Raw genomic sequence first — 144,179 nt, 5'->3', positions numbered from 1 at the left:
AATGATGCCTGTGAGTCACACATTTCAGCCGCAGAGAGTTAACATGCTCTGAGAGGTTCAACTTTCTTCTGAGTAGAAGCCAAATGCAAATGGAGGAAAATCTAAGCAAATGTTACAAGTAAACAGCAACAATTAGGATAGTAATGTTTTAAAAACTAACATTTATTAAGCCAGGCACTTTACTAAGCACTTCATTATGCATTATCCCAGTTAGTCCTTACAGCAGTCTTGTGAAATAAGTACAATTATTTTCCCTATTTTACAAAAACAGGAATCAGGTAAGGAGAAGACAGGCATCAGAAGTGTGTACCTATTGTTGTTTTGGAGGAGACAAGAAGACAAAATGGGAGGAAAAAAAGGAAAAGGAGCAGGGTAGCAGTGGATTGACCACCTTCGGTTTTACTCAATTCACTGGACCAGTATAGAGTTCAAATTGATCATAAAGAGAAAAGCAGTCAGTTTCTTTAAGATATCACAGAAAGTGGTTTGCTGTGCCTAGTAACCAGACTTCTTGTTAGTCCGTCTCAATCAACATTTACAAGAGTAGAATATTTCATCATCACTGCAATGTTTCTCTTAACCTAACCATGAATACATTGAACCCCCATGAATACAAGCCAATCCCCAGAGAAGTTGTGCATATCCCCCTGGGACCTATGGGGCTCTTAGAGGCTGGGAACATCCTATCCATTTCTCGATCCCCAATAGTTTACATGAGCCTGACACATAGCAAGTAACTACTAAATGATTATTGAGAGAACAAGTCCACAATTTCATTAGCTCCCACAAATAAAAAAGGTTGCATATTTAATAAGACTATAGACCCTACAGTTGGGGCAGAATGGCAAATAGATTTCAACTCAGAAGCCACCACCAAGAGAAAGGTAGTAGCTGCCTATCCTGCTGTGTTGAGTAGGATTCTGACTGCATAAGGCTTTAGTATAGAAAGGATCCTTTGACAAGTTCTTTTTTCTTATTCTTAATTAACTTAATTTTTTAGCTTTATTGAGGTATAATTGACAAATAAAATTGTAATATTTTACAATTTTAAAGCATACACTGTGGTGATTTGATATACATATATATTGTGAAAGGATTTCCCCCATCAAGTTAATTAACACATCCATCAAACTCACACTTTTTTTTTTTGGTGAGAAATATTTTTCTACTCCCTTAGCAAATTTCAATTATACAATACAGTGTCATAAACTATAGTTACCATGTTATATATTATTATTACCATGTTATTATATTCTGACTCTATTTATCTTATAACTGAAAGTTTGTACCCTTTTACCAACCTCTTCCTATTTCCCCCAGCCACCGGCACCCAACCCCTGGATACCACATTTTTACTCTGTTTCTGTGAGTTTGAATTTTTTTTTTTTAATGTTCCACATGAAAGTGATACTGTACAGGATTCGTCTTTCTCTCTTTAGCTTATTTCACTTAGCATAATGAACTCCAGGTTTATCCATGTGTTGCAAATATCAGGATTTCCTTCTTCTTAAAGGCTGAATAATATTTCATCAGGTATATATCATATATATGATCACATTTTCTTTATCCGCTCATCTATCATTAGATATTTAAATTGTTTCCATACCTTGACTGTTGTGAATAATGCTGCAAGGAACATGGGAGTACTGATATCTCTTTGAGTTAATGGTTTTGTTTGCTTTGGATATCTACCCAGAAGTGGGATTGCTGGATCATATGGTTTCTCATTTTTAACTTCTTGAGAAACCTCCATACTGTTTTCCATAGTGGCTGTACCAGTTTACATTCCCAAGAACAGCGTAGAATACTGTCCTTTTCTCCACATCCTCGCTAGCATTTGTTATCTCTTGTCTTTTTTATAATAGCCACCCTAACAGATGTAAAGTGATATATCATTGTGGTTTTGATTTGCATTACCCTGAGAATAAGTAGTGTTGAGCACCTTTTCATGCACCTGTTGGTCATTTGTATGTCTTCTTTAGAAAGATGTCTTTCCAGATCATTTTCCCAATTTTTAATTGGGTTATTTGTTTTGGTTTGGACTTTTGTTTGTTTTTGCCGAGGTATCTGAGTTTATTACATATTTTGGATATTAACCCCTTATTATATATATAGTTTTCAAATATTTTCTCCTACTCTATAGATTGCCTTTTCATTTTGGGTTCCTTTGCTGTGCAGAATCTTTTTAGTTTGATGCAGTTCCATTTACTTTTGTTTTTGTTGCCTTTGCTTCTGACCAAATCCTCAAAATTACTGTCAAGAACAATGTCAATGAACTTACCTGCTATGTTTTTTCCTAGGACTTTTACAGTTTCCAGTCTTAAATTCAAGTCTTTAATACATTTTGAGTTGATGTTTGTATATATGATAACATAGGGGTCCAGTTTTCCCAGCACCATTTATTGAAGAGACTATCCTTTCCCCCTTTGTATATTCTTGAATCCTTTGGCAAAAATTAATCGACCATATATGCATGAGTTTATTTCTGGACTCTCTACTCTGTTCCACTGACCTGTGTCTGTGTTTATGACAGTACTATACTGTTTTCATGACTATACCATTGTAATATAGTTTGAAATCAAGAAGTGTTATGCCTCAGGCTCCACACCAAGACTAAATCACCCCTGCATCCCTCAGCTGAGTCTTCTCCCCAGTTGTTGCTGCCCCAGATCCAGTGCCACACTGTGACACAGAGTGAAAGGGGTTGTAGTATTGACTCAGTTCAAGCTGGGGTGCATGCCAAAGCAGTTGTGGGAAACCCAGTAGCCGCTAGAGAAAACCTCTCTCCACCCTCTCCATGCTGCCTCAGGGGCAAGCCAGTGGGTGAATGCTCCTCACAAGCAGAGTCTAGGGTTCCCACAGTCCTCCTGTTAGTCCCAGAGGCCCTCTAACCAGCCAAACGGGCTTGCCTCCCCTGTGTGGGAGCCCAAGAGTGGGGTGCCCAGTCTGTGGCTCTCACCACTCACCTTCCAGGGTGGGTCTATACCCATATATTCTCCTTTTTTCTCTTAGTCCCCTCCCAGGGGCACAGGTCCTGACTCAACTGCTTTTCTTCCCTTCCTACCCAATTATGTATGGATCTTTCTCACAGCCTTGGTTATACAGAAGTCCTTCTGCTAGTTTCCAGTTAGTTTTCAGTGAGAATTTTCCACACGTAGATGTATTTTTGATGTGTGCATGGGGGGAGGTGAGCTCCATGTCCTCTTACTCCACCATCTTGATCAACCTCCTCTCCTTTTTCATTTCTAATTTTATTTATTTGTCTCCTCTCTTTTTTTATTATTTAGTCTAGCTTAAAGATTTGTCAATTTGTTTACTTTTCAAAAAACCAGCTCTTAGTTTTGTTGATCTTTTCTATTGTCTTTCTTGTCTCTATTTCATTTATTTCCACTCGAATTTTGTTATTTCCTTCATTTTATTAACTTTAGGCTTAGTCTGTTACTTTTATAGTTCCTTGAGATATAAAGTTAGATCATATCTGATAACTTTCTTTTTTCTTAATGTAGATGTTTATCACTCTAAATTTTCCTCTAAGAACTGCTTTTGCTGAATCCCATACGTTTGGGTAAAACAATTCATTTCTTAAATAGGCAAAATGCTTCAACAGACAGTTCACTAAAGATAACAAATAGTTAGCCAAAAAAGTACATGAAAAGATGCTCAACATCATTAATTATTAGGAAAAGCAAATTGAAATCACAATGTGATACCACAATATACCTCTTAGTATATATCTAAGATTTAAAGATTGACCATACCAAGTGTTGTGGAGAATATGGAGAAACTGAAACCCTCATACACTGAATGTAAAATGGTAGAACCACTTTTGAAAACATTTTACCAATTTTCTTAAAATGTTAAACATTATATTTGACACCTAAAGCACAAGCAAACAAAGGGAAAAAATAGATAAATGGGACTCCATCAAAATAAAAAAAAAACTTTTGTTCTTCAAAAGCATACTATCAAGAAAGTAAAAAGACAACCCCGGGTTTGGAGAAAATGTTTAAAAATCATATACCTGATAAGGGTCTAGTTTCTAGAGTATATAAAGAACTCTTCCAATTCAAAAATGAAAAGAGAAATAAACCAATTTTAAGATGAGTAATGAATATGAATGGATATTTCTCCAAAGAAAATACACAAATGGCCACCTGAAAATGTGCTCAACATCATTACTTATTAGGGAAATACAAATCAAAACCATAATAAGATACCATTTCACTCTCACTAGGATGACAAAGAGACAGATATAACATGTCTTGGTAAGGATACAGAGAAAGTGGAACACCACCACCCCTATACATTGCTGGTCAGGATGCAAAATGGCGTAGCTACTATAAAAAATAGTTTGGCAGTTCCTCAAAAAGTTAAACATAGAGTTATCATATGGCTCAGTAATTCTACTGCTGGTTATAGTCCCCTGACAATTAAAATATATATATTCACACAAAGACTCGTATAACAATGCTCATAGCAGCATTATTCATAATAGCTAAGAAGTGGAAATAACCCCAAGGCCCATCAACCAATGAACAGATAAACAAAATATGGTGTATCCTCACACTGAAATATAAGTCAGCCGTAAAAGGAATGAGATCTGGTACATGCTACAATATGGATGAACCTTTAAAACAGGTTCAGAAGCAGAAGGTCCAGAAACAGAAGACCATGTATTTTATAATTATATTTACATAAACTGCACAGAATAGGCAAAACCACAGAGACAGAAAGTAGACTAGTAGCTTCCAGGGGCTAGAGGGAGGGGAAATGGAAAGTGACTATTAATGGATACAAGGGTTTTTTGAGGGGAGTTGATTAAAACATTATAGAATTAGATAGTGGTGATGGTTTCACAACCTTGTGAATATGCTAAAAATGAGTGAATTATACACTTTTTAAAGATGAATTTTATGGTATATGAAATAAATCTCAACTAAAAATTACTCATATCCCTAACCTTATGGTCCAGCATGCCGCTCCTAAGTATTTACTCAAAAGAAATGTCCACACAGACACATGTACACAAATATTCAAAGCAGCTTTACTTCCAGTTGTGAAAAGCTGGAAACAATCCAAATGTCTATCAACAGGAGAATGCTCATCATACTGTGGTATATGCATACTGTGGAATGCTACTCAGCAATAAAAAGTTACAAACAACATGGATCAATCTCAAACTAAATATGCTGCATAGAAGAAACCAAACAAAAAAAGAGTACATAGTGGGTGATTCCACTTATACAAAATTCTAGGAAATGTCGACTAATGTATACTGACCAAAAGCAGATCAGGTGTTGCTTGTGAATGAGAGCAGGATTGCAAAGAACACAAAAAAATTTTTGAAGAGGATCAGTGTGTTCATTATCTTGATTATGGTGGGAGTTTCACAGGTACATTGATACATCAAATCATCAAATTGTGTAGTGTAATGCAAATGGTTTATTATATGCCTATTCTACCTCAAAAAGCTGTTTCTTAAAAATAAGAAAAATTTGCCAAGAAATGTTTCCTACACTATGCTCTTTCTATTTCCCTTTGGCTTTGGAGGACATCAGACAAAAGACATGACCCTGTTCTAATGTGGCTGGTGCCTGGTGACTCTCCAAGAAATATTGGTAGAAACACTAAAGGCACGGCACCTCAGTATCAAACTTTACCCCACAGAGCTATAAGAAGAGGCTAATGGCATAGAGCAATAGTACCGATGCTAAATGAAATTGTTCCGAGAGATGCTCTGTCTGGGTAATTTGCTTTGTCCCCTGCTTGACGTCATTGTGTCTCATCATCTTCTCGGTTCCTAATTTACTCCAAACCCAGAAAAACATATGAATCTCAATTAAGTATAAGTTCCTTCATGAGATATGAGGAAGGTCAAAATTTAAGAGTCATAAAATCAGGATTGCCTAACGTTATCACACTATATAGCTCCCTTGATTGCCACCTAATGTGTTAAAAGAAAATCAGGAGATCTACATCTCATACCAATTTGCAGTGCATTTCCAAAATGGCATATGCTGTGTCACTCTGACACCTAAAAGAGGGAGTGAGAGGAACGTGCCACAGAGAAGGACCTGCACAGAGTTAGGTTTGCTGAGTCAGGGGCCATTGAACAGCAAGTGTTCTGGGTCCCGTCTGTACACACCACAGGGATTTGGGGTTAGCTTGGAGGCATTTTACAGTAACGAAGTACCTGCTTCTTTAAAGCCTGTTCATTACTGTGCTTTTTTCCTATGCTATCCAGCATAATGAGCCTGAAAGTCAATGCTGGAACCTGGAGGAACACGGGAGCTGTACAGAAATGTTGAAATTAGGATTCTTCAGAAGGAGCTGAAAAAGGATGGTAGCCCTCTCCCCTCTCCCTTCTTCAAAGGAAAGCTCATGAAAAGGTTACTTTCCTTGTGATTAAGAGTCTACACAATTAAAAATTTTAAGTGGCTGATTGAGGGATAATGTAGCAGATTTTATTCAGCCTCAGATACCTCAAGGGAAATTCAGCTTTCCTTTATTACTTTTACTGCCCGCACACATTTTCCCTTAGAAATAAAAATTAAACCTTTGTACAATTGCTTCCAAATGCATTTTCTCTTTACTCTAATAATGGTTTTCAAGAAACATCTGTAGCAAATTAAAACGTTCCTTTTTTAAAAAATGCATAGAGTTATCAAGAAACTGATGAATATATAAATATAAGTGAGGATAAATAAATACCTGCTGCTAACCGTCCATCTTCTAAGTACCAAGGAGTGCGTACCCCTCTTTACTGTTTGTTTACCTTTTAGGTGAATACCATAGTCAAAAACATTCAAGAATATATAGAGGGGCTTCCCTGGTGGCGCAGTGGTTGAGAGTCCGCCTGCCGATGCAGGGAACACGGGTTCGTGCCCCCATCCGGGAAGATCCCACATGCCGCGGAGCGGCTGGGCCCGTGAGCCATGGCCGCTGAGCCTGCGCGTCCGGAGCCTGGGCTCCGCAACGGGAGAGGCCACAACAGTGAGAGGCCCGCGTACCGTAAAAAAAAAAAAAGAATATATAGAGGTATGGGAGTATGGAAATCTCAAAAATAATCTTATTCTTTCTCTTTTTCACACTCTTACAGTTCCTTACAGTGATACAGATCATCAGAAATTAAGATTATTTATTGATAACAATTTACAATAACCAGGACATGGAAGCAACTTAAATGTCCATCAACAGATGAATGGATAAAAAAGATGTGGTATATATACACAGTGGAATATTACTCAGCCATAAAACTGTACGAAATAATGCCATTTGCAGCAAGTGGATGGACCTAGAGATTATCATACTAAGTGAAGTAAGTCAGAAAGAGAAAGACAAATACCATATAATATCACTTATATGTGGAATCCAAAATATCACACAAATGAACTTGTCTATGAAACAGAAACAGACTCACAGACATAGAAAACAAACTTATGGTTACCAAAGGGGAAAGAAGGTGGGGGAGGGATAAATTAGGAGTTTGGGATTAGCAGATACAAACTACTATAAATAAAATAAACAACAAGGTCCTACTATATAGCACAGGGAACTATATTCAATATACTGTAATAAACCATAATGGAAGAGAAAATGAAAAAGTGTGTGTGTGTGTGTGTGTATATATATATATATATATATCTGAATCACTTTGCTGTACACCAGAAACTAACACAACATTGTAAATCAGCTAAAAATTTTTAAAGGTTATTCATTGATATTAACTTCATATTTTTTGATGAGCTTAATTTATTTTTGTAGGCTTTGAAATGTAAAATAGGTAGAAATGAGAAAAGGACTGAAGGTCTGTTGGGGAGTGGCCAGACTTGCAATAACAGTGGCTAACATTTGTTGAATGCCTCCCACTCCCCAGGCATTGATACCTTCTAATATTGCATTCCTCCACGCAGTTTGCTTTTGCATTCTCACCACTTAACAGATAACAAAATTGGGGTTCAGCAAGATCAAGCTACTTGTCCACAGCCCTACTATTATTAAGTGATAGAGTCATAAACCAAAGCCAGGTCTTCATGAAAGCAACACATGTTATTTTGTAAGTGAGAAAAATAAATAAATGATCAAATATTACATTGTACCACATTATCAATTTATATAGAAAATAAACTTGAATTGGACCTAGAGATTGTCATACTGAGTGAAGTCAGACAGAGAAAGACAAATATCATATGATATCACTTATATGTGGAATCTAAAAAATGGTACAAATGAACTTATTTACAAAACAGAAATAGACTCACAGATGTAGAAAACAAACTTATGGTTACCAATGGGGAAAAGAGGGGGAGGAATAAATTGGGAGATTGGGATTAACATACACACACTACTATATATAAAATAGATAACTAATAAGAACGTACTGTATAGCACAGGGAAGCCTACTCAATACTATGTAATGACCTATATGGAAATAGAATCTAAAAAAGAGTGGATATAGGTATATGTATAACTGATTCACTTTGCTGTGCACCATAAACTAACACAACATTGTAAATCAACTATATTCCAATAAAAATCAATTTTTAAAAAAGAAAGACAAAGAAAAGAAACTTGATTTATCTCAGTGAGACCAACTTTAAAGCACCGTATCTCTTTGAGGAATAGTTTTATGCCCCAACTGCACCTATAGTCTACCAATCTACTCAGGGATGGACTTTTTCTACATTGACAAATTGCTGATGAGGAGCCATTCTGTCCCTAGAAAACAAGATTGAGAATTGGATTTTATTTTTTAATTCTATCCAGTATTCCATTGTGGCTCTGAAAACAACTCTTGGAATATTCAGATTTTGAACAAAAGTATATTGTAGATATAAGAAGACTTCAGCAGGAAAAATGCTACCACATTGTAGTTAATGACATAAAAATCTCTTCTATAAAATTCTAGAACTCCAAGTCATTATCCTTTTGGTTGAACTTTCTTATCCACCTATTCACATTTAATTTTATATCCTTACTCCATAATATGTTCATTTATTATATATACCCACTGCACTTTTTCCCATTCGATGAAGAATATGGTTCTTTATTGTGACTTTTCTTCAAACTGTATTACTGAAGGACGTTTCAAGGTTAGTGACTTTAACTTTGAAAAAAACAACCTGCTCACTCCTAAAAAAAAATTATACATGCATGCACATACACTTATAAATTCCCCAGTTTCTGAACCCATGTCCTGATATTATTATGAAGTAGAAGAAAGTTACAGGACTAGAAATTTAAAAGCAAAACTTAATATTAGTATGCAGGAATAATACCACTAATACTATGTCAACTATCGTCCTGACACTCTTCCAGGTGCTTTACATATATTAATTCAGTTAATCTTCACAAAATCCAATAAGATAGTTCCTATTATCCTCCCTATTTTATTGACAAGGGAACAGAGATGAAATAATTCACACAAGACCGTATGTAGTAAATACAGAAACCATATCCAAACTTAATGCGTCTAGCTCCAGAGTACTAGGTGTTTTTGTTGTTTCTTTAATTTTCTTCCTTTCTCACCTACTAGTACAAACATAATCTAGAACTAGTGATGGCAGCCCATTTTTACAATAATGAACAACTTCAATGAAGTGGTCTGTGGTATTCCAAATTATCCACCTCTAGCTTAGATTTCAATTACCAGCAGTATCTACTAGAATGGAATATCGATTTCAGACTTCCTCTCAAAAGTGTGAAAGATATTAAAGACAAAAAGATTCAAAATCTATCTCCTTTATATCTTGGTCCACTCAGATTTCGTCTTATTCTTTGGAAATCTTACAGGCTTACTGAACCCAAATATAAAAGGTGAAACAGAAAAATTGTGCTGTGAATTATTTGAAAACATTATTTCTAAGAAAGTATTACTTTAGGGGAAAAAAGAGCTTGTTCATTTCAGTCCATGTGTGTTTCTGTCCAACTTAGAAAGGTAATGCACAGGTTGAGCATGTATTTGCTCTGGATAAGTAGATAAGTTGAATTCTTTCAGAGTAAGTATTGCCACAAACTGTCCCTGAAATCTTTCTGATGTTCTGAGCAAAAACCAAACTGATCCTCTCTGCTCCAGAAAAGAAACTTTTTATCAGACTTGAGAACATGCCTGGTAATGATGCCTTTAGCTATATATTTCCTGGGCCAATATGTTCCCCAGAGAGGCTATGGCTTTGAAGTATTCCATTTGTAATGTTTTTGTTGTCTATAATAATTTTGTTTCACTGAAGGTTTTCCAATATGAAAGGTTTATTTCCAATGAGGAATTAAATTTAAGTAAATTAAATAAATAAATTCCACCAGGGCTTCCCTGGTGGCACAGTGGTTAAGAATACGCCTGCCAATGTAGGGGACACGGGTTCAAGCCCTGGCCCGGGAAGATCCCACATGCCGCGGACCAACTAAGCCCATGCGCCACAACTACTGAGCCTGTGCTCTAGAGCCCACGAGCCACAACTACTGAAGCCCGCGCACCTAGAGCCCGTCCTCCGCAACAAGAGAAGCCACCGCAATGAGAAGCCCACGCACCACAACGAAGAGTAGCCCCCGCTCTCCGCAACTAGAGAAAACAAACAAACAAACAAACACCCGTGCACAGCAATGAAGACCCAACGCAGCCAAAAAAAAATAATTCCACCATTACTCCAATAAAAGTTCTGAGAACTCACTAGGTGCAAGGTATTACATTAGACACTATAAATAATAACAATATAACAATAAGTCAAACACAACTTCTGTTGAAGAATTCCAAAATTATATAATTCAAGATAAATGCAAAATTTATATTAAATATTCCAGCTGAAAGAAACTTTTAAAATTTAATTATCATAGGTAAAGAAATTAGTTTAACTAGAAAGGGAAAAAAAGACACTTGACGTGACAGTGTGCTAGACATGAGGGTAATCACTCTATTGGAGTTATTTCACTTTTTCTTAACAGCAAATCCATGAACTAAGTTTTGTTATTTTCATCACACAGTTAGAAAGTTATATGAGTTCCCCCTGGTAGATGGCTGATCACAGTATTAAAGTAGAAGAAAGGTCTCCTGGTCCTTACACCCTGCAACTTTTACCATCCCACTATATTTTGAAGAAATCTTTGGAACTGGTAAATGAGCTAATATATACCAGTGCTTTAGCATGATATCTGACAAGACTAAATCCTCCACAAATAAAAGCTGGTGATAGTGGCAACAGTAATAGCAGAAGCAGAAGTATATCAAGCCATCATCTGAACTCTCCATGGCCTAAAAGCCCCCACCAGGAAGAATGGATGAACCTCTCCACCTCATACCTCTACTTCCTTTTCCACACAGGTGCTAAAGGTCATAACTTCTCTGTGCTTATTATATATGGGATTGCTCGTGACACTGCAATTTGAACCCTCCGTAATTCCACTTAGCCACTGCTACTTGCCTCTTCTTCGTTCATCCCTTTCTTCATTATCATGTTATTGGCATAAAACAATTTTCATTCTTTCCTTCTTTCCACTTCATCTCCTCCCAATCTACCTGATAACTTTTGCCATTAATAACTGAGATATTCCTCCAGAGCTTATACAATGATAAATCGAGAGTTTCACAAGTACCTGGGGCTCAACAAAGGTAGAACTGTTCTGGGACTCGCCTCCAGCTAAATTACTTTAAAATTCAGCTCCTGAACACAGCTGGCTTGCCATCAGCAATCTGAATAAGTTTTAACACTGGGTCCACCTCAAGGTTATTCCTTCAGTATTATATGGAAATTACTATAGATGAAGGAAATATGATACAAAGAAGTAAAATAATTTAGTTTATTTTTATGAAGTTTCCCTGATATCTTGGTTGATGGAAAAAGAAAACAATTTTCATAACAGAGTCTAGCTGTTGTACATGTGAAATATTTCTTACAAATAACCCCTCTTCCCCAAGATGCTAAAGCACAGGATTGTGCACCTGTACAGTAACTATTGATTGAAAGGAAGGAACTCTTTCCTTCTTAGGCCTTCATATTCTCTCAAGGTTTGTAATCCAATCAGATAATATTACCTATTCAAAATGTAATCTGGACTTCTGATAACCATTAACTTTTTTTTTTTTTTTTGCGGTACATGGGCCTCTCACGTTGCAGAGCACAGGCTCCGAACGCGCAGGCTCAGCGGCCATGGCTCACGGGCCCAGCCACTCCGCGGCATGTGGGATCTTCCCGGACCAGGGCACGAACCCATGTCCCCTGCATCGGCAGGCGGACTCTCAACCACTGCGCCACCAGGGAAGCCCAACCATTAACTTTTACTAACTTTTACCTTTGAATATACAGGCAGGGGACTTAGATCTATGAAGTCAATATAAAAAGCAGTGTTCACACCATGGCAGTCCCTTGCAAACACTCATTTCATTGAAGGAAGCAATTTGTGTCAGATTCATATGGCTTAGATTTATTTACACAGATTGAGCCATTGAGTGTCATTTGCTGTTCAAGCCTTGTTCTGAGGATGACACATAATTCAGGAATGCTGAATCAGAAGAGCCATCCCAGGGGACTAATTCTCAAGAACCAGGATAACATGTATCTGCTTTGTCGATTTGCATTTAAGCAGAATTAGAGGTTACCTTACCATTTGCTCTAAGCACTAGTAATGAACATGCATTTCCCCCGTGAACATGATAATAAATTCAGAAAAGGTCCAGTTCTGACATCCAAAGGGCAGCAACATTATATCACTGACAGTATGCTATTAGCAGTCATTTTCACTTATTACTGTTCTTCAGGCTTACAGTGGGGTGACTTTTGTTTATTACATCATCATAGCATTTTCCAGTTTGAGTCAGAAAGCTGCATTTTTTGTATAAGCCTTCTAATAGTTCACACAAAGTATAACAATAACTTCGCATGGATTCCATGCATTAAAGGACTCAACATCACATTGGAGTATTGTCTTCCCAACCAATTACTGGACAATACAGCAACATTCTCAGAGCCTTAGAGAACAGAACTGAATCTGCATTCTTTTTCAAAGAGCTTCCTCTCAAGGGGTTACCCAAACATACCTCCTAGTCTCCTTTATCAATCCATTATCAATCACATGTCCCAACCTTACCCAGTGTACATCTGGGCAATTTTTTCAAATATTTCCTTGTCTCCACATTCCATTTCCACCTCCAAATCTCCAAGCTGTCCTCTTATGAAAAGAAGCAATAAAAATTTCCTAGGGCTCCCCTGGTGGCGCAGTGGTTGAGAGTCCGCCTGCTGATGCAGGGGACACGGGTTCGTGCCCCGGTCCAGGAAGATCCCACATGCCGCGGAGCGTCTGGGACCATGAGCCATGGCCGCTGAGCCTGCGCGTCCGGAGCCTGTGCTCCGCAACGGGAGAGGCCACAGCAGTGAGAGGCCTGCGTACGGCAAAAAAAAAAAAAATTTCCTAAGCCACTGGGATTTCCCTGGCAGTCCAGTGGTTAAGACTCTGTGCTCCCAATGCAGGGGGCACGGGTTCGATTCCTGGTCAGGTAACTAAGATCCCGCATGCTGGGTGGTGCGATCAGAACAAACAAACAAAATTTCCTAAACCACTGCAGATGCCTGAGTACCTTCTTATTCAAATACTGTATAAAGAGCATTTTAAGAATTAAGCTTAAATGTTACAAGTCAATTAATAGCCAAAGAGAAATAACTTTCTCATCTTGTTTACTCCAAAGAATAATGAGGAAGAGCAAAGAAGGAAGGGAGGAAAAGAGGGAGGGAGAGAAAGAAGAACAAAAGAGAGAGAAAGAGACTGTTTTGGTAGAAACTGGAGGTGAGCAAAGAGAAATGGCTTCAATCATTTGGGAAGAGGGAAGGCAATATTAATAAGGAAGAGCCACACATACCTCTGAGAGAGCTTTCACCTGGGATAGGCTGAATGCAAACACTTCAGTAGAGAAATTCTCCATCACAGAACAGATTATTTGTCAATTAAACTGGATGAAGATGGTTTAGCAGACATTTGTCACTTTTCAGAAGGCATGTTTATATTTGGGGAATTTCCCACATTATAAGTCTCAGTGGGTGACAGGACTGAATTCCAAACAGATGCTAAAAATTCCAGAAACTCACCGCTGGGGCTTCTCCGGTAGCTAGGGTATGGGCACATGTCCTGGGCCCCAGCCTTTCAAACAGAAGGCAGTGTGCAAAGAGGCAGGAGCTCTGGGGGACCTTCATGGGGGGAGGGGCTGAGGGGACAGTGGCAGTGGCACAAGCTGCAGGCCTAACTCAGAAGTGGCAGTGGCAGTTTTCCCCAGAAGAGCTGTTCTCTGACACCGTCTTAGGCACTTTGTTCTGGCTGCAGAGCCCCAAACTGGTTTTTAAGCCCTCCTATTGATTCTGTGACCTACCCAATATTTCATTTTATTAAGTTACTTTTCTGCCTAAATCAGTCAGAAAGATGAAGTATATAGTTCCATATATATATATATATATATATATATATATATATATATATATGAATGGGTTATCCAAATTGTAAATAACCTAAAAAAAGAACAAGTATTAACCCAAATTTGGGTTAAAAATAACCCAAATCCTTGGTTGTATAATGAATTACCTTAGAGAAACCAAGTTACCACATATGATACATATGAAATAATACATGAAATGTATATACATTTGAAATTCTCTACTCGACTGTCCCAGATTTCTGTCAAAATCCTGTAATCTTACAAGCAGATACAAGGGAGCAGTAATCTTATTCAATCCCACTATTTTGCGGATGAGGAAACCAGTATTTAGGAGGATGAAGGAACTCACCAAGGGGCAACCATTTAATAGAGCAGAGCGAGAACTAGAATGGTTTTCAGTTTTCAGTCCAATGCCTTTTCCGTCACATGATGCTGATAGTGCCTTGATTGTTTGGGGTGTTATTTTTGTCACAGATTGCTTTTGTTTTTTATTTTGTCTTGTTTTGTTCTAAGAAACATCATTCTAGGACTCTACTTCGTTATTTGAACTATCTGTATTTGGTGATGTGATAATTTATTAGTATTGAGAAAACAGACCACGATGAGGAATTCAGGAAAAGGTCAAGCATTCAAAGGCCTGAATGAAGGCCCACGTACCAAAAAAAAAAAAAGAAGAAGAAGTAATGAAGGCCTGAATGATGATATGGAGAGTGAGTTCATGCTATGACACTTCTTGGAGTAAATATACTTAATTAAAGCTGCATCCTTCTGAGAGGTGCTACTTAGCTGGTACTGCTGCTCTGGATCTCAGAATTTTAATGGAATCCAGATCACAGATAGAGATCTATAACAGTTAGGATATTTCTTCAACCTTGAACTTCGTGAAGAAAACAAAAGGGTTTGTTGAAAAAAATTGAACTCATGGTATAGAATGAGAGCTATCTACATATACAATTAACTTAAACACAACAGTGCATAGCAAAGTTTTTTGCATCATGTTCAAGTGTCAACTTCTGACTTTTTTCATGCTTTGCAACAGCATATATTTAGTCTGTCTTTTGGATCAGTTTGAAATCCTTTTCTTCTTGAACTGTCTCAGTGTTGCTGATGTTTGTCTGTACGTGAATGCATTTTTGTCCTATGCTATCTTGGCTTCATGTTGCCCTCATATATCAGAGTCATCATTTTTTGGTAAAATAAACAGTCCCTCTCTAAACCCACGAAGTGCTGAAATTCTTTGTAATATGCTGGTATTCCAACAGGATTCCTCAGGAGATTTGCTTCTGTCCAACACACTCTGAAAAAATCCTAACGCTAATACACAACCTGCCTTCACTAGGATAGCTTCACTAACCTGAGCATTCTGAGCTCTAACTACTCTATAACCTACATTTTTTTATTATTTGTTTTCCAGATGATATAAAAATGGAAAGTTGGGGCTTCCCTGGTGGCGCAGTGGTTAAGAATCCGCCTGCCAATGTAGGGGATACAGGTTCGATCCCTGGTCCGGGAAGATCCCACAAGCTGCAGAGCAACTAAGCCTGTGTGCCACAACTACTGAGCCTGTACTCTAGAGCCCGCAAGCCACAACTACTGATCCCACGTGCCACAACTACTGAAGCCCACGTGCCTAGAGCTCGTGCTCTGCAACAAGAGAAGCCACTGCAATGAGAAGCCCGCGCACCACAAGGAAGAGTAGCCCCAGCTCGCCACAACTAGAGAAAGCCAGCACGCAGCAACGAAGACCCAACACAGCCAAAAATTAAAAAAAAAAAAGACTAAACAAATTTTCAAAAAAAAAAAAAGTCTTTCATACTAATCATTCATTGATAACTAGCTACATTTTCTTGTTAAGATCCAAGTTGAAATCAAATTCACCACCGTTCAGAAATGTAGACTTCATGAAAGTGCTCCCCTCAGATATGGGGATACATGTATATGTATAGCTGATTCACTTTGTTATAAAGCAGAAACTAACACCCTATTGTAAAGCAATGATACTCCAATAAAGATGTTAAAAATATTTTTTTAACTTTAAAAAGAAGAAAGTGCTCCCCTCCCCACCATAGTGTGCATGGGTGCACACACACACACACACACACACACACACACACACTCCAAATAAAGTGGCTTGCAAAGCCAAAACAGGGAGCCTATGTATGGATTGCCACATACTTTATCCTCACTCTCTAGAAACTTTATCCTTTCCCTAAGTAGAAGGTGTTTAGCTGTATCTCTCTAAGAAATCCAATTTTAATGACTCCTCTCCCAAAACAAAGCTGAACTGACAGTTCACTTCACCTTAAAATTACTACAAATTATCTGTACTATAGAGGATCCACTGTATGGGTTATCCAAACTATAAATAATCTGAAACTGACACATCCTTGGTTTTATAATGCATTACCTTTCTGAAACCAAACTACAGCATTAATTATATTTGGCTTCAGCAAATATTAACATTTCTTGAGTGTAAGCTAGAATCATGCTGTACTCCAGAGAAAGCCAAACTTAAAGTTTAAACCACTAACAATAACCTACAAAGCAGTTAATCCCCGCAGGGGAGGTCAGCTCTAAGCCAGCATGTGTCCCTTCCATCTTGACCTAGATGATCTTAGCTGGCCGTGCTGGTGGCATCATCCTTGATATATAGAGATGCATAAACTGCTTTTAATGATATATTTGGGGCTCTCAAATTAGATAATCAGGTCTGGAAATGCTATGATTTTAACAGCTGCCACACTGACCCTCTTTGGGTAGTTCACTCTCCGTCTGCTTTAGACTAAAGTCTAAGGGTCCAAATGTTTAAAGTCAGGAAGATGGGAGTGGGGGAGACAAAATCATGTTCACAGCACGATCCCTGAAAACATCAAAACACTGTCTGTTCTTGCCTTTTGTGAAGTCGGCCCTTCAGCTATTTGCTCAGGTTTCCCTACCAACTTGATGATGAATGAGGTTTTCCAAGGGCTTTTACACACAGCACTGTTATTTCACTGGGGCTCGGTGAGTACTTTAAACAGATGAAGACAAAGAAAGCCAGCCATGTAATTCAGCGCCTGATTGCTCTTCCACACATCAGTGGTGAAAGGCACAACTCTGCCTTAAGCAGTGCAGAGTGGCTGACTGATTGGATCCAGTAAAGGCTGATAAATTTTGGAATGCTCTTTCAACACAAGAAAAATAGCATCGAGATGGAATACTGTACTGCAGTGTTTCGTACCTTACAAGAGAACCCTGGAAATCAGTGCTCACCACCACTGGCCAAAAAGAGGGAAAAAATAGAAGGTGTTTCCCAGACTATGCCAGGAATCACCAACATCTGGAGGGTGAGAGCTGACCCACATACAGTTTAACTTCAAATGATTTTTAAAGTGTTGATTGCAATTATGTGTGTAAACAATGGGTTACTAATTTAGAAACAAATTCATTTGAATAGTGAGCATTCCCAGAAACAAAATTTTAAAAGATACAGTGAGGAAAGAACAGGCGGAGTGTATTCTTTCCTTATATCACATTTCCTACAGCCTGGGGAAAGAAACATTTGTACACGCTTTATTCCAACAGCCTTCCCAGGACAGGATGAGAAAAGAGTAGCGTTAAGATCCACATGGGCTGTGCCTTTAGAGCCCAGGTAACCACTCTGCCTCTACAAATAAGAAAGTCCAATCCTATTGGAGGGAGTTGATAACAGCAAGGGATGAAGAACAGGATCAAACCCTAGGATACAATTTCACGCACAGGGAAGGAAGGAAGGACTAGGTTGCAACCTCACCTCTGTGACTCTGCTTAGTTGCAGACATGTTATCTCTCAGTGCTTCAAAAACTTCCCTTGAGGGTAATTTTTGCTTATATACTGCTTTGAAAGCGTTGGTATAAAAGGCTTTAACTAACAGGTCCACGAGTAGAAGCTTTCCCTTGGACTCCAGGCCCAGCACCTTCCACACAGCTAAATAACAACTGCTCACAGTGAAATTACACATAATCAATAGTCCGTCCACTGCTCCAAACACCCCAGGGGCCCATTCCTGAAGATTTTATTGTCCATCTATTCCAGGCAGGCGTATGGTGGAGCCTATCGACTCACGCACAGCTGTTTTTCTCCTGTTGGTTCATGATAATTTCCGAGAGTTTTACTAGGACAGATGTTTTAAGAGCGTGCTGAGTACACAACTTTCCTCAACTGACACTTTTTAATTTATATAAACAGCAGATTGCTATGCTGCTGCCCTTTTGAGACTGTGAGGGAAGGGGTGGAATCGCCAAATAATGTCAGTTTCCTTCAACATTATGAAGCAGAGGCACTTCTTTATTTATTTATTTATTTTTTTAATTTTTGGCAGTGTTGGGTTTTCGTTGCTGCACGCGGGCTTTCTCTAGTTGCGGCGAGCGGGGGCTACTCTTCGTTGTGATGCACAGGCTTCTCACTGCGGTGGCTTCTCTCATTGCGAAGCACGGGCTCTAGGTGCACAGGCTTCAGTAGTTGTGGTGCACGGGCTTAGTTGCTCCACAGCATGTGGGATCTTCCCGGACCAGGGCTCGAACCCATGTCCCCTGCATCGGCAGGCGGATTCTTAACCACTGCGCCACCTGGGAAGTCCCCAAGCAGAGACACTTCTGTCCAACACCCTCCCCACAAGCCCTGCTGGCAGAGACCCTCTCAGTGTCCTCCCTCCGCCACTTGATCTTTCTCTGATCCTTTCTCCCATCAGACTGAATTTGGTTTTTCCACGTCAAGACTTTTTCAGCTGGAGCAAAGTGAATACACCAGTGTCCTATATAGAAGGCAATTTTCTCTGCTGGGTTTGTACCTGGTCCAAACATTTGAATTAGATAGCAGCTTATTTCCTGAGAGTCAACATGTACTTCTGCTTGAACCCATGGCAGAGTCAACCCCATACTGGTGCTAGAAAAAATCTGTTACTATGGAAAACAATATTCTGCTACACATTCATCAAAAGAGACTGCCAACCTTGCCATTTCTGCATCAGCAGAATGCACATAGCCCTTAAATGGAAAAGTTTTCCCAGCTAAAGAACATGATTTCAGGTCTTTTAAGCAGGTAACACAGATGGATTTGTGCCTTTAATAGGATGTTAAGTGATTCTCCAAAGTATCTTAGTAGGTAAGTAAAGATATTTTTCTGACCCTCACTGCCTGTAAACTGCTTCTTTCAGGATTAGCACAATCATTCAAGTGCCTTTAGAATTACTCTAAAATTAGAATATTTAGGGGAGCTGACTGGGGGCAGGGGGAGAAGGATTATCCTTTTCAGTTCCTCTCTGCCCTTACAGACAGAACCTTCCTCTTCACAGTACCTGAATTCAGTACAACTTTGCTCTCTCCACAACTTCATCTTCAATTCAGATCATTAGGAACTGATTCAAATAGCCATTTTATTATCCATCTCCCTTTCACAAAGAACCAATCAGCTCAGAGTCAATTGTTCAATCAGCATTTACAGAGTTCCGGTTATAATTTATATGCTCTGCTATGTGCTGGGAACATGGGTGTTAGTCAAGCGTGGCCACTGGCCGGGAGGGAAGAAACGCAAAGAAACAGATTGCTCAAGGACAAGAGTCTTGTTCAGATGAGAGCACCAAGGACACTAGGGAAATATTCATTTTCTCTCCACACAAATGAAATAACTCACTTTGAGTTAGAATTTCTGTAGAAGGGAAGCTCTCTTTTCCCCCTTCCATTCAATACTTGCATCTGACTGGGAAAGAAGGACTAGGACTGGTGAAAATAAGTATTAATTACCAAAGCAGTGTAACAAGGTGTCAAATGGGACTTTTCCCACAACTGTGGCATGTCAGCTACATCAATCATCAAAACTGAGGACAACAGATGATGAGAAACGCCTCTTTCTAAGGAGAAATATTAGGGTGTTCTTGTTAGAATTCCAGCCTATCAGTGACCATCTCCCACCTCCCATCCACATGACATAAAAGAAGGCTAGGGGGGCTTCCCTGGTGGTGCAGTGGTTGAGAGTCCGCCTGCCGATGCAGGGGACATGGGTTCGTGCCCCTGTCCGGGAAGATCCCACATGCCGCGGAGCGGCTGGGCCCGTGAGCCATGGCCGCTGAGCCTGCGCGTCCGGAGCCCGTGCTCCACAACGGGAGAGGCTACAACAGTGAGAGGCCCGCGTACCGAAAAAAAAAAAAGAATCAATTAGAGATACTGGCAGTTTGGGTAGGAAGGGGAACGGCTTCTCACTAGCAGAGGGCTCCTTGATGAGTATATCAGAGGCCAGCCCTATGCCAGGGCTGAAGTGGAGTGCAAGAAAATTCTTGGGAGAAATTAACACAGATTCCTAGAATGGATGGGGTGGGGTGGGGGGATTCAGTAAGCAAAGATTAGGAGCAGCCTCATGCCTGTAGAAGCATAAAGATAGCAGGCCATCTAAGGCAAATGACAATGACAGGAACAATAATCACATGGCAAGAAAGGAGCACAACATTTGCTTAAACTCAGTGACAATATGTTTGAAGTTTCTATGCCAAGCGATACCTTGGAGAGGAGCAGGGCATGAAATGCCTCAAAGGGCCTCAGCTAAGGAAGCTGACTGTAGGAAAATGCTCCCAGCCGGGAGGATCTATGGATACACAGCTGGGGGTCAGGGATATATGAGGAAGGGTCACAATGTGCATTATCCCATTCGAGGGAAGAGTAGAGGGAGGGAGAGGGGAGAGGGAGCCACAGTTTAAACCCTAGTTATGACAGTGGTATCAATGGCCAGAGTGCAAGAGCACTGCTCATATCAGTCTATGTCCACTTTTCTCTAAATCCACCCTCCCCACATTACTCACCCTGGGGAGCCAGGAGCAGAGCCAATAGGGGAGGCTTGGAGAACAAGGAATACAAAGAAAGAGACCAAATCCCCTTCCCCTTCTGGGTTCTGTAGCGGTAGCTACAGCCTGAGCAGGAAAGGTAGTCAGAATCTTTAACTGGATGAAAATTTAAGATGTGACATTGAACTAGGTTAGTTTTTTAAAACGACTTTATAATTAGACTAATTTATAGCTTAAAAAGGCCAGAAACCTATAGACTCTTCCAAGATAGGGTCCAGAAAGAGTAAAACAAAAGAACTTGCTTCAAAACAGTATGATGAGACCAAAAGAGAGCCATTTCTGATTGAACCAGTTTAGCCCATTCAAAAAACCAATTACAGTGGTCTCCCTGTGTCCACTGCAGATTGGATCCAGAACCCCCCACCTCTGTCGCAAATACCAAAATCCACAGGTGCTCAAGTCCCTTATATAAAATGGCATAGTATTTACATGTAACCTATACACATCTGCCCATATATTTTAAATCATCTCTGGATTACTTATAATACCTAATACATTGTAAATGCTATATAAATATAGTTGCTGGGGTATAGCAAATTCAAGTTTTGCTTTTTGGAACTTGCTGGTTTCTTTTTTTTCCAAATAAAGAAAATCCACAGATTTTGATCTGTGTTGAATCCACAGATGCAGAACCCATAGATAAGGAGGGCCAACAATAAACTAGTTGAGTCAGCATCTGTGCAATAGAATGCTATACAGAGGAAGTGGAAAACAATTCAAAACCTTTGTAGGTATTTGTATTGGTCAGCTTGGCCTGCCATAACAAAATACCATAGACTGGATGGCTTAAATAACAGAAATTTATTTCTCACCGTTCTGGAGACTAGGAAGTCCAAGATCAAGGTGCCAGCCAATTCAGTTACTAGTGAAGACTCACTTCCTGACTTGCAAATGGCCACCTTCTTGCTGTGTGCTCACAAGGTGGAGAGGTATCTCTCCTTACATGGGCACTATTCCCATTGGATCAGGGACCCAAGCCTTATGACCTCAATGAACCTTAATTACATCTGTAAAGGCTCTATCTCCAAATACAGTGACACTGTGGGCTGGGTCCTCAACATAGGGATTCTGGGAGGAAACAATTCAGTCCCAAAAAAAAAGAATTTGGGAAGCTGTCTAATAAGGAAAACTAGAAGGCAATCTCTACCCACACACAAAATATCTTAAAGATAAGAAGTGGGGAGGAAAAAAGTATATAACTTTGTGCTTAAGGATTCTCTGAGGAAAAGAACCAAACTGTACTTAAATTATATGTAAGTATAAAAACATGTCGGGGGGAATTCATTAGAAAAGCAAATCACAATGAGGCAAACAGGGAAAAGAAAAAGTGAGCTTGAGCCTCTTGTGTTCATAAGAAACTATATAACTAATTGAATGCATGTGGAATCTATGATGGATTTATGGTGGGAAACTGATTTTAATATAAATGCAATGTTAAAAATCATGTCAAGTGGGATCTTAAACTTTAAAACTTTGAGTTTGAAAAATATAAAATAAAACTGACTGGAAGAAAGAGAAATTATAGAAAGTAAAAATCAAAATGTGCATTTTTTGCATTTATAAGAACCTGAGTTATAACCAAATATTTGAGAAAAATTTGTTGACTTGAATTTAAATATACTAGATAAATGTGTTGGTTATTTATTATAAACTGTGAAAGAGTCTGGGTTTCTTAAAAAAAAGAAAAATCACAGTAAGATATGATTTTAAAGTAATAAAGTTCAAGATGGTAGACTCTGCATATGTCTTTGCCTCTTCTCCTTTGAAACTCATTAAAATGGCAGTTAAAAAAAGACATGAGGAAGTATATTCATAAAAGTGCTGAGAACATATGGGACATCAATGGACCAGATATTTTTGCAGATTTCTGGATGACAGAGTAGGGAATAAGATGGTACTATGTTTACACGAAAGCAGAGGGAGCCATCACTCAAACTACAATCAGAAGGGAGGGCTGAAGCAGGAAGTTCGTGGAATTTTCCAGAAAGAGCAAGCAAAAAGAGCAGGAGGACCGATTGCCAAAATTTTTAAATGCAATAAAATGGATAGAAAATAAAGTTGAGACAGCTTTCAGAATGTAGAGCAGAAAGGAGAAAGAAGTTGAAAATATGAGCAAAAATATAAGAGGCATATAAAACCAATCCAGGTTGGCCAGCATCTGATTAATAGAAATCCTATAAAAGGAAAACAGAGGTATAAGGGAAAAGATTCCATTTTACCCTGATGAGTGGCCTGGGGGCATGTAATAGAATTCAGAAGAAAAGGAATCATAGCACACAACATGTCTCAGCAGTAAAAAATAACTTCATACTTATAGTAATATAAAAGATTGATTATTTTTAGCCGCAAAGGCAACAGACATAGGCAGAAAATGGAGAAAGTATGGTTGTAATTGCAGAGCAGAATGTAAATGTAAATCAATCTTGACAACAGAAAAGCAAAAAATTAAAATGAAGGAAGGTGGGAAAATACAAACATAAAGAAGAGGCAGAGGATAAGGGTACAGGCACTAATATTTCCATTTTAGATCAAAATCAAGTCAACTGACTAAGGGAAAGGAACCAGAAGAAGAATTATTGATATATTTTCTAAAGTTATGAAAAGAACTAAAAGTAAAACTAAAAATAATGACGTAACTATCAAAGTTTAGGAGAAGGAGGTGGGGGGCAGGGGGAGTGAGCCAAATCCTCATCTTTCACAATAGTTAGTAGAAATTGTCCAAGGTCATTAAATCAAGAAATAGTGGGTGACAAATTTTATCCAGGTAAATACCAGAAATACTTTTGTAATGATGAAAAGAGATGCTGGTGGAAATGAGCCTGGGAATGTGAGGGGTAGGGCAGGAGAGTTTCACTTCTCATCACGTGCTCTCTGTATTCCAGATTTCTTACCTTGGGCATGTATTACTTGGACACAAACAAATAAGAACAAATTCACCAAAAGGTAAGTATTAAGCAAATGCCAACTTCTCCATTTTCCAAATGCTGACTGAAGTCAAGGCTACAGCCAAGTGTGGAAAGCAGATTTTAATCTAGCAAGAAATGGACTGAAGAGTAAAACAGCCAATGTAAGTAACACATAAGAGACACACAGGAAATCAAACGAAAGATCTTGTATTTTTCTCTCTCACACACATACATACACTCCACAAAATTTGCACGTATGACTGTCCCTCTGCAGAAACTGACTCACAACACAAAGTAATGACTACTTCTTCACAGATTCAAATAATAAATCCTTGGATGAAAAGAGATTCATTCTAGAAATAAATTGTATGTTGAAAAAAACATAATGTGAAACAAATGGTAAACATCTTTTTATCGGCTTTCTCAAATTGAGTTATCAAAATAACCAAATCCCCAACAAGGATGCACCACTAGGACACGTGATTCAACCAAAGCTTGAGTTGGCAGACTTTTTCTTAAAGGGCCAGATAGTATATATTTTAGGCTTTGTGGATGATACTCAACTCTGCCATTGCAGCAAGAAAGCTAACAATGAAAATACATAAATGAATGGACATGCCTGTGTTCCAATAAAACTTATTTACAAAACAAGCTGTGGGCAGTATTTGGATCATGGGCTGTAGTTTGCCCACTCCTGAACTAAGGATCAAGGACATTAAGACATTTTCCAAGTATTAAAAAGAGAGCACATACTCCAGAACTTAATCACTTGTGCTAATACTATAATATCAAATATTATCCTATCAGTTGCTGCTATATGTAATTCCTGATGTTCAAGTGCCTTTTGACTAAGATCTGGTCAAATAAGAGCTAAAACATACCCATTCTATTTCTCTTTCCTGCCCATCTTACAGACAATAATGAAATGAAAATATTGACAAAATCAGCTGTCCCTGCTAAGGGTCCATTTTAGATAGCTAACGTATTTGATCTCCTATTTCTCCATCAAAATGAAATCTCCAGTGGCTTCAACTATATTTTCTTTTGTTGCATTTTGAAAATAATGTCAAGGAACAAACTCTCAACAGCCATTGACACTGACACCAAGCTCTCAGAGAAGGCTCATAAAGCATTTTGAGTACTTCAAATAAGCAACATCGTATAAATATAAAGATTAGCACTTGGCAAGGACATTGATGGCTTGCCGAAAAATGTCACCTTAATCACTATCAAATCATATTTATTAAGCAACTTGGTGCTCCTGGGGCCTAACTGAACATTCTTCTAAGATTTTTTTTTAATGAATTAGCAGAAAAGCAAGATTCAAGAATCAAATCAGCTTCCACATCAAAATCCTAATCATATTTGTGACGGCTGTGAGCAAAATAGGGTCCTAAATAAAACTGTAAATAGTATTGATGATATGGCCAAAAAGGATGAAAAATCACAGTGACAAGGAAAAGCATTTGACATATGATCAAAAAAAGAATAATAACAAAGGATATCTTCCAACCACACAAAGAAATCCTTAGGATTGACCTGGGCAGTTCTTATTGGATATGGCATGATTATAATTCCAACACCCAAGTGCAAAGGGGAAAAAAAACCCATACCTTACAAACCACAGTATATCCAAGATTGAAGGAGATTGACAATAATAACCCCTGGCATGTGTACCAAGAATTTAGTTGTAACAAAAATGAATGCTGTACAACAATAAAAGACAGTTCTGGGGAAAGGGTGTTTTGTTTTGCTTTGCTTTTTCAGCTTTATAGAGAAAAAGAAGCTCATGCACCTACCCACCAAACTCACAGCTGGGTATACACTAGCATGCAGAGCAGCATAGATAAGGAAGCTGCTTGAAATTCGCTAAGGAGATCTTTATAAGTGATCCATTCTCCCTCCAGTCATTCCAGATCCTTCCTAGGCAAAGAATATTTCTCACTTCTAACCAGAAAATATATATACGATCCATATACAAAGTTTATTTATTCAACTCCTGCCTCAATCTTCACAGATATGTTTTAATCAACATGCAAATGAAGCACACTTCCCTGCAAAATTATTGGTTCCTTATTTAATTTCAGCATTAAAATAATATTTGTCACCTAAAGACTATTCCTTAGCCCAAAAGCTTTCCGCATTTAAAAACTGTATAAGCACTATTTAGCTGAACACAAACACTCATTACAAGAAATAGGAAAGAGCATCATTATAAATGAAGGCTTCTTTTCCTAGGAAAAAAATGCAAAGTAGAAGTATGTCTAAAGGACCATCCCGTCCCCTTTCCTATCAATCCTGCCTTTTCCCAGTTTGTCCAGATACACATACTGCTAGGCCTGTCCTACAAAATGATCCATATTCCTGCTATTTCTTGTCCCCTATTTTGTGACCAAAACTGCCCATTATCTAAGTCTTAATTAAGGGACTGGCTAAAAATCTGCAAAACTATTTCAACCAAAAGTAACAATGACCACTAAAGGAGAGTGTGTTACAATATTGTAAATAAACTACACTCCAATATAAAATAAAAATTAAATTAAAAAATAAAAATAAAATGCCTTTATATAAAATCATAAAAGTACTGTAGCAAAATATTAAAATAGGGCTTCCCTGGTGGCACAGTGGTTGAGAGTCCGCCTGCCGATGCAGGGAACACGGGTTCGTGCCCTGGTCCGGGAAGATCCCACATGCCGTGGAGTGGCTGGGCCCGTGAGCCATGGCCACTGAGCCTGCGCGTCTGGAGCCTGTGCTCCACAACGGGAGAGGCCACAACAGTGAGAGGCCCGTGTACCGCAAAAAAAAAAAAAAAAAAAAAAAAAAAATTAAAATAATAAAGAAGTATGTAGAGTATAAAAAACCCTTCCCCACTATTCTCCAATAATCTCTCCATTCTGCCCCACAGCTGTGAAGAATTTGATATATATTCTTCCAAAAAAAGGGAGAGTATGTTACTTCTTCCCAAACAATAAATGCATTTTATCAGGAACCTTCAGTGCTGTGAGCTAGTGGGAATTCTGGGTCCTCTGACTGAGATGAAGACAGATAGTTCAGGTCAAAAGGGCTTTAAGCATCTGTGGAGTCACATCACCTCGTCAGCTTTCTATTCTACTGACACATACAGCAGCAATGTCCATTTGAGTGGGCTAATCAAGAATTAGCCCACTCAAATGGGCTAAGAATTCATGATGAAAGGTCAGAGAAGAGACTTCTCCTTGACAGAGAAAAATATGAAGCAGATAAACCCAATTTGTAGAGAGAACGGTTGAGATCACTGGTGAACTGTCATCTTTAAGCAAGCCGTCTCTTATAAAGTGTCAGTTCAAATCTCATTTTTAAATCTCCATAAGGCTATATGTTAATATGTTTGAGATATATAAGTAGAATAAATAGACTAGTAATGGAGAAATGATAGATAAACATCATATGGGCATATATTTATCACATTATATCATACAGAAGAGAACAGAACATTTCTCAAAATGTGATCCAAGAAGCACCCACATCTGAATCACTAGCTATATCTTTTAAAATACATATTCCTGTGCCCCATCATAGAATTTCTGATTCAGAATCTCTGGATGAGCCAAAGGATCTGTACTTTTAGTAGATTCTCTAAATGATTTTCATGATGGTATTTCCACAAAATCCCATGTTACACTGCTTCGAGGTCATTTTTTATTAATTGATGTCCAACTTCATGGCAACAAGAAAAATATCTTCAGAAATAAGAAAAGAGTTTTATAATCAACAATCTGAAAATAGTAATCATCTCCTCCTGAAACTACCAGGCTACTTTCCTTGGTGACAGCAACAGCACAAGAAAGCACATGGAAACATTCAAGTCCTCTTTAAATCCTAGACTTGAATCTAGTACACTGGCACCCCTCCTCCATTTTATTGGTTAAAAACAGCCACATGGCCAAACCCAAAGTCACACAAAACAACTGTATATAATTTATAAGGATGCATATCTGAAGATATCTATCAAACACATTCAAGTAAGTGCTGACAGGATAGGCAGGAATGGGGGTGGGGTTCTGAGATAAAGAGTAATTAAATGAGCCTTGCACAGCTCAATGAAAATAATGTTCTATAAATTGAGTAGTCTAAGTAACTCAGTATTTTGCAAATGAATTCTGCTCCCACACCCACTCCCCAAAGAAAGGAGTAAAGAAAAAGAAAAGAAATACCTTCAGACCATTGAAGTAACTTACCCAGGTGACTAACTTCTCTAGGTTATTTATCTGCTAATTATGACTGAGCTTGGGCTAGAAACTGTTCCTCTTCCAGCTATACCATATGGATTTTCATCTCTAAAATAATGCCCATTAGTCCTGAAACTAACACTAAAATGATTATAGTCTATTTTAAACCAAGTTAATTTTTATTTAATAAGATATTAATTGAATGCTTGAAATATTTCCAGTCTTTGAGTCTGATCTGATGTGCCTTCAGGAAACTTATAATGGGAACTTAGATAGGAAAAATAAGACAAATACACAAAATGGATAAAGAACACATCATTCATATTCAGTTTAATTCAACAACTATTCTTTTCTTTGCAGCCTGTGTACTAGGCTCTTTCCCAAAGGATATAAGTAAGGGGAAGGGTCACATGGTAAGGACCAAAAGAAAGACATAAATTGTAAAAGATTTCAAAGAAAGGAGAAATAACATTGAGGAAAACAGGAAAGCTTTCACAGAGGAAGTGGCACAGATGAGCCTTGAAAGGTAGATAAAATTTTAATTGGTTCAGATCTAGAAAAACAAAAAAAGAAGAAAATTCCAGGTGGTAAGAATGACATGAACAAAGATGCATAGTACAAGTAGAGGTTAGACATATACATTTTGAGTATCACAACAGAGAGGTTCGAAAACAAAAGAATATCTCATATGAGCTAGCCACTACTTTGGGTGCTAGAAATACAAGAATTAATATAACGTGGGTCCCTTCCTTGAAAAGCTTACAGTTTGGATATATGTGTTTTGAGTTCTTGATATGGATGAGCTCAGCAGGAAAAGGGTAGAAAGAGCAACCATAAGAGGTATGATGGCAGAACCACAGAGTGGTGCTACAGGTAGGATGAAGAAGAAGGGAAAGCCAGATGAAAAGGTTTAAGAAAGGACCTGAGGAAAAATATTGCAATTTTTATTTATATCAAACTCAAAGATCTAATACTCCTCATATATAAAGGATTTGTAGAGTTGAGAATAAAAGGATCAACAATTCAACAGAAAATGGGCAAAAGGTATGGACAGTTCACAAAAGAGGAAATGGGAATAGCCCTTAAATGAAAAGATGTTTAACCTGGCTCTTGATAAGAGAAGTGTAAGTTAAAACTACACTGCGATGCTATTTCTTACAAATCAGATTGACAATAACCCTTATGCTTGACAGTTTAGGAGTACTGTCCTAAAGTACAAGGCTCTAAGGAAATGAGCACTCTCATACATTGCTGCAGAGAAGGCAAAATGGTACAACCCCTATGGAGGGGAATTTAGCAGTATCTAGAATACTTTAAATTACATATGTGGCTTGCATTATATACTTATTGGACAGTGCTGCTCTAGATCTAATTACTAGTTTTCAAAAAATTGGAAGAGAGAGGACATATTAAAGACACTCAAGTTTTCAATCAGCCAGATCCAGTGTAAAGAAAATTCTAACAGACAAATGGTTCATATTCCAGAATAAGTGGCATAAACATGGGAATTAAATTCAGACTGATTCCTGAATGATGCTAAGGAATTATCATTAATGCTTAGGTGTGCTAATGCCATCAGGGTTATTTTTAAAGTCTTTATGTTTTAGAAGTACATACTGAATTATTTATATTTCAAATGATATGCAGTCTGAGATCTGCTTTAACCCCGTGAAAGATGAAGTATGGGGAAGTATATAAATTCAGAATAGCAAAGTATTAACCATTACTGAAACTGGCTGATAGGTAAACAGGGATTTATTATACTATTTTTTCCACTTCTTTACGTTTGAAATTTTTTTGTATTTAAAAAAAATGTTTGAAGGAATTACCTAAGATATAACAGTATCATCTGAAGAGTGCCACGTATTTGATGCCACGAGAAGGGAAAATAGAGCATCAGCCCCCAGTACTACAGAAAGCCCTAGGAAGAGAGCACTCAAAACCATGGGGCTTGTTAATTTCTAGGACAATTACAACCTGAGTAAAGGTGATAGACATAAAAGCCAGACTGCAATAGTCTGGAAGAAGTGGTGAAGAATGAAATGGCAAAAATATGTATAGACAATGCTTACAAGGTTTTTAGGCCACAAAGGAAAGAGAGAAATTTGATTTAGAATACAATTAACTAACACAATGATAAATAATCAAGTACCATAGTAAGTATCACTAAGTCAATCACATATTTCTGAAAGTCACTAAATCTTCAAAAGTATTATACCATGGAAAAGGCACTAGTTTGGGATCAGAAAATCTAAATTCAAATGTCAAACATTAACTGTGACACCATATACATTGGTGGGGTAAAAAGGTAGTTTTGAAGATTTAAAACTGTAAGAATGTGATTTTGGATCATCCTTTTCCCAAGGTACCTAAAAAGTAGAGAAGATCTGGGACCTAGGAGAGTAAAATGCACATTTTATCCAACCAGTGGGCCTGGGACAGAACAATCGTCTCTGCTTAGTAAAAGAGCAGAGAGTTGCAGGGATCCCTCAAACCAGAAACAAACATGTAATGAATGAGGCACAGACTGAAGTGTGAGTCTGCCTCTGGTTACTGCAAGGAAGTAATTTATTACAGTCGGACTACAGGGAAAGTTGGCATCGTCTTGGCCCACACATCCCCTACCATGAACTACCTCCAGATGTTAGCTAGAACTGCTGAGTGTCATCAAAAAGTTAAACAAGCCTGAAACATCTAGTGAGTAAGCTTGAGGCAAGTTTAAGGGAAAAGGTCAAGTGTGAGGACAGGAATTCCAGGGGCCCACAGCTCTGAACTGTAAGCTCTTCCATCTGACTCCAAATACCTAGAAAATAGAAAGTATGTTTTCAATTAATTTATCCAACAAATATTTACTGAGACCCTAATATGCATTAGGCTCCATGCTATGCGTTAGAGACGGAAGAGTGAATGTCATTCACCATAATAGCACTAACACTCAGAACAGTATAAATGCAGTTTTGAATGCAAGAGTTCTTTACAGGTAGGGAGGACCAACTAACGTTCAGGAGAAGAATCCTTACAAACCAACATGAAAATATCTTTCTGACCCAGAAGCAGATCTATTTACACACACCTTGGGAGAAAACAAGGAAGAAAGCAATTGTAGAAAGCAATTACAAAGAAAGCAATTGCAACTTGTAAAGTAATACACAGAAAATAATAATACAAAACTGAGAGAGTGGTGGGCACAGAGAAATACAAAGAAAACAAATGTACAAAAGAGAATTCACTTTATCAAAACTTTCCATTGTGAAAAAACAACCTACACTGGTCGTGGCAATACACCTTGGATAGGATTTAGAATATGGAATTAGTTAAAATACAGATCTACTTCAGGCTAGAAGCAGGAATGCCAAATCTCATCTGCAACTAGACAGAGTGAAGTATGGATCAAAAAATTACAAATGTACTCAGCTGTATGCTCTTGTAAATGCTAGGATGCTTTCTCTTGGCTTTTTGGAAAATAATTTTTTTAACTACTTTATTTTGGTTGAACTTGGCAGGTATAAATTGTTCTGACCTTGGTCAAAACGACAAAAGGAACATAGGATGAGGGTCCCTACCTCTTCTCTAAAATAAGGTCTTGGAATTGGATTAGCTCAGAATCTGGCAAGAGTGGCAAAGCTTGGGTAGACAGAAGATTTAAATCAAAGAGGAATAAAGTAGGACTCTGCTTCCAAAGTACACGATTTTGTTTGAAATTCACCCTATGATAATCCTGAGCAAGAAAATCCTTGCTCTACTACTCCTTGATCTCTTTATCCATTCTACAGAGCAACTCCACCACACAGCTACATAACTGTTTCACACTTCACCAAGTACTCCTGTAGATTTCACCTTATTTGATGATTGGTTTGGCAGGCAACACCCCTATTTGAAAGAAGAGGCAAGTGTGGACCTTTTGGGTTGCACAAGTTCAGCCCCTGTTAAGGCTCAGAGTAACCTCTGAATGTAAATATACAAATATATGTTTTCTCATCAAAAAGTAAAAAATCAGTAAGAAGTCTGGCATTTAAAGGAGAGACATCTAGGGAGCACCCAAGTAGAAAATAAAGTTGAAAGAAAATTTGAAAGGATTATAAATTGGGGGGTGGTAGAATGAACAGCCAGATCCACAAAGATAGTGTTCTGCCTCAATTAACCACATGCCCATGTGCTTCTTTCCTGGACTTTCTCTGAGAGTGTAATTTGTCCATCTTTTGTTTATTTCACTTCATAAGCTCCTGGTCACTTAATTAATGCTTTTAAATGAAACAAAATTTCCTTATCAATTCATTTCAAAAATGTATTCTGACTTGTTAATCTGTCTCTTCTTTAACTAGAAGATTTCTATAGCTTATAGTACAAGAAATGACAAGGGCAATTATCATTAAAAACTGAGCAGAACAAAGCTATGGTAATGAGGAGTGCTACAATTCATTCACCAAGACACCAGGTGATAAAAGGATAAAATGAACCTACCTCTCACTTTCTGATAACAAAGCAATTACAACTTGTAAAGTAATACAGAGAAAATAATAATTTAATAGAAAACTGAGAATGGTAGGCACAGAGAAATACAAAGGAAAACAACTCTGCACAAAAGATAATTCACTTTATCAAAACTTCCCATTACGAGTAGAAAACGACTTGCCAAAAATGTCAGGATACACAGCAATATTTTTCCCAGGAAAAAATAAATTTCTCTTATTAGTATTCAGAAAGTTGCTAGCAGAATGATATAATGAAAAAAGTTCACTCTGTCTTTGCAAATAGTAAAGCAATGAAGCAGAAGCAGAGGTAAAGCAAGGATAGTATAATACACACATATACAGGCACATACGACGTACACACATACACACATATATACACATGCATAGTCAAACACACAGACATATATATATACAGTTACATATGCAGACACACATACATACACATATACAAGCATGTATACACACACCCACTCAAACACACTGACATACATATACACACACACACATAAGCACACATACACCCACAAACATACTCAGGCTTAGAGAAGAAGTCTAAGGAAAAGAATCAGGGACCAGAAACCACAGGATTAAACATTCTTAACGAGCAACTGACATTTGAACAAAGCAAGAGATGGCAATCCTTGTGACCTTCAAAGATGCTGGGGAGTTCTCCAGCTGCCAGGATGGTATCAATAGTTCCAATGCAATGTCAGACCCACCCAGGCTGGCAGAAAGCACATCTGTGGACCAATGCCAGCTCAAGAATCACTGGTTGAAAAGTGTAATCACGGAACTTAAGCATAAAACTGACAGCCAAAGCAGTTAAGCTTTTGTTGGTAGCCCTGAAACTCACTCCTAGGGCCTTAAATCACTTCCATTGTTTCATCTTCAAATTGGGAATGGCACTGTTTACCTGTCAGGGATGCCATGAAGATCAGGTAATGATTACAAAGTGCTCCGGAGCTCAGTATACAAGATACAACACAAGCTAGAATCTGGCCTACATGGCTGACACAGGCTCTGTACTGTTCCTGTCACAAATCATGTCACTCTCCCAGGTGTTACTTATTGCAAAAGAAAAACCCTAGAAATTAGGCTTTACTTCCCATATTTAGGGAAAATAGTATCTTCCCACAATAGCCACAATAATGGTGCCAAAGTGGATACAAAAAAATATACATCCTTTGTAAATAAGGACCAAAAGCTGAATGCTGAAGTGTGTGTTCTTCTGTTTCTTGCACAGACTGCACCTCTCTCTCCCTCCCTCTCCCTCTCTCTCTCTCCACCCTCTCTCCACTCCCTCTCCCATGCTCCCTTTCTCACTCTGGCTTTTATATGCTCTCTCATGCCCATACTTACTCTTAACAATAGCTTCTCAACTTTAATATTACATAAAATAAATATCACATTTTTGCATACGATAGCACTTTCCAACCCTTTCCAAAGTCTCCACAATCTAGAAATGGCCAGTCACAGTGAGGAACTGTAAACCCACAGATTATGAGCATGTGATCATTAGTTCAGTCCTTCACCGGATGACTGAATCCTCTCTGTATCATGCTCAAATGCCTCCAGTGATGATGAATTCAGTATACTCACAGACTGTTCCATTTACAAAGTTCTAATTATTTGAAAGTTGTTTTGTATATTGCTTCCCAATAGTTTTCAGTTCTGCACTTTGGAATCACACAAATACTTATTCTCTTGCCTTCATTTCAGCTCTTTAAATATCTGATCACAGTTATCTGCCCCATCAAAACTCTACAAAGACTGGTTAAGAATACTTCAAAGTTTTGCTGTTACCAACACAGAGAAAACTTATCTGAGCTTTTCAAAGGATGGCCCAGCTTTGACAGTCTCAAGGACATTTCTAAAGGAATAGGATCTTATTTCAATATTAAGAGATTTATCAATGAGCACTTTTTTATCAGGGTATAGTCAGATCATTAAGGATAAGAGCAGTGGGCAGAAGTTTCCAGGTGAGTCACAGACAGGCAGAGACACATATGTACATGTCCAATAACAAGTGTGCAAGTTTGCTTAGCTTGAGCAGACAGCCTGCACTGCAGGGCACTGGGTAGAGTTGGGGTAAGTGTCAAAGAAAATGTAAACCTCAAGAATGTTTTGAAACTGGTGAAATGGGCAAAAAAGCTATAAATGACTACTGTATTTGGTTTTCACTTATTTTCTGATAAGGCTTTCAGATATCATAGAAGTCATTATTTTTCCAAGTATTTAAGAAGTGTTTATTAAGCACCTATTATTTTCTGGGCACTGGGAACTCAGTGGTGAAGAAGGTAGACAACGTCCTTGCTTTCATGGATCTTACATCTAGTGAAGGACACAGATAGTACACAAGTAAATAAATACATTTATAGTGCACTCTAGAAAAATAAAGCCATTTATCAGCTATATTATCGTAGATCATTTTAGCCTCTTTTACCTTCACTTTTCTTACCTCTAAAATGAGTACTATAACAGTCCCTAAAACATAATGTTATTTGAAGAATTAAGTTAGATAATATAAAATGCTAATATAGTACCTGGCACAAAGTAGTTGCTCAACTAATAACTAAAGTCATTATGTAACCTTTGTAGTAGACTTTTTTCCTGCCCCACAGGATTTGTCCCCAGAAATCTCGTGCGGAGGAAGAAGTTTGGGAAGTAGACTTTACTGACTCTCCAGTTCTGTCTAATCCACAGCTAGAAGAGTCTTGTGCCAGGTAATCCACACCGAGAGCGAGGCTGCTAACCACCCATGTCTCTAGAGAGGAGTGTAGTGAGTACTGACGTTTCCTCTTGACCTGCATCCACTCCTCATTCTGACCTTCCCTTGGGAAGCCATCCTTCCCCATACTCAGCCCACTTGTTACCAGTGAAGCAAGTCCAATCCAAAAGCCTAATCACCTATGTAATTATTTAGGGGTAAGCACAGTGACCAGGCATGATCCCATAGACAGAACCCTAGAATCTGCTGTGTGGCTATCAGGAAGTAGTACATTTTTCTCCACTGAATTTGAAATAGGGTGAATGTGAACTTGGACCCCTGAGGGGCCACTTGTTCGGACAACATAGGGGGAAGAAGAGCCAAAAGAGGGCAGGATACTGGATCCTGGTGACAGACTTGCCCTTCCTCAAGTCTCACTTGATGCCAATGGATATTTTTATTATATAAATCAATACATTACCTTTTTATTTAAGCCAGTTTGAATAGGAGCTTCCATCTGAGAAAGATCTTCTATCTGTTTAGTTACAGTCTTACCAAATTTTCCCTACAGCAAACACAGTCCAGACTTGAATGAAAGCTTAAAGGGTTCTTAAAGGAAAGACTTTCAGTGACTATTCCAAAGTCATACAAAGCTCCCTGGGGATGGCTCGGTTTGTAGGGAAAATGCGGCATTTGCCTGTGTCAGCAACTCTCCCCTCTGAATACCAACCAGGGCAGACCTCCGGGGCTCAGCTTTTCCATCCAACACAGATGCTCTCTGAATGGTTCAAAGGCACTTGTGTCATCCTCATTCACTACCCCTCCTCTTACTTCTTTTTTTTTTTTTTTTTTGCGGTACGCTGGCCCCTCAATGTTGTGGCCTCTCCCGTTGCGGAGCACAGCCTCCGGACGCGCAGGCTCAGCGGCCATGGCTCACGGGCCCAGCCGCTCCGTGGCATGTGGGATCTTCCCGGACCGGGGCACGAATCCATGTCCCCTGCATCGGCAGGCGGACTCTCAACCACTGTGCCACCAGGGAAGCCCCCTCCTCTTACTTCTTTACATCCCACAACTTTTCACCCGCCCCCTCCCAATGCTATCACCAGGAGTGTCCACTCCACTCCTCCTCTCAGGATCCACAACTGCTCTCTCTGGGTCAGTGTCCTTCTCTGCCTTCTTCTGTCTTGCAATTCTGCCACTTCAGGCTTTCAATGTCAGTGACTTTTGCTGCCTTGTTGAGTTAGCTAAACTCTACAGAAAGTAGGGAATATCTAGCTCAGTCTCCTTTGAGGGGAGAAGCTGCAGCTGCTTCTCCCAGAGGATCTAAAATCAAAAACATTTCAACACCACAAAAAAATTCTTTTAAAAACATAAGCCCACCTGTTTCCATTGGAAATTCCTATTACTCCTATAACATAAGTTGTACTGCATTCTTTGCAAAGTAATACTTTACGGTTTTATTATGACCTCCCCTGGACCCCTTCCCTAAGTTTCATCATCCAGCATTCTACAAGCCAAATTGCTTTTCTCTGATTCTTGTGGAGGAGCAGGCACATGTTTCAATTCATCTCTTCACATTAACATTATTAATTTCTTTTGTGGGGTGGGTAGAGTTCACAGACTTTTCTCTGGACAAAGGGAAGTACTCCTCAAATGGCCTACTGCTTTTCGTTCTGATAGCATGCTCACAAGGCAACCCTATCCCTCCTTCAGATTTCCTGGTTTCTGTAGGACCTAGTGATAGACGCATTCTGGTCCCGAGAAAGGAATATCCATCACTGTCAATGAAGAAGCTGACATTGTGATTTATACACCAGTCTCTTGTGAGTTTAGATAGTGTGAGTTGGTAGATGGAAAACTATCTGCTTCTGGATATCTTGTTGGATGAAGCTTCTGGATGGAAAAAGTTGGAATCAAAGCTTAGATTCAATGACCCCTCAACACACCACCTCCCTCTACTTCCCTTTTTACATAATCCGGCCAGCAGTTCTAAATACATCTGTACATTTCAGCCCTCTGTAATTACAGCAGGTAGGACTGGGCCCCTGACGTTGGGAGGAGGGAGGTACTATGGGAAGGTGAATGACTAAAGGCCAATATAAACACTCACAGATGCAAGAGGGAGGAGATACTGGGATATATGTATATGTATAGCTGATTCACTTTGTTATAAAGCAGAAACTAACACACCATTGTAAAGCAATTATACTCCAATAAAGATGTTAAAAAAAAAAATACTCACAGATGTCTTACACCTCTCTGTTGCCACCCGCAGGTGAGCTTTCCCTGGGAACACTTTGTCACAAGGAACCATAGACCTTGATCAGCCCTGACTATCGGGAAGAAGTGTATACCTGGCTTCCATTCCCCTCTTCCCAGAGCAACCATCTCAAAAAACCCCCACTTGTCTTTCTTCAGTTTTACTTAAGCTCCTCTCCTTGGTTTCCCTTTCATTCATGTTTCTATTTGGATTTAAAGAAAATTGCCCTGGTTTTTAGATATAAATACACTCTGATACAATCCAACAACATTTGAGATAAGATAGCTAAGAAACCAACACCCTGATTTCATCATGGGGAGAGTCACTCAAGCACACCCAGAGGGAGGTATGTGTTCACTGGGAGGAGAAGGTGGATGGACACAGGAGCCATCCAGCATTATGGGAAAAGTAAAAGTACAGAATGAGCAAAGATAAGAACTTAGAAATGCATGAAGGGTATATGGGCAGAAGGACACCAGCGTATCAGCAAGACTTCCAAACTGATCAAGGGGATTCTTTCTTGAATAAATGGAGATCATTTGGAATACCAAAATAAAATGAGGTCACAGGAACTATGAAAGCTGGATTGAAATGAATACTCTACGGTCATAGGCAATGGACACCAAATGTGAGTTCTCCAGAAAAGAATCAAAAATTGTTTAGAAACAGGAATCTGGCAACAATAAACAGGAAAGATTGCAAAGGAATTGGCCTAAATTAGAAAGCAGACTCAGAGAGATGTAGTAATCCAAATCCTGGCTTCCTAATGGCAGGAATAAATGGTGTGATTTTTTTTAATATTAAAAATAAATAACTGTACAATGTTCAACTATATATAAGAAAAAAATCAAAGATTATTCTGAATACTTACTTATATCTAGAACACTGGATGATGAGCAGAGGCTTATAGAAGTTTGCAGCATGATAAACTCAAATATAAATGCAACTTCTCACATTAATTCTTCACAGCATTCATGCTCAGGTCAGGTCAAGAATCAATTAAGATGTCTCAGAATCTCTAATCTAGTGTTTTACTATATTGTTCCCAGGAAGAATGTATTCTAAGATGGACATGGATGGAGAGGAAATTAAGGGGGTATTTTTCTTTCCATACATGTATAGAGCATTTCATTTGTTCTCTTTTAAGGGCAAACCTGCTTACAGACAGTGAAATCAATGTATTAGTGCAACTACAAATAAAGTAAATATAGTCTATATATTCTCTCTATAACCAAATGGGGAGAGGGGCAATTCTAGATCATATGTACTATTTAGACACTTTTCCTGTGTCATCTCTATAGCTATTTTGTTTGGACAGATATCAAAAAAAAAAACTGCTTGAAAAGTAACAGTTCAGTAAAAGGTACTTCTTCTTGTCAAATGTGTTAAAATAAACCCTATAGTTTTAGCAGATAAATAATCATTCCAAGAGACAGAGAATACTCGACATTTTTACAATAACAGGTTATTAATATAATTCACTGTGGCTGAAAGCATGTATTATACATTTATAATGCAGGCTGAATAAAGGTTAAGTATATTTTGTGTTTTATTCTGCATCAGACATAAATAAATATCTGTCATACCAAACCCTAGACTAGACATAAGATCTTAGAAATCTGTGATTCTCAGAGGAAGATAAGTAACTGGAAAAAGTTCCTCTTCTTTAGATAAATTCCATATCAAGTAGACCTAGAAACCTACACTAAAAGAAGAAGAAAACAGCACAATCAATCTCCAGGGTAACGTCTACAAAATGTCACCCTGGAATCCTCAACAGCACAATCCCACAACATCAGAACCGAATTGTGGTAGCACCATTACATCAACTCTCTGAGAATAAGTAATCAAGGAGATCATTTTTTTTTCCTGAGCAATGACTCAGGAAGAAAATGAAAAAAGAAAAGTGCATATCTTAAAAAATACAGACACCTGCGCCATTCTTCTGAAAATACCTCCCTAGAATTCTCAAGAAGTTGTGATGTCCAATTAAAATGAAACCAGAAAAAGAATGTATATATATATGTATATATATATATATATATATATATATATATATATAAAACTGAGTCACTTTGCTGTACAGCAGTAATTAGCACAACACTGTAATTCAACTATACTTCAATAAAAAAATTTTTTTAATGAAACCAGAGATTGTTTATATCAACGAGCTTTCAAGAAATAAGAACAATGACAGAGAGGGTGGACCTTCCTACTAAAATATATACAGACCAAAGAATTTGAAGAAATGCTGCTCTTGTTTTCAAAAGACCTTATTCGCTTATTGTCAAATCCTAAGTATATGTGAACATACGTGTTTCTCAGCATACCTGCACCCTCACCCCATCCACTAAAGGAGAGATTTACAAAACACATTTGTTTTCCAGAAAGATTCTGTACTTTATGAAAGGATGCAACATAGGTTTCCTTTAAAAAGCATACTCCCTGCTGTGTTTAAAATTAGTCAATTTACAAAAATGTGAATTAGCCACAATTCTCCAGAAGTACATTTGCTCCCTAAAACAAGGCACACCTACTGAAAACTGCAGGTCTGAATATTAATCCCCAGGAAACATATATTTCAAACTCTTCAGTAAAAGAAAACAGCCTTTAGAGTTAATAATCACTGGCTTATATTATTAACCTGGCATAAAGCAAGACACTTCTTGAAATCTTCAACTTTCCTTCTGCATGCGCTGGCTGCTCCCTGCCATTCACACCCCCAATCTGCCTTTTTAATCTACCCTAGGACACAAACAAGGAACGCCTCCCCTCCAATCTCTACTTTTTTTGGCTCCTGCAATAGGCCCTGCGTGTCCAGCCACGCCCCCACTTCCTGCCACGCCCCCATTCAGGGCTCGTCACACTGTTCTGCTGTCCCCTCCAGCCTTCTCTCCACAGCCCCACTTATTTTCTTTTCAGCTGTCAGCTCATTTCTTCACCAATGCCTTTGGCACCACAACCCAGACTAGATGAGTTCTCTCTTAGTCTCTCATAGCCTCGTGTACTTCTTCATAGCACTTGTCCAGAGTTTGTATTTAAATATCTGGGATTATTTGATAAATAACCTGTCTTCCCTATTCTAGGCTCATGAGGCAGAGACTATGTCTATTTTGCTGATTATTTTATCCCATTGCCTGGTGCCATGCAGAGCACACAGTGGGCTGAGAAAAGATTACTGAATGAATAAATGAGGCCTGCTCTCTCCTCAATTTTCTTCATTCTTTTTATCCTTTATCAGTAAAACTTTATTAAAACACAAACACATTATCAAGCACGCTTCTTTGAAGAGCTATTCCCTACTGTCTCTACCCATTCTTTTCTCAACTCTTTTCATTCTCCTTCTACACCTACAGCTCTACTGGAACAAACCTGCCAAGGCTTGCCAATAGCCTTCTCCTAATGGACAAATTCAGGGGCCACTTCAAGCTTCATCCCCTTCAACTTCCCTTCAATGGATGTTGATGACCTGCCCACCTTCCCTTGTTTTCTTCCAGCTCTCACTTTCTCAACTCTTGCTCTCTCCCTCTCCCTCCCATCTCCCTTTTTTGCCTTTCTTCAAGATGATCACCTTTCTTCCCATTCCAGCCTTTCCTTCTGACCTCTCTATCTCTGTTAATGATACTGTCATTCTCCTGTCCCCACATTTGATAGCTGTCACTCCTACATAACCATTTAATCAGTACCATAGGTTCTCTCCAGGGATGAGTTCTACTGCCAAAGTTTGCATTCAGGTTCTCCTTAAGACTAACTCCTGTGGCTTCCCTGGTGTCTCAGTGGTTAAGAATCTGCCTGCCAATGCAGGGGACACGGGTTCAAGCCCTGGTCCAGGAAGATCCCACATGCCACAGAGCAACTAAGCCCATGTGCCACAACTATTCAGCCTGCACTCTAGAGCCTGCGAGCCACAACTACTGAAGCCAGCGCGCCTAGAGCCTGTGCTCCACAACAAGAGAAGCCACCGCAATGAGAAGCCCATGCACCGCAACAAAGAGTAGCCCCTGCTCGCCACCACTAGAGAAAGCCCACGCACAGCAACAAAGACCAAACGCAGCCAAAAATTTTTTTAAATTAAAAAAAAAAAAGAAACTTAACTCTTGGACCACTGTGACTTGCCTCCTCACTCTAGTCCATTGTAGGCACCACTGCCTTCTTCAGACATAGCCCAACCACATCATTCCTCCTTCCCATTGCCTCAAAAACCAAATACAAAAGCCTCAGCTTTACCCTCAAGTCATCAAGCCATTGCCCTCTGGAAAAACTGAGTGATTCCTAAACACACGTGGTAGTCCCCTACCTCTGTGCCTTTGGTCACACATAAGCCCACACCTACATTCTCCCAATTCACTCCAGTCTAGTAAAGTTTTATTTTTGTTTCCGAGTACATTACAAATGCCTCCTCCAGGAAAGTTTTTCTGATTTCCTAAATGAATGGAATCTTTCACTCTCTGACCTCTCTTAAGCCTTTGTGTTTGCTTGGTATTGTAATTATTTGTGCTCCAGCAATAACCTTCCCCTAAACTTTAAGGTCTTTAAGAATAAGTATGTCGGGGCTTCCCTGGTGGTGCAGTGGTTAAGAATCTGCCAATGCAGGAAATGCAGGAAACATGGGTTCGATTCCTGGTCCGGGAAGATCCCACATGCCACAGAGCAACTAAGCCCGTGTGCCACAACTACTGAGCCTGCGCTCTAGAGCCCATGCTCTGCAACAGGAGAAGCTGCCACAGTGAGAAGGCCACGCACCACAACGAAGAGTAGCCCCCGCTCGCTGTAACTAGAGAAAGCCCGCGTGCAGCAAGGAAGACCCAACACAACCAAAATTAAATTAAATTAAAAATTAAAAAACAGTTTGTGTTACCCTCTCGAAAAATTTAAGCACACTGCCTTGAAATCTCAGATTATATAGGAAATCACACTAAAAGGACCATATTTTCCCTAGCAAAAGGATTCTCTAAGGGATTAGTTTTAAGTGTTTTTATTAGGGCTCTAAATTGTAAGCAAATTATTTTGGAAAAAGTTAAATTGACAATTGGCATAAATTGAATTTTTAGGGTATTTTTTCAGTGGCTTCTAAGAGCATATGATGTTTTTGAAGGCAAGGCAATAATTAATAGTGCAAACAGGTGAATGGGGTTCAGAACATGCAACTCCAAAATGTGCCATTTTTGTCGACTGATTATTTTGAGCTGAAGGCACTTAAGAAACAGCAGGTGCAGGAAGGGCTCTCCAACCTCCCCCTTTTTCCTTAAAAGCATGTCAGTAAATTTCCAGGGAGAAAGGTGCCCTCTCTGTACCAGAAGGAGGAGAACATTCTTCTAATCTGAAACTGAGAGTTGATACCAAAATGGTTCCATCCAAACAACCTACTAAAATAACACTTATCTTCCTTTGGTTTCCCCTATGTATTTCCAAGCCACCATCCCACAGTTTACTGCCCCATCATTTTGTCTTGTCATTTTTCCACAAATTTATCAATTCATTGCTTCAGAAAACAAATATAAAAGTTCTTGGTCCTACCTGCTTCTTCAGGTCTTCATACTTCTTAGGATGACTCTTGTATTTGTATATGATTTTTCCTGTTAGTCTGTCTTCTGTGAGTTTAATTTTCAGGCTCAGACACAGAGCCTAAGACGGTAGAAGGAAGATTTTCCCCCCGACACAGGCGAGGAGGATTTAAAGTTTTGAAGGCTTGGTATTGTATACATTGAATATACGTGCATTAAGTTAAAAAAAAAAACAAAAAAAAACAAGAACGTCTTTCCTAATTAATAAAGTATCAGCCAAAGCCCCCGTGCTCTCATAAGAGAAGCTTCTTTATCACAACAGAAAGGGGCAGACACTTGGGGAGAGTCACAGGAGCCTTGACTGTCTGTTACTGAAGAGCTACTACCCATGAGGGGCTAGGGTCTCTCAAGCTGGAAGCAGGGGAGCCCTCTACTGACCAGCCCCTCCTTCTCTCTCATTTTCCTCCTGCAGCACAAACAGGTGTCGTGAGTTGTGCTAAAACCTCCCACACCATCACTGAGGGTGATTAGTTAGAACTGGTGAGTTCAAGCAATAAAGAACACATGTGTTTGAATATCTAATATATAAAGTATTACTACTCAGGTCCAGGATACCCAGGAGCAAGCCCACAGGGTTTAATCAAGAGGAAGTATGCCTTGAGTGTTCTCTTTGCAAGGAAAGCTAAAACACTTGCATATAGAAAAAAATATAAGTTGAATCTCAAAATTTACAAACCACTTGAAAACATCAACAAATTTAAAATGAATAATACTATAAAAGTGGTAGAAGTTGGGCTTCCCTGGTGGCGCAGTGGTTGAGAGTCCACCTGCCGATGCAGGGGACGCAGGTTTGTGCCCCGGTCTGGGAGGATCCCACATGCCGCGGAGCAGCTAAGCCCGTGCGCCATGGCCGCTGAGCCTGCGTGTCCGGAGCCTGTGCTCCGCAACGGGAGAGACCACAACAGTGAGAGGCCCGCGTACTGCAAAAAAAAAAAAAAAAAAGTGGTAGAAGTTTATGAAGGATCCAAAAACTGAGATTGCTTTATGGCAAAAGTTAGCTGTAGGGATGTTTCAGCATTGTTTAAAAAAAATCTGGAAACAAACTAGATATCCAAAAGTAAGGGATTGACTGAATAAATCACAGGCTATCCATACACTGAAATGTGCTTCAGGCATTAAAGCTGATATTGAAGGTGTATTTCTTAACATAAAAAGTTGTATGAAAACAGGTAGAAGAGTTTAGTATAATCCATTTTGCATTTTATATGTGGTATACACACTTATTTATTAATATTCTGTAAGATAATATACCAAAAATGTAATAGCACTCACCAGGTGATATAAATTATACATTTTATCCTCCTTTTAGCTTACATAAATTTTCTATAAATTTAATCTTTCTACAGTGAACATGTATTTTTTTAATGTTATCTGTGTTAAAAGGAAAAAATGGGACCAGTACTCTTTAAATAAAGATGGAAAGTGAGAAAAGGGAAATAGATAAATGTAAAACAAAGACTAAAATTACAGCTACAAGACCTTCACTGGGGTAGAAAATGGAAAAGTATTTCAAAGGAAAGATTATCCTTATCATTATGTAAGTAATATTTTTAAACTCACATACATCAGAATTTTTAGTAAGGCATCTCAATAGGAAAGCAAAAAGCAAAGAGTTGAATAATGATGCAAGAGTAAAGGTTGAAAGCAAGGGGGTTACCTCTAGAAAGAAAAACAAAGAACAGTTCACAGTTAGCAAATTAGTACAGTTTCCAAGTAAACGTTTGCCAAAAAACTCTCTCTTTATTATGGGACTGATCTGTGAAGTCACAGAAAAGGCTGAGTATGCCTAACATAAACCAACAGACCTAGAACATTCCTTAAAACTTAAAACTTATTTTAAAGGAAAGAAAATTTTAATTTTAATTTCTGACTATTAGACTATTTCTTGTGTACCTGAAGCTGTCAGACTTAATAAACATCTGTGATACTGACTGTTGCCTTTAAATTAGGGACAGGGACATTGCTCTAAGCATTTTCCTGAGTCTGCTTGATCTCCAGAACAATCAAGATGCCACAGTTACTTTTGAAGGGCAGCTATATTGGAAAAATGACAACGGCCTGGAGTCCAGAATCTCATGTTACCTGCCTTGTTGAGATGACCTGGGTTGCCTGAACATGGACCTTCAGTTCTCTTTCTAGTTTCAGTTACCCTATTGTGAGGGACACTGTTGTTGCTTTAATTCAGGTGTTGTCTAATCTAGTGCCTTCGGTTCTTTTGATCATTTGATATACATTTCTTTCTCTTAGAAAAATGAAAGAACAGTCCCTTTTCACTGCTAAATGAGCATGAGCCACATAGTAATTTGCTCAGGCAGGAGATGCAGAATTGGGAACGACATTCTATTTTCCATTTTAGAATTGGTCATCTGAACATCACTAGCTCTCTGCCTCGCAAAACCAGTCAAGTACTTTAGATGCTCATTGAAGCCAATTGACTTTCTCTTCTCTGATATTCTCCAGGTGTGAAGCCTTTGTAGGGAAGACACCACTGTGTGCATCAGCCTCTCTCAGAGGTAATGCCTCTGAGGTTAGACAATGGGGGACATCAAAAACCCTTCCCTGTGGAGCCTTCAAGCCTTCTCTTTGTTCTCCTTGAGCCAGTGGTTCTCAAACTTCCACATGCATCATGATCACCTGAGAGGCTATAAATATCAGTCTGCCCAGGCCCCATCCAGGCCCACTGAAGCAGACTCTGAGCTGACCTGGTGAGAAATCCCCCATCCTTTGTCAATGGAGTAGGGCACCTTAAAGACCTGTGGTTTGGAGAGCCTCTCTAAGGTCAAGAAAGGCCCAGACCACTGCTAGTTTCTGAGGTTCTAAGTACACTAAAAAGAGGAAAACGTGAAAAAGAGATTTCAAAAATGATGAGATATTTATCAAGCTTATACTTGAAAATATGTATGTATGTATATATATTTGTATATATTGTCATAGGTATATATTTGGATATATACATACATGCATAATACATTTATATAATAGTGATATTTGTATAAAAATTTTAGGATGCATTTTTTTGTGTGTGGTACGCAGGCCTCTCACTGCTGTGGCCTCTCCTGCTGCAGAGCACAGGCTCCGGAAGAGCAGGCTCAGCGGCCGTGGCTCACGGGCCCAGCCGCTCCGCAGCACGCAGGATCTTGCTGGACCAGGGCACAAACCCATGTCCCCTGCAGCAGCAGGCGGACTCTCAACCACTGCGCCACCAGGGACACCCATAGGATGCATTTTTAAAAAATCCCTTCAAACTGCACTACAGGCAGTATGGCCTATTAATGGGCCAAACATTTAAAATTGCGTGATGAGTACATTCTTAGATTCTCTTAGTCACTGTGCCTGTAAGTATAACCTAATCTGGAGATAACATCAAAACTCTGAATTTGAGGTCCTATGAATGAGAGGGAGAACAGGGCTAAATGACCCACCTGCCATGCCACCCCCAAGGTAGGCCTGCACTTAGAGATGATGAACTTAAAGTACCTACCACAGTACCCAGAGCATAATAAATCCTGGCTGTAATTATAATTAGTTCCTACTCACTTCCCACAATGCTATGAGGCAAATATATAAATAGGTAATGGTCAAAACTGTTTTCATATATAGAAGTCCCAAGGTGACCTCTCCGACTACCAACTTCTAAAAACCTTTATTTTGCTGAATGTGAATTTGATTAAATCACTCACTCAATGTCTGTTTAGCTATGTTTATTCTTTGCTTTCACAAGTAGCACTCTGAGAGTGAAACTCTAGAGCAGGAATTCTTAACCTTGTATCATAAACCCCCTAGACAGTAAATGCCATAAAATTCAATTAAAAATGCTGTATGTCTGTGTGTGCACTTCCTTTCCTTTGGAAGGTATCAATAGCACCCATAAGAGTTTCAAATATTTAGATTCATGACCCAAAATTTTAAGATTTTCAGTATAATCTATTGTTATGGCTCACACCCATTTCAAGCTGTGTGGACCCACACAGTCCCAGATTCCACAAGTACATGATGACAAAGGACAAGACAGAAGAAGTGGGTCCACTTGACTGGACCTTCATGAGTTTTCTAGGGCTGCCAGGACAAAGTACCACAAACTGGGAGGCTTAAAACAACAAAAATATGTCTCTCACAGATCTGGAGGCCAGAAGTCTGAAATTAAGATGTCAGCAGGGCCATGCTTCCTTCTAAGCCTCTAGGGTATGACCCTTGTCTCTGCTAGCTTCTGCTTTTGCCTCAGGCACTCCGTGTCTACAGCAGCTTAACTCCAATCTCTGCCTCTGTCCTTCCTACGTGTCCATGTGCCCACATTTCCCTCTTCTTATAAGGACATCAGCCATGTTGGATTAAGGGTCCACACTACTCTAGTATGACCTCATTGTAACTAATTATACCTGCAACAACCCTACTTCCAAATAAGGTCATATTCTGAAGTACCAGGGGTTAAGACTTCAACACATCTTTTTTCTGGAGACAATTCAACCCATCACAGGCTCTACTCTTCCATTTATTTTGCTTATAGACAAGAAGGAAGGAAGGACAGTGAGCATGCATTGAGATTTTCTCTATCCCCCATGTGTGCTGGATACATTGATCCTCATATACCCCATTTATACCACTGAGGACACTGAGTCTCAAATAAATCAGGTAACATGTTTGCTGATGTGAACTTATAAAAGGTCAAGTTTGAATATGACTACTCTTGACACTACAGTGCCATTCACATGTAGTTTTTGGTAAAATTAATGCAATATTCAAGAACAAATTTCAGGGGAAAACATGCTCTCTGGGCAAGCAAAATTGTATTGCATGTTGGAAGGCATTTCAGAAATAGATAAAATAATACAGGGACATCAGTAAATTAAATTATACATTTAATTTGTCATCTGTGTTACAGATAACAACATTACGTAAAAAAGCTTACCTTTAAACTTGATTTTTAAATATATTTAAAGTCAAATTCTAGGTCCTACAACCAGTACATCTATTTGTAGTTTATTCAGAATCTATAACATAGCATTTTTTCAAGGTCTACGTTCTGTTTTTTGGTTATTATGGTGTTTTGCAGCAGAAAATTTGATAGAAAGAAACATAAAAGGTGATGCTATGCCATGATTCCCCCCAAATAATATATAAATATTTATAATATACTATATATAAACATATTTAGTATTATATTAATGTATAAACATTATATATTTATGTATTATAATAAATATATAGTGGACATAAAAATAAAAAGTGGTAAAGGAAGATTCTTTCATATGTAATTAATATAAGTAATTCATAACATTACAATAAAATGTTAAATTGCTAAGCTTCTGAACAACTCCACAGGCATCAGAACAATTCTTACATAGCTACTCTTGAAAAAAGTCATTTGATCTTTTACTATGGGACAGTATTTCAATGTGTTAATTATCTTGATCTTAGTAGTCATTCTACAACATATACCTATATCAAATCATCACATTGCACACTTTAAATACATACAATTATATTCGTCAATTATTTCTCAAGAAAGTTGGAGGGGAAAAAAGAAAGCATCTCAACCCATTGGAAGTCACCATGACCTGAGCTTCTCATTTTCCAGACAAGGCACAAATGCAGTGGAATCATCAATGGGGTCCATAAACAAGCAAAAGTTGAAGGATTCTAATAAAATATAATTTTACTTTATTACATTTTATGCATAATGTTATCTTAGTTCAAAATTTACACAGGCCAGACCTTCATAATTCATAACAGAAGCTATGGAGAACAGTAGAAAGGGCATTAATCTGAGTGGGGAATGTGGGTAGGAGGTGGGGCTAGAACAAGGAAGTAGAGCAAAGCAAAGGAACAAAGAGAAACACAGCATGGATCAGGAGACAGCAAGTATCCAGCTCTCACAACTAAAGCTCTCCTCAAACCTTGAAATCTCAGTTTCTGCCCTGGGCAAATCATGAAGGGAACAACCAGCGCCACAGGTTGCTCAATTACAACAGAAATAAGGTGTTAGTTCAAGCCTACTAGAACCCTTAAGAGGTACAACCCACCTAAACTATCCTCAGAATTCATTCTTAATTTGTAAAAAGTGTAAGAAAAGTATGTTGAATTAATGTTGATTACAGCAAGCATCTTCATTTTGAACAGGCCTAAAAGAACAGTAAGTTTTCCCTGCCATATGCAAATAAAATTTTTATGACTCTATTTTCATTTCATAGGACATTTATAGGAGAAGCTATGTGATGCCTTAGAAAATGCAGGAACCTGGACATTAGCAGCCCTGGGATCCAAGGTGGGGTCTACCATTGCCCAGATATATGAACTTCAGCAGTCATGTAGCCCTGAGCTTTGTCTTTCCGATTTGTATTTTTCTTCCAACGCTTATGTTTTATACTGTTCAGGATAATTTCACCATTTTAAAATAACTTTTTTTAAAATTAGTAGTATCTTTACTTTCAAAAGAGGTGGGGGTATAAGCAGGCATGGTCAAAAATTGTATATTTAAAAGAGCAGCTACCTGTCTTTAATCAAAACACTGAGCTGGCAGATTCAGTTACGATAGAAAATAAAACTTCTTGTGTCTTAACAAATTCCAACTTTCAAATCACTGTAAAATTATCATAAATGTAGGCTTAACGAGAAAACCAAGTATTAGCACAAAATAATCTTTATTTTAAAAGGGCTATTTAGTCACTCTGGCATCATAATCAAAGTACTGGACTGGCTTTACTACCCAAAATTATCAAATTCCAGAAATGTGCTACCTGCCATTCTTAAACATCTCCTTGCTGAAATAAAGAAAAAATAGCATGGGATTTAGAATCAATTGTATGACCAGTTTGCAATAAATATTGCTTTGAATTAAGTGTGAGGTAATTTGCCAGGACTTTTGCATCTCCAGAAACCCAGTAAGGGCTTAGTTGTCAAGATGAACTCAAGCATATAGTTCTTTTGTTAGTTATTATTGGCCCCATTCTACCAAAATTAAATTTCCACAGCTGCCAACCACAAAAGTTCAGTTGTCTCCAGAATGCTAGAGCTAAAGTCTGATTCAATAATGAACATTGTAGTTCACCTTCAGCTATAAACAATCACTCAGAGAGTGCAGCTCTTAACCCTGCAGATAAATGGATCAGAGCTCACCAAGGGAGGAGAACAGTATCAGAAAAACGCCTCACAATTTTTTTGTTATAACATCAGATTATCAAATACATTATCTCTAAAGTCAATGAAAGAAAAACAATAAATCTCTCCCCTGTCCCCATTACCTCAACCTCAGTTCAATTTTTAAGACTACAGGTTGAGTTTAAAATAGTCATATTTAATGTCAGAGAAATTATAATTATTAACACATGTGTAATGCTATTATGTGTTGGATACTTTACTTGTATTATTTTATTTAATCATCACAACATAGCTATAATGTAGGTAGTTAATACTAAATTCGTTTTATAGATGAAATAATTAAGACTTAGTAAGGTTAAGTAACTTCTCAAGGTCACACAACCAGGATTTGAACAGTCCAACTCAAGAGCCCACGGTTCAGAACATAGGTTCAGAACATGTATTATGAATATGGGAGGATTTCATTTCATTACTTTTGGTGAAAAAAAGATTTTTAAACAGCAAGATTATGTATTTTTAAATATGCATATGTGCATAAAATATATTATACCCACATTTATCCACAGAAAAATATCTGAAATGATACTTCAGAGGCATTAATAGTCTTTATTTTTGAGGGATGGGGTCATGAGGGAGAATTAATTCTTTGTTATCTATAGTTTCTACTTTTTCACAGGGATTTGCATTGTTTTTGACATACTGTTTTGATGGTAAAAAAGAACAAAGTTAGTTATAAAAATAACAAGCCACCATACACAAAAATAAACTCAAAATGGATTAAAGACCTAAATGTAAGGCCAGACACGATAAAACTCTTAGAGAAAAACATAGGCAGAACACTCTATGACATAAATCACAGCAAGATCCTTTTTGACCCACCTCCTAGAGAAATGGAAATAAAAACAAAAATAAACAAATGGGACCTAATGAAACTTCAAAGCTTTTGCACAGCAAAGGAAACCATAAACAAGACGAAAAGACAACCCTCAGAATGGGAGAAAATATTTGCAAATGAAGCAACTGACAAAGGATTAATCTCCAAAATTTACAAGCAGCTCATGCAGCTCAATATCAAAAAAACAAACAACCCAATTCAAAAATGGGCAGAAGACCTAAATAGACATTTCTCCAAAGAAGATATACAGATTGCCAACAAACACATGAAAGGATGCTCAACATCACTAATCATTAGAGAAATGCAAATCAAAACTACAATGAGGTATCACCTCACACAAGTCAGAATGGCCATCATCAAAAAATCTGCAAACAATAAATGCTGGAGAGGGTGTGGAGAAAAGGGAATCCTCCTGCACTGTTGGTGGGAATGTAAATTGATACAGCCACTATGGAGAACAGTATGGAGGTTCCTTAAAAAACTACAAATAGAACTACCATACGATCCAGCAATCCCACTACTGGGCATATACCCTGAGAAATCCATAATTCAAAAAGAGGCATGTACCACAATGTTCATTGCAGCTCTATTTACAATAGCCAGGACATGGAAGCAACCTAAGCGTCCATCGACAGATGAATGGATAAAGAAGATGTGGCACATATATACAATGGACTATTACTCAGCCATAAAAAGAAACAAAACTGAGTTATTTGTAGTGAGGTGGATGGACCCAGAGTCTGTCATACTGAGTGAAGTTAAGTCAGAAAGAGAAAAACAAATACCATATGCTAACACATATATATGGAATCTAAAAAAAAAAAAAAAGGTTCTGAAGAACCTAAGGTCAGGACAGGAATAAAGAAACAGACATACAGAATGGACTTGAGGACATGGGGAGGGGGAAGGGTAAGCTGGGACGAAGTGAGAGAGTGGCATGGACATATATAAACTACCCAATATAAAATAGATAGCTAGTGGGAAGCAGCCACATAGCACAGGGAGATCAGCTTGGTGTTTTGTGACCACCTAGAGGAGTGGGATAGGGAGGGTGGGAGGGAGATGCAAGATGGAGGGGATATGGGGATATATGTATATGTATAGCTGATTCACTTTGTTATACAGCAGAAACTAACACACCATTGTAAAGCAACTATACTCCAATATAGATGTTAAAAATATATAAATAAAAATAACAAGCCAGAGTACACAGTATCAGAGATGGAAATCATAGAATAGACATATTTTAATGATGAATTTAATTGAAAAGAGAAAAACTGAAGGCCTGGCTGAAAATTAAAAGACTGGGAAATAGGTATGGATTAATAAAGATCATACTAGAAAAGTCTTATAGTTAATGTGAAATTGTAAACATACGAACTGGGGAATCCAGCATTTTCTGAGGAGCATTTTATTAATCAATTTCTTTACAATTCACAAATGGAAGACAGGAAGTATTATTATCCTAGCCATGCAAAGACTAGAATCCATTCATCTTAACAAAAAATTAACATTCCTGAGCAACGCCAATCGTAGATCTGACCTCTCGCCTCCTTCTGGAAGGAAATTACATGTTCCAAATTCCTCTGTCTCTGGATAACTTAGCATTAAGTCAAACAGTTGTAGGTAGGCAAGGACTTAATATTCCTGATAGGAAACTCTTTGTGAATCCAAGAGTAAACCTCTATGGTTCCACAAACCTGTCAATTTCACACTATATTCCTGAAACCTCTACTCTTTTAACCACTTGATTTTATTACTGATTGAAATTTATACCAATTATGATCATAATAGCTACTTTACAGTTTAATTCATTTATAATTTGAATAACTCAGTCTGTATCATTGCCCACATACAATAACTTCCTAAAATAGAGTAAGGGAGTCGAAATCTGTGTTTAGTCCCACACTTGGTTTCACTAATCATTTTTTTCTGAGCACGCCACCTCTCAGAGGGGAACTGTGGGAGACTAATCTTTATTCCTTTGGCCTTTCCGACTGAGGTCAAGAGAGTGAGGATATAGTCAATGAGCACTAATTCACGAGTGAGGGTTAGAGGTAGAAATCATTCAATGTCTCCCACAAGGCAGAGAAATGTGGTACTAAAAAAAAATGAAGAGGTCAGTAATTTAGTCATTTGAAGGATCAGTGTGATCATATCAGCACTGTGGAAACTTTTGTCAAAAGGGTTTTTTAAAGAGTAAATTTATGATTCTCATACAAAACCAAACTGAATACATGTCAAGATTTTATTTAACTCATTAATTAATGAGAGGACAAGATATCAAAACTATTTCAAATGATTATTCAAAGGACTCATACATGTGCAATGCTGAAATGCATTTGCTTACAGATGCAAAAATGGTCAATATTCAAGGTCAATGAAATATAATTTTTGAAATCATCTTGGGGGGCATCAATTACATTGTCAACCACCTGACAAAATTTATTTGCATGTCACTGAACAGGGACCGTTCACTTTACTATGAACGTCAAACTTCTACATCACCCAGGAATCTTTGTGCCCATTTCTAAATATTTCACAGGCTTTTAATCAGCCAAGTTGGTCTGAGGGCATCTCCCCCATTGGGTTACAGGCAGTCACCAAGCGCTCTACCAACCAACCCACTTCTTCCCCTTAGCCAGTTCTTCTAAATCACTGGCACACGTGAATTCCCCTTAAAGTCATGGTTTTCAGGATCTGACTTGACCTAATATATTCCATGATACCCAGACATACTATGGTAGAGTTTAATGACTCACTACACTGCTTCATCATATAATAGAGAGATTGCATAGGATGTACATAATTAACTTTGTTGATAAAATACTAAGAATGTTCTGAAAGAAGTAGATAGCTGTCCTCTCAGCTTTAATTTCAAATGCTCAATAAAGGCTCACAGTATTTTTTAGTATGAAAATTGGTTGGAGTAATTGCATTTGAATCTGCCCACAAAACAGATAGTTCTACATATGCCTTTAAAATAGAACTAAGCTTTGTTACAAATTCAGTCTTTGGAATAAAAATCTACAACTGTTTTTTAAAAAATTTTGTTTTGGGACTTCCCTGGTGGCGCAGTGGTTAAGAATCCGCCTGTTAATGCAGGGGACACGGCTTCGAGCACTGGTCTGGGAAGATCCCACAGGCAATGGAGCTACTAAGCCTGTGCACCACAACTACTGAGCCTGTGCTCTAGAGCCCACGAGCCACAGCTACTGAGCCCGCGTGCCACAACTACTGAAGCCCCTGCACCTAGAGCCCGTGCTCCGCAACAAGAGAGGCCACCGCAGTGAGAGGCCTGCACACCGCAACGAAGAGTTGCCACTCACCACAACTAGAGAAAGCCCGTGCGCAGCAACGAAGACCCAACGCAGCCAAAAATAAATGAATTAATTTAAAAAAAATTTTTTGTCCTAAAACTAGTATAATCTGGGTGTCCCCTAGTCCACTCCTCTGGGTTTACATTTTTCTGTAATATCCAATTTAATATCCAAGCCCTGACCCCTAAACCATAGGAACTCCTGCACCCTTTCAAATATAATGGACAATTCCCCCATTCTTCACTCTCTAAATCACCACAAACGTAAGGCTGTAGGATTTAACAGATTCCTCCCAAGGCTTTGGGAATAAGGAGGAAATAACAACACAGCATAAAATAACAGCTTAGCATTCTTAAAGTTTATTGGGCTCTCTGCGTTCATGGGAATCTCTCCCTGGCTGCTTTACTCTGGAGATCTCATCCACTTGCTATGTTCCTGGCCCCTCCTTGCTACCTTCACTGATGGCCTTTTTCCCACCTCTCTTCTCTCATCTCCCAGGGATCCCCACGTACCTTAGTTCCAAGGATCCCCACATGGGCTGGGGACACATACCTCAAAAGAAGAACACTAAAATATGACAGAGCAGTTTCACCCTTTTCTATCAAGCCTCTTCTTGAAGCTGGGCAAAGTGGTGGTGGTCAGGGGACCTCAGTTTCATAACCTAAAAATGCCATTGTCATGTTTTTCTAAATAAGTCAGCCATCTAGCTTGGATTTCCATTCTTATCAGCAAAGGTACCAGCCAGAGCTTTGAAATTATAATTTACCTTAACGTGCTCCAGATCAAATTCTTAGTGCTCCAGCCACCACAGTAGCATACAAGAGAAGGAAGCAATAGCAAAATGTATGTGTTCCCCATTCCTGAGCAAACCACGAGCGATGTCACTTTTTTCTTATCCCCATAATAGCATATGTAGGGTACATAAATTAGACTCTAAATACTTTTAAAGTTTAGGGGCAAACTATAAGCAACTAATATGTAAATCAAACTTAACGATGTTATTAAATCACCAATTAGAGAAATATTTTCTTCCAAATATTTCTAGGAGCTAAAATTACGCACTGTAGAACTCCTGAGAGGCAGATAATAATAGTAGCTCATTTAAAAATGTATTATGTATACTATCAAAAAAGGAATTAAGATGGCTTAGATCAATGACACATCTTCATCAAACGACATGTCATCAAAATCATTAAAACAAGGAACAAAGGACAGAAACAAAACAGTGATGGAAAATGGGAAGAGGGAAATCACCCTTTTGTTTATTATTGTTACTACTGTAAAACTCTCTCAAGTACAGCAACACTTTTGATTCTGACAGCCTCCCCTGGGGGAGGTAGGAGCCATGGCAATATTGCCATTTACAGATAAAATAACTAAGGTATACAGAGGCTAGATGATTTGCCCCAGTCCAGAGAGTCTGAAGTGGCAAGTCCAGGTTTGGAAATTATATCATCTGACTCCAAGCCCAAAGTTCATTCCTTTCCACCATGCCACCTCGAGATTACAAAAAAATAATTTTTTGACCACTTTTATTGAAGTATTGTTAATTTACAATGCTGTGTTAGTTTCATGTGTACAGCAAAGTGATTTGGCTTCATATGTATGTATATATATTTATATATATATTCTTTTTCAGATTCTTTTTCATTATAGGTTATTACAAGATACTGAATATAGTTCCCTGCACTATATAGTAGGTCCTTGTTGTTTATCTGTTTTATACATAGCAGTGTGTATACGTTAAAAAAATTTTTAATTTGTAATATAAGTAGGACTAACAACATACTGTTAGAACTGTCTAGCAAACGCAATGTCTTTAACACTTTAAGACTCTTAGATTTCAAGTTGATTAGAAATCTGCAATAAAACTTCAGCATCCCAGAGAAATATTCCAGAACTACAAGACCCACAGCTGACAGAAGCAAATGTTCCCATAATGACTATCTGTGCTCTCTGCACAGTCCCTGACCCCTGAAACCTCTGAACACCTCACTGCACTTCTACCCTAAACACTTGGTCTTGAATTGTCTTTCTGTGCAGTTGTGGAATTTGAACCTACTTTATTCAAGGGACTATAAGTGTTACATCATCCCTTCCACTTAAATCACTGCAGCAGAAGAAATATCGAGGCCACTGATTAAGCCCTGCAACTATTACCTTGATAATCTGGCTCATAAACCCTTTTAACTGCGCTGATCTTCAACCCAGGAACCTCCTTATTTCCAGCTGGGCTATCATCCCAGGCCGTTTCCCTTTCTAAATTGCTGCTACATTTTCCTCACATGCCTGCCTATACAGGATCAACTCATACTAAATCTAGCTGGAGCTTCCCTGGTGGCGCAGTGGTTGAGAGTCCACCTGCCGATGCAGGGGACATGGGTTCGCGCCCCGGTCTGGGAAGATCCCACATGCCGCAGAGCGGCTGGGCCCGCGAGCCATAGTCGCTGAGCCTACGCGTCTGGAGCCTGTGCTCCGCAACAGTGAGAGGCCCGTGTACCACAAAAAAAAAAAAAAAAAAAAAATCAATCTAGCTGAAATATGGGAAACATCCCACAGATAATGAATTTTACTGACATCACACAATAACTGTCGATCATAGCAGCCCCCTTACCTTCATGCTGGCAACAGAAAATAAATTAACACATTTGCTAGTGTTCTTTTAGTTTGTGTTCTTTGGATAGTTTGTGTTATTTTTATCAGTTATTCTTGAGAGAGAGAGATATACATATATAAATGGGGGAGAGAGAGAGAGGGGAGCGAGAGGGAGTGGGAGGGAGAGGGAGAAGTGGGAGGAGGCACTTTCTCAGGTTTTCTCATGGTGAGATCCACCTGCGATAACATTCTTGAAAACACAATATTTGCTGAATCAATTGGAGCTTGCTGTTGGGAAAAGAATCTATTCTAAAAGAAGCTAGTACTTAATGCTTTGGAAATGCTTCTTAGAATTTCAAAAGGAAAAGAAATTTTCTGAAGAATCAACTCTGTACTAAAACTTTACTCTTTTCTAATGTCCCCAACTCAAAAAATTATAATAGAAAAGTAAATTCAACTTTCACTTAAAGTCAACATGAAAAACTAACTACATATTTTTCAAACTTCTTTTAAATCTTTCAAAAATTATTGAATTCCATCCTCTCAATAAAAGTTGCTTTCATTGTCTTACCGTAGTTCTCCAAACATCCAAGTCTCATAGATTTGAGACTAAGATTAGATGTACTAGGAGAGAACAATTTTATATCAATTTTAAGATGAAGCATATTGTGTGTCTTAATATACGGAAGCAAGACTAATTTATTTCATGAAATCAAATATCCTCAGAATTATTAATGTAGGCAGTGGCATATCTGAACACACAGTAAGGGGCCCTCACCTGGGGTGCCTCGGCTTTCACATGTGACTGCTTCCACAGTGAGAAAATATTCAATTAAATAAGTACCTAAAAGAGTGAGATTTACATGTGTCAATTCACCAAAAATGTGTTTTTTAAGTGAGATAAGTAGTTTGGGCTATTTAGCAAACAAGTTTGGGCTATTTCCTTTAGCAAACAAGAACGTGGTCAAAAAATTTCTTTAAAATTTATTGAGGGGTAGTGTGTGTGTGTGTGTGTGTGTGTGTGTGTGTGTGTATGTGTGTAATATAGAATAAGGAGAGACTAAGCAAAGGTAGAAACAGACAGGAAGAAATAGCAATTCTACCAGAAAAGATAGCCCAGTTTTACTGGGTAAGATTTACCCCAAATGAAAGGGATGAATTGTGGGAGTAGGTTGAGTGGTAGGTAGCATCCCACACTGTGCATGTGTATTCTGCAACATGGCAATGTATTCATTCCCCACAGACATGGATTCAAATAATCAACCCCCTCTACCTACAGACATGGATGCTTCTTTCCACCACCACACCAGGGATCCAGGGCTCACTTGGGGTCCAACAGCTTTTCTCGTTGCATGGCTGGGAAGCGTCTTCATTGAGTGTCTAATGTCAGGTCCCTAAATTACTTCTAGACGGGCTGTAAATGAGATGGGCCAGATCAAGTAGCGCAAAGTTCCTGCTCATGTGAAGACTGACCACCAATTAAAACAGGCCTTTTTAGACCCTGCTCAGCTCCTGGGTACTCAAGCAAGCCCATCCCTGTCTGTGGCCTCTGCCTCAGCCCACTAGGTACCATGTCGTTATCCCAGCCCTGGGCCCCAGGTGTTCAGCTTCCTTCTCCCTTCTCCTCCCGCATCGCCAGCTTCCCATCTGTACTCTCCTTATCCGGTCACGCCAACGTATTCTTCTCTCATTTCCTTTCATAATAGCATGAATGACTATTCAGGAAGAGCTTCAAACATCCATAAAATAAGATTGTAATCATGGGGACTTCCCTAGCGGTCCGGCAGTTAAGACTTTGCGCTTCCACTGCAGGGGTACTGGCTTGATCCCTGTTCGGGGAACTAAGATCCCACATGCAGATCATTCATTCATTTATTGGCACGGTGTGGCAAAAAAATAAATAAATAAATAAACGCAACCTCTATATTAAAAAAAAAGAGATTGCAATCATAGCAACCATGGATGGCGGGGGAGGGACACAGGGAGGTGAGGGGAGGTGATTTGCATGGGTCTGTGGTCAGAAAACATAATTGTGTGATTCTTTTCCTTTAAAGCCCCTCTCCAACTTACCAAAAGAATTGTTCAGAAAGAAAAAAATTACTACTGCCATCAAACTACATCCAATATTCACATTCTGCTGTAGAAACTAAGATTTCCCAAACATGCAGCCAATTCACAAGCAACAGGTGGATTCACATTTTGTGTGCACAGTGTCAGTACTTTTGCCCTTCATTACAGCGATACAATGACAGAAATTAGTGAGGTGGCAGGAAAATACAGAGAGAAAAATGAAACAAAAGAAAGAGAAAGTTGCCAACGTATTGAACTACAGATGGAGCATCCACACCAAAAGACTCCAAAGATTAAAAATCTACTGATTCGGGAAAGCAACAGAAGAGGACAGGGAGAGGAAACGAGCAGAGCTCTCTGTGTGAGTGGAAGGAAGCAGCTTTTCTCTTTGAAAAGCAGATGAAGGTTAAGCCCTTGGGGAACTCTGACTGATGATTCTCTTTCATGAACCAGCACATCCTAAACACATTTCCCTTGAGAAGTGGCATCACCATTTCATTTCATGTTCAAGGTCACTAGAATGCTCCAAAAATAAGCTTGAAGCAGGAGCAAGAGGAAGAGAGCCAAAAAAAGCAGCTTTGACAACAAAATGATGATGCAAACAGGTACCTTGTGCAGTGGCTCAAGGCTCTTATCCTGACAGGTCATTTAGCCCCTGTGGATGTGGCCTTTGTGTCTCTTTCTTCTCCTAATGACTCAGCCTATTTTCAGTGACTGCACATTCATGAGAAGAAAGATGACAGAGGACATACACAGTAATCAAAGCCATTAGTTTTGGAATATCACATAATACTGATCCTAATACAAAAGGACACAGTTTGAAGAAAAACTGAAAGTCTGGTGTTTCTTCAGGGTCACTGTCAGAGGCCCTGGACAAGCAGAGTCACACTCATCCTGAACTGCTTTGGGGAGTGCAGCAGAAATGGCCCCAGTACGTTAAATGCAATAGATCATCCAAGCCAAACTTGGGGATACCCTGGATGTTATTTACCTCTCAGTATTTAATCCAATACTACGTCCTGTTCTTTCTTTTCCTGAGGCCTCATTGATAACTATCTTTACCCCTTTACTCCATTTCTGTACAAGCCACAGTTCCCTGACATCCTCCCGCTGCTACAACAACTCCCCAGATGGTCTGTTGCCCTCTGGTCACTTCCAAACTTCAGTCCAGTCTGCATTCCATTGCCAGATCCATCTCCTTAAACCATCCATTATAAAACAACTTGTTCCACTGATTATTCTCCTGGCTGTTTAATTAAACTGCCCATTTCCTCCAGTTCTTTCCCACTAATAGAAAATATGCCTTTATTCTAATAACAACAACAATCATAATAACTGTCTATTCTCTTAAGCATATTGTCCTCTGCAGCTACCACTGTACTTACTTCCTTCCCTTCACCATCATATATTTGGAAAGCATGGTTGTCACTCAGCTTCTTTATGTCCTCGACTCCCTTTTACTCTTCAACCCATTGCATACTCACTTCTACTCCCTCACCCCTGCTCCACTGAGGCTCTGCCTACCAAAACCATCCACATCCTTCCACTTGTCAAAACCAGTAGCAGAGATCCTATCCTTCCTCTTTGGGATCTTAGTGCAACTTTTAACACTGATAACCAAGCTTTCTTGGGAACTCCCTCCTGTCAGCTTTTAAGATCATGCTCTTGACTCATCCTTTCCTTAAACCTCTATTTTCTGCTTTCTTTTCCAGCTTCTCTCCTCCTATCTCTAAAACATTAGTGTTTGCCAGGTTCCATCCTGGGTAATACTTTCATCTTTCTGTCCCCAGTGCTCGACCCAATACCACCCCTAGCACATAGCATTCCCTTAATAAATGCAAGTTATTGACTTACAGATTTTTCAGATTGATTGTGTCATTTATCTCTTCCAAAGCTACCACATCTTGCAGGGTAAAGTTCAACCTCCTCAGCCTACAATTAAAAGCTTTCCACTATCTGTTCCTCCCTTCCTGTCACACCTCCTCATTTCTCTAACACAAACCTTCCCCCCAGGAATCCCACCACACCCCCTCACTGTCCAATTCTGGACTCTGAGACTTTGCTCAAGTAGTTTCTTTGTCCTGATGTACCCTTGCCCCTTACCCTGTTATGCCTACACAAATCATGGCTATTCTCTATGATCAGGTTCCAATTCTATCTATTCTCAGAGGCATGCCTAAACACCCAAAAGAACAACATCTTGCCCTCCTCAAAAATTCCCTCGATGTCTTCTCTATAACTCACTTGAATGCATAGTTTCATGGTTACTCGTCTATTTGGGGAGGGAACAGGGAGGGACCGGGGAGGGGTAGAAGACTGTACGTGTATACAGTGAGGATGGTGTAGGGGGTGGGAAGGAATGTAAGTGTGTGCATGCATGTGGGCCTGGGTGAATTTCCCCAGAATGTAGACAGTGTACTCATTACCTGCTTATGGACAACCTCTATGGTCAGATATCTACTTGGGGCTCAATAAATACTTGATAGAAACTGATTTTAAACTGCCCATTTTATATGCTCCACCCTAAAGGATCCCATTGTTATGGACTGAAGGATTGTGCCTCCCCCTCCCAAATCCATATGTTGAATCCTAACCCCCAATGTTATGGTATTAGGGGGTGGGTCTTTGGGACATAACTAGGTCATCAAGGTGGAGCCACCATGAGTAGGATTAATGCCCTTATAAGAAGAGACACAAGAGGGACTGTAAATTGATACAGTCACCATGGAGAACAGTATGGAGGATCCTCAAAAGATTAAAAATAGAATTACCATATGATCCAGCAATTCCACTCCTGGGCATATACCCAGAGAAAACCATAATTCAAAAAGACACATGCACACCAATGTTCACTGCAGCACTATCTACAATAGCCAGGTCATAGAAGCAACCTAAATGCCCATCGACAGACGAATGGATAAAGAGGATGTGGTACATATATACAATGGAATATTACTCAGCCATAAAAAGGAACGAAATTGGGTCATTTGTAGAGACATGGGTGGATCTAGAGGCTGTCATACAGAGTGAAGTAAGTCAGAAAGAGAAAAACAAATATTGTATATTAACGCATATATGTGGAATCTAGAAAAATGGTACAGATGAACCAGTTTGCAAGGCAGAAATAGAGATACAGATGTAGAGAACAAACGTATGGACACCAAGGGGGAAAAGAGGGTGGCGGGGGAAAAGAGGGTGGTGGGATGAATTGGGAGATTGGGATTGACACATATACACTATTATGTATAAAATAGATAACTAATGAGAACCTGCTGTATAGCACAGGGAACTCTACTTCACCCCTCTATACACTAGAAACTAACACAACATTGTAAAACAACTATACCCCAATTTAAAAAAAAGGAGAGAGAGACACACAAGGGAACTGGCTTCCCTCTCTCCTCTCTTCACCAGACGAGGATACAAGAAGCAAGCAGTCTGCAACCCAGAAGAGGGCCCTCCCCAGAACCAGACCATGTGGGCACCCTAATCTCAGATTTCTGGTTTCCAGAGCTGTGAGAAATACATTTCTGTTGTTTATACCACCCAGTCTATAGCATTTTGCTATAGCATCCTGAACTGACTAAGATACCAGGAACCACAATCTATTCTCCAAAACAAAACCCTGGTGTGGTTTGTGTGGCATGAGCTTCCCAGAGGCAGGGGGAAAGGAAATCATCCAATGACCTCCCCCCAAAAAATAGCCCAGGGTCCATCAACAGATGAATGGATAAACAAAATGTGATAGATACATATAATGGAATGTTATTCAGCCATAAAAAAGAATTAAATTTTGATACATGCTAGAATATGGATGGACCTCAAAAACATTACACTTAGTAAGATGAGCCAGATAGAGAAGGACAAATATTATATGATTCTACTTATATGAGATACCTAGAATAGGCAAATTCATAGAGTCAGAAAGTAAAATACAAGTTACCAGGGGCTGGAGGGAGGAGAAAGGGGGAGTTATTGTTTAATGGGTACACATTTTTTGTTGAGGATGATGAAAAAGTTTGGGGTATCAGATGGTTACAAAACATTGTGAATGTATTTAATGCCATAGAATTATATACTTACAAATGGTTAAAATAACTATTTTGTATATTTTACGAGTTGGAAAAAAAAATAAGCCAGGCCCTCTGAGGAGCAGACTGTGGAGAAGGCAAGAAGTCCCATTAGCCTTGCCTGGCAGCTCACCTCACGTCTTTCCCCAGGACAGCATACTCACAGATGACTCAAGCCAGCTAAGTGACAGAACGTCTCACCCTATCTCCCAGTGTGTCAGCACTGCATTTGGCACCTTCATCAGTAGGCACTTCCTCCCCAGAACAAAACATACCAAACATTCAAAACGCACTGCAGCATCTTAGCAGCTAACCTTCTCTGCAGGGAAAAAAGAGGCTTTAGTTGCCAGAAGACTTTCCTTCTCTCTTTAGTGGTACGCAATATTCAGCAAGAATCTTCCCCTCTCTGAGCCTGCCTGTGGTAAAGTAGGAGTAATAACCCCTACCTTACAGGGCTGTTGTGCTATTTTGTAGTTCAACAGATGCTTGACACATAAAATGCTTGTAATGGTATCTGGCACAAAGCAGACCCTCAACAGTGGTAGCTGTTATTATTATCATTGGTATGATAGCTTTATTTTACTATCATATCTTATCCTTTTAAACATCATTAGGAAAATTGACACTTGTTCTCACTGTGGAACCCCCAAGAATAAGAAATTATAAATTTATCAGGGATTTGACAGTTGTATATCAAATAGATCATATTGCAAAATCCTGACTGGCTTTGGCAGTCCTAGAGAGTGACAAAGGAAAGGACCTAGAGAGAAAAGACTCAGGACTGTTCAGTAATAAACTGACCAATCAGGAAATAACATTTGTTAGGCATTTGAGATTCAGCTCTCAAATGATGATATGAGCCCTTCCTGTAAGAGGGGACTGTCTCGGTCCTTCACACATGTTCCCTGGCCCAGGTGCATGTGTGACACAAATTCAAGCAGAGATAATGATGGAAATTAAAGGTAAGAGAACTATTACATCAACAGGCCCAATGCAATATTCAGGAAAAGGTATGTGGATTTTTTAATGAAAAAGGTAAAGCGGGAATAGTAGATCCTGCTCCATGCTGGGCACTCACAGAGGAAAGGAGAGTGAAACACAACAGTATCAAACAAGAAGAGTCAATCATAAGGTTTTGGGGGGAAGCCCAGGACATTTTTCATCTTTGGGAGGAAAGGGCTCCTGGACTTTCCCGTGCCCCTCTTCTCTGTGCACTTCACCCACTTGGCTGTGTAACCACACCATCAAGACAACTGCTGACTAATAGGAAAATGAGAATCTTAGGGAAACTGTGGTAAACCGCTTGGCCTGTGAAGGAATGGTGAAAAACAACCATTAATTGAAGTCTCCAAGGAACACTGAAGAGGCAAAAGTCATCAGGTGGAAGAAAAAACACTTTCCCCATAAAAGGAAGGAACAAGGATGTCGCCTTATTGTGTCTTTTGCTCACCCTGATGTCCATATGGAACTGCCACCTGGGAATGTTCACACATCATCAATTATATAAACACATGTGGAAGGTTCTGGATGGATCATTCCAGCAACTTAAATGCTCTCTACACCTACAACATATTTGAAGATATTTGAGGATAAAATGAGCCAGAAGGGGTAATCCAATTTTTTAAACCATTTGGCTACAAATATATTCATTATATTTTTGATATTATATATTTTCATTATGTTTTTCATTATCTTTGTTAATATTTTATAAAATACTCAAAACATATTTGGTAATACAGCAACTTTTCATATAACCAATGATAGGAACAGGAATAAGACATACGAAGGAATATTGAATATATTTTAGGTTTATCAATATTATTTCTACAATGTATTATTTATTCACAAATGCATACATATATACATACATGCACATATAATGTGTACACATACACATACATATTCTATAAATATACATATAAACATATGTACTAGAAGCTAATACTTACCAGAGATCCCCTATAAACCAAGCATTTCTAAATTCTTTAAATGCATTAACTGATTTAATCTTCATAACTTTCATCCATATTAGTGTCCATATTTACACAGACAGGGAAACTGAAACAAAAGAAGTTTAGTAACTGTGCAACATCTCCTGCAGAACCTATTTGGAAGACAAGAAGCAGTTAGACTACAGAATCCATGTTCTTAACCAACAGGAAAAAGAGATACATAGAAATGCACATTTATCTAACAGGTTTAGCACTTCAACCTAAGAATTTTCCTGTCTAAATTAAGCACTGAGCAGGCCTTTTATAATTCACTGAACACATTGAACCAACTGCAATAATTGTTCAAACAATTGAAAAAAAATTGTTCCAAACTGAAACTAGTTTGGAAAATCTGGAGCAAAATAATCCACTGAGGTTTGAACATATTGTGTTAAAGATTTTTTTTTCCTCTTGTCTTTAATGCTGTTTGGAGTTTTCATGAGCTGTGAAGACTCAAGGGAACAAGTCAAAGTATCCTAGCAGAAATTCTGAATACCAGTAAAACTAGCTGTCAAGCATAAATCAGTGTCTAGCTATTTTCCAACCTATTTATAAAAGTGTAGCTGTGAAATACATCTCAAATACAAATCTGAGCACATTTATCTGAAGATGGTACTTTTAACAATAACCTTTTCAAACAAACAAATGCCGTCTGTCAAAAGCAAAATAATTGCATTGTGTCAAAATGTTGGGGGGTGGAGTTTTTAAGCTACCCACATAGCTGATATGATAAATAGTGGAATTTCACCTGATGTCAGCTTCATTGCAGCTACCCTGGGGCTTAACACTAGCACCAGCCCAGATCTGGTTTTTATTGAAAGAAGGAACATGTCAGGACCAGACACTGTTTCTGGATTTCCAGTGAATACGCTCAGAGGTTCTAACATTTCATGCTCAAGATGAATTCAGTCTCCAAGACTTACCGTAGCATGTGTTCTATGTCATATTCTGAATCAATTTTCTTTTCAGAGGCATTAGCCTATTGTCCTGAAAATTAGACAAATGCCACATGTTTCCAATGCCCCTTTATATGTTCATTCTCAACAGCTGCACATTAGTTTTATTAAACAAAATCAACCAGGAAAAATCAATACAAAAAGAATTTTCAGCCTCTTTGATACTAAAAATTTATAGAAAAGTACTTATATGCCAGAACCATATGAGGTTCTGAGCTAATGCAGATGTCACTTATTGGTATTGTTTCATTTGACAACAACTGTTTGATCGCCAATTCACTGTCATATATGTTCAGCTGGAAAACTCCAGGCATTTTGTTTAATTATAGCCAACAAAATAATGCATAGAGAAAAGTCTGATCTCTGTTACAATTCATAGTTCTTAAATAGAAATTTGGGATAATCTAAAATAGAAATAGATCTCTGAACAGCTTTTAAGGAAAAAAATACCATACTGTATTCTAATTTCCACGTATAAAAAAATTCTGTGAATTCTCTACGAGAAAGAGACCATAGGGAATTTCCTTGGCAGTCCAGTGGTTAGGACTCAGCGACACTATCACTGCCAGGGGCCAGGGTTTGATCCCTGGTCAGGGAACCAACATCCTGCAAGCTAGGTGGCAGGGCCAGAAAAACAAAAGAAACCATAACATTTAAGAACATCAGTGTTGCACATCCTGTTCAATCATGTAAGCTAAACAAAGTCTGTCTTTCAAGCAACAAAAGATGACCTCATTTCACATATATATAGCATAAGAAATTAAGTGGACAATAGTCTTCTTTTAAAACGGCTATCCACATCAATTGGTAAAGATGACTACTAATTTTAGCATCAAGCTATAGTCCAAAGCTGGAAAAAATCCATTATTTTCTGTTATAAGCAAAACCAAAGAAAGGTCAAGAGACTACTATTGAACACAACTTTATACTGTGAGTTATGGACTTATATTTCTGAAAATTTTCAAAACCCCCTTTGTAGAAAGGAGTTAAGTGCAATTCATAAGCTTTTGGGTACTCTGGCTTTATGCAAACTGTGTGCATAAAGTCTGGACAGTTCAGCACACACCTGTCTGTAATTAGTATTGTCAACTACCAACTACTGAGTCATTCCATCTAGTATATTGGGTACTTTGCACTTTGCTTCTAATCTGAACAGCAACGTTTTCAGATTAAGAAACTACAGCAAAGAATTTTAAACACTTGCTCCAGAGCTACATGATGCTAAGGAATGTTGGCAGTCCCCAAACCTAGATCTTTATGGCCATGAATCTGACCTCTTCATTCTAAATCGTATTTCTCCCAAAGGTTCATCAACAGTGGCCATCCTCATGCAAGTCACTCAATAGAGCGTACATCTTCACTTTCGAAAGCCACAAAAAGGTGTGATGAAATTATATTACAGCTAATCTAAAATTCCTGGCAAAGGTCATAAAGTCATTAAAAAAAACAAATAACTTCAAAGAACTATGGAACAGAAAGCAAAGTATTATCCTAATGACTCTCTCCCATACCACTATAACTGAGTACCATGTTAAAATTACAACTATTCCAGTAAAAATTTCATTTATTTTAGATTCCTTTCTCTTAGTTTAATCAGGAATTTCCAGGAAGAGGAAAACTGTATGAAAGAGAGGTGATATATTTTCTAAAAGTGATGGAAGTTCTCCTCTATTAATACAGTCAGCAAACCAATCACTTGACTCAAATGATTTATCATTTAAAAATGCATATGCCAGGCTTCCCTGGTGGCACAGTGGTTGGGAGTCTGCCTGCTGATGCAGGGGACGCGGGTTCGTGCCCCGGTCCGGGAGGATCCCACGTGCCACGGAGCAGCTGGGCCCGTGAGCCATGGCCGCTGAGCCTGCGCGTCCGGAGACTGTGCTCCGCAACGGGAGAGGCCACAACAGTGAGAGGCCTGCGTACTGCAAAAAAAAAAAAAAAAAAAAAGCATATGCCTTGGAAGGCAGAAAAATACATTTAGTAGATCTATGCAGCACTGTGAGAGATGTTTTGAGAGATGAGGATAAATAGATATATTCATAAGGTACATGTTTAGAAAGAGGATATATAGATACATTCATAAGGTAATTTTATAAAATATATAATTTAAAATTTTAATAATGGAAAGTTTTTAATATTAATGTTCATTTTATTCAATATCTGCTTTCAGGAAAGTGAGTTATTGACCCTTTCTTGTAAAGTATATACATGGTTTATGTGGTGTTACTTTGCGATGTTATGAAATTTTCCCCTAATTATGACAATTTCATTATTTTTCATTGTATCTTCTTCCTGCATGATTTTATTTCAAGTGGTTAATGGTTCATCCACAATGTCTTTTTAAGAAAATGTATCAGCAGACCTGAATGAATTACAAAGCTACCTTCTATCGCCTGTTCGTTTCAGAGTATTTTTTTCCAGGACATATAAAGCTGCCTCCTCATCAAAACAGCACACTTTGGATAAATTTAGGATTGTGCTTATAGAGGCAGTTCATGAAATCATTCACCAAATGGAGAATGTTTTCAATGACTTGGAAAATGAAAATGAACAATGCATCCTTAAAGACGGTGCTTGTGCTGAAGTCTAGATATTTGAATTGGGTACTGTTCACATGAGATGCTTATAGTCTGCTTCTATGATGGACAAATTATCAAACTTTAAAATAGCAGAAGGAATTTATAAACACCCTGTATGTAACTATAAAACCCCCACCAAACACCTCAGAGGATCTCACTCATAGGATGGAAACTAGAGGTTTCAATTTCACAGCTGTGATACTGACCATGAAGCAGGATCTCCTCCAAGTGAGACACATGGCAGTGGAGTATGGCTGACAGGCTTACTATTTAAGAGTGGACAAAGTGCTTAGTAAGTAGAAATTAGTTTTATATTATTATGTTGTTTTATATCAACTTGAACAGTTTCTTATTACCTTTTAAAATAACAACATATTCTTGTTATTTGTGCTAGGGGTTGGCACTATCTGTGTGGACATTTGGGAGGCTATTATAATCTAAAGGGAATCAGAGTGAGAAAAACTTAGATCTTCATTCTATATCGATCTAACTCTAAGCCTGCTGGGTACGAAGTCACATAAATTATATAGGAAAATTATAAATATTTTATTAAGAAACATCCTACATAATTAAGTAAAGTTGGTTCAAATTTTCTTGATTATTTTTGTTTCTTTCCTAAATGCATTTAGGAAATCTCATTTGAATATGGGTTTTGACTAGTGTGTTTAGTCCACATAAAAGGGTTAAGATTAGGAAGAGAGAATTATAGCCAGTTACTCTAATTAAATGTAGAGTTACTTAAAAAAAAAAAAACTCCAAGTACTATGGACTGTTCTCATCACTTTACACTTAATATTTCATTTAATACTGACATATCCCTGCAAGGTAACATTCTTTTGTTTTTAAATATCTTTTTATCTATTTCTTTGTTTTAAATAAATTTATTTATTTTTTGTTTATTTTTGGCTGCGTTGGGTCTTCGTTGCTGCACGCGGGCTTTCTCTAGTTACAGCGAGTAGGGGCTACTCTTTGTTGCGGTGCGCGGGCTTCTCATTGCAGTGGCCTCTCTTGTTGCAGAGAATGGGCTCTAGGCACGCGGGCTTCAGTAGTTGTGGCACGTGGGCTCAGTAGTTGTGGCTCATGGACTCTAGAGCGCAGGCTCAGTAGTTGTGGCACATGGGCTTAGTTGCTCCCCAGCATGTGGGATCTTCCCGGACCAGGGCTCAAACCCATGTCCCTTGCATTAGCAGGCGGATTCTTAACCACTGCGCCACCAGGGAAGCCCAAAGTAACATTCTTATCTCCATTTTACTTTTGAAGAAACTGAGTCTTAATGCAATGAAATGACTTTCCTAGAAGCAAAGCAGCTCCTTAAGAGCTTCAGAGCTTAATGGCAAAGCCAGAACTCAGACCCAGTTCTCTCTTATTGCAAGGCCTTTACTCTAGGCTCTAAATACCCTAAGATCTCAAAAATATCCTAAGGTAGATCTCATCAAATCCCTAGCCACTTTTTCACCTATATGATAGGTTTAAATTTGAGAAATCCAGTAGAATTTTACCAAATCTCCAACATTAGCCAGCTTAGGGACTAGAATTTGACAACAGGCTATAAGGAAAAACTGCAATTTAATTTTAAACAATAAAACACCATACGGATATAAAAATCTGTTCATAGCCTAAACTGAAACCTAGATCTTGTTTTCTTGTTTTTTTTCCACATTAGCCATGAGTCAACTAATCACATCTTATTTTGAAGTCACTCAGGCAGTCTTAGCCTCAGATACAGTACAGGTTTTGACTCTTAAGAATGTGACATGCTGAGGTGAATATGTGAAGAGACACATAAGTCACCTGAAGCCAGCTGCCTTTTGCTCAGAGACTTCTCCAGAAGAGGAACATTCCCTGGGCCTGCCCCTCAGGAGCAATTGGCTCCACTGATTATACTAGGAAAGTTGTACCCCAGCTGGAAAATTCAGCGGGGAGCCACAGCATCGACCCAGAAACAGCCCTCCACTCTCCACCCTCCATGATAAAGTCTCTCTCCTCCTTAGAACCAGATATAAAATATGTAGGGTCCAGTGCAAAGTGAAAATGCAAGGCTCTTTGTTCAAAAATGACTAAAAATTGGGCTTCCCTGGTGGCGCAGTGGTTGAGAGTCCGCCTGCCGATGCAGGGGACACGGGTTCGTGCCCTGGTCCGGGAGGATCCTACGTGCCGCGGAGCAGCTAGGCCCGTGAGCCATGGCCACTGGGCCTGCACGTCCGGAGCCTGTGCTCTGCAACGGGAGAGGCCACAAGAGTGAGAGGCCCGCATACCGCAAAAAAAAAAAAAAAAAAAAAGACTAAAAATTTTGAGAGTGACAGCGGAGCTTGAAGCTACACATGGAGCCTTCTAAGAACACATGAAATAAGCTCAAAATGGATTAAAGACCTAAATGTAAGGCCAGACACTATCAAACTCTTAGAGGAAAACATAGGCAGGACACTCTATGACATAAATCACAGCAAGATCCTTTTTGACCCACCTCCTAGAGAAATGGAAATAAAGACAAAAATAAACACATGGGACCTAATGAAACTTCAAAGCTTTTGCACAGCAAAGGAAACCATAAACAAGACCAAAAGACAACCCTCAGAATGGGAGAAAATATTTGCAAATGAAGCAACTGACAAAGGATTAATCTCCAAAATTTATAAGCAGCTCATGCAGCTCAATAACAAAAAAACAAACAGCCCAATCCAAAAATGGGCAGAAGACCTAAATAGACATTTCTCCACAGAAGATATACAGACTGCCAACAAACACATGAAAGGATGCTCAACATCTTTACTCATTAGAGAAATGCAAATCAAAACTACAATGAGATATCATCTCACACCAGTCAGAATGGCCATCATCAAAAAATCTAGAAACAATAAATGCTGGAGAGGGTGTGGAAAAAAGGGAACACTCTTGCACTGCTGGTGGGAATGTGAATTGGTACAGCCACTATGGAGAACGGTATGGAGGTTCCTTAAAAAACTACAAATAGAACTACCATATGACCCAGCAATCCCACTACTGGGCATATACCCTGAGAAAACCATAATTCAAAAAGAGACATGTACCAAAATGTTCATAGCAGCCCTATTTACAATAGCCCAGAGATGGAAACAACCTAAGAGTCCATCATCGGATGAATGGGTAAAGAAGATGTGGCACATATATACAATGGAATATTACTCAGCCATAAAAAGAAATGAAATTGAGCTATTTGTAATGAGGTGGATGGACCTAGAGTCTGTCATACAGAGTGAAGTAAGTCAGAAAGAGAAAGACAAATACTGTATGCTGACACATATATATGGAATTTAAGAAAAAAAAATGTCATGAAGAACATAGGGGTAAGACAGGAATAAAGACACAGACCTACTAGAGAATGGACTTGAGGATATGGGGAGGGGGAAGGGTAAGCTGTGACAAAGTGAAAGAGCGGCATGGACATATATACACTACCAAACGTAAGGTAGATAGCTAGTGGGAAGCAGCCGCATAGCACAGGGAGATCAGCTCGGTGCTTTGTGACCACCTGGAGGGGTGGGATAGGGAGGGTGGGAGGGAGACGCAAAAGGGAGGGGATATGGGAACATATGTATATGTATAACTGATTAAATTTGTTATAAAGCAAAATAAATAAAATGTGTAAAAAAAAAAAAGAACGTACTGTATAGCATAGGGGACTCTACTCAATACTCTGTAATGACATATATGGGAATAGAATCTAAAAAAGAGTGGATATATGTATATATATAACTGATTTACTTTGCTGTACAGCAGAAACTAACATAACATTGTAAATCAACTATACTCCAATAAAAATTAATTAAAAAAAAAAAAAAAAAGGAACACATGATGTCTGCTAGGCTTAGGTGATTTTACTCCCATGCAATACTGCCTTTGAGGCTTCTTTAGTGTTTTTTTAACTGAGTAATACTGTTGGCAAGCATGGGCCTCCTAAGAGCTGGTTTGGTCCTCACTCAGCAGCAGCCCACTTGGGTCCATAGGCTCTCCTTCAATGACCAAAGCCAAGAGCTCATTCTGACAACCCAAGCAATGTGCTACACATTACTCAGAAGTTGATGATCCAATGAAACTCTCTGAACTAGGGGTTTTAAGATGAGCCCTTCAAGACAGCATGGTGTTTCTTAAGGCCCCATCTAACTTAAAACGTAGCTGGTTCACAAGTAACCAAACACGTTTACAACAAAAGGTATCAGTTCATTGTGTCCATTAATTCTCTTACTTTCATAAGTTCAAAAAAAAAAAAAAGCCACAGCATGTACTTCAGCTTTTTGTGTTTCAAAACCTCCCCACCAGTAGAACCGCATGATCATTTGTACCACCTGTGCATGGGAGAGAAATGCATTATTATCCAAGCCAATGCTAAGGGTATTCTCTCAAGAAAGGAACCAACTCATCAGGGAAAGGTTATGCAGAAAAGCTCCTGCCAGAGAAGTCACTGTTTCCTTCTTTTTCTCTCCCTCTCATTTGAAATTCATGAAGATGAAGTGTAGCTTTTATTTCCCATCAGTGAGATGAGGTTTAATACACTCTTGCCAAAAGCAAGCTAACACAGAGTAATTGTTTTTTCATCTAAATTGCAGGTCCAACCTGCTTAGTCTTCAAAGAACATAGATACTACAGCTTTGATATCCAACTGCAGAACGACAAAGAGAGGGCACAAGGCACATTGCCACAATGAGAATTTTTAATCACCACCTATCTATCAGCAAGCCCTAGAACTCTAGGGCAGTAGGAGAGGAGAAAAGAGAGGAGATTATTCATAAGGTAGGTAAGGTTCCATATTTCTTTCATTTGAGACCAACTCTGTTTTTTTTTTTTTTTTTTTTTTTTGAGGGGGAAAAAGTGATTTAGAGGGAATTAAGATTCCCCAAGGTGTTTTTAATCTCTTTTCACTCCAGGGCCAGGTGCCTCATGTAGCACTTAAAAGCCTTTCAAAAATGAAAGTAAATGCCTAGAACACAGAAAAGAGATATCCATCTACACAAAGCATCTGCCTTTGTTTAAGAAAAAAGTAGTTTCAGCTTTATGAACTTCACATCCAGATGTTTTATAATTTTGATGCTTTAGGGCTTATAGACTTTTGCTCTGTGTATACATCAGCCAACACATAAAAAGAGTCAAAGTCATCAATATCTAGTATTTTTTTATATTTCAAACCTCCTTTACATCAATGAGTGAGTTCATTTAATTGCACATAACTACAGAGTGTTTGCAAGGAGGTCTATGTGATGAAAATAAAAACCACCCAAAGAAATGGAATGATCACATCTGCTACCAATGCCATCTTTAGCAGGTAGAGATGCCACCAAAAAGCTGTGTGGGCTTTGTCATTGATCCCTGTGCTTCATTGTGTAACCAGGTGCTGAGACAAAAGATTTGATTCTCTTTATTGTGTTTGTTCCAGTTAATTTAATTCTTCTTGCCTGGTTTAAACTTCTACTTTCTAATTACATTCCCTCATCTCCACTGAGACTGGAGTGCTACTACACCTTTGCACTTAGAGAGTGTGGGCATAAACTAAATTACTTCTGAGGCTGTCTTTAAATAGTGCCACGGTCCTATATCATCTAAACATGAGAACTGTTTGACCCCAGACAGCTCTGCAATAGAAAGTACCTCCCAGAATGCTGCCAAGTAAGAGAAGGAAGACTATTAAGTCCATTAGACTATGAAAGTCAGAGTGGGAAAAAGTGCATGGCTGGAGAAGTGGGTACCAGTGTTACCTTCACAGGCCACATCACCTAACCCTCTGAGTCTCAGTGTTACCTGTAAATTGAGAGTCCTGCACCCATCTCTGAGGTTAGTCTTTAGAATTATAGTTCTAAACATCTATCATTTCAATCTCTGTGATATCCTTTCTTAATGGAGAATCAATTTCAGTTTTGGAATAGAACAGCCTTTTCTGAAGTGAAAGTTTGGGCAAAAAACCAACTTTGTTAATTATGGCTTTTACATGAAGGAGATACCCTATAGTCATTAAGATGTTATTAAACACTAGAAAGCAATGACATTATGTAAGAGCTTTGAAAATAAAATGTCAATTTACAATGCTTACGCTGCAGATAAAGTGTTTGTCTAGATGCAAACTGAAGAGAGAGAGAGAGATCTTGGATATAGATGTTTACTAGAGAGTCATCCCCGGCCTTTTATTTTATAACACACTTAGAAATGCTATAAGAATTTACCGTGAAAGCATCTTATGACTTAGACGCAAGCTTGCCACTACACTAATCAAGGTTCAAGTATTTCTCATATACCCACCTCAGCTTAGATATTTGCCAGGAATTCGAGACTCCTGGCTGTGGTTTAAAAAAAAAATCTTAAGCAAATTAATTGATTTATATAAGCTAAATTTTCAGGGATATCATTAGCTTCAGGCATGGCTGGATCCAGACACTTCATGTTACCAGGATTTGGTCTCTCTCTTTCCAACTCTTGACTCTGTTTCCTCAAAGGTTTGCTATATTCTTAGGCAAAGAATATATACGGAGGCAAACATGGCCCCCTGGAACCTCTAAACTTAAATGGAGCCTAGGGAGGAAAAGAACATACATCAACTACAGATTATGATCTCAATATCAAAGTTTTTCTTCTAGTTTTATGTTAAACTAGAATAAGTGAAGCCAGTTGGTACTGTCTAGTTGTTCGAGAGCCAAGCTAAAAATTTCCAAAGGAGGCAATATCATTGTGTACCTCTTTAGGGATAGTGTCGTCATTTGGTCTGTGCCAAGATCTACTATTTCATTTTAATACCAAGCTCTCTTTGGCCTTATTTGATGATATCTGTAATGAATATAATCACAAAATTCCTTTACTTTGCCTCACTTTGCAGAAAGACAAATGATATGGTCTAGAGGTCATTAACTACGATGAAGAATATTTGAAAGTCCAGGATTCTAGTTCTGACCCCAGCAGTTTGAAAAGTCATTTAAACTCACGATTAAATAAATAAATAAAAGAAGAGTCCTGAGTAAAGGAATTCTAAGGCTTGTTTGGGTTCTAAAATGTTATGAATCCATGTAGTGCTGACCTTGCTGTTACAGTCTTGCAGGTTTGTTTTTTTTGCTTTCTGGATACTGTTCTTCCCTCAACAAAGGAAACCTATCACTCAGAACCCTGAGAAACACTGACCGCTAAGTAGGTCAGAGACATTCTGCAAGAGATGAAAGCATTCAGAAGTTTTGCAGGTTGTTGGCCGATAAGCAAATGGCCCATTATCCTGAACACTTTGGCTTCCACGGGAAAACAAGCAAGCACAGAAAGCAGTCAATCCAGCTTCAATACTAGCTGAGTGCCCACATATTGATCTTCTGTCCGACAGGGTCACAGGGGTGCTGATGTACATTAAGAAGGGAAAGGACTGAAAATTACATTAATTCAAATGGCTAAATCAATATTTAACAATGCAGTTAGTGGTAGTTGACCTTAAATGTACCTTTAATAAAACAAAGGTGATTCAAGCCAGCCTCCAGCATATGCCACTCAGAAATATGAATTAATGCAGAAGAGATGTTAAAGATGGCTACTAAAGCAGACACCTTTGCAGACTGGGCAAAATGCAAGGAGAAGGTTGAAGTCGCTCTCTTAACAAGGGCAACCTGAATTTTTTTCATGTGATGCTGTGTCTTCATTTATCACCTCTCCCATCTCAAGGATTGGATAGCCTTGATCTCAGCATATTTAAAAGTAGGAAAAGGATCTCTATAGCTATTTCCCCAGCAAATTATAAATCTTTAGTGACAGCTTTGTAACCTTGAGCACTCTTTTCATGAGCAAACATGGATGTTACCAATTGTTACTCTAGGAACCCTGACTGTCTTACTGTAACACAATTTGCATATAATTGTTTATAAACATATCAGTTTGTACTCCACTTGCATTAAGGCTTACTGAAATAAGTTTGCTTATATTAAAGAGGATGCAGAAAAGGAAAAAAAAAGAAATAAGAAAGAAACAGAGGCAACCTCTTCAAGATGTCAGAGAACCATTTCAGATATTATTAGCTATCAGGATTACAGATGTGAGACTTTTTTAATTGCCTTGCTGCCCGTAAAATATCTTAAGCTATAGGGCATTATAGGTATCACTGCTAAGGACTTGGTGATAACTCTAAGGAAAAGGTCAGTCTAAGAATCTATTTCTTTATACCTTAAGGCAGCAGGAGGCTCTAGAGAATTCCTAAAGGAGCACAGGAAAGTTTCTGTGATTCTGTGACTTAAAGATGCCAGTGCCGATGGAGCCATTTCCCTTACTCTCTGGTTTGGCTGCAAGGACAAATGTGTGATAATTAGAAATCTCTCCTGAAACACTTCTCTTTGATTTGTTGTTTGGCGATGGCTACAGTTCCTCTGCAGCCTTGCTTCTCTCAGGTTTGTCTGCTGGTTACCATGGCAATGTGGCTCAATGCATCCTATGAGCTAAATCAGCATTCGCCTCTTGCAAGCTGCTGGCAGTGGAACTTCATGGAGAATTGGGCAAGTTTTGAGGTTGAATGTAAAACCAATTGCTTGAAAATATGATCATACACTTAAAAGGACAGTCCACAGAACAAGATCGTGGTTTCTTTGTCATCAAGGGTGTCAAACAAACATCTGATCTCCCATAGGGCCAGCCACAAGCCCTCTGAGAGAGTTGCAGGTGAGGGTGGGAGTGCTAGCAATAAATGTTAGGCTCTCCAGCTAATGCTGAGACAGGAACAGAAGATGCTTATGACCCCAAGGTAGTGAAGCAACAACTTAGCTCCTGGGAATTTCCTCAGCCCAGGGCATCCCACATGCAAAGCACAAGGAACACCCATATTTTCACACAGCCTCAATGTTCACATATTCACTGAATTTAAGAATAAGTGTAGGAAGTTCATAGTGATAAATGCCTACATCAAGAAACAAGAAAGATCTCAAATAAACAACACTACTTTGCACCTAGAACTAGAAAAAGAACAAACAAAGCCCAAAATTAGTAGAAGGAAGGAAATAACAAAGATCAGAGCAGAAATAAATGAAATAGAGACTAAAAAGACCACAGGAAAGATCAATGAAACTAAAGGCTGAGTCTTTGAAAAGATAAACAAAATCGACAAAGCTTTAGCTAGGCTCACCAAGAAAAAAAGGAGAGAGGACTCCAATAAATAAAACCAGAAATGAAAGAGGAGAAATTACAACTGATGCCACAGAAATATGAAGGATCATAAGAGACCACTATGAACAATTATATGCCAACAAATTGAACAACCTAGGAAAAATGGATAAATTTCTAGAAACGTACAACCTACTGGGAATGAAGTATGAAGAAACAGAAAATCTGAACAGACTGATTACTAGCAAGGAGACTGAATCAGTAATCAGAAACCTCTCAAAAAAGTCCAGGACTACATAGCTTCCCTGGTGAATTCCACCAAACATTTAGAAAAGAATTAATATCAATCTTCTCAACTCTTCCAAAAAATCGAAGAGGAGGGAACACTTCCAAATTCATTTGACGAGGCCAGCATTACCCTGATACCAAAACCAGACAAGGATGCTACCAGAAATGTACAAGCCGATATCCCCGACGACAATAGATTTAAAAATCCTCAACAAAATATTAGCAAAGTGAATTCAATAGCATATTAAAAGGATAATACATCATGATCAAGTGGGATTTATTCCATGGATACAGGGATCTGCAAATCAATCAATGCGATACACCACATTGACAAAATGAAAGATGAAAATCATATGATCATCTCAATGGATGCAAAAAAACACATTTGACAAAATTCAATTAATTATATTCTTAAAAAGGACTAGATGAAAATAAACTGAGTGTTAAAACATGGCCATGATTAACTTATTTTTGTAATTTCTCCTGTAGATTAATTTCCAAATAAGCTTATAATTAGAAAAACTAAAACTCAAGAAAATATTGATGACTATATTTCTTATTTCCCTGGCAATGATACCTAAATAGTTACAAATTCACACTTATTAACAGACCTGACTAATACAGCCAGTTAAAGAAGTCCAGAGATAGCAGGGGCATATAAATTATTAACTGCATGTAAATTTTTTTCCTTTATCACACTTATCTCAATAATCCAATAACCTCTACCAGAGGCCTTATAAGGAAGTCCTTGGAACCTAGGAGGATAAGGATAAATGGATTAATGCAAGCCATGCAACATCATTAGAAAAACAACTCAAAATTCAGTCCATAGTATCATTTTCATAAGCAAACATACATTTTTAAAAACAAGACCTAACATTTTCCAAACAAGTATCCAGATCTGAAAGTCTGGTTAATCCAACACAAGACATGTACACTGGTAAAAAATCAGCAATGTGGAATACAGAGAATAGTCATTCTCACTTCTAACCAAGAAACACAGTAAGTCTCCTTCAAAGTTTGGAATTTCCTTCCAGGATGCAACAAAATTTTAATAGTATCAAGGGGACTTCTGCTTCTGTTTAATATGTGGAACAAGGGTTGGCCAACTTTTTCTGTAAAAGGCTAGATACTAAATAATTTTTGCTTTACAGGCCATATGGTCTCTGCCACGACTACTCAATGTGTAGCCACAGAAAATATATAAGCAACGTGAGCATGGCTGTGTTCCAGTAAAACTGTATTCACAGAAACAGGTGATGGGCAGGATTTGGCCCATGAATCAAAGTTTGTCCACACCTAATGTAGAAAGTCACAAGTGAAAGTTACTCTCACCCAAACAATGAGAACAAGCTGACTAATACACAAATAATAATTTTTTGAGCCCATCAAAGAGCTAGGGTTGTTAGGTAAAACTAATAAACTGAAAGCCAAAGTGTAACAAACTCCTCCAAGTAGAGACAAGAACCACTAAATATTTCACTTCTGACAGGGAAGCAGGAAGAGAAGAAATGCACCATAGATAGGGGTAAGGAAAAAAACACCGAAAATTTAATAAATTCCTGAAAGCAAAGTATGGGTTGGTACAGTTCAGGGTCCCTGGGAGCCCCAGGACACAGAGTCTACACCTACTCACCAACTTTTTCACGGGCCTAAACCAAGTGGTCATGAGAAAGACTGGAGTTAAAGCAGGAGAATGGACAGAGAGCTAGCTCCTCTGTGGCACAGATATATAGGGCTTGCCTGAGTCTGAAGGTGAAACAGGTGATCAAGAGAAACCTTCCAACCCTTGGGATCCTGCCTGAGTACAAGACAGCTGCAGCCTACCACTGCGGGGAGGGGCAGAAGTGCTGAGAGAGACTCAGCACTGAGGCACAGGCACACTGGGACTGTTGGGGTCTGAGGGCAGGAGGGTTAAAAGACACCCTCAGAGACTCCAGGCCTCACACTGAGTAGAAAGCAGCAATATTCCACCGCTGGGGGACTTTGAAGCCTGAGGTGCACAGATTGTAATGAAAGTAACAACCAAGCTCAAACCCAGCTCACCAGGGACTAGAGTGGCCCAACCTACCACATTAATGGCCTGATAGAAGGTGTGCTCTTTCAAGAAAATAAACATTATTTACCTCAGTCTCTCCTGTTCTTATACACTCAAAATATTAAAATAAATAAATAAATAAAAAGAAAATATGACTCATCATCATGAGATAAAATAATAAAACCAGATGCAGAGATGGCACAGGTGTCTGAATTATGAGTCAGGGACTTTAACACAATTGTCAAAATAATAGAAAATAGAACTTCTTATTTCTGCTTTATCTGAAAAACAAATCAGCTTATTTAAAGAAGTAATATAATGGAACGGTATATAGTCTTAACACATTACCGATCACTACAAAGAGAAGATAAGATACGACTGGATGAGGAAGCTGTATTGAAAACAGTAGGCTTTTTAGGGAAAAGCTTAATTAACTGGAGAACACCATACACTGTCAAGACTAGGACAATGTTGACTAAAAAGGGTACTAAAAATAATTATATAATTTTTGGAATAGTTCTTTACTGGTCAAAGAAATTGGCTTTATTCTGTTAATGGTCTTATAAAATATTGCTATCAAAAATTATTCTCAAAAATAATTTCTAAAAATTTTTAATTTATGTATATCTACATACAGGCATACGTATTTTATTGCACTTCACTTTACTGCACTTTGCAGATATTACAATTTTTAAAAATTGAAGGATTGTGGCAACCCGAGTCGAGCAAGTCTAATGGTGCCATTTTTCAACAGCATTTGCTCACTTCATGTCTCTGTGTCACATTTTGGTAATTCTAACGATATTTCAAACTTTTTCATTATTATATTTGTTATGGTGATCTGTGACCAGTGATCTTTGATGTTACCACTATGACTCACTGAAGGTTCAGGTGATGATTAGCATTTTTTAACAATAAAGTATTTTTAATTAAGATATCTGCATTGTTTTTATAGATATAGTGCTATCGGACACTTAATAGACTACAGTGTAGTGTAAGCATGATTTTTCATATGCAATGGGAAACCGAAAAATTTGTGTGACTTCTTTTATTGCGATATTCACTTTATTGCTGTGGTCTGGAACTGAACCCACGATATCTCCAAGCTATGCCTATAGATTTAAGCATTTAGTACATATTCACTTTGTTCAATTTCTTGGCCATATCTGTTTATAATATCATTTTACCTTTTTTCCTAAACAATGTATTTTTAAAGTAAGCTTATTGTTTTTAATTTTTCATAAAATTGTCTGCAAATCTGTTAAATTTGCATTTATGGCTAATAAACTTGTTGACACCTTAATTGACTCTTCCATATAGACCATAATATTTTTTAATTGAGACTGTATTCTCTCTAAAGAGGATGCAGTACCTGGTAAGCTCAGAGCAAACTCTGCTGAATGGAAGATTGTCTAAACTCTAAGTTTGTCCTATTTAAATGTATTGCATAAATATTTGAGCCCAAATATTTTCATAGGTACTGTCTTTTTACCTCCATACAAAGTACAAATTATTTCTCTTTTTGTTTCTGATTCTTTTAAATGCAACAAAACCTTAGGCCTTCTCCTTTCATTGCAGTCCCGTATACGAATTTATCCTACTAAAAACAGAGTTCATTCAAAAGATTCTTCCAAGAAATTGAGATACTGCCAATCGCTTTTACAGAATTTCAAAATTAAAATTTAAAGCCACTAGCTTTGGTTAAGTTGTTTAGTTACTCTGTTGTTTTTTAGGGACAACTTTCAAAATCTTTCTGTTTGTAAGTGTTGTTTTCAGTTACTGAAATTTGCTTAAAAGCTGAAGTTTGGGTGTTAAGTTTGTTGAATTTTGGTTAAAGATTTCTAACTGACTTTGAATAATATACAACAATATTTAGAGTATTTATCTATAAAAATGCCTAATGTCATTGTCAGACATCTAGGTTGATTTAAAAGTAAATGTTCAAAGGCAGTTCCACCATCTGACTGATGATGGGCAGCAAAAAGAGAAACAGCTTTTGACAGCCTGGTGTTTTGTTTTGTTTTGCGTATGTTAGTTTTGTTACAAAAATTTTTGTTATTTTCTAACTCTATGTGATAACTACAGTTTTTAAAAATTCATTATTTTACTTAGGAAATTATTCTAGAAATTGTAAATTCAAAAAAAAGATATCAGTTTTCCCTGCAATTATAAAAATAACAGCATTGCCAAATAATTTATTTATTTTTTTAATATCTTTATTGGAGTATAATTGCTTTACAATGTTGTGTTACTTTCTGCTGTACAACAAAGTAAGTCAGCTATGTGTATACATATATCCCCATATCCCCTCCTGCTTGAGCCTCCCTCCCATCCTCCCTAACCCATCCCTCCAGGGAGACACAAAGCATCAAGCTGATCTCCCTGTGCTATGCAGCAGCTTCCCACTAGCCATCCATTTTACATTTGGTAGTGTATATATGTCAATGCTACTCCCTCACTTCATCCCAGCTTCTCCTTCCCCCGCTGTGTCCTCAAGTCCATTCTCGATGTCTGCGTCTTTATTCCTGCTCTGCCACTAGGTTCATCAGTACCGTTTTTTTTTTAGATTCCATATATGTACGTTAGCACACAGTATTTGTTTTTCTCTTTCTGACTTATTTCACTCTGTATAACGGACTCTAGGTCCATCCACCTCTCTACAAATAAATGAATTTCATTCCTTTTTATGGCTGAGTAATATTCCATTGTATATATGTGCCACATCTTCTTTATCCATTCATCTGTCGATGGACATTTAAGGTGTTTCCATGTCCTGGCTATTGTAAATAGTGCTGCAATGAACATTGTGGTACATGTCTCTTTTTGAATTATGGTTTTCTCAGGGTATATGCCCAGTAGTGGGATTGCTGGATCGTATGGTAGTTCTATTTTTATTTTTTTAAGGAACCTCCATACTGTTCTCCATAGTAGCTGTATCAATTTACATTCCCACCAACAGTGCAGGAGGGTTCACTTTTCTCCACACCCTCTCCAGCATTTATTGTTTCTAGGTATTTTAATGATGGCCATTCTGACAAGTGTGAGGTGATACCACATTGTGGTTTTGATTCGCATTTCTCTAATGATTAGTGATGTTGAGCATCTTTTCATGTGTTTGTTGAATATTGCCAAATAATTTAAAGCACACTGCCCCATCAGAAGTATTGCTTTTTTCTTGAGAAGGGTATATTTTAAAAACTGGAGATTGATGTCTTCATACACCTGCTAGTTAAGATCTTTTCCTTCGTGACATTTGTTCATGGACTCTGTTTCATGATCACTAATGTTTTTAAAGTAAACTTTTGTTAAAATATAGCATACACACATAAAAGTGCACATATGGCGAATGCACAGCTCAGTGAATTTTCACAAACTAAACACACTTTTAACCAGCACCTGGATCTAAAAATAGAATGGTACCAGCACCCCAGAAGCTACCCCATACACTTTTCCAGTAATTACATTCCTTCTTCCCCTCCCTCCACCCATGACCAGGGTAGCCACTATCCTAACTTTAACCTCTTAGACTAGCTTTACCTGTTTTTGAACTTTCAGTAAGTGGAATCAAACTACATGTACTCTTACACGTCAGTTATGCTTGTAAGACTCCTTATATTGACCTTGTAGCTGTCATTTGCTCGTTCTCATTACTGTACAGAATTCCATTGGGTATATATACTAAAGTTTATTCATTCTACCATTGATGTGCATTTGGGTAGTTTCTAGTCTTTGGCTGGAATAGTGCTGCTATGAACATCCTCCACCAGAGTGGTATATTTGCCAAAATCAATGAACCTCCATTGACACATCATTGTCACTGAAAGACCATAGTTTTTTTTTTTGTTTGTTTGTTTGTTTTTGCGGTACGCGGGCCTCTCACTGTTGTGGCCTCTCCCGTTGCGGAGCACAGGCTCTGGACGCGCAGGCTCAGCAGCCATGGCTCACGGGCCCAGCCGCTCCGCGGCATATGGGATCTTCCTGGACCGGGGCACGAACCCGTGTCCCCTGCATCGGCAGGCGGACTCTCAACCATCTGCGCCACCAGGGAAGCCCAAGACCATAGTTTTACATTAGGGTTCACTCTTGGTGTTGTGTATTCTACAGGTTTGGAAAAGTGTATAATGACATATCCACTATTACAGTTTCATACAGAGTACTTTCACTGCCCTAAAAATCCTCTGTGCCCTATTTTTTCATCCTCTCCTACACCCAGTCCTTGGCAACCACTGATCGTTTTACTGTCTTCATAGTTGTACCTTTTCCAGAATGTCATATAGTTAGAATCATACAGTATGTAGCTTTTTAAGATTGGCTTCTTTTACTTAGTAATATGAATTCAACTTTCCTCCACGTCTTTTCATGGCTTGATAGCTCATTTCTTTTTAGTGCTGGATAATATTCCATTGTCTATATGTATCTCAGCTTATTTACCCATTCACTTACTGAAGGACATATTGGTTGCTTCCAAGTTTAGGAAATTATGAATAAAGTTGCTGTAAACAGCTATGTGCAGGTTTTTGTGTGGACATATATTTTCATCTCTTTTAGGTAAATACTAAGGAGTATGATTGTTGGATCATATAGTAAGAGTATGTTAGTATTATAAGAAACTGCCAAACTGCCTTCCAAAGTGGCTGTATCATTTTGCATTCCTACCAGCAATGAATGAGAGTTCCTGTTGCTCCACATCCATTCCAGCATTTCGTGTTGTCAATATTCTGGATTTTGGCCTTTCTAATAGGTGTGTAGTGGTATCCCATGGTTGTTTTAATTTGCATTTCCCTGCCTTCTGGTTTTTAGGAGGTCAGTGGTACCACCACAACCTCCATGGTGGATGGTAAATGTTACCCATTATCAAATTTCTTAGGAAAAATTTTAGTACTTAATTTTTATTATGCATATACTTCCAGTCCTTTGCGCTCATTGCTGACTAAAAGGTTTGCTGAAATTTTTCTTAATGTATTAACAAATTAATAAAATAGTTCTTATAGCAGACATTGTCAGTACCCTGAGAATATCCCTCCAATCTTATCAGTGTCCTCTAACCACCTTCCTATGAGTATCTGCATCTCTGTGCCAAAGGGCTCCTTTCCTCTACCTCACCCTCAGAATTGGGGACAGCTATGCTCCCTGTCTGTACAGAAATCCAGAAGTGCTGAGCAATTAGTAACCCCCCAGGAGAAACCCCAACTAACAACTCCCCAGGATAGATGCAGAAATACCCCCAACACTGTGCTCCTTCAATGAAATAATTCTGAAATGTGTGTTTTGTACCATTTTCCAGAGCTTCTCCACAGGATTAAGCATGCTGCAGTAAATGGCTTAATTGTGCACCTTTTATTGGCCTCCTTTCTCCCTAATTTCCTTCCCCACTACCCTACAGATGTCACCTACACTCCACAAATAAAGTACATTTACCCTAATCCTTGTCTAAGGTCTGCCTCTGAGAGAACCAAAACTAAGGCATTTGTAGATCTATACCATAAAATGAATGATAAAATCACTAGGCAAATCATCGGATGAATGGATAAAGAAGATGTGGCACATATATACAATGGAATATTACTCAGCCATAAAAAGAAACGAAACTGAGCTATTTGTAATGAGGTGGATAGACCTAGAGTCTGTCATACAGAGTGAAGTAAGTCAGAAAGAGAAAGACAAATACCGTATGCTAACACATATATATGGAATTTAAAAAAAAATGTCATGAAGAACCTAGGGGTAAAACGGGAATAAAGACACAGACCTACTTGTGAATGGACTTGAGGATATGGGGAGGGGGAAGGGTAAGCTGTGACAAAGCGAAAGTGAGGCATGGACATATATACACTACCAAACGTAAGGTAGATAGATAGTGGGAAGCAGCCGCAGAGCACAGGGAGATCAGCTCGGTGCTTTGTGACCGCCTGGAGGGGTGGGATGGGGAGGGTGGGAGGGAGGGAGATGCATGAGGGAGGGGATGTGGGAACAGATGTATATGTATGACTGATTCACTTTGTTATAAAGCAGAAACTAATAAAAAAATAAAATTAATTTTAAAAAAAAAGGAAAAAAAATCACTAGGCAAGAACATTCAGACTATTCTCTCTGTGCACTTCTTCTATTTCTGGTAACTGTTTCAGGAAGATCCAACCCATAATTTCCCACTGGTCCCACAAAATGCAGACTAGCAGCTTCATGTGTTTCAGGCTGAAGCACTGGCCACTGCACAGCTGGCTAGTAAACTAAGGGGCTTGGAGGGGCAACAGCCCAAAATATTTCTCCTACCACTACTCAAGACTGGAAGGAGTTAGCTGTCCCTAGTCATTAGTGACCAAGGACACAATTTTTATCACTGAGTACCCTGCATAATGGTCTTGAAAGTGAGATATTGGTTATGTCGCCAACACACTGCTTGTAGGTCTCACACACTTCCAGACAAGACTGTGGAAGAATCTAGAAACATAAAATGGAGGTCTACTTAACACTTCCCAGCTTACTTTAAGGCAAATAACAATAATAATATCTCCTCTTTTAAATGAAAAAAGAAAAACTATATAAATGCTAAATTAGATGGGGCACCAGGATGTTAGGAATAAAACAGGTGTGTCTCAGGAAAACAAGTATATGTTCTCTCAAACTTAATGATATTAAAAAGTCAGTAGGGCAGAGATTGAGTGCTGCCTAAACAAAAGCCATTCACAGCTCCCTTCTCAACTTCACAGTCGGAAAGTTAGAACACCTTCTCTTGCTCCCTGCACCAATGGGTGGCTTGTGACCCAGTTCTCACCAGTGATCTGTAAGCAAATGCTACTGGGTGGGGCTTTGGAGAAAGCTTCTTAAAAGAAGCAAACTAGCATGCCTCTTCAGCCCTTGGCCCTTCAGCCTTCTCCTTTCTACTTTCTTGTATTCAAATATGATGGCTTGAGGTCCAGTGGCTGTCTTTCAACCATGAAGGATAAGAAAAGATGGCAATAAAGATGCCTGAGTGCTTGGTGATATTGTAGATATCATGGCCCTGTCTTTGGACCTCTTCTTATGCACACACACAAAACATCTTTCTCTGTTCATGTGGCTGTAGTAGAGTTTAGTTCTATTTGCAGTGAAACACTTTCCTAATCACAATGCATCCAAGTTCTTTCAATAAAAATTCCTAATATTCATTATACCCATGGAAGGGCTTTGCTCTCTACTAGTCTTCGTTAACTCTACCCAAAATGGAACTTTGATAACTTATGACTCATATATGTTAGATCTAAGGTGTCATTTGAATTCAATAATTTTAAAAGACACACACTAACAAGCTTCCTAATATGTTTAACTTCTTTTCCAATCATTGACAACTTTCTGGAGGCTGCCTAATATTCAATTTTTATGCAAATAAGTCATCACATCTTTATTGGAAACTCCTCGAGGGCAGATACAGGCTCATATACTTTGGCTGACCCTATGAAATTTATCAATAATTGGCTGGAAGCACTTTGCACATGCTCTTACTTTCCTAATATCAGAAACTGCTAGAAATGTTTTCTTAAAGGTTTTTGTTTTAAATGTTTTTAAAAGCTCTAAAAACTTTCCCTGAATCAAATTATTTCAAAAATTAGGTTGAAAGGTAAATTCCCTCCTAGATTAGTTTTAGATAAACTGAATTTTATATCCCTGTTTAAATTTTTTTAAGTTGGCTGGCAGGAAGCCAGCTTTCAAAACTGTACAAATTAACCACCTGAGTTTGTGATTTTTAAGAAAGCAAATAACTCATTTCAATCCCTCCCGAAAAAGCTATTTTTTACTTCCCTTAGAGTAGATCTGCCTTTAAATGAGATGATTGTAAATCACTCTGAATTGCTCACAGACTGTGTTATATTGTTTCTCAAGATGAACTTTAAGAGGCATCTTGTGATTTATGTATTTGTGATCAAAAATAAAACAGCCTGATGTACTTACTCCGGGAGCAATTTGCATTCCGTTATATGTGCTTAGTCAAATGCTAGGTATACAACTGAGGTAGAGGAATGAAGAAAACAGAGTACTAGCAGGCCTTTGTACTGGAATTTACCTGGTTTTGTAAGATCTAAAAGTGAATCACTTGGTTGTTCACACACTGTTCTGCTGGGATCCACTTGATAATTTGTACATGTGGGTCAATCTTTCCTCCCCAACTGGACTAGGTTATTTGTGGGCAGGAAATGTGCCTTTTATACACTGTTTTCTATCTTCACTGCATGATGTGCTGCTGGACAAATAGCTGAAATGGCGTGAAAACCACTTGAATGATTGACTGACATCTCACAAGTTGATAGCTATTTTAAGAGAGTAAGCCCTTCTAGTGATTACTAAAGAGAGAAGAATAGAGTGTCCTTGATTCCCATATTTGTAAGCACATATTTAACAAGACAGTTTCTCAAGGGCATTGATTTCTACTTTGAAAATCACTTGGAAAATAGTTGGCAGCTATTCTTGGAATCAGTATTAACTTGAAGGAAAATGCTTATAAATTCTTTAGAGTTATTCCTTCTGTGTTCTTTTTTTTCTTTTTCCTTATTGTATTCTTTTGCCGCTAAAACCAAAAACAACAACAACAAAAAACCTTCAACAATTCTCAACTGTGTACTAAATTAATCAATCCTTCATCTTGGTTTTAAACCTCTCAGTTTATCCTTCTAACTTTATCTGCTACTACCGTTATGTGTTCCAGCCAAATCACCTGAATTCTACAGTCCCTTGACACAATTCATGCTCCCCTGCCTCTACCATGTCTCACTGTTCACTATGCCTGAAACACTTTTCCTCCGTTCTTTCCCTGTCATGATTCTACTCATCTCTGAAGACACCTCCCAAATGTTACATCATCCATAACCTTCTTAGAGTGATATCAGCTCCTCCACCCTTAAACCTCCCTTATGTTTAGCAAGGTTTCCTAGGTCTCTTATTTGACTTTATTATATAAAATGATGAGCTTTGCTTTAAATCGTTTCAGCTGTCCGTTATATGGAATGAGAAAATGCCCTTCATTAAGCGGGAACTGTGCTGGGTTCTAACTGTGCTGTTAGCTCTTTGCATGTTGTCATTTAATCATCGCAGCAACCCATGTTACGACCTCCATTTTACAGATGATGAAGAGCTAAGCACTAGGTGGGACTCATATTTAGGCTTCCCTATGGGGTGAGCAACAGTGCTGATTTGCCTGGCATGAGGGGTTTCATGAGGCATCGAACTTGCAGAGCTAAAACCAGGGCAGTCCTAAGCAGAAAGATGGCTGATCATTCTACCTACCGAACCTGGGCTCTCTCTTGGACACCTTCAGTCCATTCCTCATCCTCAAAGGCTCGGAGGTGAGGTGGGGTAGCTGCCTTAGTCCAGCAGTCAGGAGCTCCTTGCTCTAGTCACAGACAGAACCGGGTCTGAGTGCGCTGCTGAGAGACAGGGAAGGAAGTTCAGACTGGGGTATGAGCTGGAGGAAATCTCCCCTACTTCTAGCCCTGTTCTCAACTCCAGAATGGGGAGCATCCTCCCCCTAAGATTAAGCTGGTCTCTCTTGGAGGCCTAGTCACCAAGTTTTGAGGACTTTGATGAGAAAGTGCATACTAGCTAAATACCTCTGCTCTCACTCCCAACAGAAACAAACAAACAGAACAAAACGCAGGTCTTTGCAGGGTTGCAATAAGATGCTACTAGAGAAATATGACATTTTACCCAAGCCCTCAACTGACCAGGTCACCCAATCCCTTCAGACACATCAAGGGAAGGCCTAACCCCTATGGAAACTGACTACTCCAGAGAGACTGACAAACCCAATGCTGACAGTTCTGTACATCCAGACAAGTGCAAGTAACAGCCACCTGGTATAAACTGGTCATCCAAAACTATCTGCTCCAGAGAAACAGACTATTGCCCAGAAGCATCCTAGAGAGCCAACTTGTGCAGAAGCAGACAAAGCTGAAATTACTTAGAGCTTCAAGTCTAGTGAATAGGTTTCCCTGCATGGTACACTTGGGCCTGATTATGATGTGGTCAGGCAGGCTCAGTGGTTCTCAATCTTGTCTACTCATTAAAATCACCTGTGGAGATTTTAAACCTGCTGTGGACCTGACCTTGCCCCAGGCCAGTTAAATCAGAATGTCCAGAGCAAGGCACAGGTGAATCTAATGTGCAACCAGGATTAAAAAGCATAGTCCTAACCCAGTGACTCTCAAACTGCTGTCCCTGGGCCAGCATCATTGAGAGTTTGTTTTTATGTTAACTGGTAAAATTATGCTATAGGATAAAAATAATTCTGTGTTGCCTTTGACTTCCATTATACAACAGAGTTGTGTCTTATCCATAGGAGACTGACCCAAGAGGCACAGTTTGGGAAGGAAATATTTAATATAGTGACTATGTATCTGGAAGACACTTAATTAAAATAGAAATACGACTGTGATATTTAAGCCACAGGATTTCCTCTCTACCTATCTCCATTTTCTTTCACTGAACCCAACTTGATCTTTCCTGGTTTGCTAGCATTTTCCCTAAATTTGGAGGTCTCTTGAATGAGTACTTCCAGGTCTCAAATTTAGCTTACCACCTTTATCTAGAGATAAATAAAGAGCTATACTGTTTCAACACTCTATCCTTAGATGTTTTTATCTCACAATGTAACAAGTGCTAGGCTGAAGATCATACTTACTTGCTGCCCATAGGAGAACCATCCAGTCATCAGTTAAGTACTGGCCTCCTGGTTACACTTGTTATTTTGGCATAAATTTTAGAATATTGCTTTGTTGATTTCAAATAATTTATAGAAAAAATTTTTATTGGAATGATACTCTGAAAATGTTGTGGTCTGAAATTTCTAACATTTTTTAAAATTCTCTTAATCACAGTAATTATTTTTCTAATGTTACATTAAAAGTAGCAGCATCTTTGTACAGGAAGATGTAATTTAATGAAGGGCATCTTTCTCCACAATGACATGGAAGTTAAATCTTTTTTTTAAGATTCTAATGTGGTCTAATTACTTTAATTTAAAATTCTGGGTATGCATGTTTTATTCATGACTTTAGAGATGATTGAGAAAGTTTTTGCAGCTCCTTTGAAGCTCTAACTTTGGAAATGTAACAAATAATGAAGCCATCATATTTTCAAAATGCTAGGATAGAGGAGACTTTTGAAAGACAATGTAATTGTGAATCAAAGCTTAATCAGCTGCTGTGAAATGAGTTTTTAATTATTACATTGCCCCTGATACGCTGGAGTTCACCAAGGTTAAGAGAATGACCTCACACACATTTCTTCTGAAAGGGTAGATTTTTTTTTCCCTTTGCAGCATATCGCCTTGAATATTCAGAAACTATGTTGTTCTGCCTCCCGTGAAAATCTCCTCAGAAACAATTTTTCACATACCCTTGGTTAATCTCGCACAAGAAACGGAAAGTGTCACTCATTTTTCTCTCACTAAAATGCATTATTTCTGCAGTGGGCATGATGGCTTCTGAATCAGAATACTCATCTACTTCCACTGAAAAATTCACATTTTACTAAGTTTTTTTAAAGTTTATTAAAGAGAATATCATAAAGAGTGCTCAAGGCATAAATCTTTAGATCTCAGAATTCTGGATCAAAATAGCTGGTTTTATTTCAAGTGGCCAAAGATAATACAGATTTTCCATGCAAGGGAAGAGTGTGTTTGCACAAGGAAGCTCAACGGGCAGTCAGTACCTGATGTCTCTTGGTGTAAACTTCAACTCAAATTTCCATTTTTAGGAAATGGTAATCTGCTTGAGTTGAGAGTAAAACAGACACAATATAAATAACTTCTGAAACTTCCTGCCTCAAATGTAGACATTTACATCTATATATTCTAATTTCTGGTTACTAAATAAAACAAAGAGATCAGAAATTTTATGTTTTATGTGGGGGAGGGATAAACTAGGAGGCTGGGATTAACATATACACACTACTACATATAGAATAGGCAACCAAAAAAGACCTACTGTATAGCACAGGGAACTATACTCAATATTATGTAATAACCTATAGGGGAAAGAATCTGAAAAAGAATACAAGTGGAAATCAAAAGAAAGCTGGAGTAGCAATTCTCATATCAGACAAAATAGACTTTAAAATAAAAACTATTACAAGAGACAAAGAAGGACACTACATAATGATCAAGGGATCGATCCAAGAAGAAGATATAACAATTGTAAGTATTTATGCACCCAACATAGGAGCACCTCAATACATAAGGCAAATACTAACAGCCATAAAAGGGGAAATCGACAGTAACACTCTCATAGTAGGGGACTTTAACACCCCACCTTCACCAATGGACAGGTCATACAAAATGAAAATAAATAAGGAAACACAAGCTTTAAATGATACATTAAACAAGATGGACTTAATTGATATTTATAGGACATTCCATTCAAAAACAACAGAATACACATTTTTCTCAAGTGCTCATGGAACATTCTCCAGGATAGATCATATCTTGGGTCACAAATCAAGCCTTGGTAAATTTAAGAAAATTGAAATTGTATCAAGTATCTTTTCCGACCACAACGCTATGAGACTAGATATCAATTACAGGAAAAGATCTGTAAAAAATACAAACACAAGGAGGTTAAACAATACACTACTCAATAACGAAGTGATCACTGAAGAAATCAAAGAGGAAATTAAAAAATACCTAGAAACAAATGACAATGGAGACATGATGACCCAAAACCTATGGGATGCAGCAAAAGTACTTCTAAGAGGGAAGTTTATAGCAATACAATCCTACTTTAAGAAACAGGAAACATCTCAAATAATGAACCTAACCTTGCACCTAAAGCAATTAGAGAAAGAAGAACAAAAAAACCCCAAAGTTAGCAGAAGGAAAGAAATCATAAAGATCAGATCAGAAATAAATGAAAAAAGAAATGAAGGAAATGATAGCAAAGGTCAATAAAACTAAAAGCTGGTTCTTTGAGAAGATAAACAAAATTGATAAACCTTTAGCCAGACTCATCAAGGAAAAAAAAGGGAGAAGACTCAAATCAATAGAATTAGAAATGAAAAAGGAGAAGTAACAACTGACACTGCAGAAATACAAAAGATCATGAGAGATTACTACAAGCAACTCTATACCAATAAAATGGACAACCTGGAAGAAATGGACAAATTCTTAGAAATGAACAACCTGCCAAGACTGAATCAGGAAGAAATAGAAAATATGAACAGACCAATCACATGCACGGAAATTGAGACTATGATTAAAAATCTTCCAATAAACAAAAGCCCAGGACCAGATGGCTTCACAGGCGAATTCTATCAAGCATTTAGAGAAGAGCTAACACCTATCCTTGTCAAACTCTTCCAAAATATAGCAGAGGGAGGAACACTCCCAAACTCATTCTACGAGGCCACCATCACCCTGATACCAAAACCAGACGAAGATGTCACAAAGAAAGAAAACTACAGGCCAGTATTACTGATTAACATAGATGCAAAAATTCTCAACAATGTACTAGCAAACAGAATCAAACAGCACAATAAAAGGATCATACACCATGATCAAGTGGGGTGTATTCCAGGAATGCAAGGATTCTTCAATATATGCAAATCAATCAATGTGATACACCATATTAACAAATTAAAGGAGAAAAACCATATGATCATCTCAATAGATGCAGAGAAAGCTTTCGACAAAATTCAATACCCATTTATGATAAAAACCCCGCAGAAAGTAGGCATAGAGGGCACTTTCCTCAACATAATAAAGGCCGTATATGACAAACCCACAGCCAACATCATCCTCAATGGTGAAAAACTGAAACCATTTCCACTAAGATCAGGAACAAGACAAGGATGTCCACTCTCACCACTACTATTCAAAATAGTTTTGGAAGTTTTACCCACAGCAATCAGAGAAGAAAAAGAAATAAAAGGAATCCAAATCAGAAAAGAAGAAGTAAAGCTGTCACTGTTTGCAGATGACATGACACTGTACATAGAGAATCCCAAAGATCCTACAAGAAAACTACTAGAGCTAATCAATGAATTTGGTAAAGTAGCAGGATACAAAATTAATGCACAGAAATCATTTGCATTCCTATACACTAATGATGAAAAATCTGAAAGTGAAATTAAGAAAACACTCCCATTTACCATTGCAACAAAAAGAATAAAATATCTAGGAATAAACCTACCTAAGGAGACAAAAGGCCTGTATGCAGAAAATTATAAGACACTGATGAAAGAAATTAAAGATGATACAAATAGATGGAGAGATATACCATGTCCTTGGATTGGAAGAATCAACACTGTGAAAATGACTCTACTACCCAAAGCAATCTACAGATTCAATACAATCCCTATCAAACTACCACTGGCATTTTTTACAGAACTAGAACAAAAAATTTCACAATTTGTATGGAAACACAAAAGACCCCGAATAGCCAAAGCAATCTTGAGAACGAAAAATGGAGCTAGAGGAATCAGGCTCCCTGACTTCAGACTATACTACAAAGCTACAGTAATCAAGACAGTATGGTACTGGCACAAAAACAGAAAGATAGATCAGTGGAACAGGATAGAAAGCCCAGAGATAAACCCACGCACATATGGTCACCTTATCTATGATAAAGGAGGCAAGAATATACAGTGGAGAAAAGACAGCTTCTTCAACAAGTGGTGCTGGGAAAACTGGACAGGTACATGTAAAAGTATGAAATTAGAACACTCCCTTACACCATACACAAAAATAAACTCAAAATGGATTAAAGACCTAAATGTAAGGCCAGACACGATAAAACTCTTAGAGAAAAACATAGGCAGAACACTCTATGACATAAATCACAGCAAGATTCTTTTTGACCCACCTCCTAGAGAAATGGAAATAAAAACAAAAACAAACAAATGGGACCTAATGAAACTTAAAAGCTTTTGCACAGCAAAGGAAACCATAAACAAGACGAAAAGACAACCCTCAGAATGGGAGAAAATAGTTGCAAATGAAGCAACTGACAAAGGATTAACCTCCAAAATTTACAAGCAGCTCGTGCAGCTCCATATCAAAAAAACAAACAACCCAATCCAAAAATGGGCAGAAGACCTAAATAGACATTTCTCCAAAGAAGATATACAGATTGCCAACAAACACATGAAAGAATGCTCAACATCATTAATCATTAGAGAAATGCAAATCAAAACTACAATGAGATATCATCTCACACCAGTCAGAATGGCCATCATCAAAAAATCTAGAAACAGGGCTTCCCTGGTGGCACAGTGGTTGAGAGTCTGCCTGCCGATGCAGGGGACACGGGTTCGTGCCCCAGTCCGGGAAGATCCCACATGCCGCGGAGTGGCTGGGCCTGTGAGCCATGGCCGCTGAGCTTGCGCGTCCGGAGCCTGAGCTCCGCAACGGGAAAGGCCACAACAGTGAGAGGCCTGCATACCGCAAAAAAAAAATAAATAAATAAAAAATCTAGAAACAATAAATGCTGGAGAGGGTGTGGAGAAAAGGGAACACTCTTGCACTGCTGGTGGGAATGTGAATTGGTACAGCCACTATGGAGAACAGTATGGAGGTTCCTTAAAAAACTACAAATAGAACTACCATATGACCCAGCAATCCCACTACTAGGCATATACCCTGAGAAAACCATAATTCAAAAAGAGACATGTACCAAAATGTTCATTGCAGCTCTATTCACAATAGCCCGGAGCTGGAAACAACCTAAATGTCCATCATCGGATGAATGGATAAAGAAGATGTGGCACATATATACAATGGAATATTACTCAGCCATAAAGAGAAACGAAACTGAGCTATTTGTAATGAGGTGGATGGACCTAGAGTCTGTCATACAGAGTGAAGTAAGTCAGAAAGAGAAAGACAAATACCATATGCTAACACATATATATGGAATTAAAAAAAAAAATGTCATGAAGAACCTAGGGGTAAAACGGGAATAAAGACACAGACCTACTTGAGAATGGACTTGAGGATATGGGGAGGGGGAAGTGTAAGCTGTGACAAAGCGAAAGAGAGGCATGGACATGTATACACTACCAAACGTGAGGTAGATAGATAGTGGGAAGCAGCCGCAGAGCACAGGGAGATCAGCTCGGTGCTTTGTGACCGCCTGGAGGGGTGGGATGGGGAGGGTGGGAGGGAGGGAGATGCATGAGGGAAGGGATGTGGGAACGGATGTATATGTATGACTGATTCACTTTGTTATAAAGCAGAAACTAATAAAAAAAATTTTTTTTTAAATCTAGAAACAATAAATGCTGGAGAGGGTGTGGAGAAAAGGGAACACTCTTGCACTGCTGTGGGAATGTAAATTGATACAGCCACTATGGAGAACAGTATGGAGGTTCCTTAAAAACCTACAAATAGAACTACCATAAGATCCAGCAATCCCACTACTGGGCATACACCCTGAGAAAACCATAATTCAAAAAGAGTCATGTACCAAAATGTTCATTGCAGCTCTGTTTACAATAGCCAGGAGATGGAAGCAACCTAAGTGTCCATCATCGGATGAATGGATAAAGAAGATGTGGCACATATATACAGTGGAGTATTACTCAGCCATAAAAAGAAACGAAATTGAGTTATTTGTAGTGAGGTGGATGGACCTAGAGTCTGTCATACAGAGTGAAGTAAGTCAGAAAGAGAAAAACAAATACCGTATGCTAACACACATATATGGAATCTAAGAAAAAAAAGAAAAAAAAAAAAAAGGTCCTGATGAACCTAGGGGTAAGCCGGGAATAAAGACACAGACCTACTAGGGAATGGACTTGAGGATATGAGGAGGGGGAAGGGTAAGCTGTGACAAAGTGAGAGAGTGGCTTGGACATATATACACTACCAAACGTAAAATAGATAGCTAGTGGGAAGCAGACACATAGTACAGGGAGATCAGCTCGGTGCTTTGTGACCACCTAGAGGGGTGGGATAGGGAGGGTGGGAGGGAGGGAGACGCAACAGGGAAGAGATGTGGGAACATATGTATATATATAACTGTTTCACTTTGTTATAAAGCAGAAACTAACACACCACTGTAAAGCAATTATACTCTAATAAAGTTGTTAAAAATATATATATATATATGTGCATGTATGCATAACTGAATCGCTATGCTGTACACCTGAAACTTACATGATATTGTAAATCAACTATACTTCAATAAATAATTTTTTTAAAGAAAGAACTTTTATGTCTTAAAGTTCTCCAAGAATCATAAGAAAATTACTACATCACCACATGTCCAAAGCAAAACCAAAATTTTGATTTCAACTCTCTTGCCACATTTTTCCTTTAGATTGTAAAAAAAAAAATCCCAAATGAAAATCTGCGTTCTGCATAGAAATCAGCACTAACATCTTGACCTTTTCTAAAGCTCTCTCTACATATGAGTTTGAACTATGATTCCAATGTGATTTTTAAGGAGGGGCATTTAACTCATGTATTTGAAAGTCAAAATCTCCTTGGTTCCTTAAATATATATATTCAATCAAATCAAAGAAACAGGTGTAGCTGTAGTATGAAGCATGGCAGAGTTCCTACTGACAGTTTTCCTTTTTGAGGAATGCAGACAACCTTGGACTTATTTAATGAGAACAAGTAGGATCCTGAAATGAGTGTTATTTACAGGAGAGTTGCCATTAGAATGCTACACCAGAGGTTTGATTTGCATAATATCTGATTACATTTAGTAGCTGTTCACGTATCTGTGCTGAATCAGTGTCACTTCATCCACACACAGGTTATCTTTTCTGCTCACTTCAGAATGGCCTCAAATTCTAATTGAGAAATACAGCTTTGCACACCCCACGTGTTCCTCTGTCACCTGCTTTGTTTGCACTAGGTCTTGACTGAAAAGGGAGATCACTCAAGTCTTATACAGCATTTCTAAGGTTGAGCGAACCCTGTGTAATTTATCTCTTGAAAATGCTCTCTATGAAAGTATCTGACATCTCTGCCATTGGAGATAAATGACCTAAGAGCCAGTAGACTTACTAGAAATAATAATAATAGCTAGCATTTATTGAGCAATTACTAACTGCCAGATGCTAAGCTAAGACCTGCCCACGCATTTAATCTATCATTGGACCTTCTGGCATCTACTATTATTAACCCCGTGTTTACAGGTGAGAAAAATCAAGGCTTAGAGAGGTTATTTAACTAGCTCAGTATCACAGACTCCTCACTGATGGAGTCAAGATTTAAATTATGAAGTCTATGTTCTCAGACATGCATTTCCTGGAGCTGAATAATCAATGCTCTAAAATTATGCAGACCCAAGCAAAGTCAAAGCAGAGCTCTGCTTTTAGTAACACTGTTGAAAATCAAAACTTCAGGAGCAAGTCCACCACTTTGGGACAAAAATCATTCAGAGGTGTTATCAGAGTGCATTGACCTCTCAATGACACCAAGCCCAGAACAGGACCTGAGTCCCCAGCCTCAGCCACCACCACTGCATCCTGATTGTTTACACCCCAGGCACTACCTGTTCCAGACCTTAACTGCAAACTACAAGGAAGGAAAATTGACAGAAAGCCAAAATGGTGCTTTTTGTAAGGCACTAAAACTCAGTTTGTGTTTAGAATTTCTACTGTAGACACTGAAAACACAGGAACTGGTGATAATATTGTAAACTAATAACAATAATAGAACTAAAGAGTTCCCCAAATTATTATTAAGCCATGTTGACTACCTGTGCAAACACAAACATGTCTTACCATACACCCAGATATACCTCTGTACATTAACACTAAGCTAATGGAGAGCTTCACAGTTAGAAATTAATCAGTATGCAAATGGAGGACTTCTGTTGCACGTGGCCATGATCCCAGTTCTGCCCACTCTGTTGGAACACATGCAAGGCATTTGTGCATATTCTACTTCTCTAAGAAAGATTTTAAAACTCAAATACTGTGAGCCTCAGCCTTTGTCAGAATGTTGAGGCTTCCTTTGCCACAAATACTGAATATGGGAGTAATTTAAATTGCTAGAAACTGTGCCCTACTGAAACACACCTGTTAAAACAACAGGTTTTTAAAAAGCGCTGTTAAACCAACAACAAAAATCCAGATTAAAATGAAAGATTATTTTATGTAATTAAGAGACATTTGTGTGGCTGAATGGGAAACATATTAGCTCATAAATAGCATATTATATCCCACAATTGCTTCTGGATATATTTGCCAAATCCCATCAATCCAATCCATAAATGTTTATTGAGTACCTACTATGAGCAAAGCACAAGGATAGATGCTAGGGAATACAGAATGATGAACACATGTGCTACACCAGCCCCTGCCCTCTATGCCCACCGAAACCATCAGTGTCGATGAATTGGAATACTGACGGTAAGCAGAGCCTGCAGGCTCCCCTAAGCCTGGACCTGTGCTGGCACCCTGGTCAGGACTCTGCTTTCTCATCTCAGGGTGGTTTACGGAATTTTACTTTGGAGCCCTCTGTGCGAAGCTGTTTAGTGGTGAGACGCCCAGGCACTGGTGTGGTCTGCATCATGACAGAGGGATTTTAACCAGTAAGGTGGAAAGGACATGGTCTGAACAGAGGATGCACAATGCTGTCAATCCTGGAAACAGTTATTTTTTGTAAGATATGTGAACGAAGTACTGGTGTCTTCACCAAGAGGCAGCACCTAGGATTCCATGTATAGTCAAAGCAAGAGCCTACTGAGCATCAGACAAACCAGGTGGGGTTGAAGTGAAGACTTTCTCCCTTTGCACTGTTTCTCCTCTGCCCCAGTGCCTCACTCCTCCCCTCTTTCATGCCCCCCAAATACGGAACACATATGGAACACATCCCTTTTATTCCCCTCACAAATGCTGTAAGATGGATTTGAAGATGTAACCAACCCTCTCTCTCTCCCTTCCCATATTCTAATATAACTCCTGGTTTCTGCTTGTGTGAGTGTCTGTAAAACCTTTAACCTGGTGCCCGGCCTCCAGCCTCTATCTCTGAAAGTCACCCTAAAACACCACCTGGTTAATCTTTCCCCAACAATAATTTCAGCCTCCAATTACTCACCGTGGCTGGCACAGTCAAATACAAAACTCTAATATGGCATTTACATCCCTCCACTTCAAGGCCCCAGGGGAACTAAATGTCAGTAGTAGCCCCATCCAGGGCACTGCAACAGCTGAAAGCAGGCCCACATGCTTCCAAACACACCTAGGGACACAGTGTCTCCCCAGGGAGACACAGACAATCCTCGTGCCACTCTGCAGATGCACGTGAGGGAGTCTCTAGTTGTCAAAGCCTGGGTCTGTTTCTAACCTTGTCTGTACTTTTCTGGGATGCGTCTCACCTGATGAAAACGCTGAGACTCTAATTCTCAAATACATTTTTTCCCCAAGACACATAAATTAAAGGAAAAGACACGTAAGCATTAAAGAATCTGAAAAATGTCAGGGTGACAGAGGTTTCCCAAAATTTCTAAGAGTTGTGCAGAAAATGATTCTCCTGTGAAATGCGCATTACTAGTCCTATATCCCTGAAGTCAAACTAGGCTTCGTTACTCTATAAAAATGTAAGGAGAGCAAAATACTGGCTCTGCCTTCCCTGCACTTTCCAAATTTGATTAATATTCTTTTCTATTCTACTCATATCTTTACTTTCCAGATTCTACTAAAGCTTGAGGACATTTTAGCTTTTGGCATTTTTTGAAAAAATAACAACAGTACTTCCTAAGAAGCAACATAATATAATGTACTAAACTGGGAACTCCTTGAGAGTAAACACCATTTTAATGGTATTGGGAGTTTTGTTTTCCAGCCAATTGCCAGGTCATTCTTAGGGTAAGAACAGGATGGGGAAAGCATGCTGTGGAAGTCAGGGATTTCACCCCTAATCTGCCACCTACTGACAACATGATTGAGAGCAAAGTCCATAACCTATGTGAGACTGAGTTTGCGCAACTGCTACAGAGAGGTAATAACACCTACTTCACAGGATATTCATGTTGTGAGGACTAAATGAGATAATGGATTAGAATGTGATTTGTAACTGATAAGCACTGCATGACAGCGGTTATTGTCACTCTCAAGTATGGACTTAAACTCATAAAATAGGTAGAAAATAAGAAAAGAAAGTTGAACAACTGTAAAACAGACATCTTCTCAATCAGGAATGACAAGGCCAAAACCTCGAAAATATCTTATGCACCTGAAAATCTTCCCGTAGTATATGTCTGCAACAGAGTGGGGGGGAAAGAAGAAAATTTCTGTTAAATATGGTAAATTGGATTTGGTTTATATTCCACTGATTGAATTGCCCAAATCCAATTTAAAAATTGAAACAAAAGTTTTTAAAACTGTATGGTTTATATGTCAAAGTAATTTGTATCAGACTAACCCTCCAACAGAAAACAAGTATAAAACATGGATAAAACACATAAAACAGTTATGTGGAGTCAGAAGAGATCAACTAAGTCAACAGAACTTGAAGGAATTAACCCCGGAGAGAAAAGGAAATGTGCATGTGCATTGGAAGTATTCTAGACATCAGCCTCCTCTTTTCCCCTCATACCATTTTCTGACTCATTGCACAAAAAAAGAGCCAAACTGAGAGCAGGGCCTGGAACTGGCAGTAGTCTCACTGAAGATGACTGATTAATTGATTTATTGATTGATAACTGAATTTAAGAATTCCTTAGATGAATTTAATAGCATACTAAAATGAGCAAAAGAGATTATTGATAAATGATGTTGGATCACTGGGTAGCCATATGGGAAAAAAAGGTTCTGTTGACCCCTACCTTATACCATATACATACACAAAAAAATCAGTTCCAGTTAGATCACAGATCTGAATGTGAAAGACAAATAATAAACTTTCTAGAAGTTAACACAAGAGACTATATTTATGATCTTAGTATAAATAAAGATTTCTTATATAGGGCACAAAAAGAGCTAACCTTAAAGAAAAACGTTGAAAAATCAGATTTCATTACACTTAAGAAATTCTATACATGAAAAGATATCATTATAAGGAAGAGGTAAGTCACCAAATAGAAAAAGATATTTGAATATATATTTCCAACAAATGGCTCATTTCCAGAACATATAAAGAAATATTACAAATCCATAAGGAAAAAAACAAACCAATTTTCAAAAATTGGACAAAAAATCCTGAATATTTTTAAAAATCCAAATTGCCTAATAAGCATATGAAAAGATGTTTAGCATTATTCATCATAAGGAAAATGAGATACCACTACATAATCACATTTTTTAATGACAATACCTAGTGTTAGTAAAAATTTAAATCATCTGGAACACTATCAGTAGGAATATGAGCCAGTAAAACCACTTCAGAAAACATGTTGTCAATATCTGCCATAGCTGAACATATGTATCTTTTTTATCCAACAATTCCACAACATAAAAAGCATTAAAACATGCACAAAAGACATATAAGGATATTCACAGCGGCCTTAGGTATAATTTCCCAAAGCCAAAAACAACCCGAACACTCATCAACAGTAGAATGGATAAATTGTGGTATAGTCTCTCAATAATACAGCAGGGGTCAGCAAACTACAGCCCGTGGGTCAAATCTAGCTATGCTCATTTACAGAATAGTCTACAGCTGCATTTGCACTGCAACGGCCAAGTTCAGGAGTTGCAACATAGACCATATGGCGTACAAAGCTAAAAATGTTTACTCTCTGGACCTTTATAGAAAAAGTTTGTCAACCTCTGCTGTACAGCAATGAAAAAGAATAAGCTACTACTACTACTACTATACAATAGGACGAACCTCAGACACATCATGCTGGTGGAAAAAAGCCAGACGCAAAAGAATGCATGTTATGATTCAAATTATATTGATTATATAAATATAAATCAAAATTAAATATATCTGGTTTTGTGCTAGTACCATACTGTCTTGATTAGGGGTGGGATAGGGAGGGTGGGAGGGAGATGCAAGAGGGAGGAGATATGGGGATATATGTATATGTATAGCTGATTCACTTTGTTATAAAGCAGAAACTAAGACAACATTGTAAAGCAATTATGCTCCAATAAAGATGTTAAAAAAATTTATAAAGTTCAAACACAGATGAAATTTACAGAAGTCCAGTAGAAGTGGTGATAGATGCCTGAATGGTGGTTACATTTGGGGAAACATAATAACTTGGAAGAGCAATGGTGCACCTGATCCTTCTTTGTAAACTTGACTGTCTCATTTAAGTAAGGAGGAAGCAAGCAGAACTGGAGAGAAGTACCCACACCTGACTTGGTCCTCCCTACCACATCACAGAGGCCACTGGCAAATCTCCCGGAGCAACAGATCACACTATAGCCTGCCTCCTGAGTTGGGAAGACAAAAGGAGATAAAATCAATCGTTCCATAGCTGCTGGGCAGTTTAGATTAAAACCTATCACAAATCTCCTCTGATCCCTATAGCTTTTAACATCTTTGTATTGATATTTGAACAGTAGGAAAAAAAAATGAACTACAACAATCTAAACTAGAGTGTTTTAATGTCAACTAAAAGAATATGTCCACCCCACATCCACCTCTTTATTCGGATGAGTGAATGGAATTGCCTGAAGCTCGTAAGAGTATTGATCTTGGAACAATAATTAAAATCTAATGGAGTTAATCAGTTTCACATAGAACTATAAATTTCATCCAAAGACATGATAAATTGCTGAATAAGAATATCTGACTGCTGATCTACTCAATTTTTTAAAATTCAGATCTCATTTTCTGACAATGTTATTCATTTTAACTGAGAGAAATATTCATACCATCTGAAGTGCTGGACATTTTATTCTAAGAAGCAGAGGGAAAAGAGAATCATTTGGTTCTTTATGGGGGTTAAATTATACATCAAATAAAGTATGAAGTTCCTTCACCAGATACATTTCATAAGGTTAAATGGTTCTTTCAAGATTATGCTGACAATAGAGTCTTCAGTCTTTGTTATAATATAGTCTACGACCTCACTAATAAGGATAATAATGTATCATCAAAAAATGCTGTTAATTGAAAACTGTAAGTCTAATTACCAGGGATGTGACCATGCATAACATATTATTAATAGAAAGAAAAGACTGCATTACACCAACTGCTACCCAGAAAAATAAAACTAGAAGGACAGTTGAGCAGTTCAAAGACTCTTCACATCCATTTTGGCAAAAGTTACTGATATTTTCCTTTCATTAAACTGTAGGCTTCATAGCAAAATGACTTAAAACCAGAAGAAGACAGTAGAGGCAGATTTAAAAGATGGGTCACAGGGCAGCTGCTTGGGATCCAAACTCTAAAGAGCCCTCAAACACCACTGGAAGACATCAGAAATACAGCGCCAATTAGCTTGGGTTTCCACATGAAACTCTTTACATACTGGGTAAAATGTAAATTGGTCCCACTCTCAATGAATTAATACCCTCTAATGAAAAATATAAATACTCTGTCCTAGTGCTCTCCCCTTTCCATTGAGTATTATGTGATACACACATGCACGTCGGGAAGCTTGGGGGCCACTACAGTTTCTCAAACCAAACCCAAAAACAGCCAGCTAATAGTTACTGGAAGTCAGCAGTTATGGCCAGGTAAAATTTCAACACTAAAAGAATATGTGATACAGGACTCTCTCTAGAGACAAATGGATTTATTGTCTAAATTTTAAATTCTATGCCTCCTAAGAAGTTCTCCTATATCAGGGAAAGCCTTTTTATAAATCTAATGAGTAAACTGCACTACAGGAAAATGGAACTCATTTTGCCAATATTAAGATTAAATATCCAGATCAAGATGTTCCTGAGAGCATGTTAAAATCTCCCCATTCCAGCAGCTAAGACTTAAAATAATAGATTGAATACAACGGGTATAGATATAGATCTGTGAACATATATATCTGTAGTTGAAGACAAGAAAATAAAATCTCTATGGGTTAGAAAAAGGAACTCAGTAACAGATGCTTAAGTCTCATGGCTCAAAGGAATTTGGATCTAGTTTGGGATACTGAGAGTAGGGCCTCAGTGGTCTCATGGGATTGCTTTTAAATGTACTCCATACAAGATAGGTGGCTCAAACCAGGTTCTCCTATTAAAGGTGGGAGCTGCTTATCCAAAATACCTCTGCCCACCTGTGCACAGGTGTGGCTGGGGATGAAGGAGAATCTTTTACAGGACACAGAACCCAGGCCCGTCCCATGTGGAGTACAGAGATCATGTTCACTCCAGCTGCACAAAGCAAGATCCCACACTGAGTGACCAACAGAAGATACATTCCACAGGACTCGGATAGAGGAATTTTAGGAATCTACTAAAACACAAAGTGGCTCCGTTCGTTGACCTAGCACTAATTTTGATTCTTTTAAAGTAAAAAAATTAATAATAAAGGATGAGGCAGCAGTTTCAGAATACAAGGGAGCCAAAACACTAATCCAAATGTACTTCAGCTGTCCTTTATTCTCTATCAAACAATATTTAAGCAATAATCAGATATTACCCCCTTGTTTAGTCCTTTGTTTATGAGATGTATTTTGCCTCAGATTATAAAGTAAAAGCAGACCCTTATATTTAACCTACATTTAGAGAATAGACAAAAAGGTTTTGCCCACAACCAACAGGTGGCTCCAAATTGGAGCAGTGTTCTAACCGGTTTTGTAATCTATCCCAGGGTAGTGAAAATTCAGTGCTACCTGTGTCTTCGTGTGAAGCATGTTCAGTGAACGTGACTCTCTCTGTCCTCTAGTATCAAAATTAAATAAAAACTATTTTTCAAGAGAGGTATTTCTGGATGGAAATTCTGAACTCACTACACGTTTATTTTGTTGCAATAATTTAAAATTTTATTTCTGGTAAAAGTGTATATAAATCTTACTGCAATTAACACCAACAAAATTGTTACATCTATTTGTATGGGAAGGGTTAGTAGGCTTCAATACTTTAAACAAAAATTTGACCAAAAATCTTCTAATAGTTGGCAATGTGCTGAGAACTTGAAAATAAGTGTTTAAGAATTTTAAAGATGTAAAAGCAGTATTATGGTTCATAAAAAAAAAGCAAGAGTCATGAATCAAGAGAAATCTAGACCTGAGCACTTTAATCATTGAAATTTAAACATTCAACAAGTAGACTATATCATATATTGGGCACAGCCAAAGAGAAAATTGCTAAAATGGAAGATGAAATTGAGGAAATCTCCCAAAGCACAACATAAAGGATAAGATATGGACATATAGAAGATAGCTATAGAAGTCCCAACATGCATGTAAGAATGCTGCAAGAAGAGAATAATGGAAAAACTGCATTCAATGAGATACTTGCAGAGAATTATACAAAATTAAAGAAAGACATGAAACCTCAGGTTGAAAAGCCTGCTGAGTGCCACACAGGACAAATTTATATTAAAAATCCATGCCGAGAGACCTTCAAGATGGCGGAGGACTAAGACGTGGAGATCACCTTCCTCCCCACTAATACATCAGAAATACATCTGCATGTGGAACAACTCCTACAAAACACCTATTGAATGCTGGCAGAAGACCTCAGACTTCCCAAAAGTCAAGAAACTCCCCACATACCTGGGTAGGGCAAAAGAAAAAACAGAGACAAAAGAATAGGGACAGAACCTGCTCTTCTGGGAGGGAGCTGTGAAGGAGTAAAACTTTCCACGCTCTTGGAAGCCCCTTCACTGGCGGAGATGGCGGAGGGTGGGGTGGGGGCGGGGGGGAGCTTCGGAGCCACGGAGGAGAGCGCAGTAACAAAGGTGCAGAGGGTAAAGCAGAGAGATTCCCTCACAGAGGATTGCTGCCGACCAGCACTCACCAGCCCGAGAGGCTTGTCTGCACACCCACTGGGGCGGGTGGGGGCCGGGAGCTGAGGCTCTGGCTTCGGAGGTCGGATCCCAGGTAGAGGACTGGGGTTGGCTACATGAACACAGCCTGAAGGGGGCTAGTGCACCACAGCTAGCTGGGAAGGAGTCCAGGAAAATCTCTGGACCTGCCTAAGAGGCAAGAGACCATTGTTTCGGGATGCACGAGGAGAGGGGATTAAGAGCGCCGCCTAAACAATCTCCAGAGATGGGCGCGAGCCGCGGCTATCAGCATGGACCCCAGAGACGGGCATGAGATGCTAAGGCTGCTGCTGCAGCCACCAAGAAGCCTGTGTACAAGCACAGGTCACTCACCACACCTCTCCTCCTGGGAGCCTGTGCAGCCCGCCACTGCCAGGGTCCCGTGATCCAGGGACAGCTTTTCCAGGAGAACACACGGCACGCCTCAGGCTGTTGCAATGTCACGCCGGCCTCTGCTGCCACAGGCTCGCCTCACATTCCGTACTCTTCCTTCCCCCGACCCTGAGTGAGCCAGAGCCCCCTAATCAGCTGCTACTTTAACCCCATCCCGTCTGAACGAAGAACAGAGGCCCTCAGGCAACCTACACACAGAGACGGGGCCATACCCAAAGCTGAACCACAGTAGCTGTAAGAACAAAGAAGAGAAAGGGAAATCTCTCCCAGCAGTCTCAGGAGCAGCGGATTAAATCTCCACAATCAACTTGATGTACCCTGCATCTCTGGAATAACTGAGTTGACAACGAATCATCCAAAAATTGAGGTGGTGGACTTTGTGTGATTTTGTCTGTATAGCTTTGCTTTTACCATTCGTCCTAGGGTTCTCTCTGCCCGGTTTTTTTGGTTTTCTTTTTTTTTTTTTAGTATAGTTTTTAGTGCTTGTTATCATTGGTGGATTTGTTTTTTGGTTTGGTTGCTCTCCTCTTTCTTTCATTTTTGTCTTTATTTTTTTAATAATTATTTTTTACTTTTTATTTTAATAACTTTTTTATTTTATTTTACTTTATCTTCTTTCTTTCTTTCTTTCTTTTTTCTCCCTTTTATTCTGAGCTGTGTGGAGGACAGGCTTGGGCGCTCCAGCCAGGTGTCAGGGCTGTGTCTCTGAGGTGGGAGAGCCAAGTTCAGGACACTGGTCCACAAGAGACCTCCCAGCTCCACATAATATCAAACGGCAAAAATCACCCAGAGATCTCCATCTCAACGCCAAGACTCAGCTCCACTCAATGACCAGCAAGCTCCAGTGCTGGACACCCTATGCCAAACAACTAGCAAGACAGGAACACACCCCCACCCATTAGCAGAGAGGCTGCCTAAAATCATAATAAGGCCACAGACAACCCAAAACACACAACCAGATGTGGACCTGCCCACCAGAAAGACAGTATCCAGCCTCATCCACGAGAACACAGGCATTAGTCCCCTCCACCCGGAAGCCTAAACAACGCACTGAAACAACCTTAGCCACTGGGAGCAGACACCAAAAACAACGGGAACTACGAACTTGCAGTCTGCAAAAAGGAGACCCCAAACACAGTAAGTTAAGCAAAATGAGAAGACAGAGAAACACACACCAGATGAAGGAGCAAGGTAAAAACCCACCAGACCTAACGAATGAAGAGGAAATAGGCAGTCTACCTGAAAAAGAATTCAGAATAATGAGAGTAAACATGACCCAAAATCTTAGAAATAGAATGGGGAAAATACAAGAAATGTATTACAAGGAACTAGAAGCACTAAAGAGCAAACAAACAGTGATGAACAACACAATAAATGAAATTTAAAACTCTCTAGAAGGGATCAATAGCAGAATAACTGAGGCAGAAGAACAGATAAGTGACCTGGAAGATAAAATAGTGGAAATAACTACTGCAGAGCAGAATAAAGAAAAAAAATGAAAAGAATTGAGGACAGTCTCAGAGACTTCTGGGACAACATTAAACACACCAACATTCGAATTATAGGGGTGTCAGAAGAAGAAGAGAAAAAGAAAGGGACTGAGAAAATATTTGAAGAGATTATAGTTGAAAACTTCCCTAATATGGGAACAGAAATAGTTAATCAAGTCCAGGAAGCACAGACTCCCATAGAGGATAAATCCAAGGAGAAACACGCAAGACACAAATTAATCAAACTATCCAAAATTAAATACCAAAAAAATATATTAAAAGCAGCAAGGGATAAACAACAAATAACATACAAGGGAATCCCCATAAGGTTAACAGCTGATCTTTCAGCAGAAACTCTCCAAGCCAGAAGGGAGTGGCAGGACATATTTAAAGTGATGAAGGGGAAAAACCTACAACCAAGATTACTCTACCCAGCAAGCATCTGATTCAGATTTGATGGAGAAATTAAAACCTTTACAGACAAGCAAAAGCTAAGAGAATTCAGCACCAACAAACCAGCTCTACAACAAATGCTAAAGGAACTTCTCTAGGCAGGAAACACAAGAGAAGGAAAAGACCTACGATAACAAACCCAAAAGAATTAAGAAAATGGTAATAGGAACATACATACTGATAATTTCCTTAAATGTAAATGGACTAAATGCTCCAAACAAAAGAATAGACTGGCTGAATGCATACAAAAACAGGACCCATATATATGCTGTCTACAAGAGACCCACTTCAGACCAAGGGACACATACAGACTGAAAGTGAGGGGGTGGAAAAGATATTCCATGCAAATGGAAACCAAAAGAAAGCTGGAGTAGCAATTCTCATATCAGACAAAATAGACTTTAAAATAAAGACTATTACAAGAGACAAAGAAGGACACTACATAATGATCAAGGGATCAATCCAAGAAGAAGATATAACAATTGTAAATATTTATGCACCCAACATAGGAGCACCTCAATACCTAAGGCAAATACTAACAGCCATAAAAGGGGAAATCGACAGTAACACAATCATAGTAGGGGACTTTTAACACCCCACTTTCACCAATGGACAGATCATCCAAAATGAAAATAAATAAGGAAACACAAGCTTTAAATGATACATTAAACAAGATGGACTTAACTGATATTTATAGAACATTCCATCCAAAAACAACAGAATACACTTTCTTCTCAAGTGTTCATGGAACATTCTCAGGATACATCATATCTTGGGTCAGAAATCAAGCTTTGGTAAACTTAAGAAAACTGAAATCATATCAAGTATCTTTTCTGACCACAACACTATGAGACTAGATATCAATTACAGGAAAAAAATCTGTAAAAAATACAAACTCATGGAGGCTAAACAGTACACTACTAAATAACCAAGAGATCTCTGAGGAAACCAAAAAATATCTAGAAACAAATGACAATGAAAACATGATGACCCAAAACCTATGGGATGCAGCAAAAGCAGTTCTAAGACAGAAGTTTATAGCAATACAATCCTACTTCAAGAAACAAGAAACAATTCAAATAAACAACCTAACCTTACACCTAAAGCAATTAGAGAAAGAAGAACAAAAAAACCCAAAGTTAGCAGAAGGAAAGAAATCATAAAGATCAGATCAGAAATAAATGAAAAAGAAATAAAGGAAATGATAGCAAAGATCAATAAAACTAAAAGCTGAATATTTGAGAAGATAAACAAAATTGATAAACCATTAGCCAGACTCTTCAAGTAAAAAAGGGAGAAGACTCAAAGCAACAGAATTGGAAATAAAAAAGGAGAAGTAACAACGGACACAGCAGAAATACAAAGGTTCATGAGAGATTACTACAAGCAACTATATGCCAATAAAATGGACAACCTGGAAGAAATGGACAAATTCTTAGAAAGGTATAACCTTCCAAGACTGAACCAGGAAGAAATAGAAAATATGAACAGACCAATCACAAGTAATGAAATTAAAACTGTGATTAAGGGCTTCCCTGGTGGCGCAGTGGTTGCGAGTCCGCCTGCCGATGAAGGGGACGCGGGTTCGTGCCCCGGTCTGGGAGGATCCCATGTGCCGTGGAGCGGCTGGGCCGGTGAGCCATGGCCGCTGGGCCTGCACGTCCCGAGCCTGTGCTCCGCGACGGGAGAGGCCACAGCAGTGAGAAGCCCACGTACCGCAAAAAAAAAAACAAACTGTGATTAAAACTATTCCAGCAAACAAAAGTCCAGGACCAGATAGCTTCACGGGTGAATTCTATCAAACATTTAGAGAAGAGCTAACACCAATCCTTCTCAAACTCTTCCAAAAACTTGCAGAGGAAGGAACACTCCCAAACTCATTCTATGAGGCCACCATCACGCTGATACCAAAACCAGACAAAGATGTCACAAAGAAAGAAAACTACAGGCCAATATCACTGATGAACATAGATGCAAAAATCCTCAACAAAATACTAGCAAACAGAATCCAAAAGCATAGTAAAAGGATCATACACCATGATCAAGCAGGGTTTATCACAGGAATGCAAGGAATCTTCAATATATGCAAATCAATCAATGTGATACACCATATTAACAAATTAAAGGAGAAAAACCATATGATCATCTCAATAGATGCAGAGAAAGCTTTTGACAAAATTCAACACCCATTTATGATAAAAACCCTCCAGAAAGTAGGCATAGAGGGAACTTTCCTCAACATAATAAAGGCCATATATGACAAACCCACAACCAACACCGTCTTCAATGGTGAAACACTGAAACCATTTCCACTAAGATCAGGAACAAGACAAGGATGTCCACTCTCACCACTGTTATCCAACATAGTTTTGGAAGTTTTAGCCACAGCGATCAGAGAAGAAAAAGAAATAAAAGGAATCCAAATCGGAAAAGAAGAAGTAAAGCTGTCACTGTTTCCAGATGACATGACACTATACGTAGAGAATCCTAAAGATGCTACCTGAAGACTACTAGAGCTAATCAATGAATTTGGTAAAGTAGCAAGATACAAAACTAATGCACAGAAATTTCTTGCATTCCTATACACTAATGATGAAAAATCTGAAAGTGAAATTAAGAAAACACTCTCATTTACCATTGCAACAAAAAGAACAAAATATCTAGGAATAAACCTACCTAAGGAGACAAAAGACCTGTATGCAGAAACTTATGAGACACTGATGAAAGAAATTAAAGATGATACAAATAGATGGAGAGATATACCATGTTCTTGGATTGGAAGAATCAACATTGTGAAAATGACTCTACTACCCAAAGCAATCTACAGATTCAATGCAATCCCTATCAAACTACCACTAGCATTTTTCACAGAACTAGAACAAAAAATTTGACAATTTGTATGGAAACACAAAAGACCCCAAATAGCCAAAGCAATCTTGAGAAAGAATAATGGAGCTGGAGGAATCAGGCTCCCTGACTTCAGACTATACTACAAAGGTACAGTAATAAGACATTATGGTACTGGCACAAAAACAGAAATATAGATCAATGGAACAGGATAGAAAGCCCAGAGATAAATATGGTCACCTTATCTTTGATAAAGGAGGCAATAATATACAGTGGAGAAAAGACAGTGTCTTCAATAAGTGGTGCCGGGAAAACTGGATAGCTACATGTAAAGGAATGAAATTAGAACACTCCCTTACACCATACACAAAAATAAACTCAAAATGGATTAAAGACCTAAATGCAAAGCCAGACACTATCAAACTCTTATAGGAAAACATAGGCAGAACATTCTATGACATAAATCGCAGCAAGATCCTTTTTGACCCACCTCCTAGAGAAATGAAAATAAAAACAAAAATAAACAAATGGGACCTAATGAAACTTAAAAGCTTTTGCACAGCAAAGGAAACCATAAACAAGACGAAAAGACAACCCTCAGAATGGGAGAAAATATTTGCAAATGAAGCAACTGACAAAGGATTAATCTCCAAAATTTACAAGCAGCTCATGCAGCTCCATATCAAAAAAACAAACAACCCAATCCAAAAATGGGCGGAAGACCTAAATAGACATTTCTCCAAAGAAGATATACAGATTGCCAACAAACACATGAAAGAATGCTCAACATCATTAATCATTAGAGAAATGCAAATCAAAACTACAATGAGATATCATCTCACACCAGTCAGAATGGTCATCATCAAAAAATCTAGAAACAATAAATGCTGGAGAGGGTGTGGAGAAAAGGGAACACTCTTGCACTGCTGGTGGAAATGTAAATTGATACAGCCACTATGGAGAAGAGTATGAAGGTTCCTTAAAAAACTAAAAATAGAACTACCATATGACCCAGCAATCCTACTACTGGGCATATACCCTGAGAAAACCATAATTCAAAAATTGGCATGTACCACAATGTTCACCGCAGCTCTGTTTACAATAGCTAGGACATGGAAGCAACCTATGTGTCCATCAACAGATGAATGGATAAAGAAGATGTGGCACATATATACAATGGAATATTACTCAGCCAGAAAAAGAAACAAAATTGAGTTATTTGTAGTGAGGTGGATGGACCTAGACTCTGTCATACAGAGTGAAGTAAGTCAGAAAGAGAAAAACAAATACCGTATGCTAACACATATATATGGAATCTAAAAAAAAAAATGGTCATGAAGAGCCTAGGGGCAGGACAGGAATAAAGACAAAGACGTAGAGAATGGACTTGAGGACACAGGGAGGGGGAAGGGTAAGTGGGGACAAAGTAAGAGAGTGGCATGGACATATATACACTACCAAACGTAAAATAGATAGCTAGTGGGAAGCAGCCGCATAGCACAGGGAGATCAGCTCAGTGCTTGTGTGACCACCTAGAGGGGTGGGATTGGGAGGGTGGGAGGGAGGGAGACACAAGAGGGAAGAGATATGGGGACATATGTATATGTATAACTGATTCATTTGTTATAAAGCACAAACTAACACACCATTGTAAAGCAATTATACTCTAATAAAGATGTTAAAGAAAAAATAATAATAACACATCAGATTCAGAAGAGCTCAAAAAACTGGCCATTTACAGACCTTCAGTGGACAGTGCTACTACTGACAAGAAGAAACTTACAATTAGAAGTGGGAAATAAATACATGAACAAAGAAACTGATAAAACATTTTGGCAAATTTAAATGTGTTGATTTTAAAAATAACAACAGCAACAATATTGTGTGGTTTTTTGAACGCTAGAACTTAAATTCTTTACAACAATCATATAGCATTGCCATCCAGTGGCCTGTAGAGGGCAGCTAAAGCTTTTCATTTTGCTCAGAAGGGGCTGGAGATATTTATTACTTTTAGAGTTTGTTTAAAAAAAAAATAGTACTCAAATTTAAAATAAAAATAATTTTAAAAAAAGGAAAAAGTCATGCTGAAAAAAAAGGAATATTCCCACATGTAAGTCAGAAAAAAAGAACTTTCAAATATATATAGACAATCCACCTTAAGTGATTTCTACATGTCCTGAGCATACTATCCAGTTATGAGTAATTTCAGTCATGATTGAAAAGTAATTCTTAATAAAGTAAAATATTACATTTAGTCCACATACCAAACCTCTTATTTTGAATAGTTGAAAATATTTTACACAATTTTTTGATAAAATATAATTTGTAACATCCATATTAAAGAATATCAAGGTACCCTAGGCTGGCAGTCCCCAACCCTTTTGGCACCAGGGACCGGTTTCATGGAAGGCAGTTTTTCCACAGACGGGGGGTTGGGGGCGGGTTGGTTCAGGCAGTAATGCAAGTGATGGGGAGGGATGTGGAGTGGCAGATGAAGCTACTCTTGTTCGCCTGTTGCTCACCTGCTGCTGTGCGGCCCGGTTCCTTGGGGACCCCTGCCCTAGGCACCAAGTGTACCTCTGCTATCAATATGTTCCACTTAATTTCTTTTGATGGTTGTGATCCACTTAAATACGTCTACTAAGGTGCATGAAAAGTACAGTTCTCCACTTTCAATCGTTAATTGAAATGATTCTCTTGATTAGTATCATGAGTCAAGATTGACTTTTGGTACACCCCCCTTTCAAAAACATGTATAATGAATTTCCTTTTAGAAAATACATATGATGAATTTGTATTTCAGTTTAGAACCACAGAAAAGAAGAAAAAAAACTTCCCTGATACAGTCCAAACTCTCTCAATTAGCAATACCAAGGCTCAATTAGCATTCCTGACTGAGCAACTTAAAATGTTAAACCACTGTTTAATCTACCGTGACCAGTGTCCTCACATTCTAGCCTTCTTACTAAACTTACTTTTACTAAGCTTACTAAAGTTCTTAATTTCAAGGTCAGACTACCTGATGATGAAATGCAGAAAATGATAATTACTATTCCCACATATGCACCATCATACATAAGAAGAATTCAAAGATCTTTCAAGCCATGAATATTACCATTCTTCCCTGGGATGAATTTTCCCATTTTATAAAATAGATTTGACTGTAAGAGAAATAAAATGGATTTCCACTTCCTGCATCACAGGTGCAGTAGCAGTAAGACAAAAAGCAAAAGGAAGCTCAAGGCTTTTGCACATTAAGTGTCTTGATATGTTGGACACCATAATAGTACACAGAGATTTCAATGTCCTGTAGAATACACAGGACATATTTTAGTTTAAACTATTTTTTTTCAAAAAACAGAAAAATGAAGAGCCCTTCCAATTTCTTGTATAAACCAATGTTAACAGAAGAGCTCAGCAGTTTTCTACCTTGAAGAGAAAGGTTGTACTTACATTTCTTACTTTTGAAAAAGCTCTTCCACCTGTATTGTATCTGTTCTTCAGTCTAATTGAAAATGAAAAATCTCCAGGTTGGAGAAACTCAGTGACATTCAGAGCCTAAGGCTTGACTCACAAAGTAATTCTACCAGTAATATTTTTATGGTTGCAGAAAGTGGAAAAACACAGATATTTTGGCTTGTAGTATTAAATTTAATTCATAAAGTTTAGTAGCAATACTTCTGAGGACAGAGAAAAGTCAGCTTTCAATATTACTAGTCCAAGAAAAAAAAAAAAGAAACATTGCTGTTGCAGAAATTGCTTACTCCAAATTTCAAATATAGGCTTCAGGGTTCTGAAACAGGGAGAGATATAAATGGTTCATTATATATCTCAGATTGCAAAAGTATCAAAAAGATTTCCTAGGGTGAATATAGCTACCTAAAATCGTAGAACAAAATAACAGAACAAAGAACAAAAGGTATTGTTTTATTTTTATTAGTTCTCCTATCATTCATAATCAATTAATAGGAATCAATTGTTTCTAGTTTTCTGAATAGATATTATGAGGACCATAAAAACATCTCAGAAACTAGCCTATTTTCCCAAAAAAATTATATATATATATATACTTTTTTATTTTTATTTTTTGCTTTATAACAAATTTAATCAGTTATACATATACATATGTTCCCCATATCCGCTCCCTTTTGCGTCTCCCTCCCACCCTCCCTATCCCACCCCTCCAGGCAGTCACAAAGCACCGAGTGATCTCCCTGTGCTATGCGGCTGCTTCCCACTAGCTATCTACCTTAGGTTTGGTAGTGTATATATGTCCATGCCGCTCTTTCACTTTGTCACAGCTTACCCTTCGCCCTCCCCACATCCTCAAGTCCATTCTCTAGTAGGTCTGTGTCTTTATTCCTGTCTTACCCCTAGGTTCTCCGTGACATTTTTTTTTCTTAAATTCCATATATATCTGTTAGCATACAGTATTTGTCTTTCTCTTTCTGACTTACTTCACTCTGTATGACAGACTCTAGGTCCATCCACCTCATTACAAATAGCTCAATTTCATTTCTTTTTATGGCTGAGTAATATTCCATTGTATATATGTGCCACATCTTCTTTACCCATTCATCTGATGATGGACACGTAGGTTGTTACCATCTCCGGGCTATTGTAAATAGGGCTGCTATGAACATTTTGGTACATGTCTCTTTTTCAATTATGGTTTTCTCAGGGTATATGCCCAGTAGTGGGATTGCTGGGTCATATGGTAGTTCTATTTGTAGTTTTTTAAGGAACCTCCATACCGTTCTCCATAGTGGCTGTACCAATTCACATTCCCACCAGCAGTGCAAGAGTGTTCCCTTTTCTCCACACCCTCTCCAGCATTTATTGTTTCTAGATTTTTTGATGATGGCCATTCTGACTGGTGTGAGATGATATCTCATTGTAGTTTTGATTTGCATTTCTCTAATGAGTAAAGATGTTGAGCATCCTTTCATGTGTTTGTTGGCAGTCTGTATATCTTCTGTGGAGAAATGTCTATTTAGGTCTTCTGCCCATTTTTGGATTGGGTTGTTTGGTTTTTTATTATTGAGCTGCATGAGCTGCTTATAAATTTTGGAGATTAATCCTTTGTCAGTTGCTTCATTTGCAAATATTTTCTCCCATTCTGAGGGTTGTCTTTTCGTCTTGTTTATGGTTTCCTTTGCTGTGCAAAAGCTTTTAAGTTTCATTAGGTCCCATGTGTTTATTTTTGTCTTTGTTTCCATTTCTCTAGGAGGTGGGTCCAAAAGGATCTTGCTGTGATTTATGTCATAGAGTGTTCTGCCTATGTTTTCCTCTAAGAGTTTGATAGTGTCTGGCCTTACATTTAGGTCTTTAATCCATTTTGAGCTTATTTTTGTGTATGGTGTTAGGGAGTGATCTAATCTCATACTTTTACATGTCCCTATCCAGTTTTCCCAGCACCACTTATTGAAAAGACTGTCCTTTCTCCACTGTACATTCCTGCCTCCTTTATCAAAGATAAGGTGACCATATGTCCATGGGTTTATCTCTGGGCTTTCTATCCTGTTCCATTGATCTATATTTCTGTTTTTGTGCCAGTACCATACTGTCTTGATTACTGTACCTTTGTAGTATAGTCTGAAGTCAGGGAGCCTGATTCCTCCAGCTCCATTTTTCGTTCTCAAGATTGCTTTGGCTATTCAGGGTCTTGTGTGTTTCCATACAAATTGTGAAATTTTTTGTTCTAGTTCTGTGAAAAATGCCAGTGGTAGTTTGATAGGGATTGCATTGAATCTGTAGATTGCTTTGGGTAGTAGAGTCATTTTCACAATGTTGATTCTTCCAATCCAAGAACATGGTACATCTCTCCATCTATTTGTATCATCTTTAATTTCTTTCATCAGTGTCTTATAATTTTCTGCATACAGGTCTTTTGTCTCCTTAGGTAGGTTTATTCCTAGATATTTTATTCTTTTTGTTGCAATGGTAAATGGGAGTGTTTCCTTGATTTCACTTTCAGATTTTTCATCATTAGTACATAGGAATGCCAGAGATTTCTGTGCATTAATTTTGTATCCTGCAACTTTACCAAATTCATTGATTAGCTCTAGTAGTTTTCTGGTAGCATCTTTAGGATTCTCTATGTATAGTATCATGTCATCTGCAAACAGTGACAGCTTTACTTCTTCTTTTCCAATTTGGATTCCTTTTATTTCTTTTTCTTCTCTGATTGCTGTGGCTAAAACTTCCAAAACTATGTTGAATAAGAGTGGTGAGAGTGGGCAACCTTGTCTTGTTCCTGATCTTAGTGGAAATGCTTTCAGTTTTTCACCATTGAGGACGATGCTGGCTGTGGGTTTGTCATATATGGCCTTTATTATGTTGAGGAAAGTTCCCTCTATGCCTACTTTCTGGAGGGTTTTTATCATAAATGGGTGTTGAATTTTGTCAAAAGCTTTCTCTGCATCTATTGAGATGATCATATGGTTTTTCTCCTTCAATTTGTTAATATGGTGTATCACGTTGATTGATTTGCGTATATTGAAGAATCCTTGCATTCCTGGAATAAACCCCACTTGATCATGGTGTATGATCCTTTTAATGTGCTGTTGGATTCTGTTTGCTAGTATTTTGTTGAGGATTTTTGCATCTATGTTCATCAGTGATATTGGCCTGTAGTTTTCTTTCTTTGTGACATCCTTGTCTGGTTTTGGTATCAAGGTGATGGTGGCCTCGTAGAATGAGTTTGGGAGTGTGCCTCCCTCTGCTATATTTTGGAAGTGTTTGAGAAGGATAGGTGTTAGCTCTTCTCTAAATGCTTGATAGAATTCGCCTGTGAAGCCATCTGGTCCTGGGCTTTTGTTTGTTGGAAGATTTTTTATCACAGTTTCAATTTCAGTGCTTGTGATTGGTCTGTTCATATTTTCTATTTCTTCCTGATTCAGTCTTGGCAGGTTGTTCATTTCTAAGAATTTGTCCATTTCTTCCAGGTTGTCCATTTTATTGGCATAGAGTTGCTTATAGTAATCTCTCATGATCGTTTGTATTTCTGCAGTGTCAGTTGTTACTTCTCCTTTTTCATTTCTAATTCTATTGATTTGAGTCTTCTCCCTTTTTTCCTTGATGAGTCTGGCTAATGGTTTATCAATTTTGTTTATCTTCTCAAAGAACCAGCTTTTAGTTTTATTGATCTCTGCTATCGTTTCCTTCATTTCTTTTTCATTTATTTCTGATCTGATTTTTATGATTTCTTTCCTTCTGCTAACTTTGGGGTTTTTTTGTTCTTCTTTCTCTAATTGCTTTAGGTGCAAGGTTAGGTTGTTTATTCGAGATGTTTCCTGTTTCTTAAGGTGGGATTGTATTGCTATAAACTTCCCTCTTAGAACTGCTTTTGCTGCATCTCATAGGTTTTGGATCGTCGTGTCTCCATTGTCATTTGTTTCTAGGTATTTTTTAATTTCCTCTTTGATTTCTTCAGTGATCACTTCATTATTAAGTAGTGTATTGTTTAGCCTCCATGTGTTTGTATTTTTTACAGCTCTTTCCCTGTAATTGATACCTAGTCTCATAGCACTGTGGTCGGAAAAGATACTTGATACAATTTCAATTTTCTTAAATTTACCAAGGCTTGATTTGTGACCCAAGATATGATCTATCCTGGAGAATGTTCCATGAGCACTTGAGAAAAATGTGTATTCTGTTGTTTTTGGATGGAATGTCCTATAAATATCAATTAAGTCCATCTTGTTTAATGTATCATTTAAAGCTTGTGTTTCCTTATTTATTTTCATTTTGGATGATCTGTCCATTGGTGAAAGTGGGGTGTTAAAGTTCCCTACTATGTTTGTGTTACTGTCGATTTCTCCTTTTATGGCTGTTAGTATTTGCCTTATGTATTGAGGTGCTCCTATGTTTGGTGCATAAATATTTACAATTGTTATATCTTCTTCTTGGATCGATCCCTTGATCATTATGTAGTGTCCTTCTTTGTCTCTTCTAGTAGTCTTTATTTTAAAGTCTATTTTGTCTGATATGAGAATTGCTACTCCAGCTTTCTTTTGGTTTCCATTTGCATGGAATATCTTTTTCCATCCACTTACTTTCAGTCTGTATGTGTCTCTAGGTCTGAAGTGGGTCTCTTGTAGACAGCATATATATGGGTCTTGTTTTTGTATCCATTCAGCCAATCTGTGTCTTTTGGTGGGAGCATTTAGTCCATTTACAATTAAGGTAATTATCGATATGTATGTTCCTATTCCCATTTTCTTAATTGTTTTGGGTTCGTTATTGTAGGTCTTTTCCTTCTGTTGTGTTTCTTGCCTAGAGAAGTTCCTTTAGCATTTGTTGTAAAGCTGGTTTGGTGGTGCTGAACTCTCTCAGCTTTTGCTTGTCTGTAAACGTTTTAATTTCTCCATCAAATCTGAATGAGATCCTTGCTGGGTAGAGTAATCTTGGTTGCAGGTTTTTCTCCTTCATCACTTTAATTATGTCCTGCCACTCCCTTCTGGCTTGTAGAGTTTCTGCTGAGAGATCAGCTGTTATCCTGATGGGGATTCCCTTGTGTGTTATTTGTTGTTTTTGCCCTGCTGCTTTTAATATGATTTCTTTGTGTTTAATTTTTGACAGTTTGATTAATATGTGTCTTGGCGTATTTCTCCTTGGATTTATTCTGTATGGGACTCTCTGTGCCTCCTGGACTTGATTAACTATTTCCTTTCCCATATTAGGGAAGTTTTCAACTATAATCTCTTCAAATATTTTCTCAGTCCCTTTCTTTTTCTCTTCTTCTTCTGGAACCCCTATAATTCGAATGTTGGTGCGTTTAATGTTGTCCCAGAGGTCTCTGAGACTGTCCTCTGTTCTTTTCATTCTTTTTTCTTTATTTTGCTCTGCAGCAGTTATTTCCACTATTTTATCTTCCACCTCACTTATCCGTTCTTCTGCCTCAGTTATTCTGCTATTGATCCCGTCTAGAGTATTTTTTATTTCATTTATTGTGTTTTTAATCGATGCCTGATTCATCTTTAGTTCTTCTAGGTCCTTGTTAACTGTTTCTTGCATTTTGTCTATTCTATTTCCAAGATTTTGGATCTTGGAAATAGAATCTTGGATCATCTTTACCATCATTATTCTGAATTCTTTTTCAGGTAGACTGCCTATTACCTCTTTATTTGTTAGGTCTGGTGGGTTTTTATCTTGCTCCTTCTCCTGCTGTGTGTTTTTCTGTCTTCTCATTGTGCTTATGTTACTGTGTTTGGGGTCTCCTTTTTGCAGGCTGCAGGTTCGTAGTTCCCGTTGTTTTTGGTGTCTGTCCCCAGTGGCTAAGGTTGGTTTAGTGGGTTGTGTAGGCTTCCTGGTGGAGGGGACTAGTGCCTGTGTTCTGGTGGATGAGGCTGGATCTTGTCTTTCTGGTGGGCAGGTCCACGTCTGGTGGTGTGTTTTGGGGTGTCTGCGGACTTTTTATGATTTTAGGCCACCTCTCTGCTAATGGGTGGCGTTGTGTTCCTGTCTTGCTAGTTGTTTGGCATAGGGTGTCCAGCACTGTAGCTTGCTGGTCGTTGAGTGAAGCTGGGTGCTGGTGTTGAGATGGAGATCTCTGGAAGATTTTTGCCGTTTGATATTATGTGGAGCTGGGAGGTCTCTTGTGGACCAGTGTCCTGAAGTTGGCTCTCCCACCTCAGAGGCACAGCACTGACTCCTGGCTCCTCAATTGGGGATGATTTGTTGTCTATTCATGTATTCCACAGATGCAGGGTACATCAAGTTGATTGTGGAGCTTTAATCCGTTGCTTCTGAGGCTGCTGGGAGAGGTTTCCCTTTCTCTTCTTTGTTCTCACAGCTCCTGGGTCTCAGCTTTGGATTTGGCCCCGCCTCTGCGTGTAGGTCGCGGAGGGTGTCTGTTCTTCGCTCAGACAGGACAGGGTTAAAGGAGCAGCCTCTTCGGGGACTCTGGCTCACTCAGGCCGGGCGGGAGGGAGGGGCACGGAGTGCGGGGCGAGCCTGCAGCGGCGGAGGTCAGCGTCAAAAATTATATATTTTTAAGAAAATTTTAAAAAGGGAAGGAAAAACCTTGGTTTGTAAGTATATGCACATTGATATCACTTGAGGGACTCCCCAAGTGTAAAAGAAACCACTTACAAAGATCAAACCACATTCTTTCATTGTTTTCATTGGCCGTATGTCAGGGTACTGACCCATCTGAGACTGTTATGCTCATTGAGTGAGTATAGAAATGAAGATTTCTCCCAAAGAAAATAGTAAAGGCACCATCTTGTTCATTTTAGCATTTTATCCATTTTAGGGAAAAAAGTTGGAAACAACCTCAAATGTCCAAGTGGGGACTTAAAGAGAGCTTGCTGTACACAATAATGTACCGCACTTGTAATAAAATAACACATTTTACAGATACATTAAGAGAGGAAAATAATTACATTTATAATTTAAATATAATTCTGCAATTCTTAATTTTTAAAGTAGTATAATTTTTCATGATTTACCTAATTCCAAATCCTATTTCACCTGGAAAAGAAAGAAAAAAAAGGAAAGAAGGAAGGAAGAAAGAAAGAAAGGCTCTTTTTCTTTTATTTAGCTCAAATAAAGTTCTACATTTTCAGAAGCCCAGCAAATATTCTACTTTATTCATGGTGTGAAGTTTTCAGTCAATGGAAATACTATTTTTCATTTATCATCTGATAAAGGAGATATTTCCATTAAAAAATGCTAGACCAGAAAATGTGTTAGGGCAATTTATTAAACATTTAGAAGGGAAAAGAAAATTGTAAGCTAGACATGTACCTCACTATTTACTCCAAGTTAATTCCGAATGGATCACACATTGAAATACTTTTTAAAAAAATAGAAGTACCAGACAAATCCAGGGATTTAAGACAGTACTGGAATGGAGAAGGCCTTTCCAAACATGTCACAGCTACAGAAGCCATAAATAAAAGAATAAATAAATTTGGTCACCTATTTGGTAAAAATAAGTTTATACAGAAAACTAGTTAGCATACACTTAGTAATACACACTTAGATTAAAGAAAACTTGAAAAAATGACTTGTAGCACTATAATAAAAAAGTAAATTTTCTGACAACAAAGAGCACTTACAAATCAACAATAAAAGGGATAAGAACCAGAATGATAAATGGGCAAAACATATGATCTACAAATGAGCAAATAATTATATAAATATTCAACTTGCCAACTAAAGAGATGAAAATTAAAACAAATATCTATCAATTGGGCAAAAATTAAAAATACTTAATTCCCAGGTGTTAGAATGTTGTGCACAAAAGGAGGCATAAATTTATTCACTTTGGGGGAGAAAATGTGTCAAAGTATATCAAAATGTTTAGGATATAAACCCCTTGACGCAATAATTCTATATCCAGAAATTTATCCCACAAATATATTCATACGAGAGTGCCAATATGTTAATACACACAAACACACACACAGATTTCTTTACAGCAATATTTATAACAATAAAAACTAAGAAGCAGGGGCTTCCCCAGTGGTGCAGTGGTTGAGAGTCTGCCTGCCGATGCAGGGGACACGGGTTCGATCCCTGGCCCAGGAAGATCCCACATTCCGCGGAGCGGCTGGGCCCGTGAGCCATGGCCGCTGAGCCTGCGCGTCTGGAGCCTGTGCTCCGCAACGGGAGAGGCCGCAACAGTGAGAGGCCCTCGTACCGCAAAAAAAAAAAAACTAAGAAGCATATTAAGTATCTATTGCTACACAGCAAAATACCTAAAAAGTTAGCTGGTTAAACCTACAGTAAACATTTATTATCTCACATGGCTTCAGTGGGTCAGGAATTTGTGGAAACTTCAACAGGCTGGTTCAGCTCAAGCTTTTTTCATTAGGCTGTGGTTAAGTTATATGGGGGCTGCAGTTATCTGAGGGCTTCACTAGAGCTGAAGGATCCACATCCCAGATGGCTCCCTCACTTGACAGGCGCATTGGCGCTGGATTTTGATGAGAGATTCACTTCCTCTCCAGGGCTGATTGTGTGTCCTTGCAACATGGTAGCTGATGTCCTGCACAGAAAGTAATCTGAGAGGGGTGAAGCCACAGTGTCTTGTATGACATAGTCTCAGAAGTCACACACTGCCATTTCCACCTTAGTCTGTTTTTTGGAGGTGAACCACCAAGTCTGGCCCACATTCAAGGGGACCTAAATTAAGCTTCACCTTTCGAAAAAACGAATGTCAAAAAAAAAAAGAATTTGCATACTTATTTTAAAATCGTTACAGGAAAAAAAGTTAAACATCTATTAATGAAAGGCTGGTTCAATGAACTGTGACTATTATCCCCAAACTTCTTTTTTGTAGCACACCCCTTCAGTAAAAAAAAAAAAAATTTAATACACACTTCTAATATAAAAATATGAATTACAGTCAACACTTGAACAACATGGGTTTGAAGTGCACAGGTCCACTTATAATATGCAAATCTTTTTCAATAAATGTATTGGAAATTTTGGGGAGATTTGCAACAATTAGAAAAAACTCACAAACCATGTAGTCTAGATATATTGAAAAAGTTAACAAAAAGGTATGTCATGAACGCATAAAATATATGTAGATAGTAGTCTATCCTCAAATAAGGGGTGATATTTAATATAAGTTAATAATGTGTTAGTTTTCTTACTGTTTTATAACTTTGCTTTCAAAGAATTACATTATCATGCAGTATGCCTCTCTGTCTCATAACTGGAGAAATTGTGTATCACCCTATCATCACAGATAAGTGGGGTTTTTTAATGTAACAATGTTTCCAATCCTGTATTAAGGATATTACTGTTGGAGTTCCCTGGTGGTGCAGTGGTTAAGAATACGCCTGCCAATGCAGGGGACACGGGTTCGATCCCTGGTCCAGGAAGATCCCACATGCCGTGGATCAACTAAGCCCCGTGCCACAACTAAGCTCAGTGCCACAACTACTGAGCCTGCACTGTAGAGCCCACGAGCCACAACTACTGAGTCTGCGTGCCACAATACTGAAACCCACACGTCTAGAGCCCATGCTCCACAACAAGAGAAGCCACCGCAATGAGAAGCCTGCCCACCACAACGAAGAGTAGCCCCCACTCAACGCAACTAGAGAAAGCCCATGTGCAGCAACAAAGACCCAATGCAGCCAAAAATAAATAAAAATTTTTAAAAAGCATATTAATGTAATACTGTATGTCGTAACAACTGTCTAACAATTCAGTCATTAGTGTATAGGTTAGGCCACCATGAAGCAATTCTATCACACTGGGCTACCATAAACAATCACATTGCTGCTTCTTCATCATCAATGTACAAATCATTATACCTGTAAATAAATATGAATTTCTTTTTCATATTACCTTTTCATTTTTGATGCCTAGTGTTAGTAATACACATCTACAGTGTTTTGTATCATATAAGACAATATTGATGTAGGTACAGATAGATGATTCTTCTTGTAAACAGATGACATAAACTTATGGTATCGATAAACACAGTACAGTACTCTAAATGTATTTTCTCTTCCTTACAATTTTCTTAATAACATTTTCTTTTCTCTAGCTTACTTTATTGTAAGAATACAGTATATAATACATACAAAATATGTGTTTATTTTTTATGGTATTGGTAAGGCTTCTGATCATCAGTAGGCTATTCGTAGTAAAGTTTGGGGGGAATCAGAAGTTATACTTGGATTTTTGACTGTGCAGGGGTTTGGCATCCCTAACCTTCACATTATTCAAGGGTCAACTGTATATTTTCCAATTATATACATATACGCTTGACTAATATAATGTTGTTGTTTTTTTTGGCGGCACCGTGCGGCATGAGGGATCTCAGTTCCCTGACCAGGGATTGAATCCACGACCCCTGCAGTGGAAGCACAGAGTCTTAACCACTGGACCACCAGGGAAGTCCCTACACTTGGTTAATATAGTATGTGCATTACAAACTATACACCAAAAATTTGTATTTTTTTATTTCCTTGTTTTTCTTCCATATATATTTTTATACAATTTTTAAAGGTTACACTCCACTTTCGGTTATTACAAAATATTGGCTCTGTTCCCCATGTTGTACAATATATCCTTGATCCTATCTTACACCCAGTAGTTTGTACTTCCCACTGCCCACCACTGTATTGCCCCTCCCCCCTTCCCACTGAAACCACTAGTTCATTCTCTATACCTGTGAGTCCGCTTCTTTTCTGTTATATTCACTAGTTTGTTGTATTTTTTAGAGTTCCACATATAAGTGATATCATACAGTATTTGTATGTCTCTGTCTGACTTATTTCACTAAGCATAATACCCTCCAGGTCCATCCATGTTGCTACAAATGGCAAAATTTCATTCTTTTTTATGGCCGTGTAGTATTCCCCCACATCTTCTTTATCGATTTGTCTGTTGATGGACACTTAGGAGGCTTCTGTATCTTGGCCATGTGAATAATGCTGCTATGAACATTAGGGGTGAATCTTTTCAAACTAGTGTTTTTGTTTTCTTCAGATATATACCCCAAAGTGGAATTGCTGGATCATACAGTAGTTTTATTTTTAGTTTTTTGAGGAACCTCCATACTGCTTTCCACAGTGGCTGCACCAACTTATATTCTACCAACAGAGTACAAGTGTTCTCTTGTCTCCACATCCTCTCCAACATTTGCTATTTGTGTTCTTTCTGACGATAGCCATTCTGAAAGGTGTGAGGTGATATCTCATTGTGGTTTTGATTTGCACTTCTGTGATGAGTAGTGATGTTGAGCATCTTTTCATAGGCCTGTTAGCCATCTGAATTTCCCTTTGGAAGAATGTCTATTCAGTTCTTCTGCCCATTTTTTAATTGGGACGTTTGCTTGTTTGATGCTGAGTTATATGAGCTGTTCATGTATGTTGGATATTAATGCCTTATCGGTCATATCATTTGCAAATACTTTTTGTAAATAGATATAACCCTTGTGGAGGGCCATTTGGCAAAATCTACCAAAATTTTAAATGCACATACCCTTCAACTCAGTAATTCCACTTCTAGAAATTTATCCTACAGATAACATACATCCAAGGTTATTTGTTGCAATATAACTAAAAATAGCAAAAGATTGGTATTAACTTAAATGTGCATTAACAGGTGTCAAGTAAAATAAATTATGGTAAATCCATTCTACATGATACAGCTATTGAAGTGAATAAGAACCTCTTTACATATATGTATATAAGCTCAAAGACATATTAAGTGAAAAAAATAAAAGCAAGGGCAGAACACTGTGTATAGTAAGCTACCATTTGGATAAAGAAAGAGGGAAGACATATATTCACATTTGTTTAAGCATACATAAAATTCCTGGAAAGAGCTATATGAAAATAACTGCCAGTGGGGAGCAAAACTGGATGGCTGACATAGCACAGGGAGATCAGCTAGGTGCTTTGTGACCACCTAGAGGGGTGAAATAGGGAGGGTGGGAGGGAGACGCAAGAGGGAGGAGATATGGGGATATATGTATATGTATAGCTGATTCACTTTGTTATAAAGCAGAAACTAACACAACACTGTAAAGCAATTATACTCCAATAAAGATGTTAAAAAAAAAAAACTGGATGGCTGGTGGATAGAGGGGGAGGCTGACTTTTCACTCTCTATACTTTTATACCTTTGGATCTTTGATCCATGTTAATGTATTATTCATTAAAATAAAATAAGATAGTAAAGAATGATATTGGCTAACAATAGTCACTTGCCTTGTGCTTGACACTCTACTGTTTTACATGTTCAATCTCACTCATGATAAAAGAAATGTTAAGTCAAAACCACAGAGATAACACTTTTCACTTATCAGATAGGCAAATACCCTAGAGTTTGATAACACACTGTCTTGGCAGAGGGAAATGTCACTTTCAGAGGAGGTCACTGAGACCCAGGAAGGCTAAGACCTCTCTGTAGTCAGGGGTGGGGCTGGAGTATTATCCCAGAAGGTCTGGGCTTGATGCCATGCCACCTCTCACCACTAAAGGGTGATCATAGCAACATTTTTGTTAGAAGACACAGTTGTGATTATTCACTCTTTATAACAGTCAATAATTATCAACATAGATTGATGTTTTCGGTGATATTACTTAAGAGACTTTATAGATGATATTCAAAAGGAGTCACCAGAAATTCACTGGACCAGCCATCAGGAGATGCTGTTTCCAGCCTGACTCGGCCATCACTTTAAATTCCCTTGGCCTTCATTTCTACATATAGAAGGTGAACAAGGAAAATATCTAAGTTTCCTTTCAAAATCCAAACCCATTATGTGCCCCAAGTCAACTGGATTATCACAAGTCCTCCAGCATTTGGGGGTCACCCCTTTCTGCAAAACCAAGTCAGATGGTTTATGTGCCTGCCCCAAGTCGTAACATGGTCTAGCCTCCTCAACTCTTTCCCTTTCCAAAAGTTGTACTTCTAATGTATTGAAGACCACAAGATTCATTTCGCACCCACCCACACGGAAGCCTGCTTCTCTGCTGCTACTATACACCTAACAAGCTGCAGTCAGCTTCTGTCCCTTAGTGACCAGGAGCTCAGGAACTGACACCTCTTCCTGGATCCCACCCCAGCACCACTAACACAATAACAGACATTTTTAGGCATTACCAAAAGAATATAAAACAAGCAGAAACAGCTACAAATCAATAAAGAGGGAATGCCCTACTTCTATACAGTATTCAAATCACTTTGCTGCATGAGTGGCTGGGGGCAATGCCTCTTCCTAATAAGGAAACAGGAAAATCCTACTGGTTTCCCCCTTTCCAAGCCCACTGCTAACAATAAAAGTCTTGTTATAAAAGGTACAGTAATTCATAATTATAAGAGGGAGGTTTAAGGCAGAGAACTTTGGTTTTAGTCTAAGGGGGTGTTTTTCTCTAAGCTACAAATAGTGGAATGCCCAAGGAGGTGACTACGGGCAAAAGGGTTCATGAGCTTCCTTATATTTACTCACCCATCCCCTGAAGGTCATAAACTCAATAAAGAAGGAGAAAGCACAGAAAACAGTTCCCCTGTTTCCCCTAATTAAAACATCATCTCTGTAATAGGTGAAAGCAAAGCTTTCAAGTTTCCATGTGATTTAAAATCCCTTTTATCAATAGTGTGACAGAGAGCAAGAAAATTTACACACCCTTGGGGCAAGACAGTGAAAATATATTACTATCCTGTGCAGGTAGATGTAAATTGCCACTGGTGATTTTTTTACATACAGATGTAGAAATAAATGCACAGGCCAAACCTGTTACTAATATTACAGGGCATATTGGATATCTTTTCCAGAATTGAAACAGTCTCAAGTCTTGTGTTAACAATGGTAGGAACAATTTCATTACATCAGTAGCAATTTATAGTTAGTCTCTCAAAATCATTTAAAATGACCACAAGGAGAAGTTGAAAAGCAAAAGAGTTGCCTACATGGCATCTTTCAGATCTTCAGTGATATCAGGGGTCTCTCCAATTACCTCCAGTACTCTATATTATTTTGCATGTACTCTCCAGATAACTGCCTAAATAATGGTAAGCAGTGTAAGTTCTAGTACTGCCACTCACAACTGTTTTAAATTACTTGGGTCCATTCTGACACAGTAGCTGCCATTCTCCATGACTTGAACAGTTGAAAAGATAATTATGTCAGGAAAACTAATGGCTCTGTTTTTCTCACTTGGGGGATTAAAAGTACCTATTTTCCTGGCCTCATCACCTTACCCTCCAACCTGCCAATAAAAATATTCTATATTTCCTTCAGAATTTGTCAGGCTTTCCTGGCCTTTCCAGGTGCTTCTAAACCTATGTTTAGTAATTTTCCAAAGGAGAATGTGCTATATTGTCCCATGACCAGTGGATTCAAACATGGGTGTGAGGTCCAGTGTTCTAGAAAAGATGGGAAAGGGTCAGATCACCTGGAGTCAAGCCTGGGGTTAAGGCATTCCCCTTCTCCCACCTCAGGGCCTTGGCAAGACAGCTGTCAACTTGAAGCCACCACATCATCAGTGACAGGAAGCATTAGGCCTCTTGTCAGTTGGGGTCCAACACACAGTGACTGAGCCACCTCTCTGATGCAGACTGTGCAGCTGAGGCAATTAGAATGCTTTTAGCACAACAAGAGGTAGAATGGTGTCCGGGTTAGAAGCTCAGCTGCCTGCCAGCTGTGTAATCTTGATGGAGTCACCATTTTCTCAATTAAAGTGGGGATAATACTTAAATCATGAATTCTTTCTGAGCACTAAATAAGTTTGTACATATAAAGTGCTTGGAACAGTGCCTGGCACAAACTACCTACCTAATAAATGCATTAAGTACAATGAGCTATCATTAAATTAATTTTGGTTCTTAAAATCCAGCCGCCATTCCATGGGACCAGCTTTCCAACTCACACTGACATTCTAAGGGGCCAATGTCCTGAAGTCTCTTGGATTAGATGCTATTAGATCCCATCTTGCGGATCTCATTTAAACAGGCAGCAGGTATGTAGGTTCAGGTAGTGTAATTATCCACCGTAATAAACTAGGTATGCTAATTCCTAGTTTTCTAATTCCATCTGAAATGGTTTTCTAAGAATGGGGAAATTTAACCGTTCCTTTAACTCTCTCTTTGCTCCTCATCCAGATCAGCGGTTTGAATGGATGGGGTAGCTCATGATGTAAATGATGCAAATAGATGATCTCCTTCAATGAACTCTGATCTTCACTTCCAGAGCCTGACTGGACAGCAGAGTCAAATCCCCTTCTTAATAAATATTAAAAGGGGTGTAGGTCTGATCATTCCCTGTCACCCACTATAGAAGATGAGGCCACTTCATTGCCAATTGTCCTCAGCTTTGGGCTTTTAAATCAAAATTATGAGATAGTAGGAAATATCTCATTTGACTTCCTGTTTTGCCCTGGTGACTTGTTTTTTTTCATTTTTAATGACATTTATTGTTTTATTTCTAACTTTACAAGCAATACCTGTTCAACGCAGACAACTAGAAATACATAAAAGCATAAAGTAAAAAATAACATTACCCATAATCCCCACCCTCTAGAGATAACCATCATTAGCATTTTGATGCACTTCCTCCCAATGTCTACATATTTTTAAGTTGAAGTATACTTGACCTACAATACTATGTTAGTTCCAGGCACAAAACATAGTGATTTGATATTTCTAAACATTACAAAGTGATCACCATGATATGTCTAGCCCTACTGACTTCTTTACCTTCCAATGCATTTGGAAATTCCAGGTCATCAGCAAAATGTCAGTAAAACTACACACAATGAAAGAAGGAACCCTGGAAAGTCCCTTTTGGGGTCAGCCAGCAGGGGAAATAGCATAGCACTGAACGTTAAGAACTGCCACTGATCTAATTTAACCAAAGGCAAGTTGTCTTAACTCAGAACATCCCAGAAAGAGTAAATGAGAAATAAAATTGACTTGATTCATTGTGGCAGCCAACAGATAGATTTTGGTTTATTTTCCTCCTGTCCTACAGGACAATCTTTTTTTAAGGCAAAGAAAAAAATATAGATGAAAGGAGCAGGGTAAATCCCAGGTCAGTTTTTAAATAAATTCCCTACTTTGTCCAAAAGGAGTGCTGAGTTCACAACAGCATAAGAAAACTAGAATAAATACTGGACAGTTGAAAATGTAATCAATTAGAAATGCCCTTGAAGGCCACAGCATACTGAGTAACTAACTCCCAGCAGGACTTTGTGAAAAGCAAGTTCAGTCAGGAAGCAAACATCCCCTCATCCTCCCCTCCCATGGGGACAGACCAAGGAGAGATGATGAATTGGCTCTTGACTTGTGACAGGTTTTTTTCTTATTCTGTTATACACAAGGTAATAAGGTAGTGATCAAGGCTGCCTCCAGCCTTTGGGTTTAAAATATACCCACAGTGGGACTTCCCTGGTAGCGCAGTGGTTAAGAATCCGCCTGCCAATGCAGGGGACATGAGTTCGAGCCCTGGTCTGGGAAGATCCCACATGCCGAAGAGCAAGTAAGCCCGTGAGCCACAACTACTGAGCCCACGCACCTAGAGCCTGTGCTCTTCAACAAGAGAAGCCACCGCAATGAGAAGCCCATGCACCACAACTCTGCTCACCGCAACTACAGAAAGCCCGCGCGCAGCAACAAAGACACAATACAGCCAAAAATAAATTTTAAAAATAAGTAAATTTATAAAAAAAATAAAATAAAATATATCTATACCCAAGCTCATACAATACAATAAGAAGTTGATTATTTGCCATTAGTTTAGAAAACACAATGTCATATGCCTTGGATTTGGGGTTTATACATTTATCATTTCCTACACAAGATACACTGACAACTCTCACTTCTGATAATTTAAAAAAATTATGAACGTCTTCTATGTGTAGCACAATGATCAATTTTACCTTACAAAATACAATTTGCTGCCCACACATTACCATTTTATCTGGCCATTTAACTACAGATAATGATCCTTTATGAATCAAGCCCACAACCTGGAGATTTTCTATCACATGTTCCTTTGGACCCTTGCAAAAACAATATAGAACGCCTGCAGTGTAAAATTAGGCCAAAACTTAATTATCTTGCAGCCTGTTTCCTGAGTTTAATTACCTTTTCTGAGTGGTTTCTACTGCAGTGAGGACTAGGCCCATTTTGTATTATTTAGTATAATAATTTCTCTTCTCTCTCAGTTCCAAGGACACCACAAGCTCCCTCCAGTCCTAATTGCCATGGCAAATGCAGATATGAGAACTGCAAAACAGCTATAACCAAAATTAAGAATGTGCTGCTGTGCATACTAACATAGGGACGGAAATCTATGTGTGTGTTATCTCTAATCCCTTCTAGCGTCTAAATGAACTGACTTTAAATATTTAATTATCTTGTTAAGTAAATTCAGATTATGGATTCAAATCCTCGTCATCACGGATCATCAGGCTGTTTCAGAAGGAGAATAAATTGAGGCCAGGCCAACAGCCTTTTATAAACTAGAATATGATGCACGTTTATAGTTTAAGCTGTCCTCCTTCTCCATGCCTGTGAATACTGCTTCTCTGGACCTTGAGAGGGCTGGAAGTGGCAAGACATTCTGCATCTGGAAAGCATCTGAACCACGCCCCACGTGTGTGGAGCGAATGTGGCCTTTGGAGCCCAACAGATTAAAATCAATCCAGGCGGGGCCTCCCTGGTGGCGCAGTGGTTGAGAGTCCGCCTGCCGATGCAGGGGATACGGGTTCGTGCCCCGGTCTGGGAGGGTCCCATATGCCGCGGAGCGGCTGGGCCCGTGAGCCATGGCTGCTGGGCCTGCGCGTCCGGAGCCTGTGCTCCGCAACGGGAGAGGCCACGGCAGTGAGAGGCCCGCGTACCACAAAAAAAAAAAAATCAATCCAGGCTGTTTCATTATTTGCTCTGTAGCCACTGGCAAGTTACTAAGTCTCCCAGCCTAGACTGCCCTGCTGTTAAATGCAGGTAAAGGTAGGTAAATGCCTCATTGGGGGCTTTGATGATTAAATGAGATAACCAATGAGCTACCTCACCTTCCCCTTCCCGCGTATAAAGCGTTTTAGGGAAGAAAACCGTTTCCCTCCAGGGAGAGTTGTCAGCTGACTTTTAACATGTCAATATGCTTTGTGAATGCTTGAGAGAAGATATGAACAGGAAGTCGGACTTGAAGGAGGACAGGGCCTCTGTTGAGACGGGTAAGAACAAAAAGACTAGAGGAAAGTTTGCAAAGACCTAAACATTGTTTGTAACAAAAAATAAACAAACGGGGCTTCCCCTTACCGCAAAAAAAATAAAAATAAAAATAAATAAACAAATGGAAAATCAGTAGAGGGAGAGAGGAAGAAAAAAAAGAACATAAAACAACCAGGATATTCTGATGTAAAGTGCAAGAAAGAGGGAGAGTCTATGACAAAAACCGAGGAGAAACCAGAAAGAAAACAGGAGCACTCCTAGGTCACCTCCCAGCCTCCGGGTCCAACTGTGCTGCCCATCTGCCCAGAGCCTGTCTTCACTCCACAGGGCTAGGAAGCAACTGAAGGTCGGTACTGGGAGATGCTGTAACTTTTTTTTTTTTTTTTTTTTTTTTTGCGGTACGCAGGCCTCTCACTGTTGTGGCCTCTCCCATTGCGGAGCACAGGCTCCGGACGTGCAGGCTCAGCGGCCATGGCTCACGGGCCTAGCCGCTCCGCAGCATGTGGGATCCTCCCAGACCAGGGCACGAACCCGTGTCCCCTGCATCGGCAGGCGGACTCTCAACCACTGCGCCACCAGGGAAGCCCGATGCTGTAACTTTTTGATGCCACCAGGCACTTTGTGCCTACCCACCTCCCCACTCATTCACTCATTCCCACTGCTGGTCCAGTCAGACAGCTGAGACTTTTCCTTGTTTTAAGCACATGTTACATCCTTAGTTCTGTAATGGGGAAGAGTGGCCTACCACTGTCCTGGGTCAGAGGGACACCTTGACCCGGCTCCATTCAGTCACTCCTTGGTCCCTCCTTAGCCAGCCCCGGAGAATTCCCCTTCCACACCAACATCCATCTTTTAACAGTCCAGGACCCTACTCCTCCTCCAGGTAAAACGAGGCATGCTTAAGATTGTTCTGAGCCATGGAAAGGGGCATATCCACTCAAGAAGGAGGGGACTCAGATTGATGACAACAGTGACAGGAAGCCACCGGCCAAGTGAGGTCCTCATGTGAGAGAAAACAAAAGGACAATCACTAGAGATCTTAGGCTCCAGTGACCAGCGATGCTACAGCTTTGGCTGACACAAAGGATAACGGCTGATACTTGCAATGTTCCTTCCTAAGCTTACAGGGCTGTTGTCCAGACTGCAAAAAACTAAGTGTCTCGGGAAGGACACTGGTGCCCTGTGCTAAGTGTCCCATACATGAGGATGCTGGGGTTGATCTAGGCCAAGACGTGACAATAACCAGGGCAATGACGTGCATTGAGGTCCTGGCATTTTTGTTATTGCTGCTGTTACTGTTCTCACATCATCTCATAGACCAGGAAGAATTCCTCTCCACATATTCATCTTCTTGCTGTTTTCATTCAGAATTTTTTGTTTTGTTTTGTTTTGCAGTACGTGGGCCTCTCACTGTTGTGGCCTCTCCCGTTGCAGAGCACAGGCTCCGGACGCGCAGGCTCAGCGGCCATGGCTCACGGGCCCAGCCGCTCTGCGGCATGTGGGATCTTCCCGGACCGGGGCACGAAGTCGTGTCCCCTGCATCGGCAGGCGGACTCCCAACCACTGCGCCACCAGGGAAGCCCCAGAATGTTTAAATCTACCTTGTCCAGGGAAACAATCCTCAATAATTAGTCTAATATCTGATTTCATTCTTCAAAAACACAAAAGACTCCTGGAACACAGAGGGCCTATATTTTTCTCATATTTAGTCCATAACCTTGGCCATCACAGGCCCTCACAATCCATGTACCAGTCCTTATTTTACATTGAAATGTAAAAACTTAGCCTCGAGGTTATTCTGAGCCACAGAGGACTTTGTACCTGAAGGCCTCCCGCCTGCGTCTCGTTCCCCAGCCTCCCACGCGCTCCACTGCACAGGCCTTAAATCATCCTGCACACCCTGCTCTTGTACCTGCCAACAACATCCACTGTCTAAATGCAGCTAGCAGCTGTTTATTTACAATTAGATCTGCCAGCTGGAAAGCAAACATTCTACGTTACCAAATCAATCAATGTTACAGGGAGAGAGAAAAAAATCAGGTAGAGCATGAAATGGAGGACAGGAACATTACCTTATATTGCAGCTGTCCTTGTCCAATGCCATTAGATGTTCTCACCACCAAAAATTCATATAACCACAGTCTGTGATCAGCCGTCTTCCAGTCACAGATTTGACACATGAGAAATACAGCCTACCAGAAGTGAAGATTTGGGCGTTGGAAGCCCATAGCCTTCATCTGATGACATGAACAACACTGTCCTAAGGGGTGGATCACTATCATGGAATCAAGGGCTTCTGCCCTAAATTATGTTTATCATTTTTGTTTCCTCTTTTATTCAAGTAGTGATTACAGCTGAATCACACATATTGATATTGGGCTTTCAAAATAACATATTACCATGTTGATTATTTGCGGGTACTCTCTCATTTTGGAAATCTCAAATAATGATGAGTAATTCCTTCTCATCTTAAGTGGTCCTGCATAAGTAATCCTCCCATTTTTATTAGTTTACATTTTTACTGATGTTCATGACCTTGATTTGAGTTTGGCTGTTAATTCACAAAGCATAAGTTAAAACGCATGTGACTGGTTTAGACCTCAAAATTAGTAAAGCGTAAGAGAGTAACAATTTAATAGGAATATGGCAACAAAAGCATAGCAATATGGCTTGTTTAAATTGGTGTTCAAATGGTGAGCCTCTTTCTTTATCTGCAAGATTTTTGTTTGGTTTATGATGTTCCAATTTTTTTTTTTGCTAGTAATTGATGGGGGGAAAAAGGCTATGAATTATTAAAGTGGAGGGTCACTAAGCATGAGATTCCAGCACATAACCCAACATTTCTAACCCACAAAAATTCCTTAAGAATGCATTCATACGTGTCAGTGCCCTCTAAAACTCACAGCAGTTTGATTGCACAGCATTTCAAGTAAATGCTATAAATGTGCTTCTCTAGCCCTGGTGTGCTATGAATTTAAAGGTTTCCCCTCTCTGTGTGCTACTGATATGAAACTCTATTGCACTTGGTGTAAATGCAGAAACATCTGCTACAGCCACTAACTGCTTATTGGAAATGAACAACCAAGGCTGCTGCAGACCCCCTCTGCCCTCATTAGAAAATATGCTGGCAGTCAACAGAAATACAGTAAAACTTAGAGTGCCTAAGGAATCAGGAAAAGACAGTGAAGACCTTCAGGAAGATAAATAAACCACTCTCAGCCAAGTAGTAGGAGTGGCCATTAGTAGACCCAGAGCCTTCATTAAGAGCTCCCCATGTGGCATATATGCAGTCCCAGATGCCACACTTTTCATCCAACTACTTCAACCCTAAAGGTAGTAATCTACTTTGTTACTGTCTGGTTCAGTTAATGTTCCAAAGTACCTTATAACACTGAGCTTTCCAGAGTACACAGAAGAGGACATAGTTTAAAATTATAACCACATGCTGGGAGAGTGATAGGTTGGAGATGTATGTAGATAAACTTACAGAAAGGACAGACTGAAGGGAAGGCAATCAGACCATCGCAGGACCCCTCTGGGTATGAGGGTTTAAGGTCCTGAACTAAAGTGAGATCCATAGAAATAGAGAGAGAACAGTCCCAGTGGTACAGAGACTATAATAGCCACAGAGTACAAACCACGGGGCAGTTTGTACTCCCCCTGTTTGCCTCCCTGTTCCTGAGACCAAATATGAATGGACTGAGATAAAGCCTTTTTCTCTCTCACAACAGCTCACTAAGCACAAATTTTGTATGACCTACTCAAAGTCATTGTGCTGTTATGGTTTCCTTCATTCTTTTTGTTATTGTTGTTGTTTTGCACCTGGAAGAATCCCTCTTGCCCTCCCATGTTACATACTCATTTCCTCCCCCATGACATCTAAGTAACAACATCATATTGGTTTGGATTATTTGGTTGAATGCAACAAAATGTTTCTGGCTAACTTTAGGAAAGAAAAAAATTTTTAACTTTTTTTGAAGGAAATGAGGTAGTACATCAAATGGAAGGGCAAGATGAGCAGCCAGATCTCAGGAAGCATAAAAACCAGGGTAGGGCTGGGAAAATAACGGACGGTCTCCTCAGAATCACCAGAAGGATGAGTCAAATCCAACTATTTTCGATATTATGTCATTCTGCTCAGATTGAGATTCCCATGGAGACTGCGTGGAGTGGGGGAGTGCAAGGTCCCCAAAGCTGGTACCAAAGGAAGGTAGACTGGAGGCTGGTCAGGCGTCACCAGTGGCCATCCACCACAGCTGTACGTAGACGCACTTGTACAAGGATGCACTTGTACATGCAGCAACGGCATGAAGCTTAGAGCAATGACATATCAGGGTCTGTTCCTAAAAGCACAAGGCTTCATTCTATGGCGAAACACATTCTGCTTCAACACCAGCATTTGGTGCATTTTGTTCCTTCCTTTAACATAGAAATTTCTCACTTCCATATCTAACTTTCAGACTGAACATCCCCTGGCCTTAATTCTCCACTCTCACCCATTAAGTAATTCTGATTAATTCTGTTTATCATGAAGAAAAAGCAATATAAGGCTACAGGAAAGATCTCAAAAATAGGCATTTTCAACCACATCAATGCTGCCCATAACAACTTTCTATGATGGAAGCATTCTATATCTGGGCTGTCAATATGGAAGCCATTGGCCATACATGGCTACTGACCACTTAACATGTGACTAGTAAGACTGAGAAACTGAATTGTATTTATTGATAATTTCAATTAATTTAAATATAAATCTAAATATCCAAGCGTGGATAGTAGCTACAATATTAGACAGTACAGAGTAGATATATCATCTCCAAGAAATTCCTTGTTCTATTTATTTGGAATCTATGTGGCTTTTATGTCCTGCCACACTCATGTGTGCCATGCATGTAGGATGTTAAAAGCCAAATTAAATATTTTTCTGGGAAAGTTAAAAGGAACTCTGAACCCATTGTATAAATATGACAAGTAAGGCACCTTGTGGCTAAATGACTTGCATCAGGTCACCCAAAATTGAAACCATTCCCAGGTAAATACACAAAGCTGCAGGAAGTCCTGAACTCTCACTCTGGGTCTCCCTAAGCATGTGACCTTGGGCAAGCCAGCTTCCTCTTTCACTTCTTGGAAGGAAAGGGGGTAGACTAGATACTTTCACGTCCCTTTATCAACACTAAAAGCCTTAATTTCAATTCTTCTCCCATTAAAATCTAGAAGCTGTAGACACAGTCCAGGCTGGTGAGTAAAACTTGCCTGGTGAGACCTGGAGCAAACTGAACAACATACACCCCAGCCAGTCATACAGCTGGGAATGTTAGCCCATCATCCGGAGATGCTGATTTCCAAAAAGACCTCAGAAATCCTTTTTTTATTGTTGGAGTCTAAAGCAATTTTTAACAAAATCTCTGTGAGCTAAACAAATCTCATCTGTGGGCAGGGTGTGACATAGCTTGCTTCAGATAGGTTATAGCTAAACACCTGGAGCTCTCAAACTGTCCCTTCAAGTGCCCCCCCTTCAGAATTTTCTGATGTTCTCCACACCCCCATATTGTTCTCTGTTTAAATGTCTATTTCCAAGCTCCTCTTCTGGGTTCCAAACAGGATTAAAGTTAAACTACCGATTGTTAGATCAAGCCATGACACTGCTCTGATTGTGAAGGTGGCTTTGTTTCTAATAACCAGCACAGAGAGAAAAGTTATCATAATGTGTCAATGATAACTAGCAGATGTCCCATCTCTCCTTTATCATTTGTGATGCTATGAAGGGAATTCAAGTCTTTTTTGATTCATTAACTTTGTGTTTTATGGGAAATGCATTCAACTCATTCTCAGATAAAATTGTAAATAATTACTGTCTCGAAAATTTAACCTTTCCCTGAAGCACTACTTACGTGTCATCTCCACATAAATTACTGCAGTAAAAGAGCATAAACACCAGGTGGCAGCATTGTATCATTAAAGCTGCTCAGACCTTGAAATTGAGGTATGTTTAGAAATCTTCTTGCCTTCTAGATCTCCTCTTAGCTGATAAACTTCTTTAGAATTTATTTTTAATCAATTATTGTTATTTGAAATTTATTGTTATGATGGATTAGCCATTAACCTGAAATAGGCCTTAAATTTTTGGAATGTTTAGTTACCAAAAACTTTGGGTTTAAATGGTGTAAAACTGCCTAAGGAAAAAATTTTTAATGAATTTGTTTTAAGCAGTGCCCTTGCTTATTTTATTTATTTATTTATTTATTTTTTTGCTGTATGCAGGCCTCTCACTGTCATGGCCTCTCCCACTGCGGAGCACAGGCTCCGGACACGCAGGCCCAGCGGCCATGGTCCACGGGCCCAGCGCTCCAAGGCATGCAGGATCCTCCCGGACCGGGGCACGAACCCGCGTCCCCTGCACCGGCAGGCGGACTCTCAACCACTGCGCCATCAGGGAAGCCCCCCTTGCTTATTTTTAACCTTATTTGCGTATAGGCTCCTGGTAATGATGAATATTGCATTTTGGAAGAGAAATTCTGGATGGTTAAGATTCATGTCTGGAATCCCAGTACTGCAAATTAGCTCAGGAAACAGCCTAGATAATAAGCAAAGAATCTCTTTTAAAATCCAGTAGTTGCACTTCCATGTATTCTGGAAATAAAGCCTAAATTCAGATCTCAACTGTAATGCTTAAAAACTGCTCTCCAGCCAACTGAGAATCAGTCTTTTCTTCCATCCCCCCGCCATCACCCACTCATCCTCAACTTTGTTTTCAGTCTGCCACAGGAAACCACCTTCTCCTTGCAATTGAAACAAAATATGTATTTTACCACAATAAAAAAATTGTGTATGTGTGTGTAAATAGAAAGATAGATATCCATTATGCCATTTTCTAGTTAACAAGTAACAATAATTCCTTAATATCATCAAATATCCAGAAGGTATTCTAATTTTCAATTGTTTCATAAACGTCCTCAATTCTTTAAAAAAAAAAAACAATTTTGCACACATTTTATGCTTGCTGGCCCTCCCCTTACACAGTTACATCTGGCTGAAGTCTCACGTTTGGACTAGGGAATCCCTTGTTAGGAGGAGCAGGGCCAAGGCCAGAAGAAGGTTTTGCCTTGGGCTGTCTGACCCTGAGGGCTAACTCTCAAAGTGACCTCTCCCAAAATGAAGGGCAAATCTCCCCCATCTCCATTCTTAGAGGAGGTGCAGAAGCAAATTCCTGGCAATTGCAGAGTAGCCATTTTTATCCCGGATTCCAACAATCATGAGTTCAAAGATAACTCAACTCTCAGAGCACCCTGATACAAATTAGCAATATTTTAATTATAAAGAGAAAACCATATCTCTCTTTTCTTCTTTTACTCTCTTTTCATTTAATGAGTCAAGAAACTAATACATTGACTCACTCATTCTTGCCAGTCCTACAAGCCCCTTAGAAAGTTAAGGAAGTTATGAACTCTCTCTACACACACAAAAAAGGTTGACGTGCCCTAGAGCAAAGAGTACGTATTTTCAGAGGACTGAAGGATCAAGGACCCACCGCTGGCCCCAGGGTAAGAATCTTTGGCACTTTGAACCTCTGTGGCCTGTGAGAGTTGTGCTTTGCACATAGGACAATGAAAGAATGCATTAAGCCACGCAGACTGACAACCTCTCCTCAAACTAAACACCATTTCCTAGCAGGTTTGTTTGTTGTTTGCTTGTCATTTTATTTTGTATTGTTCTGCTTTCTCCACACAAGGCGTGCGGGGGATCTGTATCGTGTCTGAGAACCATACAGAAAACCATATCCAGGAAAGCAAGTCAGAAAGCCAAGGCAAAGTGCCAAGCTCTCAGATGTTGTCGGTGGATGACAAAATTGGGCCACACATTCCACACGGCAGTTTGGAAATCTACCAAGAGACTTCAAATTCTGCACATGCCTTGACCTGGCAATCCCAATTCTAGAAATTTATCCTAAGGAGATAATTGTGACTGTGCAGGTGATGTAGCCCAAAGGGTAGTCCTTAGAAATAAACTGTCTGACAATGTTGAAAACATTAAACTAATTATGCTACATCCATTACACAAAATAATATTCAGACTTTTATACTGGTTTGATAAAGGTTAGTGATAATATGGAAATGTGTTTGCTATATTAAGTAGGAAAAGTAGTTTATGCTGTATGACTCTTTTTGATAACATATCCTAGAATGATATACACAAAATGGCTAATAAATGATTGATGCCTCGATGATAGAATTATGGTTGGTTTTATAATTTCTCCCTTTTTTCCTTTGATTCTTATTTTTTCTCACCTGTATTTTTCTATAATAAATACATATTGCTGTATAATAAAGAAAAGTTAATAAGTATGTTCCAGACATAAGTACAGTCTGAGGATCCTTGCTCATTAAGGTCAGTGGCCCAAAGAAACAGGAAATTTGGAAAGAAAGAGAAGTAGGCACTTGTCAAGCATAAGCAAGGAGATTGAAACCAAGGCAACCCCCTATCCCAACACAGCAAGGTTTCAAGGTAGGGGCCAGAAAGGAGAAATCCCAAGAGCCGCAGGTCATGTCAGAGACCAGAGATGTTGGAGGTAAACAGATGTGATAATATTGACACCTACCCACCCCCTTATTTTCTCCTTCTCCTGAAGTGATTCTTGATACATAACCTCTCTTTATGTAAAGCTAATAAGGAAATAAACCTGAGTTTCTAGAGCTTTATAAAAAGTGGCTCCCGGGCTTCCCTGGTGGCACAGTGGTTGAGAGTCCGCCTGCCGATGCAGGGGACACGGGTTCGTGCCCCGGTCCGGGAAGATCCCACATGCCGCGGAGCGGCTGGGCCCGTGAGCCATGGCCGCTGAGCCTGCGCGTCCGGAGCCTGTGCTCCGCAACGGGAGAGGCCACGACAGTGAGAGGCCCGCGTACTGCAAAAAAAAAAAAAAAAAAAAAAAAGTGGCTCCCGAAGTCTTAGCCTGGGGAAAAGAAAATTTTTATTTTTGCATGCATATCCCTGCCCAAGTCCAGAGAAAATTGCCATGTATAGAGGAGAGAACTCAGCCCTTTCCCAGATAAAGAAGATTAATAGCAGGCTCCAGCTTTTCTGTCAATGGTACTTTTAAAAAAGGTACTTTGTTTTATGTAGGAACATTTGAACCTATTCCTTTGTAAGTCTGAGCACTTTTAACTCAGACACGTATTAAATTCTCAGAATAGCTCCCTTAGATTTGTGGGCCTCGATTGATTTTTCTCCTATAATCCATGTTTCTAGTCTTGTCTGCCTTTTCACAATGGGCTCAGGTGCTCGAAGACTCCATCTCCAAAGCATGGATCTCTGCAGAGACGATCCATAAACCCATCAATGACACTCTCTTTTAAAAAAAAAAAAAATCAAGAATTCCTCATTTCCATGAGTTAAAGATTATCCCTTGTGAAAACATTAGCTAGGACCAAAAACTCAGTGTCAACATTATAGGTATAGTAATTTGACTTACATTTTGAGCTCCCATTTTGCTAAGATGGTAAAAATTCAGTTGTTATTAATTGGGAATTCCATCCTTTTCATTAGTTGTATCTACGTTTGGAAGAGATTATATAAAGCCAAGGCCTTGAGAGGTGTGCTCCTGGTTCTTGCATCATCCGTCATGAAGGTATCCCCCAGGCTGTACCCAGCTGCCCCAGGGCTGGCAAGAAGGAACGTCCACAAACTTCGACTCGCTTCGTCTGGGTTTCCAGGAAGTTCATCAAACTTGTGCCAATGGTTGTTTCCTCAAACCAAATATCAAATGGTCTAGCCACGTCTGATGAATTCCATGAAGGAGGGAATCTTTACCCTAGACAGAAAAAGAAAAAAAAAAATCATTCTGTGGATTCCACAGCAAGTATCTATTGTTTTCTTTACCCACGTGTTTTTCCTAGGTCTTTCTGTACCAAAAAGCTAGTTTTAACTCGTCTTTATTCAACTCTCTGAAATCTTCCAATTTTTTTTACGTTTTAATGATTCTAAATTACACACTCTGGAGTATGATTAATTTAGACTTAGCATGTACTTATCTGGCTTTAAGTCACACGGGTATGTATGCCTTCTTCCCAAATGGATATATTATCCCAAGCCTAGCACTAGGAACTTTATAGGACATTTTTGTGCCTCTGTTCCCCTGTCAATCCACACTGTAGTAGGTGTTCAATAATCACAGGCCATGCTGTGA

The sequence above is a fragment of the Hyperoodon ampullatus genome, assembly GCF_949752795.1.
Source record: "Hyperoodon ampullatus genome assembly, chromosome: 4".
NCBI classification, from domain to species: domain Eukaryota; kingdom Metazoa; phylum Chordata; class Mammalia; order Artiodactyla; family Ziphiidae; genus Hyperoodon; species Hyperoodon ampullatus.
Note: the sequence above shows the minus strand (reverse complement) of the source record.